Source organism: Ornithorhynchus anatinus, chromosome 2 (assembly GCF_004115215.2).
Source record: "Ornithorhynchus anatinus isolate Pmale09 chromosome 2, mOrnAna1.pri.v4, whole genome shotgun sequence".
In the NCBI taxonomy this organism is placed as follows: Eukaryota; Metazoa; Chordata; class Mammalia; order Monotremata; family Ornithorhynchidae; genus Ornithorhynchus; species Ornithorhynchus anatinus.
In genome coordinates, this window is record NC_041729.1 from 108711318 (window position 1) to 108833213 (window position 121896).

The following is a 121896-nucleotide window of genomic DNA, read 5'->3' on the forward strand; positions in this document are numbered from 1 at the left end:
TATTATTATAGTGTACTCTCCCAAGCACTTAGTATAGTGCTCTAAGAGCTCAATAAATAGGATTGAATGAATGAATGATCACCTTCAGACAAGTTCAAATGTTCCCCATCTAGGACCCCTAAATTTGGGCTTCAAACCCTACATTTATGATGGATTTGGGGATGAGCATGGCTTAGTAGGAAGAACATGGGACTGGGAGTAGGGAAGCCGGGGTTCTAGTCCCAGTTCTGCCACTTGCCTGATAAGTGAGCTTGGGCTAGTCACTTTCTCTCTCTGTTTCTCAATCTGCTCATCAAGAAAATGGGGATAAAATACCTGTTTTCCTTCATGCTTAGAGTGTGAGCCCTGCTTAGGACAGGGACTGTGTCTGACTGATTATCTTGCATCTACCCCAGTGCTTAGCATATAGTCTTGCCACTCCTCAAGAACCTCCAGTGGGTGCCCATCCATCTCCACATCAAACAGAGACTCCTTACCATCGGCTTCCAAGCACTCAACCAGCCTGCCCCCTCCTACCTTACCTCACTGATCTGCTACTACAGCTCAGCCCTCACACTTTGCTCCCCAGTGCCAACTTTCTCACTTTGCCCTGATCTCATCTACCTCACTGTCGACCCCTTTTCCACGACCTCCATCTGATCTAGAATTCTCTCTCCATTTACAGCAGAGCACCCCTCTCCTGACTTTCCAAGCCTTAGCAATCAATCAGTCGATAATATTTGTTGAGCACTTACTATGTAAAAGCACAGGACTTAGTGCTTGTCTTGTCTTAAGCTGTTAGAGTCGTCTCCGACCCATAGCAACTCCAGGGACACATCTCTTCCAGATCACCCCACCTCCATCTGCAATCATTCTGGTAGTGTATCCAGAGAGTTTTCTTGATAAAAATACAGAAGTGGTTTACCACTGCCTTCTTCCGCGGAGTAAACTTGAGCCTCTGCCCTCAACTCTCTTATAGTGTGTGCTTACTGTGTTCAGAACACTGCACTAAGCGCTTGGAAAAGTACAATACAACAGAGTTAGTAGACACATTCCATGCCCACAAGGAGCATAGAAATCTAGAGGGGAGTATCATAAATGGCTATGCACATGATGTCACCTGCGTTCCTCCAAGCACCCTGCGTTTTGTAATGATGTCAAACACACCATTTTGTGGAAGTATGCTGAATTCTCCCCAACCTAGAACATCTCTTTGCCCAACCCCAGGTCCAGAAACATTGAGTGTATTCCTTGGAACCACTGAGTACATGGGAAGCAGAATGCCTAGTGGATAGAGCACGGACCTGCAAGTCAGAAGGACTTGGGTTCTAATCCCAGCTCTACCACTTGTCTGATGTGTGACCTTGGACAAGTCACTTACTTTTTCTGTGCTTCAGTTTGCTCATCTGTAAAATGGGGATAAGACTGTGAGTCCCACGTGGAACCGGGACTGTGTCCAAGCTGATTAGCTTGTATCTACTCCAGTGCTTAGAAAGGTACTTGACACATAGTAAGTGCTTAACAAATACCATTATTATTATTAATATTAGCATTTCCCTCCCAGGTCCCTGCAAACATGGGCACAGTTTCTGAACCTTGGCAGCGGAGGTCTGAGTGGAAGGTTGGTGCTTAAAATAAAAATTCCAGGCACAAAGGCAGTTGGTCCTGTATCACTCCTGGACAGGAGACAACCAGCAGAAGACCAGACTGTCCAGTATAAAACTGGAAGAATACCCCCACCCTCCATCTCCAGCTCACTTTGTCTTAAGACAGTGCTCTGCACACAATAAGCACTCAGTAAATACCACTGATTAATTGATTGAAGACTTGAGAAAGGGCACTGTCTAACATTCTCATTTGAACATGGTCCAGAGGTCGGCGCACTGCAAACATTTCCTACATTTCAAAATACATTCAACCGGTGGGAAAGTGAGTCATGAGTTTGCTGCTTCTCCAGTGACTCATGAAACACACTCTCTTTCCATGTTTCAGGCTCCTACAGTTACTTGGATACTCCGGCTTTTGAAACCAACGAGGGCTTATATATAAATGTGTTGCTAAGTGGCACCTGTCTGAATTTATCTGGATTTAATGAGCTGCTAGTGGGTGCAGATCACTGAAATAGGCACTTGGGGCTATTCAATAATAATAATAATAATTGTGGTTTTTGTTAAGCACTTACTGTGTGCCAGACACTGCACTAAGTGCTGGATAATAAATATGGAATTTGTTAAGCTCTTACTATGTGCCAGGCACTGTACTAAGCACTGGGGCGGATACAAGCAAATCAAGTTGTACACAGTCCCTGTCCCATATGGGGCTCACAGTCTCAATCCCCATTTTACAGATGAAGTAGCTGAGACACAGAGAATTTAAGTGATTTGCCCAAGGTCACACAGCAGACAAGTGGCGGAGCCGGGAAGTCAAAGACACAAACCGTGTCCTCTAAGAGTTTACAATCTATAGAGGGACACGGTAGTCTTAAATTGATGAGTCTCTAGACTATAAGCTTGTTATGGGCTGGGAGCACGTCTTTCGACTCTGTCGGAACGTACACTCCCAAGTGCTTAGTACAGTGCTCTGTATTCAGTAAGTGCTCAATAAATATCACTGAAGATGATCCATTGTGGTAGGGAATTAAAAGATACATGTACATGGTGGACTTTAGTGAATAACTAACAAATAAATGAACAGATAAACTGTTGGTTGCTGAAGAAGCTGATGGGAGGACACGACTGTAAAGGGAAGACTTCTTAGAGGAGGTGGCTTTTCAGGATGGTTTTGAAGGGAGAGAGGGACGGGGTTTGAAGACGCTGGAGGGAGGAGAGTATTTCAGCAGGAGGGCCAGATTAAGCAATGGGTGCGGAGATGGGAAAGTTGTTTGGATGGGAAGGAGTGAAGAGGATGAGCTGAGGTGTAATGGGAAAAGAACGGAGAGTTAAGAAGACTAGCGATTTCGACATCGAAACCTGTTCTGACAGAACTGGCTGAGACACGAGAGGCACTGGATTCCCACCTGCAACAGGCCGTTTTTTTTTCTAATTGCAACATTTGGCTAATTTACAAAGTCTGAAGCTTTCCAGAGCTGTTCGCTGGAATGTCCTAAGTTTCGACTGCATGTGCAATTTTTCAGAAGTGTTTATTGTTCTGGGAAACAGGAAGAGTTGTTTACACAGAGGCTGCAGTCGTGCTTAGCACAAGTTGGCCCCGCTTTGGGGACGCTCGCCCCATGAACAACCAAAGAGGGAGTCTCACTGACAGGCTCCAGCCACGGGGATTACATCTCCTCACACGAGAGCCCCCCTAAACCACTGCTGCCCCCTGCTATTCCCACTCCATAAACTTTGGCCTGAAGCAGCAGAACAGAGAACCTGGGCCCAGGAGTCAGAGGACCTGGGTTCTGACCCTGGCTCTGCCTCTTGCCTTCTCTTTCACCATGGACGTCACTTCACTTCTCTGTGCCTCAGTTTCCTCATCTGTAAAATGGGGATTAAATCCTATTCCCTCTACTTAGACTGTAAGGCCCACTGTAAAGCTCCCCGTCTAGACTGTGAGCTCATTGTAGGTAGAGAAGTTGTCTGATGCTATATTGTACTCTCCCCAAGTGTTCTGTTAAGTGTTTTGCACACAAGAAGCGCTCAATAAATATGATTAATAATAATAATATGGGGAAGAGACCCTATCAGACCTGGTTAACTTGTATTTACCCCCACACTTCAAACAATTCCTGATGCATAGTAAGTACTTAAATTCAATAACAGTAATAACTATAATAAGAAGAATCAAAATCAATCAGTTGAATTAGCCTCTACTTTGGTCAGAGCAGTAGAAAACACTGATTGTATTTTGCGTACTACAGCATTCAGTACAGTGCTTAACACAAAGTAAGCTGTTAACAATTAAGTGCTTAACAATTAAGACTGTGAGCTCTAATTAAGACTATGAACCTTTTGTAGAACAGGGACTGAGTCCAACCTGATTATCTTGTATCTACCCCAGTGCTTAAAACAGTGATTGGCACACACTAAGCACTTTACAAATAGCATAAAAAAGCAGTAACAACCAAGTACTGCATTTTTATTATTAAAGAGTTAGAACCTTCAGTGTTACATTGTAACCATGATCCTCCAAGCCTTCCTGATCTTCTGGTCTTTTGATGTCCTATGCCCAGTCAGCTTTTATGATTCTTTTATTTACTGGCTACTCACTCAGGATGGCTGTTGGTACAATAGAGAGTGCACTGCTCTGGGAATCAGGAGAGCTCAGTTCTGATCCTCATTCTGTTGGTAGTTGGCTGACAAGGGTGAAGACTAAACACACACTGTGCTGCTCTTCTACTCACTCACAGCCCTCCATACCCCAGTGGAAATGTGCTGGGCAGGAATGAGAGAGTGAGTTGTGCCATGCTGATCACTGGCACTAGAATCAATTATTCTGTGCACTCTCTGCCCTGAGTATTTATTGAACACTTACTCTGTGCAGTGTGCTGTGTTAAGTACTTAGGAGAGTATAGTATAAATGAATTGGTAGACACGTTCCCAGCCACGGTGAGCTTACAGTCTGGAGGAAGCCCTAAGATTCAGATTCCTCCATCGTTCCTGTTCTAAGCACTGGGGTAGATACAAGTTAATTGGATTGGATACAGTCCTTGTCCCACATAGGATTCACACTCTTAGTCCCCACTTTACAGATGAGGTAACTGAGGCCCAGAGAAGTGAAGTGACTTGTCTGAGGTCACACAGCAGACATGTGGTAGAGTAGGGATTAAAACCTGGTTCCTTCTGACTCCCAGGCCCATGCTCTATCTACTAAGCCATGCTACTTCTCTGATGGGAAATGTATCCACTTGTTATTGCTATCTTTTCTCCCACAGTTTTAATTAGGATATATTCAGGAATTTGTGCCTACCAGCTCCCCTAATAGATTGTAAACTCCTCAAACCCAGTCATTGTTTTAATGGCATTTGTTAAGCGCTTACTACATGCCAGACATAGTACCAACATCTGGGGTTAGTCCATGTCCCTCGTGGAGCTCACAGTGTGCATTTTACAGATGAGGTAATTTAGGCCCAGAGAAGTAAAGTCACTTAGCCAAGGTCACACAGCAGGTAAGTGGCAGAGTCAGGATTAGAACCCAGGTCCTTCTGACTCCCAGGCCCATGCCCTTTCCACTAGGTCACACTGCTTCCCAACTGCATCTTATACTTTTACCTAGTCCTTAAGCCTCTAGTGCAGTGCTCTGTACCCGTTAAGCCCTTAGCAGTGCTCAGCACATTGTCCTATACACCATAGGGCACACTGTAGGCACCAGATAAGTGCCCCGTCTAGTGCTCTGCACACATAAAATACTCAGTTAACTGTTCTGTCAATGGTACGCCTTCAACAGAGTGCTCTGCACAGATTTTACACCCAATACATCCTCTCCATCTAAGTTCCATAAGCAGGGACTCCATGGGGCCGGAGAGCGGCCACAGAATTTTCCAGCCCAGCTCTTCTGGCTCTGGTTCATCTGGTTTCTCCCAGGTTAGTGCCAGCCCTATGGGCAAGTACAGCAGGAGGGAGTCACACCCTCCCCACTATCACCTCAACACTTTTGAACTCACTACTCTTTGGGCTTTTGTATACATTACTTTACATTATCATCTGACCGCTTCTTCTTCCTATGCATAAATTATTTTTCATCCGTCTGTCCATAAGCTCCTCGAGGGTAGGTGTGTTGTCTTCTGCTACTTCTATTCTACTCCCCAAAGCTGTTAGTAGAGTGTGGTGCACACAGTAGGCACTCAATAAATACTACTGATTGATTATTTTCTTAAGGTATTTGTTAAGGACTTTACCGTGTCCCAAACACAGTACTAAGCATTGCGGTTGATACAAATTAATCGGGTTGGATACAGTCCCTGTCCGACATAGGCCTTACTGTCTTAATCCCCATTTTATGGAGGAGGTAACTGAAACACAGAAAAGTGAAGTGATTTGCCCAGCATCACACAACAGACAAGAGGAGGAGCCGGAATTAGAACCCATGTCCTTCTGACTCCCAAGCCAATGCTCTATCCTCTCACTAGGCCATGTTGCTTCTCAAGAGAAGATTATCAGAACACTCTTCCTCTAATTTCTCTTCCTCCTTTTCTGTTTCTTTCTTCTCTTTCTCTCCTTTTTTCCTCCCCATCCATCTTTACTTTCTATCCCAACCTTTTCCCTATTCCTCCTTTTCCCCCTTTCCCTGCTCATCTTCCTCTTTTGTGCTTACTCTTTTCCTCTCTCTCCCTCTTGGCCCCCCTTTCCCCAACATTCCATCTGGGTTTGTCCCCATGCCCAAAATGAAAAGTTTGCAGCTCTGAGCCATGGCAGAATAACTGAATCTGGGTGTAGTCAAATAACAAACCCCTGAAAACAAGACACTCTCTCCATCCTCCCATGGTGGGAATGCAAATCAATGAAATGCTCATTGACTGAAAGCTGGTTTTAGGAGAGTCTCCATGCACAAACACACACATATACTAATTACAGTAATAATAATAATAACACTAATATAATGATAGTATATCAGAGAAGCAGCGTGGCTTAGTGGAAGGAGCTTGGGCTTGGGAGTCAGAGGCCACGGGTTCTAAATCCGTCTCCGCCACTTGTCAGCTGTGTGACTGTGGGCAAGTCACTTCTCTTCTCTGTGCCTCAGTTACCTCATCTGTAAAACGGGGATGAAGACTGTGAGCCTCACTTGGGACAACCTGATTACCCTGTATCTACCCCAGCGTTTAGAACAGTGCTCTCCATGTAGTAAGTGCTTAACAAATACCAACATTATTAACTTCTCTGTGCCTCAGTTACCTCATCTGTAAAAATGGGGATTTAAAAATGTGAGCCCCACGTGGGACAATCTGATTACCCTGTATCTACCCCAGCGCTTAGAACAATGCTCTGCTCATAGTAAGGGCTTAACAAATACCATGATTATTATTATTAGAATAATAATAACTGTGGATTCTATTTACTGTGTGCCAGGTACCATACTAAGCATGGGGTTAGATACAAGATAATCAGGGTGGACACAGTCTCTGTCTACATGGAACTCACAGACTGGTAGGAGGGAGACTAGGCATCAAAATCTCCATTTTACAGACAAGGAAACTGGGATAAGGAGAAGTTAAGTGACTTCCCCAAGGTCACCTAGCAAGGAAGGTGGCCAAGCCAAGATTAGGACCAGTGTCTTCTGATTCCCTGGCCCGTGCTTTTTACCACTAGACCACACTGCTTCTCTGTTCCTGCCTATAATTTTCCCGAGTCTTATGATCTTTGAGAGGGAATGATTTTCCCCACAATGCCCCATTACATTAATTTGAGAGCACCTTAGTCCCACCAGCTTATCAGGCTGTGCCACCTATTTTCATGAGTTTCTGTTGCCTGGTAATTGGGTACCTGGGCAAGGTCACTCTACCCACCCTACATGGCCACCCTCACTCCAGCACTTAGAACAGTGCCTGGCACATAGTAAGTGCTTAGCAAATACCAACGTTATTATTATCAGCCCACGCTGCAGAGGGAGCAGCATGGCCTAGTGGAAACAGAACAGGTCTGGGAGTCAGAGGACCTGCGTTGTAATCCCAGCTCTACCAATTGCTTGCTGTGTGACTTTGGGCAAGTCACTTAACTTCTCACTGCCTGTTTCCTCAACTGTAAAATAGGGATTCGATACCTGTCTCTCTCCTTTGAAGACTGTGACCCTCATGTGGGACAGTGACTGTGTCCAACCTCATTACCTGTACCTACCCCAGTGTTTAGGACAGTGTTGGACACATAGTAAGTGCTTAGGTCCCAGGTCCGTGTCAACACTGCTGCAGCTTCTAAGCTCTGGACATTCATGACAAGACCCACAGCAGCAAGATAATAAGGACCAAAAATAAAAACTACAAATACAAGCAGTCAGTTTCATACTGATACGGGACAAGGGACAAGCTAGCTGAAAACCAGACTCCCTGGACACCTACTGCATTGTCATGAAGTACTCAGTCAATTGTATTTATTGAGCACTTACTGTGTGCAGAGCACTGTACTAAGTGCTTGAGAGAGTACACATTCCCTGTCTACAGTGAGCTTACAGTCTTGAGGGGGAGACAGACATTAATAGAAATAAATTACACTTATGAATATAAGCGCTGTGGGGCTGGGAGAGGAGATGAATAAACAGAGCTACTCAGGGTGATGCAGAGGGGAGGTGAAGAAAAGGAAAGAGGGCTCTTTCTACCGCCCACCCCGCACGCTCCGCTCCTCTGCCGCCCACCTCCTCACCGTCCCTCGGTCTCGCCCATCCCGCCGTCGACCCCTGGGTCACGTCCTCCCGCGGTCCTGGAACGCCCTCCCTCCTCACCTCTGCCAAACTGATTCTCTTTCCCTCTTCAAAACCTTACTTAAAAATCACCTCCTCCAAGAGGCCTTCCCAGACTGAGCTCCTCTTCCCCCTCTACTCCCTCTGCCATCCCCCCTTTACCTCTCCGCAGCTAAAGCCTCATTTTCCCCTTTTCCCTCTGCTCCTCCACCTCTCCCTTCCCATCCCCACAGCACTGTACTCGTCCGCTCAACTGTATATATTTTCGTTACCCTATTTATTTTGTTAATGAATTGTACATCGCCTCGATTCTATTTAGTTGCCATCGGTTTTTACGAGATGTTCTTCCCCTTGACGCTGTTTAGTGCCATTGTTCTTGTCTGTCCGTCTCCCCCGATTAGACTGTAAGCCCGTCAAACGGCAGGGACTGTCTCTATCTGTTGCCGACTTGTTCATCCCAAGCGCTTAGTACAGTGCTCTGCACATAGTAAGCGCTCAATAAATACTATTGAATGAATGAATGAATGAATGAATAGTCAGGGAATGCCTCCTGGAGGAGCTGTGCCTTCAATAAAGCTTTGAAGCCAGGGAGAGTAATTGTCAGATATAAGGAGGGAGGGTATTCCAGGCCAGAGGCAGAACATGGATGAAGGTTGGTGGTGAGAAAGGTGGTAAGAGAAGCAGCGTGGCGCAGTGGAAAGAGCACAGGCTTTGGAGTCAGGGCTCATGAGTTCGAATCCCAGCTCTGCCACTTGTCGGCTGTGTGACTGTGGGCAAGTCACTTAACTTCTCTGTGCCTCAGTTCCCTCATCTGTAAAATGGGGATTAAGACTGTGAGCCCCACGTGGGACAACCTGATTCCCCTATGTCTACCCCAGCACTTAGAACAGTGCTCGGCACATAGTAAGCGCTTAACAAATACCAACATTATTATTATTATTAAAGACGAGATCAAGGTACAGTGAGAAGGTTAGCAATAGAAGAGCAAAGTGTGTGGGATGGGTTGTAGTAGGATAGTAGTGAGGTGAGGTAAGAGGGGAGAAGGTGATTGAGTGCTTTAAAGCCAATGGTGAGGAGTTTCTGTTCGATGTGGAAATGGGTGAGCAACCACTGGAGTTTCTTGAGGAGTGGGGAAACATGGCCTGAAAATTTTTGTAGAAAAATGATCCAGGCAGCAGTGAGAAGTATGGACTGGATTGGGGAGAGACAGGAGCCTGGAAGGTCAGCAAGGAGGCTGATACAATAATCAAGGCAGGATAGGAGAAGTGATTGGATTAACATGGTAGCAGTTCGGAGGGAAAGGAAAGGGCGGAGTACTCAGTGCATTGCACTGGACTAAGCCCTTGGGCAGTGCAAAATCAAGAAATGACATGTAGAGTAAGGGTTCTCTCTGTTCAAGGGTGAGCTGGCTCTGCCTACATTTTAGTCAGTTGATTCTCTCTCCCGGGCACCAACCCTGTAGTGGAAAGAGAGACTTGCCTTTTTCCAAACGTTACTATACAGCCTCTCCCAAATTCTTCCAGTTGAACTCTTCTTTCCACATTTTTCCACGCCTTCTGTTGAGCTAAAGGCACAGTCAGGCCCATTCCATCAAGAGTGGAACAGCATCAGTCCTGGAACTCATTTGGGAAGATGTTGAATACACTGTTTGTGGGTGGGAAAACAGCCAGATATCTTTAGTCAGGAATATCCTCTGACAGATCACCGCATACCCTGAATTTAAGGCACCGGTCCAGCAGTGCAGTGTATACATACATCGTGAACAAGTGCAATCTGACCCCATGGAAAAGAACAAAAAAAACCCAAAACAAAACAAAAACAAGACTGAAAATGTTTAAAGTTACCGAGCAATAATTCTGCTCTCACAAACACCCAGTCACACCAAACCACAGAGGCCTGCTACAATCCAGCGGAGAACAAGCCAGACTCCTTCCAGAATCCTTGACTTTTGACCACATCCAGTCTTCCAGCAGGGAACAGAAAAATGTTGAGGAGATTGAATCCCAGTTTTGTTTCCCACTCATTGTTTACAAGGAATTGCTTGACAGAGAAACCCACTTTAAAAAAAAAAAACAGGAATAAACTCTCTCTGACCATGGAACACCCTTCCCCTTCACAAACTCTAGACCACCACTCTCCCCACCATTAAAGTCACATCTCCTCCAATAAGCCTTCTCCAATTAAGCCTTCTTTTCTCCAGCTCCTTCTCCCTTTTCTGTTACCCATGCACTTGGATCTGCGCCCTTTGGACCTTTGGTATTTGCCCCACACTCAGGCCTACAGCACTTATATTTTGTGTTATGCCGTAGAGTTGTTTCCGACCCATAGTGACACCATGGACACATTTCTCCCAGAACGCCCCACTCTCCATCTGCAATTGTTCTGGTAGTATATCCATAGAGTTTTCTTGGTAAAAATGCCCAAGTGGTTTTCCATTGCCTCCTTCTACACAGTAAACCTGAGTCTCCACCCTCGACTCTCTCCCACGCTGCTTCTGCCCAGCATGGGCGGGTTTTGACTTGTAGCAGATCGCCTTTCATTCGCTAGACACTGGCCAAGCTAGGAATGGAATGGGTAGGCCTCTGTTTGACTCTCCCTCCTGTAGCCAAGACGGGTAGAGTACTGGAAAGTCTCCAGGTGTGACCCTGAGAGGGAGCACTTATGTACATAGCTGTAATACATTTGTTTATATTAATGTCTGTCTCCCCCTCTAGACTGTAAACTCGTTGCTGGGCAGGGAAAATATCTGTCAACTCTCTTCTTAGTGCAGTGCTCTGCACACAGTAAGAGCTTAATACATGCTGCTGATTGAGTGGTTGGGAGAAGCCAAAGAGAAAATGAACTTCAAATGATTAATGGGAACTGCAATATTCATACCCGCTTGCTGGGAATACCTTTGCAGAAGAGTCAAGCAGATCCATCTAACACTCCCTCAGCCCCCTCCTTCAACCGCTACTTAGGGTTGGCTACTTACAGTCACATGCCACAAACTCCACAGTCAGTGTTCCTGGAGGGCAGGAATTGTGTCTCCTTACTCTGCGCTATTCCTCACACACTTAGGTCTTTGTTCTAGAAAGCAAGCTCCTTCTCTAAGCTGTAAGTTTCTTGTGGGCAGGGAACGTATCTGTTATATTGTACTCTCCCAAGTGCTTAGCACAGTACTCCACAAACAGTAAGTGCTCAGTAAATGCAATTGACTGGCTGACACCCAGTAAGCACTCAATAAATATGATTGATTGACTGAAAAAAATGGCGGCAGCGTCTTTTCTTTCCCACCAGGAGAGCTGGAAAGAAGAATACAGTGTTTGAAGCTGTGCTTGCAAGGAGCTCTTTTAGTCTTGATCAGCTAGATAAATAGTAAAGAAAAGAAAGACTGGGAAAGCTGGGAGGTAAAGAAAGCCATAATAGGGGATGGTGAATGCAGCATCTAGGGCCAATTTTAATGAAATCAGAGCATTTTGGTTGGACATACATTTCTAGGGAGAAGAAAGGAGAATTTTAGACTCCACTGATTTGTACCCATGACATGTGGATCGGAATGAGAGCTGACAACACACACTAAATCAAAGAAGATAACTATTTCCAAAGAAGCAGTGGAGTGGGTGTCAAATCTTACTCAGAGAAAAAAATGCCAAACAAAGGAATTAGGAAGTGTTCAGTTGTCTGAACACAAAAGCTCACTGAGGACAGGAAATGTGTCTGTTGATTGTTTTATTGTGCTCTCCCAAGCGCTAAGTACAGGATGGCCCAGCTGTTAGAGCACAGGCCTGGAAATCAGAAGGACCTAGGTTCTAGTCCTGGCTCTGCCATTTGCCTGCTGTGTGACTTTGGACAAATCACTTCACTTCTCTGTGCCTGAGCTCCCTTGTCTGTAAAGTGTGAGACAGGGACTGAATTGAACCTGATTTGCTTGTACCCACCCCAGAGATTAGTACAGTGCCTTGCACAGCTCTTACCAATGCTACATTTATTAGTAGCAGTAGTACAGTGCTCTGCACACAGTAAGCGCTCAATCAATATGACTGAATGAATTGAATGAATACCAATAAATGATTTTTCCTAATGAGAAATGACAAAGCCTCATCTGTATATTCCCCAAGAGTGTACTTCAAATATGGTAGGCACCCAGCATAAAGCTCTGTGCATACAGTAGCAGCAGTAAGTGCTGTCGATCATGATGTTGGAGATGATGATGGCTTCTGTATGGAGCCAAATGAAGAAGAGAGGGCCATGGAACTCACATAAGGGTCTTTAGTTGAACCCCATACTGTACTCTCCCAAGTGCTTAGAAATAATATTAATTCATAATTATGGAATTTGTTAAAAAAATTGGTATTTACTAAGCGCTTACTGTGTGTGGATTTAATATCAGTTCTACCTCTTACTTAGACTTTGAGCTCCATGTAGGACAGGGACTATATGTGACTTAACTTGTTTCTACGCCAGCGCTTAAAACCGTGTTTGACATATAGTAAATGCTTAGCAAATGCTATAATAATATTAACTATGGTAGTAATAATAACTGTTGTGTCTGTTAAGTGCTTACTGCATGCCAAGCATTGTCCTAAAGAATGGGGTAGACTATAAACTCGTCTCTAGACTGTAAGATGTTGTGGGCCGGAATGTGTCTCTGTTGCATATTGTATATTGTCATATTGTACTCTACCAAGTGCTTGGTACAGTGCTCCGCACACAGTAAGAACTCAGTAAATATAATTGACTAACTAGATGGAAGAAAATCAGGTCCCACATAGGGTTCACAGGCTAAGTTGGATAATCATCATCACTCAACCAGCTTAATGAGCCCCTACTGTGTGCAGAGCACTCTACTAATTGCTTGGGAAAGTACAAAAGAGTAAGTAGACACAAACCCTGCTCTTAAGGAGTTTGCAATCTAGGGGAGATAGATGCTGAAGTAATTTATTGATCGGGTAAAAGAAAGTGGATAGTTAGGCAAGTGCTTAAGTAATAAGGTACATATAAAAATGCTCTAGGTGATGGTAGATGCCTAAGAATGTGCTGGAAGCAATCTGCTCTCCATCCCCTTGCCCCCTCCTACCTCACCTCCCTTCTCTCTTTCTACTGCCCACCCCGTACACTCCGCTCCTCTGCCCCTCACCTCCTCACTTTCCCCCGTTCTCGCCTGTCCCGCCATCGACCCCGGCCCACATCCTACCGCTGTCCTGGAATGCCCTCCCTCCTCATGTCTGCCAAACTCTCTTCCCCTCTTCAAAGCCTTACTGAGAGCTCATCTCCTCCAAGAGGCCTTCCCAGACTGAGCCCCCATTTTTCCTCTGCTCCCTCTTCACTCTCTGCTCCTCCCCCTTCCCCTCAGCAATGTGCTCATTTGTATATATTATTTATTACCCTATTTATTTTGTTATTGAGGTGTACATCCCCTTGATTCTATTTATCGTGATAATGTCTTGTTTTTGCTTCGTCTGTTTTGCTCTGCTGTCTCCCCCAATTAGACTGTGAGCCTGTCACTGGGCAGGGATTGCCTCTATGTTGCTGAATTGTACATTCCAAGCACCTAGTACAGTGCTCTGCACATAGTAAGCGCTCAATAAATACTATTAAATGAACTGCTAAGGAGGTAGTTATGGGAATAAGACTAGAGGACAAGAGAGATTAATCAAGGGAGGCCTCCTGGAAGAGATGTGATTCCAAAAGGCTTCCAAGGTGGTAAGAACTGAAATCTGGCAAAAAGACGGAGAAGGAAATGTAGGCAGGAAGGAGGGTATGAACAGTTGTGTCTACGGTGAGGGAGATGAGAGGCAGGCACAGTAAGTAGCTTCGCCCAAGAAGAACAGCGTGAGTAGCTGTGGCCGTTTTATCCAAGAAGGAGAGGATCTTGAAATGGTTGTGGAGGAAAAGCTGACAAGATATAAGGACAAACAGAATATGGAAGTTGAGAGAGTGAAATCAAGGATAATGCCTAGGTTGAGGGCTTCAGAGATGGAAAGAAAAGTGACATTTTCAACTGTGATGGTCAAGTTAGAGTGGGGAGAGAGTTTGGGAGGGCATGTCTTCCTCTGGGCCTGGGGAACTAGACTGAAATGAATTGTGAAGGATTGCTTCTGGTATAATCAATTAGTCCATCATTGGTATCTATTGAGGGTGTACTCTGTGCAAAGAACCATACCAAGAACTTGGGAGAATACAACAAAGTTTGAAGATATGTTCTCTGCCCACATTGAACTTATAGTCTTACAGTCTAGAGGGTGTATAGTCTCCCAGACACTTAGTCCAGTTCTCAAAAAATGTCACTGATCCATTTATTGATTCATCGCTACTATTTTTCTTGTGTGTGTCTCAGTGACAGCCTGAAATTGCTTTAATTCATCATCTCTTTGTATGAATTAGAATATCTGAAATGTTCACAGAAGTCCTCGGAGGGAAGGTACTGTATAAATATTATCTTCTCAGTGAGGGTCAGACGTCATTATTTCAGATCATTTCTGCGGTGAATACAAAACAAAACGCCCACGATGCACTTCTTTCATCTCATAAATAAAACCAGATGAGAGCCTCGCTTCTTCTTTCCTCGATTGTGTTGAGTTCTCCTGGGAGTGTTTAAACTGGGACCACCTGGCTCCTTTCAAGGGCTGAAAGGAAATGAGAAGAAGCAGAATGCCCTAGTGGAAAAAGCACAGGCTTGGGAGGCAGAGGACCTGGGTTTTAATCCCAGCTCTGCCACTTTTCTGCTCTGTGAACTTGGATAAGTCACTTCACCTCTCTGGGCCTCAGTTCTCCCATTTGTAAAATGGGGATTAAGACTACAAGCTCCATGTGGAACAGCAAGACCTAGTAGATAGAGCACAGGCTTGGGAGTCGGAAGGACCTGGGATCTGATCTTGGCTCTGTCACATATCTGCTGTGTGACCTTGGGCAAGTCCTTTCACTTCTCTGTACCTCAGTTACCTCATCTGTAAAATGGGGATTGAGACTGAGCCATATGTGAGACAGGAACTGTGTCCAACCTGATTAGTATTTATCTACCTCAGCACTTAGAACAGTGCTTGACACATAGTAAAGACTTAACAAATACCATCATTATTGCATGAACTCTGTCCAACCTATTAGCTTGTATCTACCCCAGTGCTAAGTACAGTGCCTAGCACACAATAAGTGCTTAAATGTTATAAAAAAGAGTCTAAAAGTAATATTTTGTCTTTAAACACAGGCTTAGCTGTGTTTACAGATCTGAATCCTGCTTCATCCCCCTCAACCAGATTAGGCATCTGGTGTGTCTGGTTCACTCAACCAATCTACCAGTGGCATTCCTGAGTGGCTACTTTGTGCAAAGCACTGTATTAGCATTCCAAAATGATGCTTTCCCACTTGGCTTCTGCCCCTGGGCACACACTCCCTCCCCAGTGCTGCCTAGTCTCTCTCTCTCTCCCCCTCTTCTCCTGTCTCTCTCTGAGGGGGGGTGGTGTTGAAAAGCAGTCAAAGGGGACTCCCTAGAGTCTGCTGGCCTTGCTGCTGGGGTAAAGCAGCCCCAACCACAAACGGGGTTATTTTCTACAAAAATGGACCAGATCTGTTGACATTTGGGTTGAGTCTGGCATTGGAATGCCAAACAGTAGGGAGGGGATACATTTCACAAAATCTTTTACTCTCCACTTACCCTTCCCCAGCCTAGGGACTGGTGGTCCAGTTGTTGATGGTTGCTGTTCACTGAGCACTTAGCCGGGGCGGGTGAGGGGTTGGGTTTCCCCTCTTTCAGTACGAGGGTTGGGTATTCAGTTCTGAGGGGTTGACTACACACTAGCCCCGTGGCACCAGGATGGCTCTCTGTGCCCCATTTAAGCATTTACTCATCCATAGAACCATTCTCTTTTTCCTCCTTTCCATAAATAATAAATAATAATGATGGCATTTGTTAAGAGCTTACTATGAACCAGGCACTGTACTAAACACTAGAGTGGATACAAGCAAATCAAGTTGGACACAGTCCCTGACCCATGTGGGGCTCACAGACTCAATCCTCATTTTCCAGAGGAGGTAACTGAGGCCCAGAGAAGTGAAGTGACTTGCCCACGGTCACACAGCAGAGATGTAGTGGAGTCTGGATTAGAACCCATGACCTTCTGACTCCCAGACCTGTGCTCTATCCATTACACCACACAGATTCTCATTTTGGGTCTGTCTCTCCTGCTAGATTGTAGTCTCTTTGAGGGTGGGGATCATGTCTATTAACACTATTGTAATCTCTTAAATGCTTAACATGGTGTCTGCCCATAGTCGGACCTTAATAAACAAGTAATAGTGTTTTTTCAAAGTGCTTTAGGGGGCTGTGGGTATATGCATGTGTAGTTGATTGTCTAAGCAGCGTGGCTTAGTGGAAAAAGCACAGGCTTGGGAGTCAGAGGACATGAGTTCTAATATCGCTTCTGCCATTTGTGAGCTGTGTGACTTTGGGCAAGTCACTTTATTTCTCTGTGCCTCAGTTACCTCAACTATAAAATGGGGATGAAGACTGTGAGCCCCCCCACATGGGACAACCTGATTATTTTGTATCTACCCTAGTGCTTGGCACATAGTAAGCACAGGATTAACAAATACAAAAATTATTATTAATTAGGGGGCAGCAGGAGAGAGTAGAAGGGTTGGGCCTAGCCATTTTAAATCCAGAGGGCCTGCTCCCTCTAATCCCCAGAAGAACAATGGGAATCCAGGGGCGTTGCCCACACTTCAGGAGGCATCACTGCCCACACTATGACCAGAGGGTGACATGCCATCAGAACAGGTGCTGCTTATGACCTACTCCAGGCAGTATCTATTGCTTCTATGCCTTACTGAAGGCACTTCTCCAAGAGGCCTTTCCTGACTAAGCCCTCACTTCCTCTTCTCCCACTCCCTTCAGCGTCACCTTTTATTCACCCCTCCCTCTGTCCCACAGGACTTTTGTACATATTGGTAATTTATCCTTTTATGTTAAATGTTTGTTTCCCCCCTAGACTGTTAGCTCATAGTGGGAGGAGGAATGTGCCTAACAACTCTGTTATTTTGTACTCTCTCAAGTGCTTAGTACAGTGCTCTGCATACCATAAGGGCTCAATAAATACCATTGATGATTGATTCTATACTGGGGAGTGGCACAAGTGATAGCAAAGATATGCCCATTCTTCCTTATCCTCACTTTGCTTATCAAGGATTCTCCCCGCCCTCATGGGGAGCTCTCACAGGTAAATGTAGAGAAGATTAACTTGTATGATATCCACCCAATGCAACCATTAATTATTATCCTTACTGAAGACAAGATGCCCTATTGTAATATATATTTCGTAGTGGTGAGATAAAAATCGCTACCACTTTCAACCCTTAAAATGCCTTGTCTTGTCGTATGTTGAGTTTCTCCGACCCATATGACTCCATGGACACATCTCTCTCAGAACACCCCACCTCCATCTGCAATTGTTCTGATAGTGTATCCATAGAGTTTTCTTGATTAAAATACAGACATGCCTTACCAATATCTTCTTCTGAGCAGTGAACTTGAGCCTCCGCCCTCAACTCTCTCTACTGCCGCTGCTGCCCAGCACAGGTGAGTTTTGACTTGTAGCAGATTGCCTTCCACTCGTTAACCAGTGCCCAAGTTAGGAATGGAGTGGTTATGCCTCTGCTTGACTCTCCCTCTTATAGCTGATACTAGTAGAGAGCTGGAAACTTTCCAGCTGCAATCCTGAGAGAAGCTTAAAATGACATCTACCTAAAAAATACTGGCTTTTTAATAACAATAACTGTGGCTTATATTGAGCACTTACAATATGCAAAGCACTACATTAAGCACTGGAGTAGGGTCAAGATAATCAGGTCAGACCTGATCCCTGTCTCATAGTGGGCTCACAGTCTAAGTTGCCTGCTTCTTTGGAGATTCTGCATTTATAGGTCTCTCTGGCAGGTGCTAACCTGTCCATCTAATCACTAAATGGGTAGAACAGGTCTTTAATTCCCATATTACAGATGAGGAAACTGAGACCCAGAAATGTTGTCAATCAATCAACCACTGGTATTTGTAGAGCACTTACTATGTGCAAAGCACTATACTAAACACTTGGGAGAGTATAACAGAATTAGCAGACACCTTCCCTGAAGTGACTTGCCCAAAGTCATACAGCAAGGAAGCAGTAATGCAGGATTAGAAGCCAGGTCCTCAGATTCCCAGCTCTGGCCTCTTTCTACTGCTCCCCAAATGGCCCTTTAAATTGCTTTTTAAAACTTCTCCTGCCCTTCAAGCCCACCTCTGACGTTTCTGACATCTGTCAGCTTAAGAGCTTGTCATATGCCTTACCGCTGGTTTGATAAAAAAGAGATTTATGTTTCGTCCCTCTCCCACTCCTCCCTCCCTCTCCACCTCATCTTCCACGACCTCTCCTGTCTACTCTCTATAACTCAGCAGTGCTTTTGTGGAGCTGGAGTGCCCTTGAAGTATCAGAGCAAACAGACAGGCTGGTTAAGAGTCTGGCACTCATTTTCACTGTGGGGTCTTGGGCCTGCTTCACTCAGATGCCTTACAAGGCTTGCTGAACACAAGGGGCTTGAGGTTCTTATCTGCTGTAGGTGGCTGCTCCTTTGGGGATACTATATTTATAGCTCCCTCTGGCAAGGGCCGGTCTGTCCAACTAATTGCTAAATGCGTAGTTTGCGAGATCCATCCTCTCAGTCTCCGGCAAAGAACGGAGGCCCCCTCAGAGTGCAGCAAGGTAAGAACCAAGACGTTTTTACCTACTAGTTTTCTCCCCTTTCCCCACCATACCCCCGGCTCCTGGGCCTAAATAATAATAATAATAATTGTTGCATTTGTTAAGTGCTTACTATGTGCCAGGCTCTGTACTAAGTGCTGGGGAAGATACCAGCTAATCGGGTGGGATGCATTCCGTGTCCCACAGTGGGGCTCTCAGGATTAAGCCCCATTTTACAGATGAGGTGCCTGGGGCATAGAAAAGTTCAGTGACTTGTCCAAGGTCACAAAGCAGACAAGTAGCAGAGCCAAAATTAGAACCCAGGTCCTTCTGACTCTCAGGCTCTATCTGGGCTCTATCCACTAGGCTACACTGCTTCTCTTTTACCTTGAGGTAAAAGAGCGGCATAATGCATGGGATGGAGGGATTGAACAGTATTAGGAGGAAAGAAAGGCTTTGCAATGTTTTTCTTCCCAGCTGGAGCCAGTTTCAACTTCTCCCCAAGTTTCTCCCGGTTTGCAGCTCACTGTGAGAAGCAGGAACTTAACAGCTGCTCTGTTAGATATGTCCATCCTCATGTAAATCTAGAAACCTTGTCATTCCCTTACCTCTGGCTCCAGAAGGGCAGAATCCTATCCCCAATCCTCCTTGGGCCTCGCCCAATGTTTGATAAGAGACAGATGGGATGCATTCCCCCTTATTATCCCAAATATTGAGTAACTGAAATCTTCCCCCACCCCTCCTTTCTCCACAGGAAGTGGAAGAATAATTTTGTAGTTAATCTTATTCTCAGCAACAGCATTTCCTGAAGGCCTAGGGGTGAAAGGCAAATTACTGATGATACTGATTACACACTGGGAAAGTATGTTTAAACAAAGTGGCTTGTTATGGTTTAGGGGAGGAAAGTCCAAATCGCTGTTGTATGCTCTGAAAAAGGAAATGCATTAAGACTTTACTCACTGCAAGAACAGAAAATATGCTGATGTGAATCAACCAATCAATCAATCTGTGGTATTTATGGAGCCCTGACTGCGTGCAGAGCACTGTGCTAAGTGCTTGGGAGAATACAGTACAGCAGAGTTGATAGACACGTTCCCTGCTCACAAGGACCTTACAGTCAAGACGGGTAGACAGACATTAAAATAAATTTCAGATATGTCCATAAGTGCTGGGGGCTTAAGGGTGGGAAGAATAACGAGTGTTTCAGGGATGCAGATCTAAAGGCATAGGTGATGCAGAAAGGAGAGTGAGTAGTGAAAAAGAAGGCTTACGGAAGGAGATGGCATTTTAATAAGGCTTTGAGGGGAGGGATAATGCTGGTTCGGCATATATGAAAGCAGAGAGAGTTCCAGGCCAGAGGGAGGATGTGATCAAAGGGTCGGCGGCGATACAGACGAGATCGAGGTACAGCGAGTAAGTTAGATTTAGAGAAGCGAAGTGTGCTGGCTGGGTTGTAATAGGAGAGTAGCGAGGAGAGGTAGGTGGGGGCAGGCTGGTTGAGTGCTTTAAAGCCGATGCTAAGGAGTTTCCATTTGATGTGGACGTAGATGGGCAACAACTGGAGGCTCTTGAGGAGTGGGGAAATGAGGACTGAATTGTTTTAGAACAACAATCCAAGCAGCAGAGTAAAGTATGAACTGGAGTGGGGAAAGACAGGAGGCAGGGAGGCCAGCGAAGAGCCTAGTCCAGTAGTAGTCAAGGTGGGATATGGTAAGTGTTTGGATCACAGTAGTATTCATTCATTCATTCATTCATTCATTCACTCGATCATATTTATTGAGCACTTACTATGTGCAGATCACAGTATTAACACTTGGGAAAGTACAGTGCAACAGCAAACAGTGACATTCCCTACCCACAACAATCTTACAGTTTTCGGGGGGAAGATTGGGAGACAGACATCAATCCAAATAAATAAAATTACATATATGTGCATAAATATTGTGGGGCTGTATAGGTGGGGAAGAGCAAAGAGAGCAAGTCAGAGCAATGCAAAAGGGGGAGATGAAGAAAAGTGGGGTTTAGTCAAGGAAGGCCTCTTGGAGGAGATGTGCCTTCAGTAAGGCTATGAAGTGGCGAGAGTAATTGTCGGATATGAGGGACAGCATTGCAGGCCAGAGGCAGGACATGGGCTAGGGGTTGGTGGCAAGATGGGGAGGAAAGGACAGATTTTAGTGATGTGAAAGTCGAACCGACAGGAATAGGTGACATTGAAAATGTGGGTTGAATGAAAGAAATGAGTCAAAGGTAATGCCAGAGTTATGGGCCTGTGAGACAGGGAGCTTGGTGGTGTTGTCTACTGATGGAAAAAATAAGGGGAGGACAGGGTTTGGGTGGGAAAATGAGAAGTTTCCATGTGGACACATTAAGTTTCAGGTGACAGCAGGACAATAAAGTAGAGCTGTTCTGAAGGCAGGAGGAAATGTGAGGCTCCAGAGTAGCTGCATAGTCTTAGTGGAAAGAGCCCAGGCCTGGGAGCCAGAGGACTTGGGTTCAAATCCCAACTCCACCGCTTGTCTACTGTGTGACCTTGGGCAAGTGATTTGATTTCTCTGGGCCTCAGTTTCCTCACCTGTAAAATGGGGATTCAATATCTCTTCTTCCTCCTACTTAGACAGTGAGCCACAGGAGGGACAGGAGCTGTATCTAACCTAATTATCTTGTATCCATGCCAGCGTGTAATACCATGCTTGGCAAAACATAAGCACTTTACAAGTACCACAAAAAAGTATAGAGTCAAGGCTGCAGATAGATTTGGGAGTCATCGAAATAAGGGGGTGTTTGAAGCCATGGAAACGAATGAGTTTTCTAAAGGAGTGGGTGTAGATGGGGACTAGAAGGGGACCCACAACTGAGTTTGAGGGACTCCCAGAGTTAGGGGATGGGAGGCAGAGGAAAAGCCTATGAAAGAGACTGAGAATGATCAGCCAGAGAGATAGGAGGAGAACTAGAAGTGGACAGTGTCAGTGAATCCAAGGTTAGATAACATTTCCAGGAGAAGGTGGTGGTCCACAATATTGAAGGCAGCTGAGAGATCAAGGAGGATTAGGATGGAGTAAAGGCTGTTGGATTTGGCAAGAAAAAGGAAATCATTGGTGACCTCAGAGTGGCCAATTTCCATAGAGTGAAAGGGTCAGAAGCCAGATTGGAGGGGGTCAAGGAGAGAATTGGAAGGGAGGAAATGGAGACGGTAGATGTAAATAACTTGCTCGGGAAGTTTAAGGGGAATGGTAGGAAAGAAATGAGGCATAACTGGAAGAAGGTGTGGAATCAAGGGAGGGTTATTATTAGAAGCAGATGATATAGGCTTTAAAGGAAGGGAAAGAAAGGGATGGAGGAGATGGGATGGTGCAAAAGTGGCAGGGTAAGCAAGAAGGAAGCTGACTCCTCTCCCTTTTCCAGTGAGGCTTGGTGAGTGGGAGAAGACGAACCCCCCTGGGAAACAGTGTCACGTGGGAAAAGCCAGTTTTCAGGGATGGCAAGGAAGAGCAGTGAATGGATTAGGAACAGGTCAAAATGAAGGAAAGTTTTCCCACACGGGAGCAGAGGTTCCACAAGCTTCATTTGGCTGAAGCTGTGGGGCAGAGATGAGGGGAGGGAATGGTATGGATGGGTTGGATGAGAGCAAGCTCATGGGGGCTGGTTCAGGGAGAGGGAGATGAGGGGCAATGCTTTGAAAAGAGGACAGGGATGGAGTAGGAGTGCTCTGCACACAGTAAGCACTCAATAAATACAACTGAATGAATGGGAATAAGGACAACTCTAAATCTCCAATCAGCACATCGGTGCCTAGTACCACATTTCAGTAGGTGTGGATTTGGATTGAGCTGCTTCTTACCAGAACCTACAAAACCATTCCTTCCCTACCAGTGAAGAAAAATTTATTTTGAAGGACTAACCATAAATTTGTGTGTCTACTACATAAATGATAATAAGTATAATTACGGTAACTGTTAAGCACTTACTAAGTACCAGGCACTGTACTAAGTGCTGGGGTGGATATTAGCAAATCGGGTTGGACACAGCCCTGTTGGGCTCACAGTCTCAATTCCCATTTTACAGATGAGGTAACTGAGGCACAGAGAAATGAAGTGATTTGCCTAAATTTGCACAGCAGCCAAGTGGCAGAGCCGGGATTAGAACCCATGACTTTCTGACTCCCAGGTCCATGCTTTATCTACAAAGCCATACTCCTTTTCACCATGCTACTTTCAACCATAATGGAGGGAGAGAGATGAAGAGAGAAAAAGAAGAGATTGAAGATGGAGATGGGGAGAGAGACAGGGAGGAATATACACAAGATGCACAGAAATAGAACATACGGAGGTGTGAACGCCACACACACAAACACACGTACACTCTCCCTCTATTAGAGTCTTGTGAAATAAGCTTTGTTCAGGACAATTTTAAGGCTTTTAAATTATGCTAGGAAAATAAGAAACAAAATACCATATGCTCTAAAAATTTTGGTATTTAACTGATGCATTTTGTAAATGTCACCCTCTAATTTAGAAATGTATCTCTCTCTCTTGCAGAAAAAAAATTCACTCTCCTAAGGGTGATTTGAAAATGTGGTGTCTTTTACTTCATTTGAATTTGAAAGATCAGTTTTAAGCTGGAGACTTGGGGGTGAGAGATGATCAAAAGGATATTTTGGTCCTGATAATAATGGATTTTAAAGACATTTGAAATGAAGCTGGTAAAACTCACCAAACTGCAAACATCTCAAGTGATCCCATCACAACCTATTGTCTTTTGTTCTGAATACATGAATCCAGCTATTATCTATTCCTAAAATAGATGTGTGTGTGATGAGTGAGGAGGGGAATCAATGGTCAAGGGGAAAAGCACAAGAATTTCACCTTGATCTTTGAGAATTTTGTCTTTTTCTGTTGTCCGGGACATAGCTAATCAAATTGAAGGAAGCTGGTGATAGCAAAACTGGCCTTGGGGCAACAGCTGTTTTCATGTTAGATGAATTACTCCTCTGGTTCTTTCCCCGTGTTCACTTCTGCATGAATAAATCCGGGGCCAATTTCAACAATGTCAGTATGGTTTGGGGGAAGGACATAAAATGAGGAAAGATACAATGAAAATTGGCCTGGAAGGTCTGCAGAGCCTTGTCAATAGTAATAATGATTATGATACTTCTTAAATGCTTATTAGGTGTTAAGCACTGTTTTAAGCAGTGGGGTAGATACAGGTTGATCAGGTTGGACACAGTCCATGTCCCACAGTCTAAATCTCCATTTTCCAGATGAGGGAACTCAGGTTCCTCTGACTCCCAGGCCCATGCTCCATCCATTAAGGCATGGTACTGTATAAGACACTGCGAGTTGCTGTTCCTGGGTCAGACCCATGGTCCATCCAGCCCAGGATTCTGACTCTCCAGTGGCAACAGGACACTTGATGGTTGCTCTCCTGCACACTCATTCTTGTGTTTAGGGATGGGCTACCTAACAGCTCACTGCATGCTACTAATCAATTGATAGAGAACAGTCCAATAGAATTGGTAAGCATGATTCCTGACCACAAGAAGCTGACACTCTACTGTGGACAGAGGATTGGATTAAGCACCTGGAAGAGTAATAGAGTAGCTAGGTGTGATCCCTGCTTTCAAGGAGCTTGCAATCTAATATGATTCTACAATCACAGATTTAGCCAAACCTCTCTTGATCATGCTATTTTCTGACTGCATACTTCCCATCGATAACAGATTCCATTTGCTTACTCCCTATTGTGTGCGGTGCTTCTTTTTTCTGTATTTTTAATCTACTCCCTCCAGTGGGTGCCAAGAAACCTGGTCTAGTGGAAAGAGCATAGGATTGGGTGTCAGGAGACCTGTGTTCTAAAACTGACTCTGTCACTCAATATAATAATGATAACAATAATAATAATGGTATTTGTTAAGTGCTACTATGTGCCATGCACTGTTTTAAGCACTGGGGTAGATACAAAGTAATCAGGTTGGATACAGTCCCTGTCCCATATGGGGCTCACACTCTTGATCCCCATTTCACAGATGAGGTAACTGAGGCACAGAGAAGCTAAGTGACTTGCCCAAGGTCACACAGCAGACAAGAAGGTGGAGCTGGGATTAGAACTCTGGCCCTTCTGACTTTCCAGCCCATGCTCTCGCCACTGGGCCATGCTGCTTCTTCTGTTGTGTGAACTTGTTAGGTCACTTGTCTGCATTTTTCTCATCTGTATAATTTGAATCCAAAATTTTGTGTCTCTCCTTAAACTGTGAGTGCCATCTGGGACAGGGACTGTGTCCGATATGATATCATTATTCTATTCCTGCGCTTGGGAGTCAGAGGTCATGGGTTCGAATCCCACTCTGCCACTTGTCAGCTGTGAGACTGTGGGCAAGTCACTTAACTTCTCTGTGCCCCAGTTACCTCATCTATAAAATGGAGATTAACTGTGAGCCTCATATGGGAAAACCTGATTACCCTGTATTTACCCCAGCACTTAGAACAGTGCTCTGCACATAGTAAGCGCTTAACAAATACCAACATTATTATTATTAATATGCCACTGCTTAGCGAACCACAATTCTAAGTTTTCCCTACCACCTCATTCATGATTCTGTGAACTTCATTCATGCCCCATCTCAGCCTCCATCTCTCCAGACTAAAATCCTAATCTTTAAATCTAGCCATATCTCATTATGTTCTATCTCCCTGATCTGGAAGACACGTTGCCAACATGTTATTGTCATTGCATGGATACTCCAGGTGTCCATTTAGGTCACCCCATCTCTGAGGCATGGAGTGAATTCTGGTAAAATGCAGAGCTAGTGCTTCCTCAACTCCCTGAAATCCAAATGACACACGATCAGGCAAGATGTGACCCAGCAGAAACATACCCTGGGCATCCCTATCTAGTTTCCCATTGGACAGTCCCTGGCTAATCATTCTACCACCTTACAATACAGGACTAGAACGAGGAGCGCATGGTACCATGAAGCTAACTAATCCTTGTTTATGGTCAGAGAGACTCCAAGATTGATGGTTTGAGAGGCAGCTTGACAAAGCCACCATTCCCAATCTCAAATCTACTAAGACTTGGTTTCAAACAATCAATCAAGCGTATTTATTGAGTACTTACTATATGCATGGCACTGTACTAAATGCTTGGGAGAGCACAATGTAATGGAGTTAGACATATTTCCTACCCACAATGAACTTTCAGTCTAGAGGGAGACACTGACATTAATATAAATGTATTATGAATATGTATTTAAGTACTGTGAGGCTGAGAGAAGGGTGAATAAAGGGTTTGAATCCAAGTGCTAGGGCAGCACAGAAGGGAATGGAAGAAGAGAAAATGAAGGCCTGCTTGCAGAAGGTCTCTTGGAGGAGATGTGCCTTCAATAAGGCTTGGAAGGTGGGGAGAGTAATTGTGGGATACGAAGACAGAGGGAGAGTTCCAGGCCAGAGGCAGGATGTGGGCGACAGGTCGGCGGCAAGATAGAAGAGATCGAGTTACAATGAGTAGGTTGGCATTAGAGGAGCAAAGTGTGTGGGCTGTGGGTTGTGGTAGGAAATCAGGATGTTAATAATAATTAATAATTATGGTATTTATTAAGTGCTTACTACGTGCCAGGCACGGTACTAAGCGCTGGGGCTGGATACAAGCAAATCGGAATGGATACAGTCCCTGTCCCCTGTGGGGCTCACAATCTCGATGGCCATTTTACAGATGAGGTAACTGAGGCCCAGAGAAGTGAAATGACTTGCCCAAGGTCATACAGCAGACAAGTAGCAGAGTCGGGATTAGAACCCATGGCCTTCTGACTCCCAGGCACGTGCTCTATCAACTACACCACGCTGCTTCTGAGCAGGTAGTAGAGGGCAGAGTGAATGAGGCAGGGAAGGATAAAGTGCTTGGATTAATGAAAGGGTGAATTTTAGCGATGTTATGCAGGTAAAAATGACAGCATTTGGTGGCAGATTAAATATGTGGGTTTCAACATTGCTAGGAAGGAAAGAAGGGGGAGGAGGGAAGGGGAGGAAGCCCGACAGTTCTGGTTCCTACCCAGGTTTTTCACAGGAATTGATAGGCAAGCAAGAGAAAAGCTCCCAGAAGTCTGTCCTAGGGCACCCTCAACTCCTGGGTGGGATCAGGATTCCAATCACCCCCCACCACCAGTGACCATCCATTTATTCCCAATTTTCCCAGAGCTGGAAGTCTGGGTCCCGAGCGATTGACACATTTATTACCCTCCAAGGCGAGGAATGGTGCTTCAGTTCAGTTCAATGTGAGGACAGAAAAAAAGATCTTCCAACTGTGCCGTAGTGCCCCTCTGATGGTCTGTCATACTATAAGATGTGATCATGTGTGCTTTTAACTCACGCAGACCAATCAACCAACCAATCATATTTATTAAGTGTTTACTGTGTACTGTGCTTCTTTCTAATAGGCCACACTGCTTCTCTTGAATTCTACCTCTTTGCTTTTCCCCCTAGGTCAACTCTGTCCCATCAGCGAGCTATCTGTGCGATACTAGGTACCGTCAATGCCTCAGTGGTGAATTCATAAATAATAATTCATAATCATAAATAGTAAAAACATTATCGTTCCTTAAAGAAAATCAATTTCCTTATGGCATGTATAGATTTTTTCATGATTTTTCTCACCCTACAACTCCTGTCCTATTTCCCAGGCCTTGACAGCTCGTGGGATCAAGGCTTGACAAGTTCTCCATCACCCAGCTCAAGACTCCTCCAGGGCAGCTGCTTTGCCCTTGTTTAACTGGGGGAAGGAAAGCCCATCTCCTCCCTCTTTTGTGTGGGACATTAACATGAGATCCATCAACTTTCCCTCCGTTTTTCTAGTTCCAAGATGGATTTAGTAAACCAAAAGCATCATTATCATCATCACCCCATTATCAATGCAATTTATTGAGCACTTTCTATGTGCAACATATTGTACTAGGTGACTACTGTGTTCGAATCACTGTCCTAGGGGTTTGGGAGCATACAGCTTTGAGCACAAAAACTCATTCTCTTTCCTCAAGGAGCTTATAGTCTAATAGGGGAGATAAAGGAAAACGAATTGCCAAACATAAACAATATGTAGAAAGAAGCAATTTAATAATACACGGACAGAGATATACAATTGCTAAGGCATCTGATGGCTAGGAGAGAGTGAGAACCATTCAAGTAAGGCTAGAGAGACTTTCTGAAAGGAATAATTTACTGGAGGAGATGACTTTTAAGGAGTTTTTGAGGCTGGTGAGGCTTAATGGATTTGTACTGACTAGTAATAATAGTACTTTGAAGTACTTACTGAGTGCAGAGCCATGTACTAAACATTGGGAGAGGATACATAATTGGGAATTGAACACAGTCCTTGTCCCTATTTGGGGGAGTTCACAATGAAAAAGTGTTGAGAAGTGTGTGAGAAATACTTTGGAGATGGGAATTGTGAGTGAGGTACAACCTAGAAGGAGCAAAGTGTTTCAAGTGCTTAGTACAGTCCTCTACACACAATAAGAGCTCACTAATTACCATTGATTGAAGAGGAGTGGAGAGGGAAAAGAGCTTGTAGAAAGAAGGAGATAGCTGGTAGGGAGTCTGGAAGCCAACGGTTAATATATTTTGGAGAGAGAGAATGGGTAGGCTTTGGAGGGGTTTTAAGGAGAGGAGTGGTGTGTGTTTTTCTAAGTTAAAAAAAGTGAAGCTGGCTAACTTGTTATCCAGGGATTGCAGTAGCATGCGTGGAATTGTTTATGTAAGGAGTTTTTCAAAACCTGAAGGCTGTCTGTTAGTAGAAGAAGCAAAACCAGTGTTAAACGACATCAACTTTCTTGTCCACAATTTCAAGACCTAATCAGCTGCCCACCCTCCTACCTCATTTTGCTAATCTTCTACAAAACCTAGCCTGAGCACTTCACTCCTCCAATGCCCACCTGCTCACAGTACCATGATCTCTATCTTGAGAAGCAGCAGGGCTTAATGGCTAGAGCACGTGCCTGGGAGTCAGAAGGCCATGGGTTCTAATCCTGGCTCTGTCACATGTCTGCTGTGTGACCTTGGGCAAGTCACTTCACTTCTCTGGGCCTCAGTTACCTCATCTGTAAAATGGGGATTGAGACTGTGAGCCCCATGCAGGACAGGGACTGTGTCCCACCCAATTTGCCTGTATCCACCCCAGCGCTTAGTACCGTGCTTGGCACATAGTAAGCATTTAACAAATACCATCATTATTATTATCACTGTTATTATTGCCACCAACCTCTTGCCTACATCCTCCCTCTAACCTGGAACTCCTTTCAACTTCGTATATGACAGACCCCCACTCTCCCCACCTTCAAAGCCTTATTAAAATCACATCTCCTCCAAAAGGCCTTTCCCGACTACGCCCTCATTTCCCTTGCTCCATCTCCCTCCTCTATACACTTATTTCCATATCCTTAAAACACTAGACTGTAGGCTCATTGTGAGCAGGGAATATGTCTACCAACACGATTGTATCTTATTCTCCCATGCCCTTAGTGCCTGTATACAATAACTGCTCCATAAATACCATTGATGGATTGATTGATATTCACCCCACCCTCGGGCCTAAAGCACTTATGAACATATCCATAATTCATTTTATCAATTACCTTCCACTCTGGACTCCGTGTGGGCAGGCAATTTGTCTATCAACTTTGTCGTACTGTACGCCCCCAATCATTTAAGACAGAGCTCTGCTCACAATAAATGCTCGATAAATACCATTGATTGATTAATTCGCCACCATTGCAACAGCAAACGTTCTTCCCTGCCCCACTTCTTCTTTCTATCACCTTGTCTTCCTGCCCACCAGAAGCTGGCTTTGAAATGCATTTTTCTACTTAAAAAAATGTGAAGCAAAACTCTTGTTATTCAGGGATTTTCTGGGAAAAGCTGAACCGGATTAACCCTGGAGTTTCTCCAGAGTATCATTCAGATTGCTCACATCCTAATTTGGAAAGAGGAGAAGGCTAAGGGAAGCATCACTGACTGCTCCTTATCCGGGTTGACTAGAGGGAAGGAAAAAGACTGGTGAACCTTCTTGCAGATCAGGAGGGAGTAGAATTGGGCAGGATGTCTGGGGTGGGAGATAAAAGCAAACTGAGAAGGTATTTGAATCGATTCACATGCTGTTTCCATTTTTAGCATGTGTTTTTCATTCCGTCTTGGTTCCTTTCAGCTTAAATTATGGAGCTATTTCTCTTAGTGCAGGAAAACCAAGGTGCGATTCATTAAACATCCATAGTCTTTTCATTCTCTTTTTGTGCTGAACCAGAGAGAACACAGTTTTATTGCAAACTTTCCAAAACCTTGCTGTAGATGGTGCCTAGGCTGGCCCAAAGCATTCTGAAAGCTTCAGTTCTTTCAGCATTCCATCCACGGTTGAAACCCAGCTGCCTCCTTGGTGAAATGTGTTGTTCTTTGACATCATATATCCCCTCAGTCTGGTAAAGGAAGTAAATACCTCTGGCCGTTTGAATTTGCCCAGACACAGATTGTCTACATCCTTCCTGTTGCTGAACAAGTTCTTCAGCATCCCGGAACTCAAGAAGCAACATTGTCTGGTTAGTCGTTAAAAATTCTGGAGTCAAAGCCCCTCCTCCTGCTGCTATTATTGATTTCTGTGAGGTCTGATGACATTCCTCAGTATAATAAAAATTGTAGTATTTGTTAAGTGCTTACTATGTGTGACGAACTGTACAAAGCTCTGGGGTAGATAGAAGATAAGTGGGTCCCGCATGGGGCTCACAATCTGAGTAAGGGGGAAAACAAGTATTGAATCCCCATTTTGCAGATGAGGGAACTGAGGCGCAAGGAGAGGTTGAGTACTTGCCCGACTTCACGATGCAGACAAGTGGCAGAGCTGGGATTAGACTGTAAACTCATCGTAGGCAGGGAATGTGTCTGTTTATTGTTGTATTGTACTCTTCCAAGCGCTTAATACAGTACTCTGCACACAGTAAGTGCTCAGTAAATACAGCTGAATGAATGAATGAATGAACCCAGGTCCTCTGACTCCCAGGCCCTTGCTCTTTCCACAAGGCCACTTTGCTTCAGAGAATACTTCCTGCCTGGGACTACTGTGAAACTTAATAAAACACGCTCTGAGACCTGGGAAGGAAGATTGGCCTTTACTCAGACTACTGGCTTGTGGATCTTTGGACATATTCATGCAAGAACATGCTGCATTCATTAGAAGGCGTTCCCTCTCCTTTGCGATTCCTAACAGTGGCTGTAGGACCCAGTCTGCTTCTGCTTTCCTGCAGGCATGGCCCCCAACCTCAATGCCACGGTGGGATACGTCTACATTCTCAGAGTTCCTGCATTCCACTGGGTTCAAAGGTCAGGGAAGAAAGATGGAGGGTTTAAAGGACTCGGTAACCAGTACCCAGACCCTTAGTCAAACCCAATTAGACAAATTGGAAACTTTCTTGTTAAGTGTGCATTATGGGGATTGGTCCCCTTCCCCCTCCCAGAATCTCCCTCTATCTGAGCTTCATAAATGCCCCAAAAGATGCTTAAGTGGCAGAGGTAAGAATTGGCTTCCAGCTGCATAAAAACAATCTCTTCATCAGCTGTGTAAGTCATTTAAAATAGTGTTTTTCTTTAGTTTCCTACCAAACTGCTAATTCAGTCTCCTCCAAACTATGAGATGTCATGTGACTTTGGGGCCTTAAACAGATTGGATAGGAAGAGAACCGTGTGTCAGATAAGGGGCATAATGAGAAGGTAAACTGTAAGATCGTTAGGGCAGGAAAAGAGCTGACCAATTCTGTTCTTTGGTACTTATTAAGCACCGTCCTAAACATTGGGCTGGATACAAGCAAATCAGGTTGGACATGTCTCTGTCCCACAAGGGGGTTACAGTTTCAATCCCCATTTTACAGATTAGGTAACTGAGGCACAGAAAAGTAAAGGGACTTTCCCAAGGTCACACAGCAGCCAAGTGGTGGAGCCAGGATCAGAACTCATGACCTTCTGAGTCCCAGCTCTGTGCTCTATCCATCAGGTCATGCTGTTTTTTTGTACTCTCCCAAGTGCTCAGTACAGTGCTCTGAATGTAGTAAATGCTCAGTAAATACAATTGATTGATCAATTGACAGTGGGATGAGCTTTTTTGGTCTGGCACCCCAAGGATAGGTGTATCGAGACATGGTGAGGTTTGTGAAACTGGAAGAATGAGAGGGGAGGAGGATGAAAAGAGAGGCAAGGAGGGACACAAGGTTAAAAGATGGTGGGGGCAACTGGGATTAGGGGAGAAAGCAGCGTGAATGTGGTTGTTAAAATGCTTTGAATGGCTAAACTGGGCCTCAGCAGGAAGGAACAGGGACATTTCCAATGTGCGCACCAATCACAGCCAGTTAATAATAATAATGTTGGTATTTGTTAAGCACTTACTATGTGCCGAGCACTGTTCTAAGCGCTGGGATAGATACAGGGTAATCGGGTTGTTCCACGTGGGGCTCACAGTCTTAATCCCCATTTTACAGATGAGGTAAATGAGGCACAGAGAAGTTAAGTGATTTGCCCAAAATCACACAACTGACAAGCGGCAGAGCAGGGATTAGAACCCATGACCTCTGACTCCTAAGCCCTTGCTCTTTCCACTGAGCCATGCTGCTTCTTAGTTCAGTGAATGCATCCAGACTCCATAGATTCTCCTCCTTCTAGATCCCTTAAAATAGGATTTTAAAGATATTTTAAATGAGAAGGATCTGGTTTGTTGATTCAAATCCAGCACTATGGCTCCTTTTATGGCCACGTTGTCATAGGAATCCTGCCTGAAGCAGTAACGGTCGAACAGGGCCAAGCTGAAGTCTGGGTCACAGTGGCCTAAGTTCTAAATGCTGTCATTTAACTACAAGGTAATAGTAATAGTAATTGTAATAGTAATAGTAATTGTAATAGTAGTATTCATTCATTCATTCACTCGTATTTACTGAGGGCTTGCTGGGTCAGAGCACTCTAGTAAGTGATTGGGTGAGTACAGTAAAACAATAATCAGACACATTCCCTGCCCACAACCATCTTATATTCTAGTAGTAATAGTAATAGGAGTAGTGGTGGGCAGCATTTACTAACAGCCCACTTGGTGTGGTGCACTGAAACTGCTCTTGGGAAGTTCTGAATTTGATTATTATAATTATTATTATATTTCTTAAGTGCTTACTATGTGTCAAGCCCTCTTCTAAGTGCTGGGATAGATACAAGTTAGTATTTCCCTGTTCTGCATGGGCCTCACAGTCTATGTAGAAGGGAGAATGCGTGTTGATTCCCTGTTTTACAGTTGAAGGAGAGGGTATGCATATAAACTGTGGAAATAACCAGGCTGTGTCCTGGGATCCCGGCCCCACTTCAATCAAACAGTCAATCAATCCATTATATGTATTGAGTGCTTATTGTATGAAAAGCACTGTACTAAGCCCTTGACAGAGTACAATATAACAATATAACAGGCACATTACCTGCCTACAAGGAACTAACAGTCTACTTTACCAGTCACAGTCCTGTCGATGAACCCGGTCCCGCAGCAGGCCCTTCCCCAGATCCTGCACCCGCCCCCTACTCAGTCACACTGTCTTCCCCAGGATCAGCTCTGCCTCTCTTCTCTTCCCCAGTTTAGCAGAATAGCTCCAGACTCTGGGGCCTCACCCAACTGCTTTCAATCAGCGGTATTTGTTGAGCACTCACCGTGTGTAGAGCACTGTAGTAAGAGCTGAAAGAATACAATAAAAAAGAGTGGATAAAACGTTTACTATACACAAGAAGCTCCTCTCTCTTCTCCTTCCCCATCCCCCAATCTCTGCTCCTGATCCTTCTATTCCTCCCCAGGACCATCCAATCTCTACCCAGGAGCCATTCCTAGCCACTTGAAGTACTCAAAAGCGGTGATCTAGGTGAATGTGAATTCTACCATTGGTCAATCAATCAATGAATCAATCAGTGGCTTTTATTGAGCATTCACTACAGAGTAATGTAGTCTGCAGTGAGAGAGTACAATGGTAGACATGATCCCTGCCCATAAGGACCTCTCAGTCTAGTGTGAGGAGAGAGATATTAGGGAAATGGTAGCATGAAAGGATATATGCATAATGTCATGGAAGTGGAGTAAGTATCATAGGCCTTAGTGGCAATTGTCTTAACTTAAGAGAAGCAGCGCAGTGGAGTGGAAAGAGCACAACCCTGACAGTCAAAGGACTTGGGTTCTAATACCTGCCCCCTCTCTTCTCTGTGACCTTGGGCAAATCACAACTTCTCTGGGCCTCAGTTCCCCCTCTGTAAAATGGGGATTCAATCCTACTGCCAGTACCAAGGCTGTGAGCCCCTTGTGGCACTGTGTCCAAACTGATTTTGTTGTATCTACTCCAGTGCTTGGCACATAGTAAGCACTTAGCAAATTCCATTATTATTATTATTATCTAAGGGCTTCAGCAAAGCAGGGGGATAGGCAAATGGTGTAGGCAAATGAGAGATTAGTCAGGGACAGCCTCTTGAAAGAGATATGATTTTAGTAGGACTTTGAAAATGAGGAGAGTGGTCATCTGTAGGTTATGAAGGGGAAGGAAATTCCAGGCCCAAAGGAGGACACTGGCAAGGAGTTGGCAGCAAGAAAGACAAGACTGAGGCATAATGAGTAATTTGGCAACAGAGGAGCAAAGTGTGCAGTTCTATGTGGGCACAAACATTTTTATATAGCTCTTCATCCTACATTACCTCACAGATATCCTACTGCAGCCCAGCCCACAAACTTCACTCCTCTAATGCCAACCTGCTCCTAGTACCACGATCTCATCTATTTCACCACCAGCCCCTTGTCCATGTCCTCCCTCTGGCCTGGAAATTCCTCCCCTTTCATATCCTGCAAACAATTCTCTCCCCATCTTCAGAGCCTTATTAAAATCACATCTCCTCCAAGAGTTCTTCCCCAATTTAACCACTCATTTCCCCTACTCCCTTTCCCTTCTATGTCACCTGTGCACTTGAATTGTTCCCTTTGATCAATCAATTATATTTATTCAGCAATTACTGTGTGCAAAGCACTGTACTAAGTGCTCAGAAAAGTACTAAAACATTTAGTAGACATGTTCCCTGCCCACAAGGAGTCTTTAAGCATTTGATATTCACCCCACCCTCTGCCCCATAGCCTTTATGTACAAATCCATAATTTATTTTAATGTCTGCCTCCTCTTCCGGACCGTAAGCTCCTTGCGGACCAGGACTGTGCCCAACAGCTCTGGTATTGTAGGCTCCCAAGTGCTTAGTCCATTGTGCCCTGCACCAAATAAATGCTCAAAAGTACCACTGATTGATTAGTTCATCTTATACAGCAGCCTTGTATGTTCAGATACAGTGTTACTATTTTGGGGGGGGGTGGGGGGTTACTATGTGGGGAAGGGTTGGGGGCTTTTGGTGGGGAGGGGGGTTGTTACTATGTGCCAAGCACTGTTCTAAGCCCTGGGGTAGTTACAGTCCATATCCCACATGGGGCTCCCAGTCTTAATCCCCATTTTACAGATGAAGTAACTTGCTCAGGGTCACACAGCAGGCAAGTGGCAGTCAGGTCTAGAACCTGGGTCCTTCCCATAGCCACTGTCTATTTATGAGACTGAAAAGGTGGTCATTGACTAGCAGTCCTCTGCTCTGTGGAGTCCTACAAAGTCCAGTGAGATCTGGGGGCTGAGGGTGAGATAAAAACCCTACCCCAGAATGAATGCTGAAGAGTTAAAACAAGTTTGAAGGTAAAATGGTCTTTGGTTTCCGGTCACAAGGCCTGTTCTTTGCCAGGTCACATCACCTAACAATCCACGTGAGCATTTTTGCGGTGGCACCTTAAAATATCTTGAAAGGCCAACTGAAAGAAAGAATGTAATGCTGGCAGAAGAACCAGCAACTTCTGGAGTTAATTGAATATGTATGGTGTGGCTTCCTAAAATACTCAAGCCTATTTTAAACACTTTAGAACCAAGGTTAGATGTCTTTACTTCTGATTTTCAACTCCCTGTGTTATGGTGGGGTTACTTATCTAAAAGGATTAAGAATGTTACTATCTCCCCTTGAATCTTTTAACTTTCCTTTACCTGCCTGGACCATCCTGTAGTCTATATCTGGAGAAATGCAAGCAGATACAAGACACACATACTATGCACTTCCCACTCAAATCCGATGCCAAGAACCCCTTCTGGCATGAGTAAGAGTCGGCAATGTTGACTTTGGATTATAAAATCAACCATGAGTATAATGTGTGACATCTTTTCAGAGATGAACAGCTCAATCAGAACCTTCAGAAGGTATCGCTTTCAGAAATGCTAGACAATATTAGAAATAACCTTAGAGTCTGTTATTTTTATTATGCCTGGTGTCCTACAGTGTAATAAAGCAGCTGAACTAAAACTGAACTAGGTCTCCAGCTCCTGGGAACAAAATAAATCTCTAATTAATTCTCAATACCCTAAGTCATCGCAACTCAACTGCCACTCAACACATATATTTACACTGCCGCTCAGCACTTCTGTGTACATGTATTGTATTAATAGTAACAATAATAATAATAATGATCCTTATTAAGCACTTACTATGTGCCAAGCGCTGTTCTAAGCACTAGGGTAGATACAAGTTAATCAGGTTGGACACAGTTCCTGTCCCACATGGGGCTCACACTCTTAATCTCCATTTTACAGATGAGATAACTGAGGCCCAGAGAAGTGAAGTGATGTGCCCAAGGTCATGCAGCAGACACATGACAGAACTGGGAATAGAAACCAGGTTCTCTGACTTCCTGGCCCATGCTCTATCCACTAAGTCATGATGCTTCATTTGTACACTCAGTTAATTATTCAGTTACATCATCCTTATGGTGTCTTTCTGCTACTGTTTACATCCTCATCCTTCTTTCTGCTCCCCCTATTATAAATAGTTTCTGTCTTTCTGTCTTACCCATTAGATTGTAAGTTTTTCAGGGTCTAGATCATGTCTTTTGCTTCTGGTGTACTTTCTCAATGGCTTAGTACAGAGCCCTGCACATATTAGGCTCTCAATACATATGATTGATTGATTGATTGATTGATTGAAGAGTAGTGTCTTACAGTGGTCTGTGTTTAGTTGGTGTTCTATCAGAACTGGGTGAGGAAGATGATGAAGAGGAGGAGGATGATGAGGTAGAAGGCAAAATTTCTACAAAAAAAGGGTTTTCCTTCCCCCTATATTTCTGGTCTAGGTGTTGGCCCTCCTGCTGAGATTGCTGACATTTATTGTGCACCTGAGTCTGTGGATAAATGGTTATCTGTTAAACAGAAAGTTTATTTTTTTCCCAGGTGTTTAAAACAAGCAGAAAGTTCGGGCTTTTTTGTCAAACTATTGCCAAGTGTGAACCCTCAAAGTTAATGCCATTCATTCCAATCAATCAATCAAATATATTTATTGTTTACTGTATCCAGAGAACTGAATTAAGGGCTTGGGAGAGTACAGTACAACAGAGTTGATAAGCATGTTCCCTGTCCACAGTGGAAATAACATGGATCTGGGAGTCAGAAGGCCCAGGTTTTAGTCCCACTTTAGTCCCTGCCATGCCATTAGTCGGCTGTGTGACCTTGGACAAGTCACCTAATCTCTCCCTGTGCCTCAGTCTCCACCTTTAGGATGACAATCATTTTATGGGTTTCTCTAAATGAGAATGGGAGAATAAAATGAGATCTTTGATGTAAAAGTATTTTTGAAAAATAAAAACACTGTAGAAACATCAAGATAGTATCACTAATCTTGGGCTCCTATGACTTGGTGGAAAGAACACAGGACTAGGATTCAGGAGACTCGGGTTTGAGTCACAGCTATGATGCTTTTGGGCTGTATCACCTTGGACAAGTCACATATCCTCGCTGGATCTCAGTCTGCTCATCTGTGAGCACTCTGTGGGACAGAGACTTTGTCCAATCTCATCACCTTTGTCTGTCCTAGTGAGTTTACAAACGGTAAGCACTTTATAAATGCCATAATTATTGTTATTGCTGTAACTCCATCCTGATGAACCCTATGAAGAACGAAGCCCCAAGAACTTACATTTGACATTCAGTTATGCATAAAGATACATACACATACACACACACACAAAAAAAAAAAACAACTTTGTGTCCTGATGTTATATGTACATTTTGCCCTTTATTCTTTTGGGGGGTTTTTTATTGGTTGGTGGTTGTTTTTTTAAATGGTATTTGTTAGACTTACTATGTGCCAGGCACTGTATTAAGTGCTAGGGTATATACAAGCTGATCGGGTTGGTCCCAGTCCGTGTCCCACATGAAGCTCATAGTCTTAATCCCCATTTATTAGAAGGAGTAACTGAAGCCCAGAGAAGTGAAGTGACTTGCCCATGGTCGCACAGCAGGTATGTGGCAGAGCTGGGATTAGAATCCAGATCCTTCCAATTCCCAGGCTTGTGCCCTATCCAATAGACCACACTACTTCTCCATTTTGTCTTTTTTTTTTTGGTCATTTTTCTTTCCCTGTTTGTGTGACTTGACTGCTGGTTTGTCTCTGGGCAGGGGTCCCTTCTGGGCTCCCCCTCCTCATCTGTAGGTTTGCCTGAGCCTCCCAGATCTGGATTATTTGGCCGTTCCTCATTCCCACCGGGTGTTTATGTGTGCAGACTCCTATGCTTCTCTGGAAGGGAAACTGAAGGTGTCTTTGACAAGGGCCAGAGCAGCTCAGATGTGAACTCAAGTTCAAGAGCTGAGAAGAAATGTTTATGAGACTAGTAAAACGTAGAAGGGATGGCTGACTAACCACGCAGAAGCATTGAGATATTGTAATGGGCAGGGAATGTGGCTGCTAATTCTATTGTGTTGTACTCTTCCCAAGGACTTGGTACAGTGCTCTGCACATAGTAAATGCTCAATAAATAACACTGATTGATTGATAAAGGGATGGTGGATGTATGCACCTGGGGTCAAGTGTTTTATGGAAAGAAATTTTCCGAAGGAAAATTTCTCTGTTGAGGAAAATTGTATTCTCCCAAGCACTTGTACTCTCCCAAGTACTTAATACAGTGCTCTACACACAGTAAGCACTCAAAAAATATGAATGATTGAAAGCCTTCCTTCAGGAGGCATTTCATGATGGACCCCCTCCCCTGACCTTCCCAGTCATGTCATCCCCTTAGCCACTTCAACAGTCGTATGAGCTAATCTGATTAATCTGATTGAGAAGCAGCATGGATTAGTGGATAGGGCACGGACTTGCAAGTCAGAAGGATTTAAGTTCCAATCCCAACTCCACCACTTGTCTACTTGTGTGACCTTGGGCATGTCTCTTCATTTCTCTGAGCCTCAGTTACCTCATCTGTAAAATGGGGATTAAGAGTGTGAGCTCCATGTGGGACAGGGACTATGTCCAACATGATTAACTTGTTTCTACCCCAGTTCTTAGAACAGTGAACATTGTCTTATGCTGTTGAGTCATCTCTGACCAATAGCGACTCCATAGACACATACAGAAAAGCAGCGTGGCTCAGTGGAAAGAGCCCGGGCTTGGGAGTCAGAGGTCATGGGTTCTAATCCCGGCTCCGCCGCTTGACAGCTCTGTGACTTTGGGCAAGTCACTTAACTTCTCTGTGCCTCAGTTACCTCATCTGTAAAATGGGGATTGATTGTGAGCCCCACATGGGACAACCTGATCACCTTGTATCCCCCAGTGCTTAGAACAGTGCTTTGCACATAGTAAGCGCTTAACAAATACCATCATTATTATCTCTCCCAGAATGCCCCACCTCCATCTGCAATCGTTCTGGTAGTGTATCCATAGAATTTTCTTGGTAAAAATATGGAAGTGGTTTACCACTGCCTCCTTCTGAACAGTCAACTTGAGCCTCCACCCTCAACTCTCTCCCATGTCACTGCTGACCAGCACAGGGGAGTTTTGACTTGTAGCAGATGGCTAGCCACTGCTCAAGCTAGGAATAGAATGGGTTGCCTCTCCTTGACTCTACCTCCCGTAGTCAAGACTGGTAGAATACTGGAAACTCTCCAGGTGCGACCCTGAGAGAGGGTTTGACACATAGTAGGTGCTTAACAGTACCATAATTATTATTAATTTTGTTGACTTTTTACCAGTTGATATTATCATTTATATCTATTCTCATTCTCCTAACTAGTATATATTTATTTAACTTACTTGTGTCCCTCATTAAACACTAAGCTTCTCAGTCAATCACTCAATCAGTGATTTTTTTCGATGCTTATTGTGTGCAGAGCATTGTTGACGTGCTTGAGAGAGTTTAGTAGGAAAGAATTGGTAGACTTGATCCCTGCCCACAAGGATCTCACAATCTAGATGGGGAGACAGACATTAAATAAGCTACAGATAGGGGAAATGGAAGAGTAAGAGGATGAGTACATAAGTGATGTAGGGCTTAGAGTGGAGTGCTTAAAGGGTGCAGATCCAAGCACATAAGTGACACAGAAGGGAGAAACAATAGGAAAAATGAGTACCTTGTTGGGGAAGGCTTCTTGGAAGTGATGTGATGTTTGTAGGGTTTTGAAGGTTGGGAGAATGGTGGTCTGTTCGATATTAAATGGGGTGTGAGCGCCAGGCCAGTGGGATATGGTGAGCAAGGGGTCAATGGTGGGAGTCACAGGATGGAGGTACAGTGAGTGGGTTGGCATTAAAGGAGTGAAATATACTAGTTGGGTTGTAGCAGCAGATTTGTGAGGTAAAGTCTGAGGGGGAAAACAGGTTGAGTCCCTTAAAGCCGAAGGTAAGGAGTTTCTGTTTGACGCAGAAGTGAATGGGAAAACACTGGAGGTTTCTGAGGAGTGGGGTGATGTGGAATGAACTTTTTTAGAAAAATTATCTGGGCAGCAGAATGAAGTATGGACTGGAGAGGGGAAATACAGGAGGCAGGGAGGTTTAGAGAGGTAGTAAAGGTGGGAAATGGTAAGTAATAATAATTATTATTATTTTGGTACTTGTTAAGCATTTACTATGTGCTAAGAGCTGGGTTAGATACAAGGTAATCAGGTTGGACACCATCCCTGTCCCAGATGGGGCTCACACTCTTAATCCCCATTTTATATCTGAGGTAACTGAGGCCCAGAGAAGTGAAGTGTCTTGCCCAAGGTCATACTGCAAGCAATTGGAAGAGCTGGGATTAGAACACAGGCCCTTCTGACTCCCAGGCCTGTGTTCTACCCATTAAGACAAGCTGTTTCTCGTAAGTGTTTCGATTAGAGTGGTAGTGGTTTGGATGGCAAGGAAAAGGCTGATTTTTAGAGATGTTGTGAAGATAAAACCAACAGAATTTGGTTACATTGAATAGATGGTTAAATGAGAGAGACTAATTGAGGATAATGCCAAGGACATAGGGCTGTAAGACGGGGGGGGGGGGGGGTGTTGCCTACAGTGATGGGAAAGACAGGAGCAAGACAGGGTTTAAGTGGGAAGATGAGAAGTCCTGTTTTAGACATGTTAAGTTTGAGATGCCAGTGGGACATCCAAATAGAAGTATCCTGAAGGCAGGAGAGAATGCAAGACTGAAGAGGAGACAGGTCAGTGCTGGAGAGCCAGATTTGGGAATCACCCATACAGAGATGGTAGTTGAATCCATGGGAGAGAATGAGCTCTCCAAAAGAGTGGGTGTAGATGGAGAATAGAAGGGGACCCAGAACTGAGCCTTGAGGGATTCCCACAGTTAAGGGGTGGGAAGCAGAGAAGGAGTCTGCAAAAAAAACAAGAAGGCACCTGAAAGATAGACCCAGGAAAAGAAGGTGTCAGGGAAGTCAAGCTTGGTTAAAGCTTGCAGGAGCGGGGGTTGTTCACAGAGTCACACAGCTGAGAGGGTGAGAAGGATTAGGATGGAGTCGAGGCCACTAGAGTTAGCAAGAAGATCATTGGTGACCTTTGAGGGATCAGTTTCCACTGAATAAAGGGGGCAGAAGCCAGATTGGAGGGAGTCAAGGAGAAAACTGGAGGGAAGGAAGTGGAGACCATAAATGTAGACCACTCATTCAAGGAGGTTGGAGAGGAATGATAAGAGGTTGATGGGGTAATAAATTCAATAGTATTTATTGAACGCTTACTATGTGCAGAGCACTGTACTAAGCGCTTGGGATGAACAAGTCGGCAACAGATGGGTGACACTGGGTCAAGAAAGGTTTTTATTAGAATAGGGGATACATGGGCATGTTTGAAATCAGTGGGGAAAGAGCCATAGAAAGTGAGTGGTTGAAGGTTGTAGTCGGGGAGGTGGGGGGAGAAGGGAAAGGGACAAGTGTTTTGATAAGGTGTAAAGAGATGGAGTTGGAAGCACAGGTAGAGGTGATTGTTTTTGAGAGAAGGAAGGAGAGCTCTTGAGATTCTGCAGGTAAGGATGGGAGTGTCAAAGTAGGGGCAGGAGGAGGAAGGGACTGGAGAGAAGTCGGGGAGATTTTAGGGAGGCCACCCCTGTTGGTTGCAATTTTATCGACAGAGTATTTAGCAAAGTCATTAGGGGCAAGAATGGGGGGGAGTTTCTTAAAAGTGGGAAATAGCTGACAGGACAAGGATCACCTTTTTTATTTCTGTTAATTCTGGAACCTCTCTCAGGAACCCCTCTTTCTAGTACTCTAACGGTCTCGACTACAAGAGGGGGAGTCAAGCAGGGTCATACCCACTCCTTTCCTAGCTTGGCTAGTGGTTGGCGAGGGGAAGGAAATCTGCTACAAGTGAAAACTCTCCTGTGCTGGGCAGCAGCGGCATGGGAGAGAGATTAGGGCAGAGACTCAAGTTTACTGTGCAGAAGAAGGCAATGGTAAACCACTGTAATATTTCTGTATTTTTTACCAAGAAAACTATGGATACACTACCTGAATGATTGCAGACAGAGATGGGGCAACCTAGGAGAGATGTATCCATGGTGTCACTATTGGTCGGAGATGACTTGACAGCATAAGACAAACAAAATTCTGCATCATTCACCACAGAGGAATAAAACAAGTCAGCCTATGTTGTCATGGAAACAGCCTTGTCACAGGAGAGAGGTTTTTGTCCCCCAGATTCCATTCACAGCATTCAGGATCCCAGGGAGCTGCTTGAGAAGCAGCGTGGCTTAGTGGAAAGAGCATGGGTTTGGGAATCAGAGGACATGGATTCTAATCCTGACTCTGCCACTTGTCTGCTATGTGACCTTGGGTAAGCCACTTAACTTCTTCATGCCTCAGTTACCTCATTTGTAAAATGGGGATTAAGACTGTGAGCCCCAAGTGGGACAACCTGATTACCTTGTATCTACCCCAGCGCTTAGAACAGTGCTTGGCACATAGTTAGTGCTTAGCAAATACAATAATCATTATTACCACCCCATCCCAGAATGCTCTGGAGTTCTCTCACTTGTTTGAGCAGGCCAAGGGGCTCCTTCCCTCGGTGCTGAGTCAGAAACAAGATTATGAGATTGGACACAGCCCCTATTCCACACAGGAATGAAACGGAATTTATTACTATTTTACCAAAGATGCAAGTAATAATCGTAATCATTGTGGTAATTGTTAAATACTTACGATGGTCAAGCATCATGAAGCCTGCCCTTTGGAAACAGCACAGGCCTGGAAGTCGGAGGACCTGGGTTCTAATCCTGACTCTACCACTTGCCTGCTGTATGACCTTGGGTAAAATCATTTAACTTCTCTGTGCCTCAGTTCCCTCATCTCCAAAATGGATTCAGCTCCTGTTCTCCCTCCGACTTAGATTGTGTGATCCCCATGTGGAACCTGATTATCTTGTTTCTACCCCAATGCTTAGTAGAGTGTTTGACACATTGTTAGTACTCAACAAATATAATTATTATTATTATTTCCATTGTCATTATTACTCAGCCAAGCCCTTGGAGTAGATTTAATGCAATGAAAACTGACACAGCCCTTCTGCCACCCAAGATTCACAGTCTAAGGGGAAGAGAGAACAGGAATTGAATTCTCATTTTACAGGTGGGAAAATTGAGACCTAGAGAATTTAATTGACTTGCCCAAGGTCACAAAGCAGACAAATGGCAGAGCTGGAATTAATAATTTTGGTATTTGTTAAACACTTACTATGTGCCGAGCACTGTTCTAAGTGCTGGGGTAGATACAGGGAAATCAGCTTGTCCCACGTGAGGATCACAGTCTTCATCCCCATTTTACAGATGAGGTAACTGAGGCACCGAGAAGTTACGTGACTTACTCAAAGTCACACAGCTGACAGATGGTGGAGCCAGGCTTCGAACCCATGACCTCTGAATCCTAAACCCGTGCTCTTTTCACTGAGCCATGCTGCTTCTCACAGAACCCAGGTCTCCTGACTCTCAGTTCAGTGCTCTCTCCACTACGCCATGCTACTTCACACTGAGGCCCAGGGAGGTTAAGTGACTCTCCCAAGATCACCCAGTCACTTGGTTGGTTCTCAAACCCACCTCTCTTGATTCCCAAGCTCTTTTCACTTGGCCTTTCTGCCTCCCTTAGGTTTAGCCTAGTGTGTTCTTGGTTGGAACGTAGCAGTCCACTCGGGAAGAATAAAAAACTTTTGCTTCCTTTCTTCCTGACCCTCTAGACTCTAAACTTGTTGTGGACAGGGAATGTGTCTGTTATATTGTTCATTCATTCATTCATTCATTCATTCATTCATTCATTCAACTGTATTTATTGAGTGCTTACTGTGTGTAGAGCATTGTACTAAGCACTTGGGAAAGTACAATAAAAAAACAGGGACATTTCCTACCCACAACAAGCTCACAGTCTAGAGTTGGGGAGATAGACATCAATACAAATAAAATTATAGATATATACATAAGTGCTTTGGGGCTGGGAGGGGGGAATAGTAAAGGGAGCAAGCTAGGGCAATGCAGAAGGGAGTGGGAGATGAGGAAAAGTGGGGCATAGACTGGGAAGGTCTCTTAGAAGAGATGTGCCTTCAGTAAGACTTTGAAAGTGGGGAGAGTGGTTGCCTGTTGGATTTGAGGAGGGAGGGTGATCAAGGCCAGAGGCAGGACATGGGCTAGGGGTCGGCGGCGAGACAGGTGAGATCGAGGCATGGTGAGAAGGTTAATATTAGAGTAGTGAGGTGTGAGCACTGAGTAGGAGAAGAGAAGTGAAGTGAGGTAGGAGGGAGCAAGGTGAGGGAGTGCTTTAAAGCCAATGGAGAGGAGTTTTTGTTGGACTCTCCCAATAATGATAACAATTATGGTATTTGTTAAGCTCTTACCCTGTGCCAAGCACTGTTCTAAGTGCTGGGGTAGATACAAGGTAATCAGGTTGTCCCACATGGGGCTCACAGTCTTAATTCCCATTTTACAGATGAGGTAACTGGGAAGTTAAGTGGCTTGCCCAAGGTCACAAAGCAGACAAGTAGATGAGCCAGAATTAGAACCCATGTCCTTTGACTCCCACACCCATAATCTTTCGACTAAGCAAGCACTCAGTACAGTGCTCTGCATACAGCAAAAGCTCAGTAAATAAGATTGACTGATAGACTGATTGACCTGCCTTGCTCCATCTCGGCAGAGAAGACGGGAGCAGTGGGAAGTGTAGAAGATTGCAATGGCCCCACAAATGCATTTCCCCGACTTGGTCTGTTGGAGTCAGGAGAACCCTGAAATTAATTAAAATGGTGGTCATTGTTGAGCACTTACTATGCTCCAAGCACTGTACTGAGCACTGGGGTGGATACAAGATAATCAAGTTAGGCACAGAGCTTGTCCCTCATGGGGCTCATTTTGTCTAAGTACGGGGAGAACAGGTATTTAATCCCCATTTGAAGGAGGAAGAAATGGGGGCACAGAGACATTAGGTGCCTCGTTCAAAGCCCACAGCAGTTAAATTGCAGAGCTGGAATTAGAACCCAGGTCTCCTGACCCCCAGTGCTGGGCTCTTTCCACTAGGACACACTGTTTCTCTAAAATAGCAGCAACAACATATCCACTGATCTTCTTTTCTTCCTGGGCTTGAGGGGAAACTGAAACTCTGCTCTTCTACCCCATAGCTTTTATTTTATTTTGTGTTTAACTCCACTCCAGTATTTTATGTTGATTTTGTCATCATCATCATCATCATCATTGGCACTTATTGAGCTTACTGTGTGCAGAGCACTGTACTAAGTGCTTAGGAGAGTGCAATACAACAGAATAGGTAGACACATTTCCTGTCCATAATGAATTTACAGTTTAGAAGGGAATTTGTGTCTATTGTTTTAGCATTTCCTTCTGTGTCTGTCACCAGCTCCTTTTTTTTTAATGGTTTTTGTCAGGAACTTAATATGTCCCAGGCACTGTATTAAATTCTGGGGTAGCTACAAACTAATCACGTTAGACACAGTCCATGGCCCACTTAAGGATCACAGTCTTAATCTCCATTTAATAGACAAGGTAACTGAGGTACACAGAAGTTAAGTGACTTGCATGAGGTCAAACAGCAGAGCCGGCATTAGAACCCAGGTCTTTCTGACTTCAAGGCCCATTCCCTATCCACTAGGCCACACCGCTTCACTTACTCATCAAGTGTGAGCCCCTTGTGGGCCAGGGACCTTGTCCCATTCATTCATTCTTTCCCTGTGTTTAGTGATGTGCTCTGTACACAATAAACACTTAATGAATACATTCATTCATTCAATCACATTTATTGAGCACTTACTGTGTGCAGAGCACTGTACTAAGTGCTTGGGAAACTACAATTAGGCAACAGATAGAGACAATCCCTACCCAGTAACGGGCTCACACTATTACCACACTACTACCTAGGACAATGGCTGGAGGCTTCTCTCCAAGAAGCAGGCAGAGCAGAGAGGGAGTCTAGCATGATACCCTCCCCATTCTGGCTCCCTGCCATCAGACTACCATCCTTTCAGATAGCCTGACCTGTTCCCTGAGTCCCACGGCACTTAGGGGCATATCTGAAATTTATTTATTTATATGAATGTCTGTCTCCCCTCCCTCTAGACTGGAAGCTCACTGTGGGCAGGGAACATATCTACCAATTCTATTAGATTGTACTCTCCCAAGCACTTAGCACAGTGCTCGGCACACAGCAAGCGCTCAATAAACAGCATTGATCAATTGATTGATTGACTTGAGATCACTATGACTAGCCGAACTGCACAGGGACATGAGACGACATGATCTGGCTGCTGCAGGGACTGCTTTTTTTTGTTAAGGTAATTGTTAAGTGCTCACTATGTGCCAGGCATTGTACTGAGCACTGCATAATCAGGTTGGACATAATTCATGTTCCACATTGGGCTGGCCTGATTATCTTGTATTTACCCCAGTGCCTGGTGCAGTATTTGGTGCATAGTAATCACTTAATGAATACCACTGTCATCATCAACATCATCATCAATCACCACAAGCAAAGTCTTGAGTGGCTACGCTGATCGACATAGGGAAGGGAATCCAGAGTTGCTGTTTTGGGCAGTCAGTCAATCAGTCAATCAATCAATTGTATTTATTGAGTGCTTACTTGTGCAGAACCCCATACTAAGGACCTGAGAGAGTTTATTCTAAAGAGTAGGTATAGACAACCTTGTCCCATCACCTTCCCTGTTGGGTTCCTTAGTCTATCAGAAGTCATAGATCAGAGGTCAAGATCCTGAAGTCTTCAATCTTCTCAGAACTTATAACTTGCAGATTTAAGATTTCACTAGAAGTATCACCCTGCAAACTCATCTCTCCCTCACACATTCTCCCTCACCCCTGTCCCCCAGTCACATATAAACACATACATATACACACTCTCTCTCTCTCTCTGTCTCACACACACTCTCACCCACATCCCCCTCATGTCTCTAGAGGAATGCTCATTAGAGCTGGTGTCAAGGGAGCAAAGTAGGAAGAGCCTGAGGAGGAAATGCAGAGCAAATGAAAAGAGAAATGACTCTTGCTGCCACTGCTGCCAACAATAACTTAGAGTTGCAGTGTCCGGGCCTTCAGGTCTGCTTCCGGTTGCCTTTCCTGCAGAGGGCCAGATTCCAGGAAGCTGATAGTGCTAGAGATGATTCCTCTTCCTTTTAATGTGGCCGCTCCTCTTCTTTCTGGTCTCCTTAAAATTCTTAGCAAGTCAGAGAACCCAGCAAGAAGCTACTCTACTTTGGCAGGAGCTGGTCCTGACAAAGTAGTCCTACCTACAAGGTTGTGGACAAGGGTACTTGTGGAGAGATTGTGGATAGAAGCAGCGTGGCTTAGTGGAAAGAGCACAGCCTTGGGAATCAGAGGTCATGGGTTCGAATTCCAGCTCTGCCACTTGTCAGCTGTGTGACTTCACTTCTCAGGGCCTCAGTTGCTTCATCTGGAAAATGGGGACTAAGATTGTGAGCCCCACGTGGGACAACCTGATAACCTTGTATCTACCCCAGCACTTAGTACAGTGCTTGGCTCATAGAAAGCGCTTAACGAATACCAACATTCTTATTATTGTGCCCACATCAAAAACATTTCCCCTACTAGGGCTGAGATCATCAATCATCATCATCATCAAATCAGTATCTCTTGAGAGCCCTCTTAGTACATACTAACCATTCCTGAAGGCAGAACACTGTACTGGTCACTGAGTACACATAGCACTGTTCTGAACACTTTTTAAGGTAGTTGTTAAGCCTTGCCAAGTATGTGCCAAGCACCGTTGTAAACACTAGGGAAGATACAAGATAATTAAGTTGAATCTGGTCTTTGTTCCACATGGGCCACACAGTCTAAATTGGAGGGGGTAGCATTTAATCCCCATATGACAGATGGAGAAACTGAGGCACAGAAAATTAAGAGACTTGCCCATGGTCACACAGAAGACAAGTGGCAGAGCCAGGAGTAGAAGTCAGGTCCTCTAACTCTTTCCACTTTCCACTAGGCCACGCTGCTTTTGCACAGAGCTCTGTATTGAGCACTTGCTGTATACAGAGCACAGAAGTAGGGGCTTCTTGTGCACGGTACTAGGCACCTGGAGAGGAAGAAATAAAAATCAGACACAATCCCTGTTCTCAAGGAGCTAAATGTCTTTTTTCTTTTGGCTTTATTATAAGTCTTCCTTTGTCTCATGTAATGTGTGGGTGTAAAAGGACTTTTGGATTGGGCCCATAGGTTGTATGCATTTCCTTTAAGAATGTTTGTAAGAGAAGGAAAGAAAAGGAGGAGGAAACTACATCAAAAACCAACACAAGGATTCATTCATTTTCTCATCGCACCGTGGTCAGTGCGGCTCAGATTTGTTGCGTTCCGGTCCTAGCAATGAATGCTGACATGGCAGATTTCAATCCCACAGACCTTGAGTTGGCCCCCCTGGCAATTTATGGCCTTATTTCCTGATTTCAGTCCAACGAAGAATTCCTGCAAGCCCACTAATCCTTAAAAGCCGAGCCCCTCTCCGGCCAGACAATCGATCCAAGATGAGGAGTCCCTTCTGGTCACTAGGGACAGGAAATGTGTCTTCCAACTCTGAGTAGTTTTTTAAATGACTTTTTTTAAGCGCTTATTATGTTCCAGGCAGTGTGCTAAATGGTGGGTAGCTACAAGTTAATCATCTCCTCCAAGAGGCCTTCCCAGACTAAGCCCCTTTTTCTCTTCTCCCACTCCCTCCTATGTCATCCTGACTTTCCCCCTTTATACATCCCTCCTCCCAGTCCCACAGCACTTATTAATATAAATAAATAAATTACAGTTACAGACATAAGTGCTGTGGAGCTGGGAGGAGGGATGTATAAAAGGCACAGACATTAATATAAATAAATTACAGTTATATTCATTCATTCATTCAATAGTATTTATTGAGCACTTACTATGTGCAGAGCACTGTACTAAGCACTTGGGATGAACAAGTCAGCAACAGAGACAGTCCCTGCCGTTTGACGGGCTTACAGTCTAATCGGGGGAGACGGACAGACAAGAACAATAAACAGCGTCAAGGGGAAGAACATCTCATAAAAACAATGGCAACTAAATAGAATCAAGGCGATGTACAATTCATTAACAAAATAAATAGGGTAACGAAAATATATACAGTTGAGCGGACGAGTACAGTGCTGTGGGGATGGGAAGGGAGAGGTGGAGGAGCAGAGGGAAAAGGGGAAAATGAGACTTTAGCTGTGGAGAGGTAAAGGGGGGATGGCAGAGGGAGTAGAGGGGGAAGAGGAGCTCAGTCTGGGAAGGCCTCTTGGAGGAGGTGATTTTTAAGTAGGGTTTTGAAGAGGGAAAGAGAATCAGTTTGGCGGAGGTGAGGAGGGAGGGCGTTCCAGGACCGCGGGAGGACGTAACCCAGGGGTCGACGGCGGGATAGGCGAGACCGAGGGATGGTGAGGAAGTGGGCGGCAGAGGAGCAGAGCGTGCGGTCCCCCTCTAGACTGTATGCTCACTGTTGGCAGGGAATGTACCATTTGTTATGTTGTACCCTTCCAGGGCTTAGTACAGTGCTCTGCATACAGTATGCGCTCAATAAGTACAACTTGAATCAATGAATGAATGGAAACAGTCAATGTCCCACATAGGGCTCACGGTTTTAATCCCCATTTTACAGATCAGGTAAGTGAGACATGGAGAAGTGGAGTGACTAGTCTAAGGTCACACAGCAGATAAGTGGTGGAGCAGGATTAGAACCCAGAGCCTCTGATTTCCAAGTCTGTCCTCTTTGCACTAGACCATGCTCCTTCCCCTTCATAACTCCTTCACAAGGCTGTGCACACAGAAAACATTGAGTAAAAGCTGTTGGCTGCAAATGTTTTGTTTCTGTTAGGTTATATCTCTTTAAGAGAGAGAATGTTCCAGAGGGAGACAGGAAGTGGGGGAGAAAAGTTAATTCAAATAGCCATAGATCAGTTAAATGATAGTTGATTCCCATAAATAAACAAGATTTATCATTTAATAAAGCAGACAATGATGAAGTATCTTTTTAGAGAAGAAGAAACATACTTTATGAGGACAGGTTAGAGGGGTCTAAGGTCTTTCAACAGTCCCCCCTGGAGACCAACAGGGTTTGGGTGAGACACCTCCATCAATCAATTAATGGCATTTATTGAGAGCTAACTGTGTGCAGAGCACTGTACTTAGGAAAGTACAACAGAGTTGGTAGACAGGATCCTTACCCACAAGGAGGTTCAAGCTGTTCTCTTTGTAACTTCTCCAACTGGCCAAGTACACCTGTGAGACCTCCTTGGAGGACACGTTTGTAAACAAAGTTATACAGTTTGACTGCCCCAAACCCTTAAAAATAATTGCCTGGCTTTTGTGATGTAGATGTGGTCTCACAACAATAATCGTGTGCTCTGCATTTCTGAAACGCCTTCTAATTATTTGCATGACATTCTGGTGATACAGAAACATTCCATTTAAAAGCGATTCACTCAATCACACACACACACAAAAAACCCCTTCACTTTAACCCAATAATTGACAAGGGCTGGAAAAAAACAGCCAAACACATTGTAGGTCCAGCCACTCAAACCATTTACCAGTCAGTCAATCTTATTTATTGAGCACTCTGTATGCAGAGCACTGTAGCAAGCACTTGGGAGAGTACAGTCAGACAAACACGTTCTCCATACCCCAGGCTTCCATAAAGACGCAGCGTGGCCTAGCAGATAGAGCACAGGCCTGGGTGTCAGAAGGAACTAGGTTCTAATTCCAGCTCTGCCACTTGTCTGCTGAGTGACCTTGACTAAGTCCCTTCATGTCTCTGAGCCACATCTCTTATATGGGGATTAAGACCGTGAACCTGATGTTGGACAGGGACCGTGTCTAACCCGTTTACCTTGTATCTACCCCAGTGCTTAGAACAGTGCTTGGCACTTAATTACCATAAAAAGAGATAACTCATCTGGTTGAAGAGAACTGGTCCCATTTGCAGGGAGAATCTTGATCTGGAAGGTGCTTACCTCTGAAGTGGCAATTTTGTCCACAGGTGACTTTGTTGACAGCTCATCTTTGATTTTTTTTAAAAAAAACTGTTGATGAGACCCTTTTTCTTTTGGGAAGGGAAGCTAATATTCAAGGGCTTGTCAAGTCGACCAACAAATTGTCCAGATAATTTAGACCCCAGTAGAACACCTGAACCTAACTTTTCTATATATTATTCATTCATTCAATCGTATTTATTCAGCGCTTACTGTGTGCCAAGCACTATACTAAGCACTTGGGAGAGTACAACACAACAACAGACACATTCCCTGCCCACAATGAGCTCACAGTCTTTGCTTAGAGATCACAAAGATAAAAGATATTGCTACCCTTCAAATACAATTAGCTGGCTCCATCAATCAATCAATCATTTTTATTGAGCACTTACTGCATGCAGAGCACTGAACTAAGCACTTGTGAAAGTTCAATATAATAGAGGTGATAGATAAATAACTTGATAATAACAAGTAATATTAATGATAAAAATAATATTTGTTAAGTGCTTACTATGTGCCAAGCACTGGGGTAGAAACCAGATGGGTTGGACCCAATCCCTGTCCCACCTGGGGCCCACAGGCTAAGTAGGAAGGAGACTATGTATTGAGCCTCCAATTTTCAGATGAAGAAACTGAAGCACAGAGAAGTTTTGACTTGCCCAAGGTCACCTAGCAGATAAACGGCAGAGGCAGGATTTCTATTTACATTAATATCCATTCCCCGTCTACAGTTCAGGTTCATCTGTATGAGCTGGCATTTTGGAATAAATGAGAAATAAACATTCTTGAAAATTACTGAGCCATGAGACTATTTTCACCTAAGCAATGGAAGGGCTACTGACCACCATTTATGAAAGCAATTTGGCATGCTAAGGAAAAAAACATTGCTGAATCAGAAAAGGATTTACCCAGCTTTGGGCAAATCCCAGGAATTTAATCCCTTTTGTGTTGATTTAGGAATAGCAGGAACATAGTTTCACCTCCCAGGAAATGACAAGAGAACAACTCTTTCCAAAAGTCTTCTAGTCAAAAATGTGATAGATGAGAAGTGAAAATATGATTTTTAAGAGTCAAACAAAGCCCTTGTTATTACATTCTTGACAACTGATTTGGAAATACAAAATATCTAAAGATAGCAGCAATAGAAGCCAGCAACTCCGACGAACCAACTGCCTTCCCGAATTATAATGTGAAGTTTGCAAGATTCTAGATTATCGATCATTTATCCCCAAAACACAATTTTCTTCGGTGGTGTCACAAGGCACAAATGAAAGCTTCTATTGAATATATCAAAATTAGACTTAAATTACTCTGACAGGTAATTCTAAACTTCCTAGGACAACACAATTTGTGGATTTGGCTATCATCAGTGAGTGTTTTGAGACTTTAAATCACCAACAATTTGCAGCCATTAAATCAAAGGAAAATCAGACACTGGAAATACAAAGTTTTCATTTGGATGAACATCCCTCTTCTTAATCTGAACCTGGAGAAGGAATTCTTCATGAGTGTGTTTGTGGGGTGACTTTTTGAAGTGAAGTGTTTCCCGACAGAGAGAAGCAGCGGATCGTAGCATATGGCTTCAACACAAAAACCTCACCTTTCCATCCCTTCTGCCTTCAGACATGACCAGACTGAAATGGTCCTAGACAAACAGATGGTGCCTTATTTTTAAACATGTCCAAGGCATTTCTCATCCTCTTTTAGTCATTCTTTCCACTATTTCACAATAGCGAAATATAGCATCAATCCCAAAATTCCCTAAGAAAAGCAAATATGTAGTAACACTCTCAGGTCCTTGAAGAGCCAGAAATGAGTCTGTTGAGTCCGTACTCTCCCAAGCACTTGCTTCTGAAGCATCGCATAATTGAATACTACAGATCCTCAGTAAATGCTATTGATGATGACGATGGTAATGGTGACGATGATAAGGGGTTGCTGGTCTTTAAATATAATCGTTTCGCGTCCAGGAAGAGAAGATTAGTGGGTATGCTGTTGCTCTTTCCTTAGGATTTAGCAAGGGTATAGCAAGGAGCAATATGACCCAGTCAGGTATCATAAAAATTATTTTTAAATGCTGACCCATCACCATCCCAATTTTTGCCCACCCGGGGAATCACTCAGAGCCTAACCTAAAGCCCACCTGCTGTAATCAAAGCCCCATCATTCATTTGACTTTGGACTCTGAGGAAATGGAAAATAGTCAAACACCACCTTCTGGGCATTAGCCTTTCTTTCGGTTAGAGATTCTTCATGCCCCAAAAAGAACTGACTTTTTCAGAGGTGACAGACCTACCCTCAAAGCATCACCGACTCATAAACCTTTTCAAACACGCCAGAAACGAGGTTGTCTGAAAGGAAGAGTGAGTGCATATTGCTCCCTTTACTAAAAAAAGCAACCTCCTTGTCTTCTAGGGATCAGAGAAAAAGCCCCCAAGGAAACCTCCTGTCCATCTTCAAACCAATTTGGCAGAGTGGCCTGGCTTGTTTGAACTTGATTTGATAATAATAATAATAATTATTATGATAACAACAGTGATATTTGTTAAGTGCTTACTATATGCCAAGCACTGTACTAAGGCTAGGGTAGATACAAGTTAATCAGGTCACACATGGGGCTCACAGTCTTATTAGGAGGGAGAACAGGTATTGAATCCTCATTTTGCAGATAAGGAAAGTGAGGCACATAGAAGTTAAGTGACTTGCCCAAGGTCACACAGCAAGTATGTGGTGAAGTCAGGATTAGAACCCAGGTCCTCTGACTCCCAGGCCTGCCCTACTGCCAGAATCACCCAATTGATCTGAGGAATTCAGGCGGTGTAGACAATCAGTCCTGCATCTTGAGGCAAAAACCTACTTCATCCTTTGTAGACCCAAGTTTACCTTAAGTATGGGGGAGGGTAACCTTTCACTTGCGTTTTGTTGCTATTGCCATTATCAGAATTGACTGAGTGCCTACTGAATTCAGAGCACTGTACTGAACGATTGCTATGGGCAGAGCACTGCAGTGGCCACTGGGGAACATATGGAAGATGTGTGAGGCCAAATTCCTGCCCTCTTGGGGCTTTCAGGCTATAAGGGAAGACAAGTCAACATACATTGACAAGCATATAACACTAAAAAAGAGAAGAAATAGGGTCTATGGAAAAAAGCATGATACTGGCTGGATGTCATAGCTAAGTGACACCCCCATGCACGCTCTGTGCTTCTCTGTGCCTCAGCTTCCTCATCTGTAAAATGGGGGTATAATATCTGATTGCCCTGTCTCTTAGCTTCTAAGTCCCCATGGGGCAAAAACTCTGATGACATCCTCTTGTATCTACTCTAGCTATTAGCACAAAATTCATTCATTCAGTCATATTTATTGAGCGCTTACTGTTTGCAAAGCACTGTACTAAGCTCTTGGGAGGGTACAATATAACGATAAACGGACATATTTTCTGCCCACACAGAGCTTACAGTCTAGAGGGGGAAGACAGACATCAGTATAAATAAATAAAATAATGAACCTGGCACAAAAGATGTGTTTATTAACAATAATGTGTTTATTAACAATAGTAATAATAATTGAGAGAATATATAAATAATAAACATTAGAAGATAACCATTCAACATCAAAGAAATGAACAGGTGAGTCCTGAGAGGGATGAGGAAATAGTTTGGCCAGGACAGTAAAAGAGGGGGTCATTTCTGAGGGCTCCCATGAGTGGATTTTTCAATGACTTTAAAGAACCCCCAGAATAAATCACTTCTGTCCTGATCATAATAATAATGTGTTTATTGGACATCCACTGAGTGTAAGACATTGTGCTAAGTACTTGGGGAAGTACAACAAAAAGTGCTATGTTATATTATTATGGTTATTATTATCTGTTAAAGATTTATTATGTGTCAAACACTGTTCTAAGTGCTGGGGTAGGTACAAATCATCTGATCAAACACAGTTCCTGTCCTACATCAATCAATCACTCAAATCAATCAATTGTATTTATTGAGTACTTACCATATGCAGAGCACTGTACTAAGTGCTTGAGAAAGTACAATATAACAATACAACACAGCTGGAGATATGTTCCCTGCCCCCACTAAGCTTACAGTCTAGAGGGGGAGATAGACATCAATATAAATAAATAAATTAAGGATATTGAAGTAAATATTCTGGGGCTGTGGGAGGAGGGAATAAAGGGAGCATATCCACGAGCAAGGGCAGCGCAGAAGGGAATGGGAGAAGAGGAAATGAGGGTTTAGTCAGGGAAGGCCTATTGGAAGGGATGTGCCTTCAATAAGGCTTTGAAGCAGAGAAGAGTAATTGTCTGTCGAATATGAAGAGGGAGGATATTCCAGGACAGGGGCAGGGCCTGGGCGAGAGATCAGAGATGAGATAGTCAAGATCAAGGTAGAGCGAATAGGTTGACAATAGAGCAAAATGTGTGGGCTGGGTTGTACTAGGAGAGCAGTGAGGTAAGGTATGAGGGGCAAGGTGATTGAGTGCTTTAAAACTGAAGACAAGGTGTTTCTGTTTGATTCAGAGGTGGATGAGTAACTACTGGAGTTTCTTGAAGAGTGGGGAAATGTGGACTGAACATTTCTGTAGAAAAATGATCCCGGCAGCAGAGTGAAGTATGGACTGGAGTGGGGAGAGATGGGAGGCAGGGAGGTCAGCAAGGGGGCTGACACAGTAACCAAGTTGGGGAGGAGAGGAAGGGGTGGGTTTTAGCTGACACAGTAATCAAGGTGGGATAGGGGAAATGTTGGATTAATGTAGAAGCAGTTTGGTTGGAGAGGAAAAGCTGGGTTTTAGTGATGTAGCCATGATTATCCCAACAGGATTTAGTGAAAGATCGAACGTGTGGGTTGAATGAGAGAGATGAGTCAAGGTGAATGCCAAAGTTATGGGTTTGTGTGAGAGGAAGGACGGTGGTGCTGCCTATGATGATGGGAAAACCGGGGGGGCAGACAGGGTTTGGGTGGGAAGATAAGGAGTTCAATTTTAGCCACGTTTGAGGTGTTGACGGGACATCCAAGTAGAGATATCTTGAAGGCAGGAGGAAATGTGAGACTGCAGAGAGAGAGAGAGAGAGAGAGAGATCAGAGCTGAAGATATAGATTTGAGGCTCACACAAGAGGAAACTGAGGCATAGCACCAAGGTCACACAGCAGACCACTGGCAATCCCAGGATTAGAACCAGTCCTCTGGCTCCCAGGCCCTTGTTCTTTCCACTAGATCAAGACATGCTGTGCAGCTGAGATAAATATCAAAGTGCTTAAGGGATATCCAAACAAATGCATAGGTAATAATAATAATAACAATGATGGCATTTGTTAAGCACTTACTATGTACAAAGCACTGTTCTAAGAGCTGGGGAGGAGTTAAGTGACTGCCCCAAAGTCACACAGATGACAAGCTGAGGAGGCGAGATTAGAACCCATGACCTCTGACTCCCAAGCCATGCTCTTGCCACTGAGCCATGCTGCTTCTCTAGGTGGTGCAGAGGGGAGGGCAGGTAGGGGAAATGAGGCTTTAGTCAAGGAAGTCTTTTTGAAGGAGGTGTGATTTTAGGAGACTTTTGAAGGTGGAGAGAGTGGTGGACTGTAGGATATGAAAGGAGAAGGAATTCCAGGCTGGAGTAAGGACATGGGCAAGGTGTTGGAGGTGAAATAGTTGAGATTCGGTTACAGAATAGGTTTGTTCATTCATTCAATCATATTTATTGAGCGATTACTCTTTGCATAGGACTGTACTGAGCACTTGGGAGAGTGCATTACAATAACAGACACATTTCCGGCCCATGACGAGCTCACAATCTAAAGGGGGGACATTAGAAGAGTGAGGTGTGCAGACTGGGTTGCAGGTGATCAGGGAGGTATGGTAGGAGAGCTGATGGAGTGCCTTGAAGTCAATGTTAAGGAGTTTCTGTTTGATGTGGAGGGGGACAGGCAACCATTGGAGGTTCTTGAGGAGGAGGGAGCTGTGGACTGAACGCTTTTTTTAGAAACATGATCAAGGTAGCAGAGTGAAGTACAGCCTGGAAATGGGAGAGAAGCGAAGCAGGGAGAAAACTGAGGAACCTTATCGGCAAGGAGGTTGATGCAGTAGTCAAGGTGGGATTGGATCGGTGCTTGGATCAGTGTGGTAGAAATATAGATGGACAGGAAAGGGTGGATTCTAGAAACATGAAAGTAGAAATAGCAGGATTTGACTCCCAAGTAGAAATAGCAGGACAGATTGAATGTGCAGGGTGAAAGAGAGAGATGAGTCGAGGATAACGCCAAGGATTGTCGAGGTCCAAAGACATACCAAAGTGCCCGGTAAGACCAGACGCCGAATAGCGGACATCTCACCTGAGGTCCACCTGACCATGCCTCCTTAACACAGCTACTCAACTAAACTTATTCCCACAGTTCCAGATATGCCTCCACTTCCCTTCCTCATCTTTTTCCCTAACCTCTCCTTCTCCTCTTCTCCCCACCACCCCGCTTCTCCTCTTCTCTCCATGCCCCCTCCCCATTACTGCTCTTCTGTCATCCTTCAATTGGAAAATGACCATAAAATGGGCGAAACCACCCTCCCCTCTTCCGAATACCTCTAACCAGCTCCCTCAAATACTTAACGCTAACTGCCGCTGGGAGCGTGCCTTTGCCAGCTGTGTGCCGCCCTGCTGGCTGTCCACACGAAGCTTGCACTCTAAAGGTTCATCCTTCTCTTCCCTCCCTTTCAATTCCTATCTGTGGTCCATCCCGATTGTTCATTCTGCTGTTTGGGGGAAGACTAGTCCATCAGTCAATGGTGATTAATGAGCATTTACTGGGAGCAAAGCACGGTACTAAGCGCTTGGGAAAATATAGAGCAATAGAGTCAGTGGACACGATCCCTATGATCAAGGAACGTACAATCATGGAGGAGCCCCATGACCTAGTGGATAGAGCACGGGTCTGGGAGTCAGAAGGACCTGGGTTCTAATCCTGCTCCGCCACTTGTCTGCTGTGTGACTTTGGACAAGTTATTTAACTCCTTTATTCCTTAGTTACCTCATCTGTAAAATGGGGATTAAAACTCAGAGTCCCATGTGGGTCAGGGAGTGTGCCCAACCTGATTAGTGTGCGTCTCCACCAGTTCTTAGTACAGTGCCTGGGACATAGTAAGCGTTTAACAAATAACATTAAAAAAAATCAATGGATGAGCTTACAATCTAATGGATAATCATGGTATTTGTAAAGTGCTCACTCTGTGCCAAATACTGTAGTAAACACTGGGGGTAGCTACAAGATGATCAGATCAAACCCAGTCCCTGTCTCCAGTAGGGATGCTGCTCAGAAATAATAATAATAATTATAAATATAATGGCATTTGTTAAGCGCTTACCACGTGCCAAGCACTGTTCTAAGCACGGGAGTAGATACAGGGTAATCAGGTTGTCCCACATGGGGCTTACAGTCTTAATCCTCATTTTACAGGTGAGGTAACTGAGGCACAGAGATATTAAGTGACTTGCCCAAAGTCACACAGCTGACAAGAGGCAGATCCAGGATTAGAACCCATGGTCTCTGACTCCCAAGTCCATGCTCTTTCCACTAAGCCATGCTACTTCTTGTGTGAAAAAATTTACATCAGGAACAGCTGGAGCTTCTGGGATTAACATGCAGATATCTGTCATGGCCAGTTTTCAACCTCAATCTACCTGTTCATCTTTGGATTCGTTCTCCTTCTTTCTCATGGCAATTCATCATCTATCAATCAATGGTGTTCACTGAGCACTGCACTAAGCGATTGGGAGAGTAAGTAGAAATGATCCCAGTCCTCACAGAGTTTACAATCTACCTGGAGAGATAGACACTAAAATAAATTACAGGTAAAGAAAGCAGTCGAGTATAAAGACATGTACATGAATTCTGCGGGGGGGCGGGGAGTGAATAGCCAAGTAGTTAGGGGTAGGATTAAAGTGCACAGGTGACAGTAGGGTGGGAAAATGGGGTGTAGAGATGAAAGATAAGGGAACTGACAATCCATATGCCCTTCCTCCCTCCACCTCCCTACCTCTAAATCTGGACCCAAGCTTCCTGTATTTTCCTGCCATGCCCAACCTCTTCCCACTGCTCCTATTCAGGGAATCCTGACTCTGGCCTGGAATGCCCTCCCTCTTCATAGCCGACAAATACTCTCCCCTCCTCCAAATCCTTACTGAAGGTGCATCTTCTCCAAGAGGCCTTCTCTAAGACCTCTTTTCCTTTTCTTCAACTCCCTTCTGCTCCTTTTTTTCATCTTCCCTCCCAGCTCCACAGCACTTATGTACATATCTGTAATTTATTTATATTATTAAAAGCCGTCTCCCTCTCTAGACTGTATGCTTGTTGTGAGCAGGGAATATGTCTGTTATATTGTGCTTTCTCAAGCATTTAGTACGGTGCGCTGCTCACAGTAAGAGCTCAATAAATACAACATACCGACAGACTGACAGGGAACCTACGTCCGTTAGCTGAGACCAGAGGAATGACAGTTTAGAGGAATGATGGTTTTCCACGGCACTGTGTCGTGTTTGTCCTGCCTGTGCTTCATCCAACAGAAACTCCTTACTTTTGGCTTTAAAAAGACTCACTCAGCTTGCCTCCTACCTTACCTCTCTGATCTCCTATTCCATCTCAGCCCACACGTTTCACTCCACCATCGCCAACCTACTCAATAAACCCTATTCTCACCTCACCCACCATCAATCTCTGCTCATACCCTCCCTCCTGCCTGGAGCTCACTCCCTCTAAATATCTCACAGACCTCCCCATCTTCAAAGCCCTACTGAAATCCTATCTCCTCCAGGAAGCCTTCCTATCTCCTCCAGGAAGCCTTCTTGGACTAAGCTCTCATCACTCCCAACCTATTTTCCTCCCTATTGCCTCTCCCATGCACTTAGTACCATCCCCAAATTCTTAGGTTCATTCATTCATTCAATCAATCATATTTATTAAGCTCTTACTGTGTGCACAGCACCGTACTAAACGCTTGGGAAAGTACAATACGCAACAAAGAGCAACAATCCCTGCCCACAATGAGCTCACAGTCTAGAGGCAGGGGAGACAGATATCAGTACAAATAAACAGACATCATTGTAAATAAATATAATATATAAGACATCATTATAAATTAAATATAATAAATTATATACATAAGTGCTGTGGGGCGGGGGACGGGGGAAGAACAAAGGGAGAAAGAGTGACGCAGAAGAGAGTGAGAGATGAGGAAAAGTGGGGCTTAGTCTGGGAGGGCCTCTTGGAGGAGATGTGCCTTCAGTAAGGCTTTGATAAGGGGGCAAGTCATGGTCTGGCGGTTTTGAGAATGGAGGCTTTCCAGGCCAGAGGTAGGACATGGAGCTCGTTCTGGACAGGGATTGGCTCTCTTTATTGCTGTATTGTACTTTCCCACGTGCTTAGTACAGTGCTCTGCACACAGTAAGCGCTCAATAAATGATTGACTGACTGAATGACTGACTGACTGAATGAATGAATGAATGAATGAGACAGGCGAGATCGAGGCACAGTGAGAAAGGGCTGGGTTGTAGAAGGAGAGAAGTGAGGTGAGGTAGGAGAGCGTGAAATGATGGAGTGCTTTAAAGCCGAAGTGAGGAGTTTTTTGTTTGATATGGAGGTGGATAGGCAACCACTGGAGATTTCTGAGGGGCGGGGGGGGGGGGGGTTAAATGTCCTGAACGTTTCTGTAGAAAGATGATCCAGGCAGCAGAGTGAAGTATGGACTGGAGTGGGGAGAGGCAGGAGGTTGGGAGGTCAGAAAGGATGCTGATGCAGTAATCTAGGCAGGATAGGATGAGCGATTGTATTAATGTGGTAACGGTTCGGATGGAAAGGAAAAGGCAGATTTTAGGGATGTTGTGAAGGTGAGACAGGCAGGATATGGTGACGGATTGAATGTGTGGGTTGAATGAGAGAGCAGAGTCAAGGATAACGTCAAGGTTACGGGTTTGTGAGACAGGAAGGATGGTGGTCCTGTCTACAGTGATAGGAAAGTCTGGGAGAGGACAGGGTTTCGGTAGGAAGATAAGGAACTCTGTTTTGGGCATGTTAAGTTTGAGGTGACTTGGAGGACATCCAAGTAAAAATGTCATGCAGGCAGGAGGAGATGCCAGCCTGGACAGAGGGAAAGAGATCAGGGGAGGAGATGTAGATACTCTATAGCACTTATGTACATATCAATTGATCAATGGAATTTATTGAGTACTTACTATTTGCAAAAGTGCACTACAATAGAGTTGTAGATAGACAACAATAGAGTTAGAAGATCCCTGCTCTTAAGGAGTTTACAATCCACAGGGGGAAGACAGACACTAAAATTATAGAGAGGGATAATAGTATAATAATAATAATAATAATGATGATGATGATGGTACTTGTTAAGCACTTACTATGGGCCAACCACTGTTGCGCTGGGGTAGATACAAGGCATTCAGGTTGTTCCACGTGGGGCTAACAGTCTTCATCCCCATTTTACAGATGAGGGAACTGAGGCACAGAGAAGTTAAGTTACTTGCCCAAAGTCACACAGCTGACAAGTGGCGGAGCAGGGATTCGAACCGGGATTAGTATACGTATATAAGTGCAATGAGCATGAGGTGCTTAAGGGGTACACAGCCAAGTGCATGGGTGATGCAAAGGGAAGCATAAATCAGAGAAATGAGGGGTTAGTCGGGAAAGACCTCTTGGAGAGGTGATTTTAGTAGGGTTTTGAAGATAAGGAGAGCAGCGGACTGCCCGACATGAAGGGGGCGGGAGCTCCAGGCCAGAGGGAGGATGTGAGCGAGGGTTCAGTGGAGGGATAGACTCGGTTGCTCCCCTTACTTGCAATTTATTTTGCTGTCAGTCTCCCCTTTAGATTGTAAGCTCCCTGTGGGCAGGGGTTCATGCCTACCAAGTGCACTGTACTCTCCCAAGTGCTTAGTATAGTGTTCTGCAGACAGAAAGCACTTGATTAACCGATCGTCCACGGGCATGGGTGCCAACACGACGGCCTGAACGCCGCAGTGGGTAAGAACAAGGCCCAAGGGGTGACGCCCTGCAGCTAACAAGCTTTACTTGACTGTTGTCAGGCAGGTAGCTTTTCCAGTCCAGTTCTTTGGCTAAACAAAGGGACGTTTCATGTCATTGTTTTCACCTGCTCCCTTCACCCCCAGAAACAAAGGGTGAAGGCAAAATGAACAATAAGACCTGGTCCACCCTCTTTTTGCCTAAAGCTGACACCCCTGCACCCAACACCCTCATGCCCTGGGCTCCTTTTCCTCCTTATCGCACCCCACCTTTCCACCCTGAAGGACTAACCGGCCCTAGGAAGGAGCAATGACAGATTCCCTAGATCCTGGCAGAAGGAGGCCTCGGGAATCTCTCAGGCGGGTGACGGATCCCGACACGGACGGGGCCGCAGAGACCCCCCCGCCTGCCAGCTGCCCCGTCTCCTGCTTCTGGAGCCCACGGTGCTGGGTTTCAACTGAGCGTTTCGGCAAAAATATCACAGGATTGAGAAAGGAAGAAAGAGAAACACGCAGGTGAAGAGGTGTTGGTGATGGGCGGGGGAGGCGATGAGATGGAAAGGGAGGAATGGGGGAGCCTAGCCTGGTGATCAGTTCCCAACAAAGGCAGCTAGCTGGGGAGGGAGAGAGAAATACAAGGGTGTGCACGCACACACATGCAGGCACACATAGAGACACATATGCAGGCCCCATGCAAGCAAGCAAACACACATGCACACACATGGAGCCCCCCCATGCAGGCAGGCAAACACACATGCAGGCACACACATGGAGCCCCCCTCCCATGCAGGCAGGCAAACACACATGCACACACATGGAGCCCCCCCCATGCAGGCAGGCACACACACATGCAGGCACACACATGGAGCCTCCCAGGCAGGCAGGCAAACACACATGCAGGCACACACATGGAGCCCCCGTCCCAGGCAGGCAGGCAAACACACATGCACACACATGGAGCCCCCCCCCATGCAGGCAGGCACACACACATGCAGGCACACACATGGAGCCTCCCAGGCAGGCAGGCAAACACACATGCAGGCACACACATGGAGCCCCCCTCCCAGGCAGGCAGGCACACACACCTGCAGGCACATACATGGAGCCTCCCTCCCAGGCAGGCAGGCACACACACCTGCAGGCACACACATGGAGCCTCCCTCCCATGCAGGCAGGCACACACACCTGCAGACACACGCATGGAGACCCCACGCAGGCAAACACACATGCAGGCCCCCCCTCCATGCAGACACACACATCGGCAGGATCCCCCGCCCATGCAGGCGGACCCCCACGAGCACACCCACGCGGGTTCACCCTCCCCAGCGCACACAGGCAAGCAAACACACACACGCAGGTACACGCCCGCAGGTCCACCATCCGCAGGCAGCCAGAGGCACCTGGCACACACCCAGGCGGACCCAGCGGCCCGGACGAAGGGACCCACACGGACACACAAAGACACACAAAGACGAAGAGACACAGGTCCGCCCTCCCTCCTTCCCTCCCTCCCGACGAGAGAAAGTGTGGAGTGCCAGCTGCAGGGAGAGCCTAAAAGAGCGAGCGTCTGTCCTTATATGGTAAAACGGGGCGGAGGGGGGGTTCGGCGGGCTGGGCCCCCAGTGCCCGGCCCCGGCGGCGCACGCATACGGCTCCGGGGCTCCGGGGCTCCCACCTCCCGGGCTCAGGTGCTCCGAGCTCCCGTGCTCCCAGCTCTGCTGCTCCGGTGCTCCGAGCTCTCGTGCTCCGAGCTCCGGCGCTCCAGGCTCCGAGCTCCCGGGCTCAGGTGCTCCGAGCTCCGGTGCTCCGAGCTCTGCTGCTTCGGGGCTCCGGGCTCCCGGGCTCCGGTGCTCCGAGCCCCCCTGCTCCGGGCTCAGGTGCTCCGAACTGTGGTGCTCCGAGCTCCGGTGGTCCGGTTGTCCGAGCGCCCGGGCTCCCGTACTCCAGTGCTCTGAGCTCCAGTGCTCCGGTGTTCCAGGCTCCGGTGCTCCGAGCTCAGGTGCTCCGAACTGTGGTGCTCCGAGCTCCAGGGCTCCGGTGCTCCGAGCTGTGGTGCTCCGGGCTCAGGTGCTCCGAGTCCGGTGCTTCGAGCCCTGGTGCTCCGGTTGTCCGGGCTCCCGGGCTCCGGTGCTCCGAGCTCCGGTGCTCCGAGCTCTGCTGCTTCGGTGCTCCGGTTGTCCGAGCTCCAGTGCTCTGGTGCTCTGAGCTCCCGTGCTCCGGTGCTCCCGGCTCAGGTGCTCCAGGCTCCCCGACCGATTCCTCCACCGCCCGCGCCCCGGGGCGAGGTGCCAAGTACCCTGTGCGGTGCGGTGCGGTGCGGTGCGACCACAAAGCGGAGCGCGCTGACAGCCCCCGCAGCTGCTGCGCCGTAAGTAGCCCAACCCCGACACCCCCAGACCCCAGCATCCCCCCCAACCCACACTCACCCCCCCCCCACCCTCTCCTCCGGGACAGATTGAAGGCAGGTGCCAGGCCCTTCCGACGGAACGGGGGGGGGCAAAGGCTTAGTACAGCGCTCTGCACAAAGTAAGCGTTCCAGAAATACGATTGAGTGAGAGAGAATGAATGAATCAGTGAATGCATGCATGCATGCGTGAATGCATGCATGCATGCGTGAATGCATGCATGCATGAGTGGATGCATGCATGAGTGAGTGGATGCATGCATGAGTGAGTGGATGCATGCATGAGTGAGTGAATGCATGAAGCAGCGTGGCTCAGTGGAAAAGAGCCTGGGCTTTGGAGTCAGAGGTCATGGGTTCGACTCCCGGCTCTGCCACTTGTCAGCTGGGTGACTGTGGGCAAGTCACTTCACTTCTCTCTGCCTCAGTTCCCTCATCTGTAAAAGGGGGATTAACTGTGAGCCCCACGTGGGACAACCTGATTCCCCTATGTCTACCCCAGCGCTTAGAACAGTGCTCTGCACATAGTAAGCGCTTAACAAATACCAACATTATTATTATTATGCATGAATGAATGCATGTGTCCATGCATGCATGAATGGAGGGGTGCCCCATCGGGGGTGGGTGGAGGGTGTAAGACAGAGACGGACGGAAAGGTGAGAGACAGAGAGAAAGATGAGAAACAGAAAGATGAGACACACAGAGACAGAATGATCTGAGACAGGGAGAATGACCAGAGACAGAAAGGTGAGAGAGACACACAGAGGCAGAAAGATCAGAGATGGAGAGAAAGGTGAGACACAGAGACAGAAAGATCAGAGATGGAGAGAAAGATGAGAGAGACACACAGAGACAGAAGGATCAGAGATGGAGAGAAAGGTGAGACACAGAGACAGAGAGAAAGATCAGAGATGGAGAGGAAGATGAGAGAGAAACACAGAGACAGAAAGATCAGAGATGGAGAGAAAGGTGAGACACAGAGACAGAGAGAAAGATCAGAGATGGAGAGAAAGATGAGACACACAGAGACAGAGAGAAAGATCAGAGATGGAGAGAAAGGTGAGACACACAGAGACAGAGAAAGATCAGAGATGGAGAGAAAGATGAGAGAGACACACAGAGAGAATGACCAGACATAAAGATGAGAGACACACAGAGACAGAGAGAAAGATCAGAGACAGAATAATCAGAGACAGAGAGACAAACAGCTCTGCCACTTGTCAGCTGTGTGACTGTGGGCAAGTCACTTAACTTCTCTGTGCCTCAGTTTCCTCATCTGTAAAATGGGGATTAAGACTGTGTGCCCCACGTGGGACAACCTGATTCCCCTGTGTTTACCCCAGCGCTTAGAACAGTGCTCTGCACATAGTAAGCGCTTAACAAATACCAACATTATTATTATTAAACAGAGAAAATGCTCAGAGAGAAAGATGAGAGACACACAGAGACAGAGAGAATAATCAGAGACAGAAAGGTGAGATAGACACACAGAGACAGAAAGATCAGAGACGGAGAGAAAGGTGAGACACAGAGACAGAAAGAATAATCAGAGACAGGTGAGAGAGACACACAGAGAGATCAGAGATGGAGAGAAAGGAGAGACACACAGAGACAGAGAGAAAGATCAGGTACAGATAGAAAGGTGAGAGACACCTAGAGACAGAGAATGATCAGAGACAGAGAGAAAGATGAGAGACACACAAAGAAAGATCAGAGACAGGTGAGAGAGAGACACAGAGACAGAGAGAAAGATCAGAGATGGAGAGAAAGATGAGATAGACACACGCAGAGACAGAGAGAAAGATGAGAGACACACACAGAGAAAGATCAGAGACAGAGAGAAAGATCAGAGACACACAAAGACAGAAAGATCAGAGATGGAGAGAAAGATCAGAGATGGAGAGAAAGATCAGAGACACACAAAGACAGAGAGAAAGATCAGAGATGGAAAGATGAGAGAGACACACATAGAGACAGAAAGAATGATCAGAGACAGAGAGAAAGATCAGAGATGGAGAGAAAGATGAGACATACACAGAGACAAAGATGAGAGACACACAGAGACAGAAAGAATGATCAGAGACAGAGAGAAAGATGAGAGACACCCAGAGAGAAAGATCAGAGACAGAAATATGAGAGACACACAGAGAAAGATCAGAGGCAGAAAGATGAGAGACACACAGAGAAATATCAGAGACAAAGATGAGAGACACAGAGACAGAAAAAAATATCAGAGACAGCAAGATGAGAGACAGAGAAAGGTCAATGACAGAAAGATGAGAGACCCACAGACAGAGAGAAAGATGAGAGACACACAGAGACAAAGAGAATGACGAGAGATGGAGACAGAAAGATGAGAGAGAGGCAGATGGAGAGAAAGATGAGAGAGACAAAGATGAGAGAGACAAACATACAGAGACAGAGAGAAAGAGGAGACAGAGAAAGATGAGAGACACACATAGAGGGCCAAAGAGAAAGATGAGAGATGGGAACAGAAGGATGAGAGAGGCACACAGAGAGAGAAAAAGATGAGAGAGACAAACAGAGAGAGAAGGATGAGAGACAGAGAGAGAAAAAAAGAGACAGACAAAGAGAAAGACGAGACAGAGACAGAGAGAATGATTAGCAAGACACACAAAGAGTCAGAAAGATGGGACAGAAAAATGAAGTACACAAAGAGAAAAAGAGAGACAGAGAAAGATGAGAGAGGCACACAGAGAAACAGAAACAGAAATGGGGGAGAGACACAGAGAGACAAGAGAAACACAGAGACAGGCAGAGAGATGAGAGACACACAGGCAGAGACAGAGGGAGGGAGAAAGATAATAATAATGATATTTGTTAAGTGCTTACTATGTGCAAAGCACTGTTCTAAGCACTGGGGGAGAATACAAGGTCCTGTTGTCCCATGTGGGGCTCACAGTCTTAATCCCCATTTTACAGATGAGGTAAGTGAGGCACAGAGAAGTTAAGTGACTTGCCCAAAGTCACACAGCTGACAAGCGGCAGAGTCGGGTTTAGAACCCATGTCTTCTGACTCCCAAGTCCGTGCTCTTTCCACTGAACCATGCTCAATACAAAGAGTCAGAGACAAAGAGAGAGACAGAGACAGAGGAAAAGATGAGAGAGCGGCACATAGAGAGACAGAGAGAAGGATGAGAGACAATGAGAAGGATGAGAGGCACATAGAGAAGGATGAGAAACAGAGAGAAGGATGAAAGACAGAGAGGAGGAGAGAGGCACATAGAGAGACAGAGAGAAGGATGAGAGACAGGATGAGAGAGGCTCATAGAGAAAAGGATGAGAGACAGAGAGAAGGATGAGAGACAGGAGGAGAGAGGCACATAGAGAGAAGGATGAGAGACAGGATGAGAGAGCCACATAGAAGGATGAGAGACAGAGAGGATAAGAGAGGCACATAGAGAGAAGAATGAGACAGAGACAGAAAGGTGAGAGAGAGACACAGAGATGCAGAGAGAGATGAGAGAGACCCACAGGCAGAGACGGAGAGAGAGCTCGCTTGCATTCCCAGCCTCACACCTGGCCGTAGCTGCGGTCAGGGTGGGCAGAGCAGGTATCAGCTCCACGGACCTGGGCATCTCCCCGGGGGGCGGTCCTGGGGATCCTGTCCGAGGCCAAGTGCCCATGTGGGCAGGGGCTGGGGGCAGGGGGCGGGCGGCCCGGGCTCCCCCGGGGACCAAGACCGCTTGCTCGGACCGGACGGGACGGGGATGGGGACAGGACCCCGGCCAGGACGGCAGAGCGGACGGCCTCCTTCGGAGTCCCGCTCCGCCCCTTGGCCCAGCCTCCGCCTTGCCTGCAGACCCTTCCTTTGTTCCCCGAAGCAGGAGGAGGAGGAGGAGGAAGGCTCTGACACGGCGGGTCCAGGCCCAGGCCCGGCATGGGACGTGGCCCTTCCCGTTTTGGCTCCAGTGAGCCATCCTATAAGCAGCAGCGTGGCTTAGTAATGATGATGGCATTGGTTAAGCACTGCTTAACCAATGTGTGAAGCACTGCTCTAAGTGTTACGGTGGGGGGGGGGGGGGAATACAAGGTGAACAGGTTGTCCCACGTAGGGCTCACAGTCTTCGTTCCCATTTTAAAAATGAGGGAACTGTGGCACAGAGAATAATAATAATGATGATGGTATTTGTTAAGTGCTTACCATGTACAAAGCACTGTTCTCAGCGCTGGGGGAAGATACAAGGTGATCAAGTTGTCCCACATGGGGCTCACGGCCTTCATCCTTATCTTACAGTTGAGGGAATTGAGGCACAGATAATAATAATAATGATGATGATGGTATTTGTTAAGCTCTTACCATGTGCAAAGCACTATTTTAAGCACTGGGGGGGATACAAGGTGAACAGGTTGCCCCACGTGGGGCTTACAGTCTTCATCCCAATTTTACACATGAGTAACTGAGGCACAGAGAAGTGAAGTGACTTGTCCACAGTCACACAGCTGACAAGTGGCAGAGCAGGGATTCGAACCCATGACCCCTGACTCCCAAGCCCATGCTCTTTCCACTGAGCCACGCTGCATAGTAAGCGGTTAACAAATACCATCATTGTTATTAACTTCTCTGGGCCTCAGTTACCTCATCTGTAAAATGGGGATTAAGACTGAGCCCCATCTGAGACAGCTGATAACCTTCTATCTCACCCAGCTCTAGTGCTTGGCACATAGTAAGCACTTAAAAAGTACCATCATTATTATTAACTTCTCTGGTCCTCAATTACTTCATTTGTAAAATGGGGATTAAGACGTGAGACCCAAATGGGACGATCTGCTTACACTGTATCTATCCCACAGTTTAGAACAGTGCCCGGCACATAGTAAGCGCTTAACAAATACCATCATTATTATTAACTTCTCTGGACCTCATCTGTAAAATGGGGATTAAGACTGTAAACCCCAAGTGAGACGATCTGATTACCTTGTATCTATCCCAAAGCTTAGAACAGTGCTCAGCACATAGTAAGCACTTAACAAATACCACTGTTATCATTATTATTATTATTGATACAGAAGCATCAAGGCACCTGGTGGGAATTCCCGTCCGTTTAGCTTTCCAGGAGAAAACCTGCCCGGGCAGAGAGATCGACTTTCTCCCGTTATTAGGGAGTGAGTCGGGATTCAGGTGCAATCAGGCTGTCAGTCACGTTGAGTAATAATAATGATGATATTTGTTAAGCGCTTACTTTGTGCCAAGCACTGTTCTAAGAGCTGGAGAAGATGTTCCCAACCCAGCTGCTCGACTGTCATCAACACACTGCAAATAATAGTAATGGTAATAATAATGGTATTCGTTAAGCATGTACTGTGTGCCAGGCACTGTACTAAGCGCTGGGGTGGGTACAAGCAAATCGGGTTGGACACAGTCCTTGTCCCATGTGAGGGACACAGTCTCACTCCCCGTTTTACAGATGAGGTAACTGAGGCAAAGAGAAGTGAAGTGACTTGTCCAAGATCACACAGCCCAGGTCCGTGCTCTATCCACTATGCCATGCTGCGAATCACTGATGCCACCGCACGGACCTTGCTTGTGGATAGTCAGTCGTTCCTTCGTTCAGTCATATTTATTGAGCGCTTACTGTGCGCAGTATGCTAAGCATTTGGGAGAGTACAATACAACAAGAAGGGCAGTCAGAAGATCATAGGTTCCAATTCCAGTTCCACCACTTGTCTGCTGTATGACCCTGGGCAAGTCATTTCGCTTCTCTGGGCCTCAGTTATCTTATCTGTAAAATGGGGACTGCGACTGTGAGCCCCATGCGGGACAGGGATTGTGTCTAACCTGATTACCTTGTATCCACCCCAGTGCTTAGAACAGTGCATGTCACGTAGCACTTAACAAATGCCATCATTATTAGTATTAACAATATTACAGACCCATGCCCTGCCCACAATGAGTTTACAATCTGGAGGGGGAGATGGACACATTAATATCAATAAATTACAGGTGTGTACATATCTGTATTTTTAAGTTGTGTTGAAGGAGGGGTTTAGAGGAAGGAGAGGGAAGGGTTGGGAGGAACATATATTTTATGCCAGTCTTTTAAGTACATAGAATGCTTGCCTAAATGTTCAGCCAAATTGCAGACACTGAACTCCTGATTTGAAGCGTTGAATTACAGCAGCTTTCTTTCACTCTCAAACATATTTGCATAAGCAATTCCTCCAAATGATTCAAGACCACAAACGATTTAAATTTTGCAATGTTGATTTATTCACAATAAAATGTCACTTCCATTCTACGTGCCAGTGTGCAGTGTAGGGCTAGAAAGAATGGTGCGTGGTGGGGGGAAAGGGGAGGGTGTTTGCATAAAGACACACCCAAGTAATGTATTGCTCCCGGAGGAGCAATTTTCTCTGGAAATTGGTTGCTTTTATTCCACCTCAAGACCCTATGTAGTAATATATCCACCTCCCAGACATAGACCATGAGCTTCAGGTGGGACTTGGAATGTGTCCAACCTGTCTAGTGGTTTTGTTTTACTGTCCGTTTCCCGCTTTTAGACTGTGAGCCCATTGTTGGGCAGGGACTGTCTCTATCTGTTGATGAATTGTACATTCCAAGCGCTTAGTACATTGCTCTGCACACAGTAAGCACTCAGTAAATACAATTGAATGAATGAATGATTATCTAGCTCTTGTTGTTTTGTGGTTTTTTTTCCAGTAGTATTTGTTAAGCGCTTACTATATGTCAGGCACTGTACTAAATGCTGGGGTAGATACAAGCTCATCAGGTTGGACGCAGTCAATGTCCTACATGGGGCTCTTAGTATTAAGCCCCATTTTACAGATGAGATAACTAAGCCATAGAAAAGTTCAGTGACTTGCCCAAGGTCACACAGCAGACAAGTGGCGGAATCAGGATTAGAACCCAAATCCTTCCGCTAGACTTTTAGCTCTCTGTGAACAGGGAACATGTCTCTTAACTCCAATGTACTCTCCCAAGCACTTACTACAGTGCTCTGCATCATCATAAGTGCTCAATAAGTAGCATTGATCGATTAATTGATTCTGATTCCCAGGCCTGTGCTGGGTCCACTAGGTCATTCTTGCTTCTCTACCTCAGCGCTTAGTACAGTGCCCAGAACATAGTACAGTCTTAACTCACCCTCAGAACTCAATGGCTCAAATACACATGTGGTGAGAGATTCAAGATATTCTCATCTAGATTTTTGTATCACGTTATAATTATCAATGGTTGTATGTGAAGTGTGAATGTATATGGATGGATGGATTACCTATAATACTACCTTGAATTTGTATAGTACTTATATTTTCCCCCAAATACTTAGACATTAGTTATCTCGTTTGGTAGGGAGTGGCAGGAATTGTATTAGCCCTGTTGGATCGAGGAAGCTAAGGAACAGAGGAGTTAAGTGATTATCCCAAGATCCTACAGCAACATTATGTCTAGACTGTAAGCTCATTATGGGAAGGGAACTTGTCTGTTAATTCTGTTGTTCTGTAATAACAATAATAATAATAATAATGCCATTTGTTATGCACTTACTATGTGCTAAGAACTGTTCTAAGCACTAGGGAAGATAGAAGGTAATTAGGTTGTCCCACATGGGGCTCACAGGTTTCATCCCATTTTACAGATGAGGGAACTGAGGCCCAGAGAAGTGAAGTGACTTGCCCAAAATGACACAGCTGATGAAAGGTGGAACCGGGTTTAGAACCCACGTCCTCCGACTCCCAAGCCAGGCTCTTTCCACTAAGCCACTGTGCTTCTTTACTCTCCCAAGTGCTTGGTACAGTGCAGAACACATAGTAAGTGCTCAATCAATACGATGGATTGATTGTGAGGATTGGAACCAGACTTCCCAGCCCCATGCTCTTTCCATTAGACCATACTCCCTGTATGGCCTCCTCCTACCTGTAATTTATTATTATGTCTGCCTACCCCTGTAGATTGTAAGCTCCTTGTGGTCAGGGACAACTCTACCAACTCTATACTGTATTTTCTTTCCCAAGCATTTAGTACAGGGCTCGCACACAGTAAGCACTCAGTAAATACCATTGATTGATTGTTTGATTACTTTTCTATAATTGTAGAATTCCCATTGTCAGTGCACACTATGGGTGAATTGCCCCTTAAGCTGCTTCGACCAACCTTTCATTCACATTTCACAGCCATCTTCAGGCTGTTGCAGTCTGTGGTAGAGAATACGTAGATTTGGGAGGCAGGAGAGTTGGGTTCTGGTGACAGCTCATTCATTCATTCAGTCATTCATTCATTCGGTAGTATTTATTGAGCGCTTACTATATGCAGAGCACTGTACTAAGTGCTTGGAATGTACAATTTGGCAACAGATAGAGACAATCCCTGCCCAATGATGGGCTCACAGTCTAATCGGGGGAGACAGACAGCAAGCGAAACAGAACAAAACAAAAACAAGACAACATTATCACGATAGGTAGAATCAAGGGGATGTACACCTCATTAACAAAATAAATAGGGTAATAAATAATATATACAAATGAGCACGGTGCTGAGGGGAAGGGAGAGGAGCAGAGAGTGGAGAGGGAGCAGAGGGTGGAGAGGGAGCAGAGGGAAAAGGGGGGGCTCAGTCTGGGAAGGCCTCTTGGAGGAGGTGAACTCTCAGTAGGGCTTTGAAGAGGGAAGAGAGTTTGGCAGAGGTGAGGAGGGAGGGCATTTCTGGTCAGTGGTAGGACGTGGGCCAGGGGTTGACGGTGGGACAGGCGAGAATGGGGGACAGTGAGGAGGTGAGCGGCAGAGGAGCAGAGTGTACGGGGTGGGCAGTAGAAGGAGAGAAGGGAGTTGAGGTAGGAGGGGGCAAGGGGATGGAGAACTCTGATGCCAAGAGTGAGGAGTTTTTGTTTCGTGCATAGGTTGTTAGGCAACCACTGGAGGATTTTGAGGAGGGGAGTGACATGCCCAGAGCATTTCTGTAGGAAGATGATCTGGGCAGCTTTTGGTCTGTGGGATGACCTGGGGCAAGGCCTCTTGGCCTCACCTGTAAAATGAGGAACAAATCCTGATCCCTCCCTATCTCACAGGAATGTGATGAGGATAAAATGAGATCAATCAACCAAATGATGGTATTTATGGAGCATTTAATGCTCAGTGTTCAGGTTTTCGGTATCTGGTGAGAACCAGACAAAATGTCAAGGTAGTATTATAGGTAATCCATCCATCCATATACATTCACACTTCACATACAACCATTGATAATTATAACGTGATACAAAAATCTAGATGAGAATATCTTGAATCTCTCACCACATGTGTATTTGAGCCATTGAGTTTGCCAGCAGCAATTGCTTGGGTATCCTGCTGTGCTCCACCCTGCAGGCACATTCCACAACAAGAGAGAGGGGGAGGGAGAGAGAGAGCGAGGCCATCAGCAGCCCACATCTCCTAAGCGGGCCAGACTAAGATTCCGTTTTGCCCTTTGATGTTGAATAAGGCTCAGAGTGGATGCCACTGGTCAAGGGTCAGATCTGCATCTGGGGCAGGTCCAGGCCTGCCAGCCCGGGCTTGCTCTGAAGTCCAATAGCATGTTGATAGCATAGTCTGCCTACCGCTCTTCTGAAGTATTTGCTGACTTCCTTGTTCTACTTCTTTGTCTGTTTTGCAGAGTTCTGAGCCTGAACTGCAAGTTTCACCCTAGGAAGAGACGCATTGCACATCTTCTGTATTTGACCAGCTTTTGGGCTGATCCTGTGTCCTTAGTGTGTTGAGACCACATTTTCAGGAACATTGGGAAGTCAGTTCCTGTCTACAAGGAGCTTACAATTAGAAGACAAGACAGATGAAATCATAAGGCTGGAAATACCCTTGGGAGAGTCTTTAATTTGTTTCAACCCCCTGCACTGCCAAACAGGTGACTATTCTGACTTTGCTTTGAAATGAATTTGGGAATCCAGCCCTCAGCACAAAAGATGAACCTTTTTTTTGTTGGTTGTTTGGTTTTCTGGAACATCTGATTCTGGGGTTAGGTGGGTGTGTGGCGGGGGGGAATGGCGGTTGTCATAAATCCAGGCTTGTCTCGGTTTCAGAGATGTGGAGTTTGCAAAGATTTCCTTCCCAGCTCTCCCTTGGTAATCTTGTCCAGAGTTCATTTGCACTGCTAACTCTCAGAAGTCTCTGTCCGATATTTAACCTAATTCGCTGAGTAGCTTTTGACATGTTCCTCATTCATATGTGTCCAGAAATGTGCATTGTGCGGCGCAGTTTGACCCAAGGAAAGGTAGGGGTTTGACTAATCTAAGACAGGGAGGTGATCTTGAGCATGCGTGGCCGACCTGTCCTGACTGGCCCCCAGTCTTGTGCTTAGCATGTAATAAACTCATCATCATTTTTATTTATATTTTTATTAATTTTATATTTTTATTAATATGAAATGAGGAAGTGGCCCTTGGGTGAGTTGCTGCATCTTCCCGCTTCAGGTCTCTCTGCTCTCAGGATCTCAGTAGCTCCCTGCCCTCTATCACACTGACATGTTTTGAGGAGCAATTTTTATACAATAACTTAAAAAGAGATTTAAGCCCCACAGTGTGGACATTCCATAAGATCAGAGAATGTTTTTTTTTGTTACTATCATTAGGCTCATCCATCACTCAGCGGTATTTATTGAGCACTTACTGTGCAGAGGTATTCATTGACCACTTACTCTGCACAGAGCAGGCCACTGAGCACTTGGAAGAGTACAGTACATTAGAGTTAGTAGACAGGATCCCTCCCTCAGGTAGCTTACAGCCTATCGGTCTATCAATTCAGGAACGTACTGAGTTTATTTCACATTCATTTCAGTTCACGTTTTTTGGCATTTTCAAGTTCGCATTGAAAGAGGAAGTAGAAACAAGTTGCATTCCTTTGTTCCAGTGTTCAATTTGATGAAAAACAAATCCCAGAAATACCAAAAACAATATTGTTCCTGATTAACGGTTTTGGAAAGCAACCTACTTTGAGTACTTGAATCTGGCCAGCAGCTATCCTAGCCATTCTCATCCATAACTCCTCTCTCACTCTCAACCCCTCATTTGCCCCATCCCAGACCTCCCTTCCTCGCTTCCGCACACATTGTGCCCTCAATGTTGAGCCATGGTCACCCTGAAGGGAAGCCTGTCTGAGCTCCTTGTGGGCAGGGAATGTGTCCGCTTATTGTACTCTCCCAAGTGCTTAGTACAGTGCTCTGCACACAGTAAGTACTCAATAAATACGATTGAATGAATGAATGACTCTGCCCATTCTTGGATTGTGAAAATGGCTTCCCTTCAGTCAGATTGGGCGGCGGGGTGATGCCGGGAGGTGGCTGGGGGAGCCAGATATATCGGCATCCTGCCCCCATCTCCATAGGGAGCCCCATCTTCTCAGCCCAGAGGCTATCCTCCTAGATCATGAGGGTGCAAGAAGAACCTCTGTGCCTTTCATTTCAAAAATGGAAAGCGTTTTTTTTTATTTTACTTTCTGATATATTCATTTTCTATTTCTGGACTTGCTGTAAAGAGTAGAATCCCCAAAGCCTCTGCCTCTCAAAATTAAGATGTTTGCCTGCTTGAGTCATTTTTCTCCCTCCCTGGAATAAACACCATTGAAGATTGTTTTTCGCTCTGGTAGCTATAACTCTTTTTAACACAGTGTGTGTTTGGTAGAAGATAGAAATGAGGAAATTGAAAATGGAATTATCTGGAAACGAGTATGGTTATTGAACATATAGGTGGTGGTGCCCAAGTTCACTTAAAATTGAAATTTTTCACCCGAAAATTCTATCCCTTTCATTCCTCCTCCTGAATGGTCCATATATTTGTTCTGACATTTCTATGAATATGTGTAGATATGTGTGTTTGTGCGTGCTCACATATGCATACTTGGGCAGTGTGAAGGAGATTGTGAGATACTTAAGGCAGGGATCGTGTTGACCAACTCAGTTGTATTGTACTTTCTCAAGTGCTTAGTACAATGCTCTGCACACAATAAGGTACTCGATATATATCACTGAAGATTGACTGATTTCCCTGAGTAGATTTTTGCCTTGATTTTTCAAAAGCATGAACTGCTTACTGGAAATAAAAGTAGTCTTTTTGGAAGCTGTGTTAAAGGTTTTCAAACCAGCAGGATTCCATTAATCTTATTTAATTCAGTGCCCCTAGTGGTTTGGAAGAGTTACTATGATTTCCAGAAAGATCTTACTCCCAAAGCTCAAATTCCCTTCGAGACTTCCAGAAAGATCTTACTCCCAAAGCTCAAATTCCCTTCGAGACTTCCAGGGTCATAGACGTTGAGCAGAGAACTCGAAACCAGGAAAATGTTTAATTTTGGAATGAACCGATATGTCCCCAGGCAGGTTGGGTTTGATATCTGTAATTTATTTATTTAAAATTAATGTCTGCTTCCCTGTCTAGACTTTGAGAGAGAGCTAGACTGTGAGCTCATTGTGTGCAGAGAATGTGCCTGTTTATTGTTATTTTGTACCTTCCCAAGTGCTTAGTATAGTGCTTTGCACACAGTAAGCATTCAGTAAATAGATGGAAAGAATGTTCATTCATTCATTCATTCAATAGTATTTATTGAGCACTTACTATGTGCAGAGCACTGTACTAAGCGCTTGGAATGTACCCAGCTATGCCACTTGTCAGCTGTGTGACCATGGGCAAGTCACTTAACTTCTCTGTGCCTCAGTTACCTCATCTGGAAAATGGGGATTAACTGTTAGCCTCATTTGAGACAACCTGATTACCCTGAATCTACCCCAGTGCTTAGAACAGTGCTCTGCACATAGTAAGCGCTTAACAAATACCAACATTATTATTACAAATAGGTAACAGATACAGACAGTCCCTGCCCTTTGACGGGTTTACAGTCTAATCGGGGGAGAAGGACAGACAAGAACAATGGCAATAAATAGAATCAAGGGGATGAACATCTGATTAAAACAATAGCAAGTAGATAGAATCAAGGTGATGTACATCTCATAAACAAAATAAATAGGGTGATGAAAATATATACAGTTGAGTGGACGAGTACAGTGCTGAGGGGAGGGGAAGAGAGAGGGGGAGGAGCGGAGGGAAAGGGGAGAAAAGAGGGTTTAGCTGCAGAGAGGTGAAGCGGGGCGGGGGAGGGGGAGTAGAGGGAGCAGAGGGAAAAGGGGAGCTCAGTCTGAGAGGAGCTGTTCTCCAGGAGTGTTCTGAGAATTGCACACACATTGTGGACTCACAGTGCAGAAGTTCAGCTAAATGTACCATGGGGTGACAAATCTCTGGCTTTTCCAAATTTACTAACTCTGAATGGCCCCTTAATCTTTGAGCATGGGTGATCCAGCACTCCTGCCTTTTCATCCTCCGCACACGGGGTCTGGGTGGGAGAGGGAGGAGAGGGGAATATCAGGATGGGAGTAAACATCAGATTTCCTGCTGGCCTCATGTGCTCCAGGCTGCAGACAGTGCTCAGGGAAAGCCCCATTAGAACAAATTCCACTAGGAGAGAGCAGTAGCTGTCAGAGTAACTGTCAGCTTGCTGACAGTTCCGTTGCTTATAACTTGATCTGCTTCCTGGCAGAGACCTTATCTTTGTAATCCTCTCAGTATCCATGAAAACAGCTATTATTTTCCCTTTTTACAGATGGCAAAGTAGAGACCCAAAGACTGTAAGGCCCAAAGCTGCACAACCAGAAACAGAACCCAGACCTCCCAATGGCTAGATCTGGGAGTGTCTCTATCATTTTTTTTTAATGGTATTTGTTAAGTGTCAGGCACTGCACTACACGCTGGGGTAGATACAAGGTTGTCAGGTTGGACACAGTCCCTTTCCCACGTGGGGCTCAGTCTTAATCCTCATTTTGCAGATGAGGTAACTGAGGCATAGAGAAGTGAAGTGATTTGCCCAAGGTCACACAGTAGACAAGTGGCAGAGCGGGAATTAGAACCCATGTCCTTCTAACTCCCAGGCCTGTGCTGCATCCACTAGGCCCTGCTGCTTCCCAAATGCAATTTACAATTTTCTATTACAAATTTAAAGTTCATTTCTGCACCAGGTCTGCTTTCTTTTGCCCTTAGTTTCACATGGCTAAATTAGGTGTTTTTTTCAGATGACTGAAAAAAACCCATCCTCTGTGCAGGTGTGGCAGACACAGACAGAGAAAAGAAAGAAGAAGTGTCATAGTTATGGTTCAGGTCCATGAGGTCAGAAGAGATTGGGAAGGCAGACTTCCCTATCACCGTGGATGGTACGACCATCCTTCCCGTCTCTCAGGCCTGCAATCTTGGTGTCATCTTTGACTCGTCTCTCTCGTTCACCCCACACATCCTATCCGTTACCAAGACCTGCCGGTCTCACCTTTACAATATCGCCAAGATCCGCCCTTTCCTCTCCACTCAAACGGCTACCTTACTGCTAAGGGCTCTCGTTATTTCCCAGCTAGACTACTGTGTCAGCCTTCTCTCTGATCTCCCTTCCTCCTCTCTCGCCCCGCTCCAGTCTATTCTTCACTCCGCTGCCCAGCTCATCTTCCTGCAGAAACGATCTGGGCATGTCACTCCCCTTCTTAAACACCTCCAGTGGTTGCCTATCAACCTCTGCTCCGAACAAAAGCTCCTCACTCTAGGCTTCAAGGCTCTTCATCACCTTGCCCCTTCCTACCTCTCCTCCCTTCTCTCTTTCCACTGCCCACCCCACACGCTCCGCTCCTCTGCCGCCCACCTCCTCACCGTCCCTCGGTCTCGCCTATCCCGCCGTCGACCCCCGGGCCACGTCCTCCCGCGGTCCTGGAATGCCCTCCCTCCTCACCTCAGACAATCTAATTCTCTTCCCCTCTTCAAATCCCTACTTAAAACTCACCTCCTCCAAGAGGCTTTCCCAGACTGAGCTCCCCCCTTTTTCCCTCTGCTCCCTCTACCCCCCTTTCACCTCTCGGCAGCTAAACCCTCTTCTCCCCCCTTTCCCTCTCCTCCTCCCCCCTCCCGTCCCACCCCCTCAGCACTGTACTCATCCGCTCAACTGTATATATCTTTATCACCCTATTTATTTTATTTATTTTGTTTAATGAGATGTACATCATCCTGATTCTATTTAGTTGCCGTTGTTTTTATGAGATGTTCTTCCCCTTGACTCTATTTATTGCCATTGTTCTTGTCTGCCTGTCTCCCCCAATTAGACTGTAAGCCCGTCAAATGGCAGGTATTGTATCTGTTGCCAACTTGTACATTCCAAGCGCTTAGTACAGTGCTCTGCACATAGTAAGCGGTCAATAAATACTATTGAATGAATGAATGAAGGCAGGAACCAGTTCTCCATTAGGCTGGGCATTGGCTGGCCCAGTCATGGAGGTGAGGAGATTCTGGGATCCTTCTCCCAGACCAGATGCAGTTTGACATGGGCTCAAGCTGTAGGGAGGGAGGATGTAGAGAGCTGTCTGCTGCCTCTGAGCAACTTACCCTTTCTATGTAATCAAATTTGTTCCTTGTGTGTCGTTGTTGGCTTCTCGAGAAGACCGGGGAGCTCGTTAGCAGATGAATCACTGCTGCCCTGGCTAGTTAACCACCCCTGGTGTTACTTACCTCAGACTTGAGCAGACTAAGCCTGGAGGGTCATTACAATCGCATGATTGGGGCTGGACTGGGGCCTGATGGGAAGTGTGTGTCCCTCTGGATCATTCATTCAATAGTATTGATTGAGTGCTTACTATGTGCAGAGCACTGTACTAAGCGCTTGGAATGTACAATTAGGCAACAGAGACAATCCCTGCCCATTGATGGGTTTACGGTCTAATCTGGGGAGACAGACAAAAACAATAGCAATAAATAGAATCAAGGGGATGTATACCTTATTAACAAAATTAATAGGGTAATAAAAATACATACAAATGAGCAAATAAGCACAGTGCTGAGGGGAGGGGAAGGGAGAGGGGGAGGAGCAGAGGGAAAGGGGGGGAAAGGGGGCTTAGCTGAGGGGAGGTGAAGGGGGGGCAGAGAGGCAGCAGAGGGAAAAGGGGAAGCTCAGTCTGGGAAGGCCTCTTGGAGGAGGTCTTGGAGTTGACCAGACTACCCTCGCGTAAATCCACAGATTTTTCGGCCGGATCCAGGACCCAACTTTTCGTCTAAACCTGAGGCAGAAAGGGTGTGAGGGTGAGAGGAGCAAGAAAGTCAGGGTGGAAAATGTCAGGAGAGTGGCCTTTGAAGAGTCAATGGGTCAGAAAGATGTAATTTTGAGTCTTCTTGGTTGGTGCTCAGTCCCTCCAGACTGTAAGCTCATTGTGGGCAGGGAACATGCCTACCAATGCTGTATTGTATTCTCTCAAGCGGTTAGTATAGGACTCTCAATCAGTCAATCAATTTTGTCTATTGAACGCTCACTGTGTGCTTGGGAGAGTATAACCCGACAATATAACAAATACATTCTCTACCCACAATGAGCTTACAGTCTAGAGGGACTGAGCATGTTTGAAAGAACTCCAAATCACAACTGTCGTTCAATAAATATGATTGATTGACTGATTTTTCAGAACCTCAGAGACGTCAGAGATGCCTCCCCGTCTCCCTCTTCTCCCTCTCATTTGTGTCCATCGTGTCTGCTGCCCATCCAGACTGAAAAGAAAGGACCTGATTTCGTGATCCTAGAATGTCCTCAGAAGCGAACATTCAATCCCCTGTGCTTAGGATGTGCTGCAAACTCTTCAAGAGTAGAGATTCTGGTAGTTCCCTATGGAGCTGAGTTCAATTCTCTCCGTGCAGTAGCCAAGGACATTAAGCAGCTTGGGGTGCGTTGGCCACGCTGATTGGAAAGGGTGAATACCCCATAATCCAACAGTTCCTGGCACCATCAATGTTAATTTATTTTCACGAGAACTGCAAGCCTCCCTTCCAATATTTAATCATTTTTTCCTGACCCTCTGGTAGGAGCCAGAGGCTAGATGCTGCTCTTTTTTTGTTTATTTGTGTGTTTACTTAACTACAAGAAGAAGGAACGTTTAGTAGTCAGAAATGGAAGAAATAGAATGTCTAAGGCAGCTGGGAGCCAAGTAGGGCCATATAATAAGGAGCGAGTCCATGGAAGGTAGCCACTTCTGCCAAAATGTATGTTTTTGCCTCACATTCTGAATCGATCCCCTTTTTGGACTGAGGAAACAGTCTTCCTACAATAGATAGAGCACAATGTGGTCATTCATTCATTCATTCATTCATTCATTCATTCAATTGTATTTATTGAGTGCTTATTGTGTACAAAGCACTATACTAAGCGCTTGGAAAGTGCAATTCAGCAATAGAGACAATCCCTGCCCTCAACAGGCTTACGGTCTAGAAGGGGGGAGACAGACATCAAAACAAGTAAACAGGCATCAATAACATCAATATAAATAAATATAATTATAGATATATGAACACCAAAACAAGCAAATAGACATTACTATAAATATAATTAGAGATATGTACATGTATACACACATGCTGTGGGGCTGGGAGGGGGGTAGAGCAAAAGGAGTGAGTTGGGTCGATGGGGAATGGAGGGGGAGCTGAGGAAAAGGTATTAGTCTGAGTCAGAAGAAACAGTTTCATGCATTCACTCATTCAGTTGTATTTATTGAGCACTTACTATGTGCAGAACACTGTACTAAGTGCTTGGAATGTACAAATTTGGCTACATATAGAGACAATCCCTGCCCAACAATGGGCTCACAGTCTAATCGGGGGAGACAGACAGCAAAACAGAACAAAACAAGTAGTCTGGCGTAAATATCATCGAGATAAATAGAATCATAGATATATACATATCATTAATAAAATAAATGAAGTAATAAATAATATATACAAATATGCACAGTGCTTTGGGGAGGGGAAGGGGGAAGAGCAGAGGGCGGGAGTATGGGGAATAGGGAGGGGAGGAGGAACAGAGGGAAAGGGAGGGCTCAGTCTGGGAAGGCCTCCTGGAGGAGGTGAGCTCTCAGGGCTTTGAAGAGGGAGAGAGAGTTAGTTTGGCAGGAGGGAGGGCATTCCAGGTCAGCGGTAGGATGTGGACCAGGGGTCGAGGGCGGGACAGGCACGAATGAGGGACCGTGAGGAGGTGAGCGGCAGAGGAGCGGAGTGTACGGGGTGGGCTGTAGAAGGAGAGAAGGGAGGTGAGGTAGGAGGGGGCAAGGGGATGGAGAGCTTTGAAACCAAGAGTGAAGAGTATATGCCATGGCATCAGTCCAGGCCCATGAAATCAGCTCAGGTCCTTCAACTACAGCATGAGTTTCCTAAGCATGGGGGACTCTGAGAATGTAACCCCAAGGTTATTGGAAAACTGACTGTACCTGGGAATGGAGCACTGCCACACAAAATATCCTGCTGCAGCCTTATGTTGCTTTAGCATTTTTTATTGTTTAATCTTTCCATATATGTCTAGCCAGTTTCCAGTTTCCTCGCCTCCCTTTATACTTAAGCTAGCAGCATGAGCCTGGGATTCAGAGGACCCAGGACCTTGGACCCAGGCCTAGTGTGTGACCATGAGCGAATCACTTTAACTTCTCTGTATCTGTTGCCTCATCGGTAAAATGGGGATTAAACACCTGTTCTTCCTCTCCCTTAGACTGTAAACCCCATGTGGGACAGGGACTACGTCCGACCCGATTAATAATAACTAATATTACTTATGGTATTTGTTAAGCCCTTACTATGTGCCAAGCACTGTTCTAAGCACTGGGGTAGATACAGGGTTATCAGGTTGTCCCACATTGGGCTCATAGTCTTAATTCCCATTTTACAAATGAGTAACTGAGGCACAGAGAAGGGAAGTAACTTGCCCATAGTCACACAAGTGACAAATGGTGGAGCTGGGATTAGAACCTACAGCCTCTGACTCCCAAGCCCTTGCAACTACTTGGCACAAAGCAAGCACTTAACAAATATTGTTATTAATGTGAATAATATACTATTTTAATATAATAATAATAATAATATGCTGTGAGCCCCTTTAGGGCCAGGGACCATGTCCACTTCCCACCTGTATATGCTTTTCCAGTGCTTAATACGGTGCTGTGCACATAATAGGTGCTTAGTAAATACTACCACTAATAATATAAAATGAACCAATCCACCTTTTGCCACCCTGACCTGTAACAGAAGGTAAAGACTTACTCTATTGGATTTCCCCTAGAATAGGTATTTTAAAACCGTCCTCCTAGGCTCAATATTCCGTTGGCCCTGGGTCACAGAGAAGTTGAGTGACTTGCCCAGTCATTGTCACACACTAGGCCTGGGATTAGAACCCAGATCGTCTGACTCCCAGACTCATGCTGCTTCTCTTACATCCCGAGAGGTGGAGAGAGGGTCATTGAGAGGAGGGAAGGTGGCTGTTATATTGTTACATTGTACTTTCCCAAGTGCTTAGTTCAGTGATCTGCACATAGTAAGGGCTCAGTAGATACGATTGACTGACTCACTGCACAGGGTGGAGGCAGGTTGAGCCACTTGAAGCAGGAACTGGAGGCGGAGAACATAAAGGTGGGGAGGGAGGGTGGCCATTCCTTGGGAAACTGCTCCTCCGCTAGACTGTACTTCGGTGAGGGCAGGGAGTGTGTCTGCTTACAGTATCTTACTCTCCCAAGTGCTTAGTGGTCTAGTGGGAAGAGCACAGGCCTGTGTTCTAAATGTGATTATGCCTTTTGCCTGCTGTGTGACCTTGGGCAAGTCACTTCCCTTCTCTATACCTCAGTTTCCTAATCTGAAAAGGGAGATTCAGTATCTATTCTCCCTCCTGCTTAGACTCTAAATTCCATTTGGGAAGGGGACTGTGGCTGACCTGATAAGCTTCTATCTACCCCACCTCTTAGCACGTTGCTTTCACATAGGAATCACTTAACAAATAGAACTGTTACGATGAAGATGATGATGACAGTGCTCTGCATACTGTAAGCACTCAATACTGTAAGCATTCAATAAATTCCATTGATGATTCATTCTACTCCATCTTCCAGTCTCTCTAGACTGTAAGCTTGTTGTGGGTAGAAAATGTGTCCATTTATTGTTATACTGTGTTCTCCTAAGTACTTAGTACAGTGCTTTGCCCACAGTAGGTGCTCAATAAAAATGATTGAGTGAATGAATGAATGAATGAATCAATAGCCTCCCCCCATGCCATTTAGTCGATGCAGATATTTAGCCGGGAAAGGTGATTCCTGAACATAGCCAAGAGCTGAGTTGACATCTCTGCCTACCAGCAATAGCCCCAATGGTGCCTTAGAGTAAGGGTGATGGTCCATTAACTGAGCTCTGGCTCTTTGCTCCTTTGCCGCAGGTGGGTGGAAAGCCGGAGATCAAAATGACCGAGCGCTTCGACTGCCACAACTGTCGGGAGTCCCTCTTTGGCCAGAAGTATATCCTGAGGGAGGAGAATCCCTACTGCGTGGCCTGCTTTGAGAGCCTCTATTCCAACACCTGTGAGGAGTGCAAGAAACCCATCGGCTGCGACTGCAAGGTACCGTAGGCTCCCCGCCTTACACTCATTGTTGTTGTCAAATGCCATCGAGTCGTTTCCAACCCATGGCGACTCCATGGACACATCTTCTCCAGAACGTCTTATTTTCATCTGTAGCAATACAGGTATCTAGTCCAGAGTTTTCTTGGTAAAAAACACGGGAATGGTTTACCGTTGCCTTCTTCCACAGAGTCAAAACCTAAATCTCTGCCTTTGTTTTTGATCAACATTTTGATCGCTTGATCATCCACCTTTGACTCTTTCCCGTGCCGCTGCTGCCCAGCACAGGTGAATCAGCTTTGTGTGACACTTCGTCTTACACCTTTCCATTACGGATAACCCTGAAGAGACATTATCTCTCAGTGGCATAGCTCTAAACTTCATGAGTGTACGCAAACTCTCCTGCCACGATAAGGTAAGAGCATCCAAAGCGATGGCTTAAGTAGAACAGATTCTGCACCTTCCACAAGGAACCTAGAAGGCTCTGGGAAAATGTGATCTAGATCTGCAGACTCCCCCATTTAGAAGCCATAAGGAAGGGGCAGTTGGGATAACTGTGCCAGCCCCAGGGGAGGGAAGAGGCCACAAGGACAAAAAAAGGCCACCCACCTTGTCATTCCTGGGTCCAACTAGGGATCCGTCCAGCCCTGGGCTCTCTCCCACAGTGAAAGCAGGAACTCTTGGAGGAACCCGTGTGATGGCTGGTCTTCTGGACCTACTTCTCATGGTTAGGAATAAAAGCAATCAATCATATTTATTATAGTGCTTAACTATATGCAGAGCACTGTACAATGCATTTGGGAGAGCACAGCACAATAAAATTAATAGACAGCTCCCTGCCCATGATGAGTTTATAGTCTGAAAGAACTGTGATTTAGTGGAAAGAGCACAGGCCTGGAAAGTACTTAATACTGTGCTCTGCACACAGTAAGCGCTCAATAAATGAGATTGAATGAATGAATGAAAGTCAGAGGACCTGAGTTCTAATTCCGGTTCTGCCCTTTGCCTGCTGTTTGACTTTGGACAAGTTATTTAACTTCTCCATCCTTCAGCTCCCTCATCTGTTAAATGGGATTTAATATCTGTTCTTCCTTAGACTGTGAATCCTTTGTGGGACAAGGACTCTGTTCTACCCTGATTATCTTGTTCCTACCCAGTGTTTAGAGCAGTTCTGGCACTTAGTGAACACTTAACAAATACCATTGTTATTGTCATCAATATTATTATTAATTTCACCCTTCATCATCCCTAATTTTCCTTTTAGAAACCTATTAGAGACTACTTGTTCACTAAATTATCCAAACCCCAATTCAAGCTTACAGATATCTGGGGCCTACACAATTTCCTTTGATTCTACGCATCTACCACCTACTGGGTGAAGTGTTTCTTTCTGTTTGTTTGGAGTCTGCCATCCTCAAGTTTCAGTAGATGGCCCTTGTCCTGATGGTGTGAGATTGGTGAAAGACAATTCTGCGTTCACCGCCTGGCATCTTTTACGATTTTGTAGATTTCAGTTATGCCCCCCACCTGCCACCTGAAACTTTCCAGACCGAAGATGCCTAATAAGCATCTTGAGAAGCTTGAGGTGTGAGGCTGGGGGTGGCCTGGATGAGGGCAAGGCTTGGGATAGGGGGGTGGGGAAAGGGGTAGGGCTGGGATCTAAAGGCCATGGAGGGGTGTGGATGAGGATGTGGCTAGGGGCCCGTGGGAAAGGGGCAGGGAGGGGGTGGAACTAGGGTCAGGCAGGAGGAGGGGGCTGGGCCAGAAGCGCTGGGCTGGGTGGGTGGGGGACAGGGGGTCTGGAGACCTGGGGAGACCCAGTCATTAATTAAATCATATTTATTGAGCACTTACTGTGCGCAAAGCACTGTACGCAGCACTTGGGAGAGTATAGTATAACAACAAACAGAGGCATTCCTGCCCGCAGCGAACTCACAGTCTAGAGGGGGAGAGGCCCAGGGAGTGAGAAGGCTCCAGGCTGAGGTCGAAGAGCAGAGCAGAGCAGTCATGTTGAGGGAGCTGAGTCTGTAAGGTAGATTCCAAACTCGTTGTGTGCAGGGAATGTGTTTCTTACATTGTTCGCCCTGACTTGCTCCCTTCATTCGTCCTCCTTCCCAGCCCCACAGCACATATGTATATATCTGCATTTTACCTATTTATGTATATTAATTATTGTCTCCCCCTCTAGACGATGAGGTTATTGTGGGCAGGTAATATGTCTGTTGTTGCAGTGTACTCAGCGTGGCTCAGTGGAAAGAGCACGAACTTTGGAGTCAGAGGTCATGGGTTCGAATCCCATCTATGCCACTTGGCAGCTGTGTGACTGTGGGCAAGTCACTTAACTTCTCTGTGCCTCAGTTACCTCATCTGTAAAATGGGGATTAAGACTGTGAGCCCCACGTGGGACAACCTGATTCCCCTCTGTCTACCCCAGCACTTAGAACAGTGCTCTGCACATAGTAAGCGCTTAACAAATACCAACATTATTATTATTATTACTCTTCCAAGTTCCTAGTACAGTACTTTGCACAGAGTAAAAGCTCAATAAATACAACTGACTGAATGAATATATTGTACTCTCCCAAGTGTTTTGTACAGTACTCTGCACACCCAGTAAGCTCTCAGTAAATAATACGATTGACTGACTAAACTGGGGGAGTGGTTGTGCTCACTGGAATGAGAGACAGAGTCGTGCTTATCTGAGGAGGAGCCTCACAGGACGCTGAGATTCCAGCGGCAAAAGAGTTCAGGTGGCCTGGGGCCAGGCCATGGCCCAGGTGAAGATTCAGAATCCTGGTGAGGCCGAGAGAGAACTGAAAAACTGATCTCTCTCCTTCTCTGCAGTCTTGCATTTCTTCCAGTCTTCAGGACATCCCTACTCAAATGTCCTGTCACCACCTAAAACTAACAGAACTCCTCATCTTCCCACCCAAAGCCTGTCCTCCAACTGGCTTTCCTATCACCCGAGACAATACTACTATTCTCCCTGTCTCTCAAGCCCTTAACCATGGCAGTAGCCTCAACTCAGCTCTCATATTCATCCCACACATTCAGCCTGTCATGAAATCCTGTCAATTCTACCTTCATAACATCTCTAGAATTTACCCTTTCCTCTCCATCCAAACTGCTATCCTGCTGATCCAAACACTCATCATTTCCCTTCTTAACTATAGCATCGGTCTTCTCACTGACCTTCCTAACTCCTTATCTCTTCCTACTTCAGTCCATAGTTCCCTCTTCTGCTCAGATTATTTTTCTGAAAAAAAAATTTTAAAAAACAACATTGTCCAAAATTCCCCCCTCCTCTAGGCCCTTCATTGGTTGCCCATCTGCTTCCGCATCAAACAGAAACTCCTCGCTGCTGGTTTTAAAGCACTATATCAGTTCACTTCATATTACCTTGCTGATTTCTACAACCCAACTCAATCTACTCTCTGTACCTTTATCTCATCTAACCCACCATCGACCCCTTGCCCACATCCTCCCTCTGGCCTGGAACTCCTTCCCCCTTCATATCTGACGGTCCACCACTTTCTCTCCTTCATACCCCTCCTAAAATCACATCTCCAAGAGGCCTTCCCTAAGCCGTCATTTCCTTCCCCTCACCTCCATGTCAACTACGTACTTGACTGTGAATCCCTTAAGCGCTTCGATACTCACCCCAACCCCACAGCACTTATGTACATATCCTTAAACTCTACTATTTCCCCCTATTGGTAATTTATTATAAGGTCTGTCTCCCCCGTAGACTGAAAGCATCGTGTGGACAAGGATAGCTTCTTTCAACTCGGTTGTATCCTAGTTTCCCAAGTGCTTAGTGCAAAGCTCTGCACACAGTAAAAGCTCAGTAAATACTCTTGAGTAATTGATTTTGTGTGAGCTTCCCTGAAAGCTATGGACAGAGAGGAAGGGGTCAGAGAAAACTGAGTGTGGGGGAATGGGGAATTAGACTTCTTAAATCAGAGTAAATGCATTGGGACCATGGCACTGAGCATCACCAGCTGGATCCCAGGACTGGCCTAGGGTAAAACCTCCAGGCCATTAGACAAAGGCTCAAATATCCAGCAGGTTAGTTCAACCCTGAGTTCGGATATAAATAATCATCATCAACAGCATTTATTGAATACGTCCTTTAAGCGGAGCACTATACCAGGCAGTTGGAATCACACAATAGAAATCCCACCCTTCAGGGTTCCTAATCTTTAGGACCGTAACGGCTAATGTGGTAGATGCGGGAAAATAAATTCCCAAAATACAGTAGGATGAAAAAGTAAAAGCATCAATACAAATAATAAAAGTAGGCAATTAAATGTGCAAATTAGCAAATAAGCGGGTATATGTGGAGGTGCTACAATGTGATAATGTGACCTAGAAGGTGGGGCATTAGTCAGAGGCGGCTCCCTTGAAGGAGGTGGCTTTTGGGGAAAGTTTTCACGATGAAAGGCTCAACCGTTCTATTACATTTCATTTATCATTCTATCGAAAAGGTTCAGGAATAGCAGGATTAGGGAGGTACATGTGGATTCTCATGTTCCATTCCTAAACGCTTTCCAAAATGAGGTGTGTCTCCAAGGCAGAATGAAGATTTGGGGAAAAACAGCTTTGGCCTTTGAGAGGAGTTCAAGGAGGAGCGTGCGCCATGGACTCTTTTTTATGTCACATGAAACTGAGCTAGCGCGGTGTATTTTTTGGCAGAGCCCCAGAATGTGCTGCCAAACGTGAGAGGATCCAAACTGAACAGGGCTATTGTGTGACCCTAAAAGGAAAAAGAGGTTTGGGCAAATGCCAGAACAACCTCATTGGCTTGGCTAGTCAAGAAATTGGAGAGCTCCACTTTGCCTACCGCCTTTCTTCCTGAACCTAATTAAAATTCTTCCTGTGGGTTTTTTGTATTCGCTTTCCCGCTCCAGGCCTGCACCATCACAAACCCACACTCTCCAGGTACCTCATGAAGTTTTCCTTAGCTCTTCCCCATGCACATAGTAAGCGCTCAATAAATATGATTGAATGAATTCCCCTAGAGAGCCCCATATCCTGAAGATCCCAGAAAGAGTTCCCAATTGGAATGGATCCTGGCCTTAAGCGAAACTAACTCCACGAGCTTCCACCTGAATGGCCTGAAATAGGTGAAACAACTAGGCATAGTGGTTATAGCAAGGACCTGGAAATCAGATGGACCTTGGTTCTAATCTTGGCACCACCATTTTTCTGCTGTGTGACTTTGGGCAAATCACTTCACTTCTAAGTGTCTCAGTTACCTCATCTGTAAAATGAGGATTAAGACTGTAGGCGCCAGTGTAGGACATGGACTCTGTCCAACCTGATTAACTTAGGTCTACCCCAGTGCTTAGTACAGTACCTGGTACATAGTAAGCATTTCACAAATACCATTAAAAACCACAAAACAGAAAAGAGCAAGGCCTTTATTTGGGATTCATACTGGATAAAGAGTAGACCCGTAAAAACTGGTGTGTCCTTCAGATCTCCTGAACGAAGGCTTCAGATAGAAAAACCCGTCCTTGAAAATGGGGTCACATTTGGTGTCCTTGTTGTCAATGGGGTCCTTGTTGGCGTCACATCTTCATCCCTTATTGAAGAATCTGATTTACCTGCAACTCCTTTTCAAGAGTTTTTTTCTTTTAATGTTGACTTTCAAGTCTCCCAGAATCAATAAATCTCTGAGTCCAAGATTTCAAGTTTTAATCAGGTTGAACTTTTCAACTCTGAACAATGCGCCTTAGGAGCTTGGGTGTTCATCGATGGAATTTCTGATGTTTTAAACAAAATGACCGACAAACAGAACAGGGTAGACTCTGAAATAGTCAAGATTTCATTTTCACAGCCAAGATGAAAGATGCAGATGTTTATGTGAGGACAACCTCAGGGAAATATTGGCCTGTTTCAGGAAATGAAACACAGACTTACAGCAGGTTCCACAAAGAGCAACCTACTGGATGAAATAGTTGCCATTCTGCTTTCTTAAAATAGCCTGAGCAGCACACTTTCTCCTTTGCTTCCTCCTTGAAGGTGTGCTTAGCTTAAAATATTGACAAACCTGTGGAAATGAACCTAAAGTGAATGGAGATAAGCAGCATGGCCCAGTGGAAAGAGCACAGGAGTGGGAGTTAAGGGATCTGGATTCTAATTGTGGCTCCGCCACTCTCCTGCTATATCACTTATCTTCTCTGTGTCTCAGTTTCCTCATAAAGCTCATCCTCTAGTCTGTAAGCTCATTGCAGGCAGGGAGTGTGTCTCAGTTTCCTCATAAAGCTCATCCTCTAGTCTGTAAGCTCATTGCAGGCAGGGAGTGTGTCTACCAACTCTGTTGTATTGTGCTCTCTTAAGTGCTTAATATTGTGCTCTGTACACAGTAAGCACTCAATAAATAGGATTGATTGTGCAATATGGGGATTAAGTATCTGTTCTTCCCCTAAATTGTGAGCCCTGTATAATTCAGGAATTGTGTCTGGACTCTAACCTCGTATCTATCGCAGTGCTTTTTACACAGTAAGCATTTAACATAAATGTACTGCTGTTACTGTTATCATGAAGCCAAGAACCTCATGGTTTCGAATCCCACCTCTGCTACTTGTCAGCTGTGTGACTGTGGGCAAGTCACTTAATAATAATTATCATAGTAATGTTGGTATTTGTTAAGTGCTTACTATGTGCCGAGCACTGTTCTAAGCGCTGGGGTAGATACAGGGTAATCAGGTTGTCCCACGTGAGGTTCACAGTTAATCCCGATTTTACAGATGAGGTAACTGAGGCACAGAGAAGTTAAGTGACTTGCCCACGGTCACACAGCTGACAAGTGGCAGAGCCAGGATTCGAACTGATGACCTCTGACTCCCAAGCCCGTGCTCTTTCCACTGAGCCACGCTGCTTCTCAACTTCACTTCTCTGTGCCTCAATTACCTCATCTGTAAAATGGGGGTTAAGACTATGAGCCTCAAGTGGGACAACCTGATGACCCTGTATCTACCCCAGTGCTTAGAACAGTGCTCTGCACATAGTAAGCCTTTAACAAATACCAACATTATTATTTAGATTCTCTTCTGATTTCCTAAATAATGGAATTCATTCTCCAACAAGTTCCTCAAAGATATTCCCTGTTTCTGAGCCATATTCTCAGGAATCCCCTACTGATCTTGATGGAGACCATTGCTAGTTCTTTTTTCTTACTAAGGAGTCAGGAGGAGTGCTATTATGAGGATCTCTGCCTTTCCTGGACAGTTTAGAATTCTGGGCCTCTAGACTAGACGCTCCTCCTCAACACTATAAACTCCTACAACTCTTGTATTTTACCTTCCCAAGTACTTAGTACAGTGCTTCGCACACGGTAAGTGCTGTATAAGCACCACTTGTCTGCAGTCTGACCTTGGGCAAGTCACTTCACTTCTCTGTGCCTGTTACCTCATCTGTAAAATGGGGATTAAGACTGGGAGCCCTGAGTGGATCAGGGACTGTGTCCAACTTGATTAACTTTTATCTATCCCAGCCCCTGGTTCAGTGCCTGGCCCATAGTAAGCGCTTTACAAATTCCATAAAAAAAAGATAAATGCCAATGAACGACTGTGCTTCTGCAGCATTTGAGAGTGGAAGAGAAGGGAATTCCAGTCACTGGCCCTACTTAAAACCTACTTAAAACCTACCCTACTTAAAACTCACCTCCTCCAAGAGGCCTTCCCAGACTGAGCTCCCCCCTTTTTTCCCTCTGCTCCCTCTACCCCCCCCTTCACCTCTCCGCAGCTTAACCCTCTTTTCCCCCCATCTCCCTCTGCTTCTCCCCCTCTCCCTTCCCATCCCCTCAGCACTGTACTCGTCTGTTCAACTGTATATATTTACATTACCCTATTTATTTTGTTAATGAAATGTACATCGCCTTGATTCTATTTAGTTGCCATTGTTTTTACGAGATGTTCTTCCCCTTGACTCTATTTATTAACATTGTTCTTGTCTGTCCGTCTCCCCTAATTAGACTGTAAACCCGTCAAACGGCAGGGACTGTCTCTATCTGTTGCCGACTTATTCATTCCAAGTGCTTAGTGCAGTGCTCTGCACATAGTAAGCACTCAATAAATACTATTGAATGAATGAATGGCCCAGTTGACCTATGACAGCACTTAAAGTTAGTGGGCACCGAGACACCTGTGACATCGTGTACATTATGCCAGGCACAAAAGCATCCCGTAACGACATCACAGGGAACATTTTACATTTAATTTACCCTATCCTTAAGGATTTCTCTGGTGGTGTTGCAGCCTCCTTCCCTTTTTGCTCAAGAGCTGGGACTGGGGCAGACCACCTGAAACCAACTCAGTGGCTACCCATGGACTGATCCTAGGAGCCAACTCTTCATTTTGAGCCTGGCGGTGATGGGGGTGGGGTAGGGCCTCTGATGACAGTTCATTCCATCTGGCCAACTCTGGGAATGGACCCAAACACAGGTCCGGAGATCAGCGAGGGTTGTTGGGACTAGTGCGGCTGGGGTTCTTCAACCCGGCTCTCCGGGTTCAGCCTTGGAGCCTGCCAAAGACACAGAGCGACCCCATTCTCAGTGCCGCTTGTGTTGGCGAAGAGATGCAGTTTCGGTATGGTGCAGAAAGTGTAGAGATGGAATCTTAGAATTGTTCTGCTCTGGTGGCGGGTTTCCAGGATCAAGGTTGTCTTTCACCTCCTCACTCTACACACCCAGGGATCTTGTTTGAAAAATGCATTAAAATTCCACCAAATCCTTAGCAAACTCCGGAAAGGTGGGGAGGGACTAGCTTCAATCAATCAGTAGGATTTATGGAGTGCTTGTATGTACAGAGCACTGTAATGAATGCTTGGGAGAGAAATAATTCTAATTATGGTATTAAGTGCGTACTGTGTGATGAGCACTGTTTTAAGGACTGGGGTAGATATAAGTCCATCAGTGTGGCTCAGAGGAAAGAGTAGTGTCATGGGAGTTGGAGGGCCTGGTTTCTCAATCTGGTTCCGCAGCTTGTCTGCGGTGTGACCTTGGGTAAGGTACTTAACTTCTCTGTGCCTCAGTTTCCTCATCTTTAAAATGGAGATTAAGACTGAGAGCCCTATGTGGGACAGGGACTTTGTTCAACCTTATTAGCTTGTTTCTACCCCACTGCTTAGTCCAGTTCCTGACACATAGTCAGTGCTTAACAAATACTATCTTTTTTGAAAGGGTCACACATAGTCCCTGTCCACTGTGGTCCTCATTGTCTAAGTAAGAGGAAGAACATATATCTTATCACCATTTTTACAGTTGGAGAAACTGAGGCACAGAGAAGTTAAGTCGCTTGTCCAAGGTCATACAGCAGGTAAGTGGAAGACCTGCACTTAGAACCCAGGTCCTCTGCCTCCCAGGCCTATGCTGTTTCCGTTAGGCCACGCAGAAACCTGGTCATTAGGGTTGGTAGACACAATCCCACCCACAGGGAGTTTACACTTTAGAGGGGGAGAATGACATTAAAAGATATTGCAAATTGGAGAAATGGAACAGCAATGCAATTTATTTCTAATGGGAATCTTTGCCAGAGACTCTTCTGCTCCTCTCTAGAGGGGTATGGGTAGTTTTTAAAATAAGGCCTCTGCCTGGCCTTCAATCAAGTGATGTTTAAAAATGAAACAAAAAACACACTGTCAATTCTCTTGGAGATGGTGCCTGAATTGCAGAGATGATGTCTGCTTTATTTTTAAAGAACTGTTCTTTGCAGCACCTAGTTAGCTAAATGGGAACCATGTGGGGTAAATCAGGTTTCAGGACAATCTGCTCCCTATAAACATTCCTGCTTCATGTTTAGGTGACTTTTGACTAATAGATTAGAAACTTCAAGGGACCACGGCAGGAGACATTTAGCGTCTGACCTTTATCGAAGCCAGGACCTTTTAAATCCAATGGCAGCACCTTTTTCAGATGGCCTTTTAAGAGAAAGGAGATTTGAGGAAAATGGCTTCCCATTTCCACGCTTTCTCTCCTCCGCCCACCCAACGGACCTAAATTCAGAGCCGTGTCTCCATTCCCCCATGTGTTTCTCCTAACAGATCCAGTTTGTGTTTTTCTGCATTTTATTGTCTATTCTGGAATGCAGGGTTTTCCTTTAGGAGTACCTCCCACAGCACCAACCCCACCCACACATTTACATTCTCTTGGCCAGCTTGTCAGCCCTTTAATGTTCCCAAAACAAAATTGGTCTTTTCCTGTGATTTCCCTACCATATCTGGGCCTGGAGTGCATCACAGTAGCAGGAAGCTTTGAACTCTTCCTCCGTCTTTCCCAGGTGCACCGTGGCCTTGCCAGCAGCCTGTGATGGGAGAGGAAAGGAAAATTCATTCATTCATTCATTCAATAGTATTTATTGAGCGCTTACTATGTGCAGAGCACTGTACTAAGTGCTTGGAATGAACAAGTCGGCAACAGATAGAGACAGTCCCTGCCGTTTGACGGGCTTACAGTCTAATCGGGGAAAAGAGAGACCCATCTCTAAAACTGTGGAAAAGCAGAGGAGATTGGCTGGGTAGCTTGAGCCTGTGATAGCCAATAATAAAACTGTGGTTTTTGTTAAGTGGTTATTAAGCGCCAAGCACTGTACTAAATGCTAGGGTAGATACAAGATAATCAGATCCTATATGGGGCTCACAGTCTAGGACAGAGAACAGGTATTGCATCTCCATTTTGCAGATAAGGGAACTGAGACACAGAGAAGCTAAGTGATTTGTTCAAGGTCACAAAGCAGGCAGGGAGCAGAGCTGGGATTAGAATCCAGGTCCTCTGACTCCCAGGATTGTGTTCTTTCCACTGGGCTTCGCTGCTCTCCAGTGAACTCAAAGGATTAACTGCAAAGCTCCTCAAGTCAAGAATGCAGTGCTTTCCCTTGTGCCAGCTTTTTAAAGAAAAGTCTTTAAAAGGTCTGAAGAAAATAGTTTACAAACCCCTTGGAAGTACAAGGTTTTCCAAATGCTTTTTCAGTCGGTTTTAGGATCTTCTTCCTGTGGGTGATGTTTAATCCTAGCTCCACCGTTTGCCTGCTCTGTGATATTTAAAAATGGGCTAGATTCTCATCTGTATGGTTGGGAAGCGGCTCTGCAGAAAGATTTGTTGGTAATTCTGTAAAAGCACAGAAGCTCAGTCCCCTACTTTCTGCAATTTTGTCTTGTTTTATGCTGTCGAGTCATCTCCAGCTCATAGCGACTCCATGGATGCATCTCTCCCAGATCGCCCCACCTCCATCTGCAATCGTCCTGGTAGTGTATCCATAGAGTTCTCTTGATAAAATTACGGAAGTGGTTTACCATTTTCTTCTTCCGTGCAGTAAACTTAACCCTCCACCCTCGACTCTCTTCCATGCCGCTGCTGCCCAAGCACAGGTGAGTTTTGACTTGTAGCAGATTGCCTGCCACTCGTTAGCCACTGCCCAAGCTAGGAATGGAACGGTTAGGCCCCTGGTTGACTCTCCCTCCCATAGCTGAGACTGGTAGAGTACTGGAAACTCTCCAAGTGTGACACTGAGAGGGGACTTACTGCAATTCCCCAAGCAATATTAGATGGAAATGGTTAAGTAGCAAGAATCATGGCTTCTGTAGGCTTCTGCGGCATTTAAGTGCCTTGATTTGGCTTCCACAAGTCACCTAATTGCATTAAAGTATCAAAAAGAAAATTTTGAATGGCATCGTTCATCATGGCTAATAATTTTTTAGGCATTTTATCTAGTCCAGTTACCTGGGTTTGAAGTACTTTACAAGTATTTCAATCCCTAGTCCCAACCTGTCTTGTAACATCGTTTTTAGATGGGTATAGAAAAGTTGATAATAATAATAATAATTATTGTATTTGTTAAGCACTTACTATGTGCCAGGCATTGTTCTAAGCTATGGGGTAGATACAAGATAATCAGGGTGTCCCATGTGAGCTCATCACAGTCTTAATTCCCATTTTACAGATGAGGTAGGTGAGGCAAAGAGAAGTTAAGTGACTTGCCCAAAGTCACACAACTGATAAGTGGCAGAGCTGGGATTAGAACCCATGACCTCTGACTCCCAAGCCTGTGCTCTTTCCACTAAGCCACGCTGCTTCTCTTGTATGAGCTAAAATCTTGCTCAATACATAGAAAAGATTTCCCTTGAGAATCCGAGGAAAGCCTTATGGTTCACAAAAATGCTTTGTGAGCTTGGACTCTTGAATCTAAGGAGATCTTACGTGTAGTTATTGTGAATTATCTTCTTAAGTTAATAATTCTTCTTGCCTCTTGGCGAACTTCCAAAGAGACAGAATTAAAGGACATGGTTCTCAAGGATGCATGGTGTATGTTCCATGAACCCTATTCAGTCTTTTAAAGAACCACATGGAGGAAGATGTGGGAAAATCATCAGCTATATTTGGTTGTGTTAAAATAGATTTAATATTTACAATAATGGTATTTGGTAAGTGGTTACTATCTGCCAAGCACGGTACTAAGCTTTAGGCTGGATAATCACATCAGAAATTGTTTCTGTCCCACATGGGGCTCGTAGTCTAAGAAGAAGGCAGAACAGGCCCCATTTTACAGATGAGGAAACTAAGGCACAGAGAAGTGAAGTGACTGACCCAAGGTCACACAGCAGGCAAGTGGCAGAGCTGGGATTAGAACTCAAGCCTTCTACCTCCGAGGCCTAGGCACTTTCCATTAGCCCTGTCTGCTTTGCATCCATCATATATCAAACTCCAGCCAATACTAAAGATCTATAGAGTATCTCTCTTCCATAGATATGAGACTTGGAACTGCCACAGATATCCCAGATAGTTGGTGGATATCAATGTATCTAAGAACAATATTAAATCTAAAGTGATTTCCTACATCAATATCTCTCTGCCATTTGATACTCTACCAACTTTGGAACAGTTCTGCAGGCGAAAAGAGCACAGGCCTAAGGGGCAGAGGACCTGGGTTCTAATTCTGACTGTCCCACGTGTCTTCTGTGTGACCTTGGGTAAGTCACTTAATTTCTCTATACTGTAAGCTTGTTGCAGGCAGGGAACGCGTCTACCAACTCTGTTATACTGTACTCTCCCAAGCGTTTAATACAGTGCTCTGCAACCGATCATATTTAGTGAGCACTTAATGTGTGCAGCACTGTACTAAACGCTTGGGAGAGTACAATATAACAGACACATTCCCTACCCATAAGCACTCAATGAATATGATTGATTGATAGATTCAGTTTACCTCATCTGTAAAATGGGAATTAAGACTCTGAGCCCTATGTGGGACAAGGAATGCACCAACCTGATTACTTTGTATCTACCTCATTGCTTGACACATAGTAATTACTTAACAAATACCATAAAAATAAAAATGGCCAGAGGATGTGTAGAAGCAGATTGAGTTCTAGAGTTGCGTTTGCAAAAAAATGGGGTGAAACTGATTACTAAGAAGCAACAGGAACAGACGGTAACCTTGCAACAGCAGTTAGAGGCAGCAGCTTCTTTGGAGTCCTATTCATTCATTCAATAGTATTTATTGAGCACTTACTATGTGCAGAGCACTGTACTAAGCGCTTGGAATGAATAAGTCGGCAACAGATAGAGACAGTCCCTGCCGTTTGACGGGCTTACAGTCTAATCGGGGGAGACAGACAGACAAGAACAATGGCAATAAATAGAGTCGAGGGGAAGAACATCTCGTAAAAACAATGGCAACTAAATAGAATCAAGGCGATGTACATTTCATTAACAAAATAAATAGGGTAATGTAAATATATACAGTTGAACAGACGAGTACAGTGCTGAGGGGATGGGAAGGGAGAGGGGGAGGAGCAGAGGGAGATGGGGGGAAAAGAGGGTTAAGCTGTGGAGAGGTGTCAGCAATTGAAATCAAAAGATTGGTCGCTGCCATTAACAAGAAACCAAATTCCATATGTTAGCATCATGAAAAGGATTATTGATCACGCATTGATCCTTTCAGCCACCCATGAATCATTATAGCATAGAGAAGAACATTTCTCAGTGCTTATGAAAATTTATGTCACGCAGACCAGATTTTAACTGTCATTTTAACCCCCATCCAGACTACAAACACCTTGTGGGCAGGGAATGTGCCTGCAAACTCTGTTATATTGTACCCTCCCAAGCACTTAATATGGTGCCGTGGCCACAGTATGCACTAAATAGATACCATTGATTTACTGATCAATTGATTACCATTACAGCGATCTCTTGCACTCTAGAGAAAAAAATAGCTATTTTTAACTTGGGGGGAAGATATGATTGCAAAGTTAGTTTTTCTACATTGTTCTGTTCTCTCTAACAGCCATATATATCTAGCACATCCAAACACTCAGTTGTTTTACTTCAGTACTCCATTCCTCATAGTTCCTTAATAATTATCTATTGACTCTGCTGAGAGCAAAGCAGTCAGGAAGCTAATCTCAATCATGTTCTTTAAAAGTATGTTTCTCTTGGACTCTTCAGAAAGCTTTGAAGAGTTTCAAGCTTTGAAAAGCTTCAGAAAACTGCCTCAGTTTAAAGAGGCAGTTTCTCTGAAATTCTCCTTCCTATCCTTCCTTTTTTCTAACAGTTGGGCTCCCTGCCATCTGCATGAAGTTCTTTCCCTGAAAAGTATAGGCAACATGCAGAAACAAACCAACATCCAGAGAAATACATAAGTGACATTTCTTCCTTGTGTTAAGTATCAATATCCCAAGTATGAGTCACTGCTGTTTTGCCCCCCATGGGGAAGACAGCACTTGTTCACCTGAAACCTGATAGGCACACAGAAAACAGCTGACATAGCAAAGATAATTTCCTCACCTGGTGTCGTCTATCAAGATGTCAAGCTGTAGTTCTGAGCATGGCTTTGGTTTGGAAGAGCGTGCTCAACAAAAGTAGACATTGAGGAAAAATAATGATGAGGACCACAGAATTGCTAGAAATATGTGCCAGAAATTCCCAATCTAATCCATCCTGAGGAAGTAAATCGCTTAGTGATAAATCCAGCGGAAAGACAAAAGTATCATGAATCTGCTGGGTGGAGTGAGCCTGTCAAACAGAAATGCCAAATAAGATTTTGGTGGGGGAGGTACAAAGAGGTTGAATAGAGAATCAAGTGTGACTGAAAAAATTAGCAGGCCAAAATTCAGAGGTCATCTTTGTTCCAGTGGAGTAGCAAGGAGAACAGATACTGAGTCTCCATTTTTGCAGCAGGAATCCTTCACCACTGGGAGGAGTTTTGAAGGTTCCTTGCAGGCATTTGATTGAGACGAGACTCAGAATGTTGCGTTTCACTCTGGGCCCCTCCAATTCTGATAGGGTCAGAGTAGCAGTGAGAATTGCAGATTCTACCCGTGGCCCATGAAGAACCACAGAACAGCTTTTGCAGGCAGGCACACAGCCACTTCCAATCAATCAAGCAATCATGCAATTGTATTTATTGAGCACTATACTAAGCGCTTGGGAGAGTACACTGTAACAGCTCTGGGTAGAGATGTGCCCTGTCCACAAGGAGCTTACAGTCCAGAGGACTTCCAACCTTTTAAGTCCTGCTGTTATCCTCCTCCCTCTTCACTGGCGACCCACAGAAGACTTACAAACTGTGATCAGTGGCTTGTGAGCCAAAATAATTGTCTTTGCTATAAACCTGATAAATAGCAGCCTGGGGAAAGAATATAATTCTTTTAGCCAGTTTTTTCCAGTTTCCGATGGAAGTAGATTTTTAGGGCTGACTTTTAAAGAGTACCCAAATCTATATCATAAGTTATAACCCAAAGGCACTGAAACCTCTAAAAGCCCTGTCCATAGGTTTCTAGGACCCATCAGGAGAATATACACGGGCTTAAACCTGGTGAGAGCTCACAGGATCTTGAGATTTTTCTCGGGGGTTAGCAGGAGAAGGATCCAGGGCATGAACGGTTGACTGGAAGGCAAGCAAGTGTACTCTGCTTCCTCCTTTTCAATCACAAAAGCCCTCTTGACCTAGAATGTGTAGCAAGACTATTGAATAGACATTTTTCCATCTTCTTTTTCCATATACAAAGCGGGCATCTGCCACAGGTGTCCGAGCCCAATGGCCATGAGGAAAATTTCAAAGGAAAAGAAGGTGATTTTTATTCCCTCACAAACTTATTTTGAGTCAGATTTTGGATGCGGCATTGATTGAAAAGCTGAGGCAAAAAAAAAATATCAACATAAAAAATGGAGTTTCATTTGTTAAAGGGGAAAAATCCCAACCACACAGCAATCTAATCTAAAAAATCAAATAAGACCCTGAAATGCAAAGAATAATAATTTGAGGGAGAAATATGGCCAGGTTTTCAGTTTCAGGCAAGATAACAATAAAGAAAGCTAGCCGATGTCTGTTCCATTTTTCCAGCAGCCAAATGTCACAGTTTGAAAAACTCCCTATTGGCTCCAACTTACATTTTTCTAGCAAGAAAAATAATTTCTCCCCAAAGTCTAGGATTGGTTTGTTCAACTTCCTTTGTTAAAAAAAATAATAAAAATAGACATCTCCTCTTCAGGGAGGCAAAAGCAGTAGGCCTTTCTGATGGGAGGGTGAAAAAAATGAAGATATCAAAAGTTTTTGAGATTATTGGTTGTTTTCAGAAGCTTTTGAATGGCATGTACAGATTTGATCATAGAAAAGCAGCATGGTATGGTGGAACAAGCACGGGATTGGGAGTCAGAAGAGCCTGGGTTATAGTCCCAGTTCTGCCAATTGTCTGCTGTATGTCCTTGGACAAGTCACTTTACTTCTCTGTGCCTCAGTTACCTCATCTGCAAAATGGGGATTAAGATTTGAGCCCTATGTGGGACACAAACTATGTCCAACCTGATTAGCTTGTATCTACCCCAGCTCTTAGTAAAGTGCTTGGCATATAGTAAGCACTTAACAAATACCATTTTTTCAAACTTCAAACTCATGGCATTGAGGAGGGATCTCTGGATTCCTCCTTTAACTTAACATCTCCCAGATGCTGCTGCCTGGCTCTGTTCTAGACTCCCGGCTGTCTCCTCTACCACCACCACCATCACTATAACCAAAAGTAGGATTTTCGCGGCTACCCCTCCTCAACACACCCCATCAGCCTTCTGGCAGATGGCAGAACCAAAGAACAAAATTTATGATTCTACCTCCAAGTGCACGAAAGCTGGTTACACTGGGAATTCTTGACAAGAATAGTAATAATAACTGTGATTTTGTTGAGTGCTTACTCTTTGCCAAGCACTGTAATAAGGGCTGGGATAGAAACAAAATTATCAGGTCCCACTTGGGCCTCACAGTGAAGTAGGAGGGAGAACAGATACTGAGCCTCCATTTTGCAGATGAGGGAATTGAAGCTCATGGAAGTTAAGTGAGTTGCCCGAGGTCATATAGCAGGTAAATGGCAGAACTGGGATTAGAACCCAGGTCCTCTGTTTCCCAGACCATGCTCTTTCCACTGGACCATGTTGCGTCTCCAGACAAAAAGCTTCCTTGCTCAGCACCGGGGCCTTTGGGGGTGCGCACAGCTACACATCATTTAATTGTCAGGATTCTTGACAAGAGCTATAAAAACAGTAGAATAAGATTTTCAGCTTTGTTTTCCAGAGTTTTTGGACATCAGATGGGACATTTTTGATGGACAGATGCCATTTTGGAATATTTGAGGATTTTAGGTTTTTGACGATTGGACTTGTTTTGATTTTGCTTCATCGTTAAGACTCTCTTAAATAATAAATTGACCACAGTTTCTGAGGTCTGTGGTCAGTTTCTGTAGAGCTGTGGATTCAACCTGTTGATTTATAAAATGATCTCTCCTGGTGAACTGAGTTGTAACCATGGTTCCAAAAGATATATTAGCCTTTCAAAAAGCATACAGTTCAGCCGGGACCAAAGGTATGCTATCGAGACAGTGACTAGATTTGTATCCTTGTTGAAATGCTGGCCTCAGTATTCTTAGAGGAAATGCTAAATGAGAGACTATTTGTTTTTCCATTACAAAAATGTATTTTTTCGTTGTTTTTTTTTTACTCAACTGATAGCAAAAGAAAACAACTTAACTTTGTCTCTTTCCAGCTGGCAGATAAGATCCAGAAGCATCAGACTGTCTGCCGGCCGAACTCGTGGTGACCTTGGAGGTTTAAAGAGTCATCCAGACTCTGTCGGGAGCGAATACTCATCCTGTTTTCTCTGTGGTTTGGGATTTCTGCAGGATCTGTCATACAAGGATCGGCACTGGCATGAATCCTGCTTTCACTGCTTCCAGTGTAAGAGCTCTCTGGTGGACAAGCCTTTTGCAGCCAAAGAGGAGCACCTACTCTGTACTGAGTGTTATTCCAGGGAGTACTCTTCCAAATGCAGTGGGTGCCTGAAGACTATAATGCCAGGTAAGGACCATCTTCTTTCTGCTCACAGGGGCCAGGAGAACAAGGGCCAGGGAGGGTTGCAGCTTCCCGCTGCTGCTTCTGGAGTGAAAGTATCTCTAGGGGGATTTCCCTGTGGCAGAGGTTCAGAGAAGAAAACCCCTGAGAAGAAACTTTAACAGTAGTAATAATAATAATTGTGGTATTTGTTGAGTACTTACTTTGTGCCAGGCACTGTATGAAGCGCTGGAGTGGATACAAGAAAATCGGGTTGGACACAGTCCCTGTCCCATGGGGGGCTCACAGTTTCAATCCCCATTTTACAGATGAGGAAACTGAGGTCCAGAGAAGCATGACTTGTCCAAGGTCACATTGCCGACAAGTGGCAGAGGCGGGATTAGAACCCAGGTCCTTCTGATTCCCAGGCCCACGCTCTATCCACTATGCCATACTGCTTTAATTTACATTATTATTGTACTAAGTTCTGTTCTAAGCACTGGGGTAGTTGTGACTTGGGCTAGATCAATCAATTAATCAGTGACATTTATTGAGCTCTTACTGAATGCAGAGCACTGTACTAAGCACTTGGGAGAGTGAAATGTACAAGAGTTGGTAGGCACATTCCCTGCCCACAGCAAGCTTACCTTCTAGAGGGGGATGCAGATTCTAGAGTCAGATGCAGTCCCTGTCCCACAGAGGGCTCACAGACTAAGCTGGGGGGAGAACAGGTATTAGATCCCTGTTTTACAGATGAGCAAACCGAGGCATAGAGAAGTTAAGTGGCTTGCCCAAGGTCGCACAGCAGACAAGTACAGAGTCAGGATTAGAACCTGGATCCTCTGTCCCAGGCCTGTGCTCTTTCCATTAGGCCCCACGGCTTTAACTTGATAAATAAAATGTTGGACAGCCTTGCCCTCAGGCTCCACCAGCCATTCCCCAGAAGATCAGTTGTCTTAGAATCTGGACACTGGACTAACCCAAGTCATTCGCCTTCCCAAGAAAGTGTCAGTCAATCAGTGGTATTTATTGAGCACCTGTTGTGTGTAAGACACTGTACTAAGCACCTGGGAGAGTATAACACAGTAGAGTTGGTAGGCATGATTCCTGAACCAACACTTTCACATCTATCTCAGGAAGCAGCGTGGTGTAGTGGATAGAGTACGGGCCTGGGAGTCAGAAGGTCATGGGTTCTAATCCTGGCTCCACCACATGTCTGCTGTGTGACCTTGGGCAAGTCACTAACTTCTCTGCGCCTCAGTTACCACATCTGTAAACTGAAGATCGAGGCTATGAGCTCTATGTGGGACAGGGACTGTGCCCAAGCTGATTAGCTTGTATCCACCCCGTTGCTTAGTATGGTGCCTGGCACTTAACAAATACCATAATTATTATTAATTATTATAGGTCCGTTTTAACCAGGGAGCAAATGGGCCAGTGACCCCAGACCTCATAGGGACCTCCCTTGACCCCTCAGGGGTTTGCCAGAAGCCTCTCAGGGGAGTGGGGTGTGGGAGGACATTCTGATTTACAAATAGCCTTGGCAGGGTCATTGTGCTTTAACTCAGCCCTGATATTAAAGTTATTGTGAGTTCTCCCCCTCTAAACTGTAAATTTATTGTGGGCTGGGAATGTGTCTACTATTGTGAAGCAGCATGGCTCAATGGCTAGAGCACGGGCCTGAGAGTCAGAACGACCTAGATTTTAATCCCAGCTCTGCCACTTGTCTGCTGTGTGACCTCAGGCAAGTCACCTAACTTCTCTGGGCTTCAACTACCCCATCTGTAAAATGGAGATTAAGACTGTGCGCTCCATAGAGAAGCAGCGCGGTTTAGTGGAAAGAGCACGGGCTTGGGAGTCAGAGGTCATGGGTTCTAATCCCAGTTTTGCCACTTATCAGCTGTGTGACTCTGGGCAAGACACTTAATTTTTCTATGCCTCAGTTACCTTATCTGTAAAATGGGGATTAAGACTTTGAGTCCCATGTGGGACACCCTGATTACCTTGTATCTACCCCAGTGATTAGTACAGTGCTTGGCACATAGTAAGCACTTAGCAAATACCATCATTACTATTATTATGTGGGACAGGGACCGTGTCCAACCTGATTTGCCTGTATTCACCACAGTGCTTAGGACAGTGCCTGACACATTATTGTCAACTCTCTCGTATTGTACTTTCTCAAGTGTTTAGTACAGTGGCCTGCACACAGTAAGTGCTCGATAAATACCCCTGGTTGATTCTATTTCATTCATTCAATAGTATTTACTGAGCCTTTACTATGTGCAGAGCACTGTACTAAGCACTTGAAATGTACAATTCGGCAACAGACAGAGACAATACCTGCTCAGTAAAGGGCTCACAGTCTATTTATTTCACATAAAGAGATGGGGATTCCTCCCTGAGAATACTTGGCAGGGAGGCAATTCCCCAGTCTCCCTCAGTAACCTTTCCCTATTTGAGACTTTCTTCCTTCTATGTCACCTAAATCTCTCGTGCTGCTAAAATTGAAAAACCAGCCGTGTTCTCCCTCCTGGGTTTGGGAGACCATACGCAGTTCTCTTCTGGGTAAATGGCTGGGCAGGACCCGAAATTAGAAATTTTAATTCAAGTGAATCCAGATGCTATAAAGAGCTGGGGGTGGGGAATAGGTAGAGGAAGGTGGCAAAAAATGGGAAGGTATCACACCCCTGGATAGACGGCAGGTAGTAATCACCATCTTTCCTCATAGAAGTAACGTGTTCATTCACTTTGCGTCTTGATTTTAATAACTGTTTTCTAGGATTACACACCTACCAAGCCTATATTTATATGGGGGGGAAAGCTGATTTCAAACACCTTGCTAACAACTATTTTCCCAGGATTTAAATCTAGCTGGGCAGGGCTAGGTTGAATGTAGGTTGTTTGGAGAGATTTTTTTCTCATCTTCAATTATAGGAGTATCTAGGATTCTTTTAAAAATGAGAGTGAAAATAAATTTCTTCGAGTTACATAAAATTACATTTTGGCCTGCTTTTAAAACATTTTTTAAATTAAAAATTTAATTTAATTACAGTCTTTTTGCCAGTAATAGAATTTGATCCAATGACCTTCCTACCCTTTTAATAAACCTCTATCGTTAAGCAAGTGGTCTGGGGGTTTACATTCATTTTGGTGGCTCAGGATTTTCGATTCAGATTCACATCGCCATTTGATGAGCTCTGCTGTTATCATCATTCTTATTTGTCTGGTGATGACTATAGTCATCCCTGGGCAAAATCTGAAGGAAAGATAACCGCTGCCTGAGATACCACATGGTAATTGTCATCCCACGGACCAACAATGTCTGCATCAAACAGCTCAGTCAGCAGCTGAGATTGTTCTTGGCGATGGATGAAAAAGAGACTTTGGCCTTGTGGATAAAGCGTAGGCCTGGGGAGGAGAGGACCTGGGTTCTGATCCCAGCTCTGCCACTTGCCTGCTGTGTGACCTTGGGCAAGTCGCTTCACTTCCCTGGGCCCTTAGTTTCCTCAACTGCAAGAGATGGAAATCCAATACCTGTTCTCCCTTCTACTTGCCTGTAAGCCCCATGTGGGATAGGGACTGTATTCAGGCTGATTAACTTGTATTTACCCCAGCACATAGAAGAGTGCTTTACACATAGGAAGTGCTTAACAAATACCATAAAAAAGAGCAATGAGAGGGGAGAAAAGAGAGGGAAGAAGAAGTAGGACCTCACTTCTTTATCTTTACAGATAGTAATATGAGAAGCAGCGTGGCTTAGTGGAAAGAGCAGGGATGTGGGAGTCAGAGGTCGTGGGTTCTAATCCCAGCTCTGCCACTTATCAGCTATGTGACTTTGGGCAAGTCATTTCACTTCTCTGTGCCTCAGTTACCTCATCTATAAAATGGGGATTACGACTGTGAGCCCCACGTGGGACAACCTGATTACCTTGCATCTACCCCAGTGCTTAGAACAGTGCTTGGCACATAGTAAGCACTTAAATACCATTATTAATAATAATAATAATAGTAATAATAATTATAGTGATACTTGTTAAGTGCTTCCTATGGGAGTCAGAAGGACCTGGGTTTTAATCCCAGCTCCTCCACTTGTCTGCTGTGTGACCTTGGACAAATCACTCACTTCTCTTTGCTGCAGTTCCCTCATCTGAATCTGCAGAATGCAGATTCAATACCTCTTCTCCCTCCTATTTGGAGTCCTGTGTGGGGCCTGATTACCTTGAATCTACACAGCACCTAGTACAGGACATGACACATAATAAGTGCTTAACAAATAGCTTTATTATTATAATTATTATTTCCCATGATGAGCCACCCTTCCTTTTAAACCAACATGACGGGCCACATTCAAAGTTTGAAATGAAAGAATGCCTGTCCTCCCCCAGATCTGCCTTTCTCCTTCTCCTTCTGTTGGAACGTGAGCTCCCAGGTAGTTGCTGGGCTCGGTAGTTGCCTGTGGTTTGTGCTGTTCTTGGGCTCCAGAACCACACCACCTCACTGGGGTATTCCAATTGTCCTGACCGTGAGGTTACCAGGGCCAGTGTTCACTAGAGTGCACCCCGGGAAAAACATCTCCATCGAGGACTCAGTGATAGGAGAGGTGGGAAAGGGTGGCTACTAGGGATTTTTCCTTGCCAATACGGGGGTTCGTTTTCATTTTTTTAAATATCTGTTGAACGTTTATTATGTACCAGTAACTGCACTAAGTGCTGGGGTAGATAAAAGATAATCGGATTGGAAATAGTCCATATCCCACATGGGGCTCACAATCTTAAACTCCATTTTACAGTGAGGTAACTGAGTCACAGAGAAGTTAAGTGACTTGTCCAAGGTCAGTCAGTCAATCTTATTTATTGAATGTTTTTACTCTGTGCAGGGCACCGTACTAAGCACTCGGGAGAGTACAATATAATACAGTATACAATACAAGGGGAAGCAGCAAGGCATAGTGGATAGAGCACAGGCCTGGGAGTCAGAAGGTCATGGGTTCTAATCCCATATCTGCCACTTGTCTACTGTGTGGCCTTGGGCAAGTCACTTCACTTCTCTGGGCCTCAGTTACCTCATCTGTAAAATGGGGATTAAGACTGTGAGCCCTATGCGGGACAAGACTGTGTCCAATCCAGTTATCTTGTATCCATCCCACTGCTTAATACAGTGCCTGGCACATAGTAACTGCTTAACAAATATCATTATAATAATAATTTGTATATTATAATTGCTATTATTATTACTAATAACAATATAGCAGGCACATTCCCTGCCCACAGTGAGTTTACAGTCTAGAGTGGGTGACAGGCATTTATATAAATAAATAAAATTCCAGATATGTACCTAAGTGCTGTGGGACTAGAAGCGGGAGATGAATAAAGGGAGCAAATCAGGGTGCCACAGAAGGGAGTGGGAGAAGAGAAAAGGAGGGCTTAGTCAGGGAAGGCCTTTTAGAAGAGATGTGCTTCGACAGGCCTTGAAGGCTTTGAAGGTAGGGAGAGTAGTTGTCTATCTGATATAAGGAGGGAGGACTTCCCAGACCAGAGGCAGGATGTGGACAAGGGGTCGGCAGCGAGATAGTTGAGATTGAGGTACAGTGAGAAGGTTAGCATTAGAGGAGCGAAGTATGCAGTCTGGGTTGTTGTAGGAGAGTAGCAAGGTGAGGTAGAAGGGGGCAAGGTAATTAAGGGCTTTAAAGCTGATGGTAAGGAGTTTTTGTGTGATACGGAGGTGGATAGGCAACCACTAGAGGTTCTTAAGACTTTGGGAAACGTGGCCTGAATGTTTTTGTAGAAAATGATCTGGGCAGCAGAGTGACGTATGGACTGGGGTGGGGAGAGACAGGAGGCCGAGAGGTCAGCAAGGAGGCTGATACAGTAATCAAGGCAGTCACACAGCAGACAAGTGGCAGAGCTGGGATTAGAACCCGGGTGCTTTTGACTCCCAGGCCCGGGCTCTATCCTCTAGGCCATGCTCCTTCTGCTCCTTAAACCATCCTAGCAGGGACCTCTTAATCCCAGGGCCGAGGAGTCATGCACAGAATGTGTCTTTTGCTGGTGGTCCTGGGTGGATGAATTGGGTTTGGCAGCCCTAACAAGGGCCGTGGACAATTACATCAACCCTGTAGAATCAAAGCTACAGTAAAGCAAGCCTGAGAACATACTGTCAGTCATTTGTATTTATTGAGCCTTTAATATGTGCAGAGCATGGTACTAAGCATTTGGGAGAGTACAGTATAACAATATAACAGACACATTCCCTGTCCATGAAGAGCTTACAGTCTAAAGGACTGTAATTAGTGAGAGCCCCAGACACACCCACAATCCATTTCCTCCCCTCCAATTCTGGTGGAATCATTATTTATCTCCCACTGTAAGCAAGGCTCCACATTCTGCCCCTCGGGGACTTACCCAGAAAGGAGGAGTGGCTATTCCAGGAGTGCCAGCTCCACAGAGGCGAAGGGAGAATCAGCCTGGCCTAGAGAGAAGAAGCGTGGCCTTGTGGAAAGAGCCCGGGCCTGGGAGCCAGAGGACCTGGGTTCCAATCCCTGATCCGCCATTTGTCTCCTGTGTGACATTGGGGAAGTTGCTTCACTTCCCTGTGCCTCAGTTACCTCATCTGTAAAATGGGGATTAATCCTACTCCTTCCTTCTTAGACCATGAGCCCCATGTGGGTCAGGGATTGTGTCCAGCCTGATTATCTTGTATCTACCCCAGCGCTTAGAGCAGTGCTTGACACATAGTAAGGGCTTAACAAGTAACCATCAAGATGGGGGAAGACCCAGTGGGACCCCTTGGGGTTGGCACTGCAGAGGTTAAGCTCCGGGGTCTGGGTAGGGAGCTGTAATTATCCTGCCCTGAGCTCTAGAGTCAATTTATCATTGCTACTTATTGAGCACTTACTCTGTGCAAAGTACTGTACTAAGCACTAGGGAAAGTTCATTCCTTCATTCATTCGTATTTATTAAGCATTTACTGAGCGCAGAGCACTGTATTAAGTGGTTGGGAGAGTACAATATAACGATAAACAGACACATATCCTGCCCACAGCGAGTTTACAGCCTAGAGGGTGAGACAGATATTAATATAAATAAATAAATTACAGATATGTATATAAGTGTTGTGGGCCTGGGATGGGGAGGGGATGAATAAAGGGAGCAAATCAGGGTGAGACGCCGAAGGGAGTGGGAGAAAAGGAAAGGAGGACTTAATCAGGGAAAGCCTCTTGGAGGAGATGTCCCTTCGATAAGGCTTTGAAGCAGGGGAGAGTACAATACAGTAGAGTTGGTAAACACAATCCCTGCCCTCAAGAAGCTTAGGACCTCGTAGGCGTATTGTCTTATGCTGTGGAGTCGTCTCCGACCCTTAGTGACTCCATGGACACATCTCTCCCAGAACGCCCCACTCTCCATCTGCAATCGCTTCAGAAGTGTATCCGAAGACCTTTCTTGGTAAAAATACGGAAGTGGTTTACCACTGCCTCCTTCAGTGCAGTAAACTTGAGTCTCCTCCCTCACCTCTCTCCCGTGTCGCTGCTGCCCAGCACAGGTGAGTTTTGACTTGTAGCAGATTGCCTTCCACTCGCAAGCCACTGCCCAAGCTAGGAATGGAGTGGGTAGTCTCCTGCTTGACTCTCCCTCCCGTAGTCGAGACCGGTACAGTTTCGGAAACTTTCCTGGTGCCACCCTGAGAGGGGCCTAGTCGGGGAGACAGACGTTAAAATGAATTACAGATCGGGGAGCCGGATGAGAGATGGCATTTGAAGACAAGATGGCTGCTCTCGTATTGCCCTCAAGAAACTCACCCTCGCGCTCGGGCTGAACAGTCTCCAAGGGCTGTGCCGGATGGAAGATAGCCAAAATGGAAATTGGGAAATTCGTGTGTTTCTCGCCCCTGATGACAGGCACCCGCAAGATGGAATATAAAGGCAACAGCTGGCACGAGACCTGCTTCAGCTGCCACCGCTGCCAGCAGCCCATTGGCACCAAGAGTTTCATTCCCAAAGACAATCAGAACTTCTGCGTGCCCTGCTACGAGAAGCAGTTTGCCATGCAGTGTGTCCAGTGCAAGAAGGTACCAGGGTCGATGCCGTCTCACATTGCGGCCCAAAGCCTAGGCCCCTAAATGTGTTTATTATTAAAACTGAATCGAATGGTTGAATTGAGCATGAATTTTCTCCCTCTCTCTCTCTTTCATTTCCCTCTCCATCAGCCCCTTCTGTCTCCCACACAGCAGACTAGGCTCTCTTGCTTATCCACCTACTCGCTTGAGTTTTTCTCTTTCCCTCTTACCCTCTCAGAACATCTGTTTCTAACTCTGTCTGTCTCACTCTCGGTATCTCCTACTGCCTTTGAACTATCTCTTTGCTCCGGAGTCTCAGTTTCTGTGCCTTTTTGTTGCAGACAGTCGCCCAGACTGTAAGCTCTTTGTGGGCAGGGAATGTGTTTACCAACTTTGTTGTATTGTTATATTCTACTCTCCCAAGCACTTAATACAGTGTTCTGCATACAGTAAGCAGTTAATAAATGGGATTGATTAATTGACTGTGACTTTCTCTTCGTTTCCTTGTTGTTTTTGCTTAGCAGTGTCTATTTCTTTGCCTTTACCTATGTCTCTTGATCTCCATTATACTCTCTCAGGCCCTATAACTTTCTATTTCTATGTTTAGGCTTTTCAGCCCCCTCTTTGGGCCCGTATGCTCTCTGAGTCCTTCTCTACTTTTTGATGCTTCTAGCCTACCAAAGCTTCCAATAATAATAATAATAATGGTACTTGTTAAGTGCTTACTATGTGCCAAGCACTGTTCTAAGCACTGGAGTGGATACAAGTTAATCAGGTTGGACACAGTCCCTGTCCCACATGGGGCTCACAGCCTTAATCCCCATTTTTACAGATGAGGAGACTGAGGCCCAGAGAAGCTAAGTGATTTGCCCAAGGTCACACGGCAGACATGAAGCAGAGCCGGGATTAGAACCCAGGTTCTTCTGACTCCCAGACCCGCAGCATGACATAGTGGATAGAGCCCAGACCTGGGAGTCAGATGGATCCAGGTTCTAATTCCAGCCCTGCCACTTGTCTGCTATTTGACCTTGGGAAAGTCACTTCACTTCTCTGTGCCTCACTTACTTCATTTGTGAAATGGGATTAAGACTGTGAGCCCCATGTGGAACATGGACTGTTCCCAACCTGATTAGCTTGTATCTACCCCAGCATTTAGTACAGTGTCTGGCACATAGTAAGCGGTTAACAGATGCCATTAAAAAAAATAAAAGTCCTCGGCTCACTGAGAAACACCTCTCCTGATTGCCGTGTGCCTTGTTGGTTCTGTCTGCTGTTGTTACCTGCCACATTGTTTCACTGCGCCTTAAAAGTGTTTGTTCTGCCCTTTATGCCTCACTTTCATTCATTCATTCAATCGTATTAATTAAGTGCTTACTGTGTGCAAAGCACTGTACTAAGCAGGTGCGTTTCAGTTGATTACGTAGAGGTGGAGTGTGGCCATTTAGTCCTGGAAAAATGTAGTAGCCCTTTGGGCTAGGTAGATCATCATCCAGGTAAGAAAACTACACAGAAGTGTAGTAATTTTGAAATTGCGTTAGTGGACAACAATGAGTTAGACGAAGGCCTGGCGGTGATCTGTGAACGTTCGCCATCTTGGTCTGCCACGGTCACGGATCTACCAGAGTCCCTGGAGAGGGGGCCCTTCCCCCCGCCAGGGTTAGCGACTTTCTCCCTGCTGCACAGGCGTTCATTCAGTCGTACTGATTGAGCACTTACTCTGTACAGAGCACTGTACGAAGCCCTTGGGAGTGTAGAAAACAACAATAAACAGACACATTCCCTGCCCTCAACATGTGCCTGGAGGCTCCCAGTGGGAGAGTCTTTATCGGCAGGACTCCAGGAGCTGACCCGGAGCTGATATCAGCTGAGGATTCCCAGTTCCCCCACCACCCGTGATCTTGTTTCTCCTGGGAACGGACGAGCCGTCTCCCTCCACAACTCTGGGCTGGCTTGGCGTTCTGTTTGGGCAGGCTTTCACAGGGCTGTCCTGGAGACAATGTGCTCAATTTCTGGGGCTTTGTTTGACAAAGGTGAAAGTCCTCTGTGACCAAGGGTAGTCTTCTTGGCCCAGGCCTGAGTCAGTCGATCAATCCTGTTATATTGTCCTCTTCCAAGTGCTTCGTACAGTGTTTTGCACACAGCAAGCTCTCGATAAATAAGCATGGTGTAGTGGATAGAGTACTGGCCTGGGAACCAGAAGGTCATGGGTTCTAATCCCAGCTCCCCCACTTGTCTGCTGGGTCACCTTGGGCAAGTCATTTCACTTCTCTGTCCCTCAATTACCCCATCTGTAAAATGGGGATTAAGACTGTGAGCCCATGAGCCCCATGTGGGACAGGGACTATGTCCAACCCAATTTGCTTGTATCTACCCCAGCGCTTAGTACAGTGCGTGGCATATAGTAAGCGCTTAATAAATACCATTAAAAAATATAGTGATTCAATCAATAGTATTCATTATTATTATTGATAATAATGTGATAATTGTGGTATTTGTTAAGGGCTTACTATGTGCCAGGCTCTGTTCTAAGCACTGGGGTGGTTACAGGCTAATTAGGTTGAACACAGTCCATGTCCCACATGGGGCTCACAATCTTTATCCCCGTTTTAAAGATGAGGGAACTGAGGCGCAGAGAAGTTAAGTGCTTGGCTGAGTACAATATAACAGAATCGGTAGACACATTCCCTGCCCACAATAAGCTTCTGGTCTAGAGGGGGAGACAGACATTAATATAATTTATAATATATAATCATTTAGGACCCAATGGTCTATTGGAACCATCGTGGGGTTGGAAGTTAAGAGGACTGGCTCCACTACGTGCCTGCCATTTGGCCTTGGGCAAGCTCACTCCATTTCTCTGTGCCTTAATTTCCTTATCACTGGAAAGGGGATAAAACACTTCTCTTCTCTCCCCCTCTTAGACTATGAACCCCAAGTGGGTCAGGGACTACATCCAATCTGATTATCTTGAATCTACCCCAATGCTTAGGACATTGTAAGTGTTTAATAAATGCGATGATGATCATATAGGACGCAGACCCTGCATGCACCCCTGAGTGCCCCCCCGATCTGGATTTATGGGAGAACACCAGCATCAAGAAGCATAGGAGGCGCCTGATGAAAGTCTTTGTTTTCCGTAACAGGCCATCATCACAGGCGGAGTCACCTATCGGGAACAGCCTTGGCACAAGGAGTGCTTCGTCTGCACTGGGTGCAAGAAGCAGCTGTCCGGGCAGCGCTTCACATCCCGCGATGAGTTTGCCTACTGCCTGAACTGCTTCTGCAACTTGTATGCCAAGAAATGTGCCGGATGTACCAATCCCATCAGCGGTAGGTGTTTAGTTGGCGTTAAAGATGGAATGTCTATTTCGGACCACTCCTTAGGCACGGAATGTCTATTTCAGAACAATGCTTTGGCTGACGTGATTTTAATTGAACATCTGTTGTTTTTCCCCCGTCATGATTTTCAGGTTTCAAAGGGTGAGAAACATTTATTGCACAAGGGGGACGGACGCTTGATCACAATCCTAGTTACCTACTAAATGTGTTTTTCTCCCAAAGTGACTGGTGGCTTGTGGGTTACTTCTAGTTATTGCTCATCAAGAATTGCATTCAGAAGTGCATTCAGAAGTGCATTCAGATGATTGAATGCACTTCCCAAACCCCTTCCCCCTCAACAATCACACACACACACACACATTCTCTCCCTCTCTCTCTCTCTCTCACTGTCCAGTTCCTGACACATAGTAAGCGCTTAACAAATACCATTTAAAAATCCATTTTTCTCTGTGGTAAAATATGGGGACCTGCTACTGGTTCTTTTTGTTGCAGTTCAGCCCCCAAAGAGCTAAAATTAATAAGCTGAGTTTGTGGTGGTTTGAGGTTTTGATTACTTCCTTGTGTATAACCCATGAATCTACCTGATGGACAGCCATTCCTCTAGATTCTACTGGCTCCAGTGCTTCTCTCCCAACCCTTCTCCCTCTCCCTCCCAGCCCCCCGCCCCTCCGACTGATCACGCCCCCAGCGTCCTGAACCTTGGAGTTGGCTTGAGTCTGCTCAGATTAGCAGCAGGAATAGGCTTGGGGAGGGGGGAGAGGGGGACATAGTGGAAAATCCTGAAATGGAATCTTCCCCTTGGGTGGATATGCTAGGGAGTTTGATCCCTAGCTGCAGGAGGATTGTCATGATCTACCTGGCACAAACCCTGCCAACAGAAGGTTGGTGCTTTCAGGTCTCTTTTCCTTGGACAGATTCGAGCCCCAGGTGTTTTAACCCCAAAAAATGACATATCCAAAGCACTCTTGCTCTAGGTTGACCCAGCCTATCTCTAAGGAAGTCAGAGGATTTGAACCAAGAGTCTGGGATGTATTTTTACTACAAACTGAGATCCCAGCCGGCAACTGCTTTTTCGTTGCTGATAAATTGCCCTGTCACCAGTCACTCATTCACCCATTACTCCTCCGGTCACTTCTAAGCCCTCTGGCCTTTTGGTCAACGGAACACATTTTCCACTCCAAGAGAATTGCCCTCCAGTTACCCCCAGCAACACACAGGCGAACACAAACAGGAGACTTCAGGCCATGATCCTATGGGATGACAGGAGAAGTCATACCAAGGTAGTGCGTGTGTTTAGCTGGATTAAACACACTGAAGGATCTGTTTTATCACCCCAGCTGTTCATGTGTCCCTCACTGTGCAATGAAAAATAAGGTCCAGAGTGGACAAGGAAAAGCCAGAACAGTTGTTCACCAAATCCCACATCACCAGGACAGAGAGATACCTTTGAATCTTAAAAGTGGCAGGCTCAAAATAACAATAGTAATAATAATAATTATAATGGTATTTTGTTAAGCGCTTACTACGTCCCAGGTACCGTATTAAGGGCTGGGATAGAGTCAAGATAATCAGGTCCCACATGGGACTTACACAGATCAAGTAGGAGGGAGAACAGGTATTGAATTCCCCTGTTGCAGATGAGGGAACTAAGGCACTGAGAAGTTAAGTGACTTGCCCAAGATCACAGTTCAATTCAATCGTACTGATTGAGCACTTACTGTGTGCAAACCACTGTACTAAGATCTTGGGAGAGTACAATATAATAGTAAACAGACACATTTCTGCCCACAAGCTTAGTCTGTACAGCAGGTAAGTGCTGGATCTAGAATTAGAACCCAGATCCTCTGGCTCCCAGACCAGTGTTCTTTTCACTAGCCACGCCATTTCCATAACAAGCAAGACAAGCCAAAGGAAACACTTTTTTCACCGAGTGGATGGAAGATATATGGAATTTGTTCAGGGAGACTTGTGCAATCAGGAAATAGCAAATTTATGAGAGATTAGGAAAAATTCCTTAAGATAGGACTGTAGCAATTTCAGAGGGAAAAGATCAGGATAAGGAGCGTAGCTCCCTCACCATGAGGGGAGACCGTAAGCTCCTTGTAGGCAGGGATCATGTCTACCAACTCTACTGTATTCTCTCCCAAGCACGTAGTACAGTGCTCTGCACACAGTAAGCACTCAATACATACCATTGATTGATTGATATCTGGGAGGGTAACCCCAAGATTCCCCCAGGCATTCTGTGACTGGTATTGGAGTCAGAGTCCTGGACTGGGTATACCATTGATCTGTCCCTGGGTGGTATTATGGCTTCATGACTACCTTTTTTAAAAATACTACTTTATCATGATAGAGAACAAACATATATTTGGAATTTTCCTTCGTGTGGGAGCCATGAGGTATATTCTCCTGCAGAAGTCATTTTTTCAGGCTCCCTTTTTATTCAGAGGAAAATATGATCCCTTGAAATGTCACACAGCTATTAGATTGAACATATAGGAGAATATATTCCTTTCCATAGCACCTACTACAGTGCTCAACCCGGAAGTCCCCAAGAAAAGTGGTCTCCTAACTCTCTTATACTCTAGAGAGCAATAAAACTAAGAGAGGAGGAAAACCAAGGATTTATTTACTAGGCTGTGAAATTCTTTATATTCTTTGAAAAGTTCCCGTGGCCCATTCAGGGACTTCTGAGACCCTAACCAACTGTGGGTTCTCAAAGATCTGTATCCTTATAGTTTCCCCTCATGCATATGATCCCTTGGGAACATGCCTATCACCTCTGCTATATTGTTCTCTCCTGAGTGCACAGTACAGTGCTCTGCACACAGTAAACACTCAATAAATAGGATTGATCAGTCAACTGATTGATTGATTACATAGTAAGGTCCTCCAGGGAAGTTCAGTGATCCTCTTGACAGTGACAACTTGGAACGAGTAGATTGGCAATCTCTCTAGGAAATTATTAGTCTAAAACCTTTCCTCTGTAAACTATAATTCATTTTATTAAAGGAGAAGACTGTAGTCTTATTATTTAACTACTTTATGTTAGGCAGAAAACAGAAGCAGCGTGGCTCAGTGGAAAGAGCATGGGCTTTGGAGTCAGAGGTCATGAGTGTGAATCCCAGCTCTGCCACTTGTCAGCTGTGTGACTGTGGGCAAGTCACTTAACTTCTCTGTGCCTCAGGATCCTCATCTGTAAAATGGGGATTAAGACTGTGAGCCCCACATGGGACAACCTGATTCCCCTGTGTCTACCCCAGCGCTTAGAACAGTGCTCTGCACTTAGTAAGCACTTAAAAAATACCAACATTATTACTTTAAGACCATGAAACACTGAAATGAGCCATCAAAAGAAATCTCTTTCTGAAGACCTTCAAAATGGATAAACTGCCATGGATAAATGGATAAAGGTGGATAAATGGGAATGGTGGAAATGACTTTCTTAAGCGTCCTTCTTGCTCTCTGATGCTTTAACAGAGAAGCTCACAGTATTCAGTATTTGTCCTAATATACTCATAATTTTAAATCACCATCATTTTGGGGAGAATTTAATTGAATGCCTATTGTGATTAAAGCACTGTGGTAGAAATGTAAAACTCAACTGCTGCACTTGAGCTTAATCAATCAGTCATACTTGTTGAGCATCTACTGTGTGTAAGGCGCTGAACTAATTGCTTGAAGCCTAAAGGAGACCAGCAGGCATGAATTGGCAAATATAAAATCCAGCCCGTACTCTAATGAGGGGGTCGCGTTCTTAAAAGACCCTCACGTTAAGGAAAGTTCACATAGTTGTAATTCGAAATTGTACTCCACACCCAGGAAGTATTCAGTGGTCTGATTGTAAAGATCGAAGCCCTTTATAAAAACCACCTCCTCCAAGAGACATTGTCTGATTATCCCCACCTTCCTGATTACCCCATCTTGTCACCCATCTTTTCATGCCTCTGTATATCTATGTAATTGCTTGCTTATATTTTTAGCATTTATATCCATGCCCTTAATCTTTTTATCTATTACGTACCTGCAATTGGAGTTTGTTCATCCCACCCCTTGTGGGCAGGAATGGTGTCTTTTACTTTAGTTCTTTTGCACATTCCCAAGAGTCCAATACAGTCTGTGTGGTAACAATCAATAAAAGCTGTGGCTGATGGGAGCAGAAGTTAGAGACCCAGATACCTTAGAATTCAGCCACCAAGCCGGCTTCTGTTAAGCCGCTCTTCTAGTGAGACAGAGTAGTGGGTGAAAATAAAGTTCATTTCCCCCCAATTCCCCAGGAGTTTCAAGTGGCAAGTCCAAGAAACAGACCCCATTATAGTTGTTGAGCCTTTTTCTGACCTGACCATAAGCTTCCTTTCTGTAAATTTATTTGTAATAATAATGTTGGTATTTGTTAAGCACTTACTATGTGCAGAGCACTGTTCTAAGCGCTGGGGTAGACACAAGGGAATCAGGTTGTCCCACGTAGGGCTCACAGTCTTAATCCCCATTTTACAGATGAGGTAACTGAGGCACAGAGAAGTGAAGTGACTTGCCCACAGTCACACAGCTGACAAGTGGCGGAGCCGGGATTCGAACCCATGACCTCTGACTCCAAAGCCCGTGCTCTTTCCACTGAGCCACGCTGCTTCTACGCGCTGGGGTAGATACAGGGTAATCAGGTTGTCCCACGTGAGGCTCACAGTCTTAATCCCCATTTTACAGATGAGGTAACTGAGGCACAGAGAAGTGAAGTGACTTGCCCACAGTCACACAGCTAAGTGGCACAGCCGGGTTTCAAACTCATGACCTCTGACTCCCAAGCCCGGACTGCCCGTCTCCCCCTCTAGACTGTAAGCTCATTGTGAGCAGGGAACGTGTCCGTTTTTGCACTCTCCCAAGTGCTTAGTACGGTGCTCTGCACACAGTAACCGTTCAATAAATACGATTGCCTGAATGACTGATTTTGTGTTTTCTGTAGGCCTGGGCGGAACCAAATACATCTCTTTCGAGGAGCGGCAATGGCACAACGATTGCTTTAACTGTAAGAAGTGCTCTCTGTCACTGGTGGGGCGTGGCTTCCTCACAGAGAGGGATGACATCCTTTGTCCGGAGTGTGGAAAGGATATCTGAGATTCTTGACAGAGAAAGCCGTGCTTGTAATACGTATAGCCGTTTTCTGAAGTAGGTGATGTCACGTACTAGCTTTAATGGGCCACGTGAAGACTTTTCTCTTGTGTTTTCAGTGGGATTCACACCTGTTAACCTTTCTCTCTCTCTCTGTCTCAGGCCAGCCAAGTCTAAGAATTAGCAAACACTTTTACAATCTCAAGGTGAGGAAGTGGTTGTTGAATTATCATGAATCCAGATAAGAATAGGGAGAATATTTTGGATATTATACTCTGTTTTCTTCACTTAATAGTTGAGAAAAATGGCTCAGATATCAGACGAGAGCTAAAACAAGATTACGTTAAAATCTTTCTAGCCTATGTGAGGTTAAACCATATATATGGAGATTCGGCGTTCACCGACGGTGTAATTACATGTGATGTAACGTGTAGAGCAAGGTCATGTGACGTAATTTACCAATAATCAAACCTTGTGCCATGGACGATAAGTGTGTGGAATGATAATTAATCATTAAAGGTGAGTGTTGTGTAACCAACTCGTCTTTATTGCATGATCTGGGGAAGTCAGTGGGTGAACTGCCAATTCAGAATAACTGTGTCAGTAGTCATTGCCATTGCATCACACCTTTTATTTTTCAATAAAATAAAAATGTCACACCCAACTATGTCTCCCTTTGATGGTTGCTGTTGTTTTCCAGAAACTGTGGCGCAAGAACAGAGTCTGTTCTGTCTATCTGCAGATCATCCATGATATGGACAAAGACCCTTTACTTCTGAAACAAAGGCCCTTTCCATCGTTACAGGCAGAGATTCCTTATCTTTTGTTTGCTAACCCCTGCCATCACTCATCACTACTGTTCAGGCTGAATTTTTTTTTATTATTATTAATTTGGAAAAACACAGCCATTGGTTTCTTCAAGGTAAACCCGACAGTGCTCTTTTTCGATCAAATTTTGGGTAGGGGGATCTGGTGAAAAAAGCACACACCTAGGAGCCAGAGGACCTGGGTTCTTAGTCCAGCTCTGCCATTTTTTTCTCATGGTATTGGTTATTAATAATAATAATAATGATGGTATTTAAGCGCTTACTATGTACCCAAGCACTGTTCTAAGCGCTAGGGTAGATACAAGGTAATCAGGTTGTCCCATGTGGGGCTCACAATCTTAATCCCCATTTTACGGATGAGGCAACTGAGGCACAGAGAAGTTGAGTGACTTGCCCAGGATCACTCAGCAGACAAGTGGCGGAGGCGCCATTAGAACCCCTGACATCTAACTCCCAAGCCCGTGCTCGTGCCAGGAACTGTACTAGTAGTAATTGTGGCATTTGTTAAATGCTTGCTATGTGCCAAGCA

The 121896-nt window shown here is 45.0% G+C and overlaps 1 protein-coding gene across 4 annotated transcripts; it reads left to right on the top strand.

The window, feature by feature from the left end:
• The first annotated feature begins 18738 nt into the window (after positions 1–18738).
• On the top strand, positions 18739–121204 carry FHL2 (four and a half LIM domains 2). Of its 4 annotated transcripts, none has more exons than XM_029053076.2 (7): positions 18739–19016; positions 74911–75156; positions 85542–85721; positions 103890–104064; positions 111935–112104; positions 115236–115422; positions 120395–121204. In XM_029053076.2, the coding sequence occupies exons 3-7, from the start codon at positions 85566–85568 to the stop codon at positions 120544–120546; spliced, it is 840 nt and encodes a 279-aa protein (XP_028908909.1). In that variant the 5' UTR covers positions 18739–19016; positions 74911–75156; positions 85542–85565; the 3' UTR covers positions 120547–121204. The 4 variants fall into 4 exon arrangements, with proteins under 4 accessions (XP_028908909.1, XP_028908925.1, XP_028908935.1 ...); XM_029053092.2 differs by lacking the exon at positions 18739–19016 and adding an exon at positions 27493–27510; XM_029053102.2 differs by lacking the exon at positions 18739–19016 and adding an exon at positions 63380–63402.
• The last annotated feature ends 692 nt before the right edge of the window (positions 121205–121896 follow it).

What these genes read in the sequence shown, in the direction of transcription:
- FHL2 (XM_029053076.2), top strand. Translation starts at nt 85,566, where the DNA reads ATGACCGAGCGCTTCGACTGCCACAACTGTCGGGAGTCCCTCTTTGGC. An exon ending in CCATCGGCTGCGACTGCAAG is followed by an intron (nt 85,722 to 103,889) that starts GTACCGTAGGCT and finishes GGATTTCTGCAG; the next exon opens with GATCTGTCATACAAGGATCG. An exon ending in CCTGAAGACTATAATGCCAG is followed by an intron (nt 104,065 to 111,934) that starts GTAAGGACCATC and finishes CCCTGATGACAG; the next exon opens with GCACCCGCAAGATGGAATAT.